The sequence below is a fragment of the Podarcis pityusensis genome (assembly GCF_964106645.2).
Source record: "Podarcis pityusensis genome assembly, chromosome: 15".
NCBI lineage: Eukaryota > Metazoa > Chordata > Lepidosauria > Squamata > Lacertidae > Podarcis > Podarcis pityusensis.
This window is the reverse complement of record NC_138040.1, coordinates 11,941,974-12,085,222: the sequence shown is the minus strand read 5'-3', so window position 1 is coordinate 12,085,222 and position 143,249 is coordinate 11,941,974. Positions and strand designations below refer to the sequence as shown.

At 44.7% G+C, this 143,249-nt stretch overlaps 4 protein-coding genes and 1 long non-coding RNA gene across 11 annotated transcripts in view; 2 read left to right on the top strand and 3 right to left on the bottom strand.

The window, feature by feature from the left end:
- ANKFY1 (ankyrin repeat and FYVE domain containing 1) overlaps positions 1-28,610 on the bottom strand; it is a 65,863-nt gene extending 37,253 nt beyond the window's left edge. Inside the window, exons 1-10 of the mRNA XM_080983311.1 lie at positions 28,562-28,610; positions 18,232-18,424; positions 13,889-14,007; positions 10,466-10,601; positions 9,012-9,135; positions 7,345-7,494; positions 6,666-6,831; positions 3,075-3,279; positions 1,500-1,568; positions 688-887 (exon numbers count right to left, since the gene is read on the bottom strand). Coding sequence (XP_080839437.1) covers positions 688-887; positions 1,500-1,568; positions 3,075-3,279; positions 6,666-6,831; positions 7,345-7,494; positions 9,012-9,135; positions 10,466-10,601; positions 13,889-14,007; positions 18,232-18,424; positions 28,562-28,571 — 1,372 coding nt within the window. The 5' untranslated portion in view covers positions 28,572-28,610. The remainder of the gene's footprint in view (positions 1-687; positions 888-1,499; positions 1,569-3,074; positions 3,280-6,665; positions 6,832-7,344; positions 7,495-9,011; positions 9,136-10,465; positions 10,602-13,888; positions 14,008-18,231; positions 18,425-28,561) is intronic.
- An 83-nt stretch (positions 28,611-28,693) lies between these two features.
- On the top strand, positions 28,694-30,413 carry LOC308464572 (RNA-binding motif protein, X-linked 2-like). Its single transcript, XM_080983987.1, has 2 exons — positions 28,694-28,954; positions 29,391-30,413. Exon 2 carries the CDS (start codon positions 29,406-29,408, stop codon positions 30,093-30,095), a length of 690 nt encoding a protein of 229 aa, XP_080840113.1. The 5' UTR covers positions 28,694-28,954; positions 29,391-29,405; the 3' UTR covers positions 30,096-30,413.
- A 5,096-nt stretch (positions 30,414-35,509) lies between these two features.
- UBE2G1 (ubiquitin conjugating enzyme E2 G1) lies at positions 35,510-67,611 on the bottom strand. Of its 3 annotated transcripts, none has more exons than XM_080983282.1 (6): positions 67,422-67,611; positions 46,912-47,014; positions 42,286-42,383; positions 40,715-40,893; positions 39,342-39,467; positions 35,510-36,586 (listed from the first exon to the last, which is right to left on the bottom strand). In XM_080983282.1, the coding sequence occupies exons 1-5, from the start codon at positions 67,465-67,467 to the stop codon at positions 39,381-39,383; spliced, it is 513 nt and encodes a 170-aa protein (XP_080839408.1). In that variant the 5' UTR covers positions 67,468-67,611; the 3' UTR covers positions 35,510-36,586; positions 39,342-39,380. The 3 variants fall into 3 exon arrangements, with proteins under 3 accessions (XP_080839408.1, XP_080839409.1, XP_080839410.1); XM_080983283.1 differs by lacking the exon at positions 67,422-67,611 and adding an exon at positions 66,262-66,349; XM_080983284.1 differs by lacking the exon at positions 67,422-67,611 and adding an exon at positions 52,535-52,571.
- Positions 67,612-85,954: 18,343 nt separating this feature from the next.
- On the top strand, positions 85,955-119,010 carry SPNS3 (SPNS lysolipid transporter 3, sphingosine-1-phosphate (putative)). Of its 5 annotated transcripts, XM_080983050.1 has the most exons (15): positions 85,955-86,054; positions 90,941-91,156; positions 94,278-94,689; positions 97,142-97,207; positions 99,966-100,102; positions 101,848-101,999; positions 103,945-104,011; positions 104,502-104,647; positions 106,772-106,927; positions 107,305-107,494; positions 108,495-108,560; positions 109,740-109,838; positions 111,614-111,803; positions 112,742-112,832; positions 117,395-119,010. In XM_080983050.1, the coding sequence occupies exons 3-14, from the start codon at positions 94,503-94,505 to the stop codon at positions 112,819-112,821; spliced, it is 1,536 nt and encodes a 511-aa protein (XP_080839176.1). In that variant the 5' UTR covers positions 85,955-86,054; positions 90,941-91,156; positions 94,278-94,502; the 3' UTR covers positions 112,822-112,832; positions 117,395-119,010. The 5 variants fall into 5 exon arrangements, with proteins under 5 accessions (XP_080839176.1, XP_080839178.1, XP_080839180.1 ...); XM_080983052.1 differs by lacking the exon at positions 112,742-112,832; XM_080983054.1 differs by lacking the exons at positions 112,742-112,832; positions 117,395-119,010 and adding an exon at positions 113,804-114,196.
- Positions 119,011-129,591: 10,581 nt separating this feature from the next.
- On the bottom strand, positions 129,592-131,422 carry LOC308464438. Its single transcript, XR_013980043.1, has 2 exons — positions 131,330-131,422; positions 129,592-129,731 (listed from the first exon to the last, which is right to left on the bottom strand). It is a non-coding gene; the product is annotated as an uncharacterized lncRNA (long non-coding RNA).
- Between the last annotated feature and the right edge of the window lie 11,827 nt (positions 131,423-143,249).

Genomic DNA, 143,249 nt, shown 5'->3' with positions numbered 1-143,249 from the left:
CGCAGACCTTCTGATTGACAAGTCCTAGGCTCTGTGGTTTAACCCACAGCGCCCACTTTTTGTCACAAGTGACCTCAAAACGATTCTCTCTCCCCCCCCCCTCTCTCTCACACACACATTATTACAAATCACAGAACACAATTAAGGTAACAGGAAAACACCAGCAACATCAATAATAAAGCCACAGTATAAAAACCATACTATATCAGCAATACCAACAATAAAACCTCAAAATCAGTCCCATAACATAAAACACACTTAAGCCTAACCATCGCCACCAAAAACTAGAAGAAAAACAAACCCAAGTAAATTCCCATCAAACCATGAACCCCCAAACACCCATGCCTCCAGAAAGAGGGCCTTTCACAACTGGGGCAGTGCTACTCAAGGCCCTTTTGATTTGTCCTCCCCTGATGTACAACAGCTGGAATTTTATTTCCTCAAGAGACTCCAGTGTCTTTTTGCTCAATTCACAAAAAAATTAGCTATCTGAAACATGCAGGCCACACACCCCTCCCACTGCACCCTCTTTTCAGTGCCCTCTGTGCTAAAGCAAACCAAAAGGTTGCTCGCTTTAAAGTTTCAGCTCTGCTATTGCCTCTTTCTTCCTTTTGGCTTGTCTTCTATCTGATTTCTCAATTGCCTTCTTTAGGGACTGAGTTACTGGGACGACACAATTTCTCTCACCGGTTGCTGTGTCGGGAGCGTCCGTATTGCTGCCCCGCTGGATGAGCCTGGCCGCAAAGCTGTTCTCATCAAAGGAAGTGCCGTTTTCCACCAGGACATCCTCAAAGGGGTTGACGGACGGGTCAGAAGACACCGTGATATACTGAACAGCAAGCCACAAAGCAGTGCTTCCTTCATGATCCTTCAGTTCCAAATCGAGCCTGGCAACAACAACAACATCCGATTATGCCCCACAAACAATTTCAAGTCGGGACTTTGTTCTCAGGAGACACAAATCAAGGCTTTCTAACACTGGCCAGTTCACCAGATTTCACCTGTCTGTTTATTGTGCCTTCAACATCCAATTTTTGTATTTTCTCCCTACCAAGTCAACTAGCATTCTTTTTCTCCTGATTGACACCTGCCCATTCTCACTGGCAGCTTTTCATTTACTGGGAGGTTTTGCAACTTGGATTTGAATCATCCGAGACCTTTTAGTACAGAAACACTTCCGTTCTGCCACCACTGAGCCACTTCCCCAAGCTCACCGTTCCAGCCACCTCCCTGCCCTATCGAGAAGACCCACCCAAGTGTCTGTTGCAAAACAGAACGGTGATAAGAAACACACAATTCCACAGACAAGAACTTCAAGGCAAGTTGCCGGCTACGAAGGGAAGAGCAGCCTTTAGGAAAACTCTGCCTGAAATTCAGGAAAAGTCCATCGTTCCCAGACAGTCTCCTAAAGTACCCAAAACTTGACAAGGACATGGTTTCTTCTATTAAGAGCACCATCCAGATAGATAATTGTATTAATCCAGTTTGCACAGACTTACTGCTTGCACTGGAGCAGCTGGCTGAATACTGGGTCATTTCTCACAACGATGGAGGCATGCAGTGGAGTCCTGGGGGTGCAGAGAGAGAGAGAGAGAGAGAGAGAGAGAAAGGGGTCAGCTGAATTAGGGCACAAGGTCTTCCAAAGGTCAAGGAGCAAGATCTCTTTTGTAAGTCGGCAACTTCTTGGAGCACGTGACACTAGACTCCTCCCTCAACTGGCTCTACCTGCTTGTCTTATTTACACCGGGAGACCAACATCCATTTTAATTATTAACAGCTATTACTGATCATTCAGGCAGTCGGTTTTAGATTTACTTCTGTACCCGTCAACAGGTTTCACCTATTTTCAGTAACAGACTTAACGGGGTGCAGATATTTATTTGTTTTTTGAAATCTTTTTACTTGATTTTACAAATATAAATTTATAACATTCCAAATGCATATCCATATACAGAGATTACTCTGAATCTTGAGACTTCCTGCCCCATCCTTTCCATGGGTCCTACTGTCAGCATTTACAACTGCGTATTATTCCATATTCTATATTTTAAATCAATCCATAATATCCATAGTATTTGTTACATTACGAGTGAGTTTCAAATCCTGTTTACGTTTTGATCTGCTTGCAGTGGTCTCCTAAATAAATTATAAATTTTTCCAATTCTTTTAAAAAGTTTTTGTCCTCTTGGTTCCTGAGTCTCAGGACCCCGGTGTTTCTAACCCTGCTCCACTTCCTATGGATGGACCTGAATTACCACCGCCAGGTCACCTGGCATCTCTCCCCGCCCGCTGGTTCAACACCTTCTAAGACATCGAACAGCCCAAATTTCAGTCACCAGATGCCCGGGATAACAGATACATTTTACCCTGGCACCGGAATCCCATCAATAACATACATGCTTTTACATGCAAAGGTTGCAGTTTCTATCACTGGTACCTCTGCCAGCCAAAATAAGCAATACAACAACAACAACAATAAATTTTATATATATCCCGCCCTCCCCGGCCAGAGCCGGGCTCAGGGCGGCTAGCACCAATAAAATCACAGTAAAAATATAATAGGGGGAAAAGGGGGGGGGGGAGAAAAAAAACAAACACAATTTAAAATACAGGTTAAAATGCCATTTAAAATGCAGCCTCATTTTAAAGTAGCTGATAAATCAAGACCATAAGAGGAGGGAAACATAAGGGTCAGACCGATTCCCAAAAAGGCCAGGCGGAACAGCCCTGTCTTACAGGCCCTGTGGAAAGATGTCAAGTCCCGCAGGGCCCTAGTCTCTTGTGACAGAGTGTTCCACCACGTCATGGCCGGTGCTGAAAAGGCCCTGGCCCTAGTTGAAACCAATCTAACTTCCTTGAGGCTCGGGACCTCCAAAGTGCTGTTATTTGTGGATCTTAAGGTCCTCCACAGGGCATACCAGGAGAGGTGGTCCCATAGGTATGTGGGTCCTAGGGTACAAGGGTTTGATGGACCAATTTTTCCAATTCTGCATAAAGCATCTTCAGATGTCCAGATCAACATTTCAAGCAATAGGTCAAGGAAACATACAAGCACAACGCCACCCAACAGTCACCTTCCTTTGCTGTCCTGCATGTTTGGATTGGCTCCTGCCTTCAAGAGGGACTCTGCAATCTGTGCCATCTCTGCCATGATGTCCGGCTTGTGTTTCTTGGGGCTGTAGGAGGCCACGAGGTGCAAGGGAGTCTCCTGGTCTCCCAAGGTTGCAGCATTCACCCGGGCACCGTTTTTAACGAGGAAGCTAGCAGCAAATTTATCTCCTTTGGGGAATGACAAGGAAAGAGCAGAAGTCAGGTAGCAGGATTTTTAAAAAGCACTCGCTCCAAAGAAACCCTCCCTAACAATCCTTTCCCATTTGCCAGATCAGTCAGAAAAGTGTAAACGGCAGAATATTCCTTGTATCTGTAGAAAAGGAATAGGTTTGTTAAAAAATTTAAAAAGACCCAGATGCAGGGCTTTTGATGGAAAGAGGATCAGTGGTCTCTATTTGGGGTGTATTATTAACATTATGAGCTCAAGGTGGCTTCTCCCTGCCCCATTTCATCCCTACAACAACCCTGTGAGGTAGGCTAGGCTAAGAGGCAGTGACTGGCCCAAGGTCACCCAGTTAGCTTCATGGCCAAGTGGGAATTTGAAGCCTGGAATCCAAAATCCTAGTCCAACACTCTCATCACCACAGCACACTCACATAAGAAGATAAAACAAGATTATTCAGCAAGCGCCTGGGCTACTTGTTTGGCTCACTGTGTTTGTTCTGCTTATTTAGAGTTCTGAAGAAAATACAAGTGACACAGGGAGGACACACAAAAAAGTTGCTGGATGCCTCTCTCTTCTAAGTGACTGCTTTCCCTATGTGTCTGGATGGGGAGAAGAATGGAAAATAAGCTGTTTAAAAGAGAGTTGAGAAGCAGGCATATTTGGGAGTATCTGAGGTTGCAACACAGCTAAGACTAAGTAGGCCTGGACCAGGTCGGCCTCTTAAATGGGAGACCACCAGGAACCATATATAAAAACAGATTTAAAAAATAAATTTTAAAACTTCTGATGCATTCACATGACATGTCAATTCACATACAGTTTAGTGCTTATGTCCTAAATGAGGAAACACCAGAAATGGTGGCCCTGGGAAAGTAGCAGTCCTATTTCTGGATTTTGCTGTTATGGAGGAAGCGCAGCCTGTGCAGGTTCCACAAACAGCCCATGGAATGGCCAAGAAAGGATGGGATGGGGTAAAAAGGATAGGAAGGAGGGAGATGGTGTTGCAGGTGCATGAGGATCACAAGGGCTCAACAGGCACCAGTTGTACACCTGAACTTTCCCATTAAGTGCTGCAGTGCGATGCATCTTCCAATCATGGAGACCCTTGCTTGCTTCTGCTGAGTAAGCATCACAGCCACCCATCAGCACATATCCAGCACAGGCATTAAGTGATGGCAATGCGTTCACCATGCCACCAAAAAATGGCCCCCACACCATTCTGCTGCTTTTCACAAGCAAGCTGCCTGTAACTGGAAGCGGTGCTGGGGAGCACAGAACACCCATTCCAGCACAGTGAAGGGAGATCCAAAGATTTCCTTAACATTTTTTGCATTTTGCAATTGCGCTTCTGCCATTAACAGAGGATCTGAACCAGATGAAGTGACGTTGTTTAAAGAGCTTGCAAGATCCGTACAGTGGAGCATTTTCAACTGTTGACAAGGTAGACTGTTGCCAGTTGTATTCCAATTTCAAAAGAAATCTCCTGCAACGTCGGAGGCCCTTAACCTGCAGTTTCGTAAGTAGGGACCAAGGGGTTTTTACAATTCCGGTGAAATACCTTGCCCTTCTCCTGAACTGGGAGGAGTTATAGAGGTTCTCCCAAACCTCAAACTAATTCTCAGAATGAAGGAAAGCATCCTGCTGCTTTCGGAGACACTCTGAAGCTCAAAGCACCATGGACAAGTCCCTCTAGCTACTCAGCTCAGGGCTGGGAATGGAGGGGAAAGGTTTGCTTCCACTACCACACAAAGTTGATACTCCTTGCAGGCTCATCACAGCCAATTCCGGGGGTGGGACGGGACGGGGGACGACACCATTAAGGGTGAACATAGATTTTGGCTAGCCAACAAAAAACCCTCTGATCTTGACTACAGCTGGTATTAAGTGATATGGAAATAAGTTTATCTTCAAGGGTTACTCATACCTTGCAGAGGACTATAATTTTCCTATTATACATTTAGATGAAGTTTATTTTCTACAAGTAGTTAGCCCAAGGGAAGAACAGAAATTGCTGGCCATCGGCTTGAATTGCTAATCAAGAAGGGCAGGCAACAAGCCCCACTTTCTCTTGCCAGAGGAAGATGTAATTCAAGATGCTACTGCTCTGTTCCTTTGCTCTCTGCATAACACTGCCATGGCAACCAATTCCTGTCTAACTGTATGAATCCTCAAAAGGATCCCTTTTCTTGCACTGAAAACTTCAGAACCACCAAACACACCACATGCTTTGCCAGACTTTTGGAGGTTTTTTCTAAAGCTAAGTTAATCTGCTGTGTAATGTCCAACATCAGTTCAACGACTCTCTAACTTGATCATGCAAGATGGCCCAGAATAGAAGACATTTCTAGTCTCTAGAGATCTTTCTCTCAAGTTGGAGATACAGTGGTACCTCGGGTCACATACGCTTCAAGTTACACACGCTTCAGGTTACAGACACTGCTAACCCAGAAATATTACCTCGGGTTAAGGACTTTACCTCAGGATGAGAACAGAAATCGCACAGCGGCAGCGGGAGGCCCCATTAGCTAAAGTGGGGCTTCAGGTTAAGAACAGTTTCAGGTTAAGAACAGACCTCCAGAACGAATTAAGTTCTTAACCCGAGGTACCACTGTACATGCTTACACACAACCTACTGTTTGCTGTGGACATGAAAAACAGGTGGGTGGAGGAATTTGCTGGGAAGACGTCCTTGGTTAGTTTTTGGTTGTTTGTTAATGTTGCTAATATTGTTTTGTGGATTACAAGTGCTGTAATGCTTTGTGAATTTTATGACTTTTCTTGTGCTGTTCAGTCTATTTTTTAAGATGTTTTGTTAATAGTATTTTATATAAGGTGGTTGTTTTAATGATGATTTGTGTGTGTGTGTATAAAATATATATTCTTTACTGAAATACAGAAGTATACAATTTCAAGTGTGCAAGGTAAAATAAGATGCGAATAGAAAAAAAACAACACCCGTGTAAAAAAAAAACCTATAAACACTACATGATTGTTATTGTAGTTAACCTAAACTTAACCTAATACAATGTTTATAAAAATGAATTCCAAATATCATTAAATTTGCCATGGCAAGCCAACGTTTGTAGGGGACTTGTTCGTGTGTTGCAAGTTTGTACATATCCTCTATCCATTCGTTTACTGATGACAGAGAGGCCTGGAGGCCAGCATCTGGCTCCAGGGGGCCTGAGGTTTCCTACCCCGATCTACAAATTTAAATGCTAGCACCTATGAAATCTGAGATTCCTGCATTACAGGGGATTGGATTAGGTGACCCTCTAGGTCCCTGCCAACTCTATGATTCCATGAGGGTTTTTTTGCCAGGAATGTACAGAACGAATTCTTAGCTGGAAAGTGAACTATATATTTTACAAACACAGTTTATTCTTACCCCTCTGAATAGCTTTATGCAGCAAACTCCAGCCTTTCTTGTCCACCATGTCCACATCTGCCTTGTGATTAACCAGGGTGGTTGCAATGCTTTCCAGTCTTCGAGAAAGTGCCAGATCTAAAGCAAGATCTCCGTTGTGATCTACTTCGTTTAGCTTCCCAGGCAGCTGCGGGGAAACGGGATTAGAAGTCGGGCACCGCACAGCGTGATAGCAAAAGCAGCAGATTAAAAAAATGAAGATTCTGGTGTTTATTCTACATTTAACGCCGCTCACTAAGGAGCCACACAGGGCGGCAGAGAAGCTTAGGAGAGGCCATGCTCAGTGACAAAGCATGACGCAAATCCCAGGCTCAAGAACTAAGGCCGACCTGGACTAAATAGAACAATGGTTCGAACGTAAGGCAGGCTTACGGACAGTTAAAAAAAAAGACAGTGGAGGTTGTGGGGGAAGCAACAATCATTTCGAAGAGAAAGGTTTTCTTAGTGATATTAAGGTGGGGGGAGAGAACTGTAATTGCAAACTAGGGAAGGTGTTTGTTTTTAAAAACTCATTTCAGATGCTAAAGTCTATTCTGCTTTCTTAAGAGGCAGAGGGAACTGACTTTGTAGTAATGAGCATATTGAGAGATATCTCCAAAATTCTATCCTAGTGCAGATTTAGGGGAGGATCTCTGCCTACCTGCGAATCCATTTCAATAAGATACAGGAAAACGACGTCTTCTCTCTCCACTTTAATAGCTTTGTGCAAAGGAAACTCTGTTTTGGATTTGATCATTTTATACAATAGCTGAGCACTCATACTGCTAAAGTCTTCTTTCCTCAAATCATCCTGGGGGGAAAAAATCATCAATCAAGAAAGTCACATATCTTGGCTCCAACCTTAGCCCCCCCCCCCCAGCTTCAGTCATTTCTCCAGCGCTATTTATTTATTTGTAGCATTTGTACCCTTTCCTTGTCAGAAAGGTTCCCAGAGCAGCTTACATGAAATTAAAACAACACTCCCCACTGTTGGGCTTACATCTTAACAAATACATAAATAAAAACACAACGTAGAGCAAGCATAAAAAAGTATCAGCCATTTCTACATGCACCTGTGCTTTTATAAGTGTATGGGTAACAGGAAAAAACCCAGACTTTGGGGGGGGAGTCAAACTGAAAAAGTATATTTGATTGTACGTGGTCAGATTTTCCCGCCTGCCTCTCAAAAGTCTACGTGGCTGAATAAAATTCCCAAGCATTTACTGGTTTCTGGCTTGAAAACTAGAAATGCCGCGGCAAGAGCAGCACATGTGTTTCTGTGAATCTATAAAATGATTTCCAACTCTCTTGTTTTCATTGCAATACCAGAGTTTATGGGTCTATGTTTTGTTTTGGTTAGTGTACTATGTTTGTTCCTGTTTGTTTTATATTTTATTTTTACTTTACAAATTCAGTGTGTGTGTGTGTTTAAAGAAATGTATGCATGGGCAGCACAAGGAATGGAGAAAGCTGGGTCTGAAGCTGTGCTACACTACTGCAAGATGGGGGTACTGTATAAATAAATTACCGCAAGCTGCTTAGACCAGCTGTCACCAACCTGGTGCTTTGTACTACAATTCCCATAAGCCCCAGCCAACATGGCCAATGGTCAGGGATGATGGGAGTTGGATGCCACAGGTTCCCCACCCGTTTTATTGCTCTGGGTGGTATAAGTATGCTCCTTCCGTATCTTAGCTTTGAGCACAAGGCTCTCCCATGGGCATGAATCACTGTACCAGGAACATCCTCCAACATTTTGTTGTCTCAACCTGTGAGATTATTTATCCACACATGTAACATAGGCTGATGATCTTTAATGAGGCACTTTTTCTCCCACGCTGCAAAATGTTTCCACGGGCGGAGGGGGGAACACACTTTGGAACTGAGCTATGATTCAATAATTACAGACCAGGAACCGCCTGTTTTCAGTACAGGCATCAGTTCTGCTGTCAATGCCAAGACATCCCATTTTAAGCAGATGCATACACCAAACTGCAGACCAAATGAAAACGAAAACCTCTTTGCAAGTGGGAAGCTAACAAGGCAAAGAGAATGCGGGGCTAAAATTCTTCTCTCCAACATGCTAGCTTTCCACATGCGAGGTGGCACTTGTTTCCTGGGGAAACCTTCAAACACGCAATTCCCCCACTGTACATGGTACAGCCCAAAGCAGCTGCAAAACAGAATGTGGGGGATTCTCAGTATAGTTTCAAATTTTACAGAAATCCCTTGCCTTGGAAACAGAGTAAATGCTGCATTTTTACATTAAAAAACACATATCCTCATTTGACCTCTTGAAGCACCCCATGCTCCTCTCTCAGCGCTTACCCAATGACTAGCAATTATCTCTGCACAGTAGTTCATCAAAGTGCTGGCATTCAGCTCCTCAGCTGTTTGATAGAAGCGGATGCAGTTTCTGACGTTCACAAGTGACATGACTCCTTTTTCACACCTACCAAGACAGACAGGGAAAGAGCCGGGGGTCAGCAAAAAGGGGATTTACTAGCAGATGATTTTCATTGCCAGCATCAAAAGACTTATCTCAGTAGCTAAAAAGTATGAACACAGACCTGCTTTATAAAGTATTAGTAAAACTGAAGAAGTTCTTTGAAAGATCTTGGCCCAGATCGGACATAACTATCTCAGTTAATTAAACTAAGATGCAAGTGGCGTGTGTCATCCCTTCCCTCTTTGCTGAGCAACAATTGAAGAGTGCCTGAGTTCATTAACCACAGTTTCCCACTGCAACCAAACCAGGAAACTATGGTTTCCATATTCAGAGCAGATCAGTGTTCAAGGAGTAGCCTTCAGATCCGAAGGAATTGCCTGTCCTGCACTTGAAGACTTCTGAAGTTAGGCTTTTAGCCAAGAATATTAATCTTAACACCCTGCAAGACATTCACAGGAGGCATTCTGCTGTTAAGCTACCAGGCATCCAGTTGAATGAGAGAGGCAAGACTTTTCTGCTTGTGCTGCTAACACCATCACCGTGTTGTAAATAAAGTCCTGATTCAAGTATCATCATCAATACTTTATTGAGGTCCAAAGACCCATAAACCATAACAATTTCAAAACTAGATACAGTTAAAACGACCAGACAGACAGATGGTAGAACCAAGGCAGTCATTTTGTTTTATCTAGGGCATAATGATCTTTGTTTCTTATAACCTCCGAAAGAAGCTTTGCCACGGCCAGTGTAATACCTCATTCAAGTAATATCTGAGCATTATAATCTATTAACACGCGCCTGGAATGTTGCCTTGCCCATACTGACAGAAGTAGACAGATGCGATAAATCTAGTAAAGCCAAGTTCATTTGCACACACACAAATGGGATAAATTAATAGGAGCACACAAGATCCCAGAGCAGAAGAGATTCTCTGTGTCACTACAGTCACGCTCGTTACTACAAAGTCAGTTCAAATATATAGGTTTGATGAAGAACCTGGCGAGATTGCCATCATTTGCTGGAGGAAGCATCAAGAGGGCCTTCTAAGCCATGTGTGTAATAGGACGACCTTTACCTAAACCAACCTTCACCAGTGAGCCCAGAACACCTGGAGGTCACCAGGAAGGCTGAGCCAAAGCATCCTCAACAGATCTCTCCAAAGGGAAGAGATCCCACCATTGGTCCTGATCACAGCTGCATTTCTGAGAGTGCCCATCTTTGAATTCAAAGCCGCTTCCCAGAGGGATCCACAGAGGGGAAAACAATCACTTGCGTTAGGACAAATGGCCTGGTTAATTAAGAAACAAATGCAACCGCTCATTCAGAGACTTGCCTTTCTCTGAGGAGCTGTAGCTGAAACCTGTTTGCCAGTTTCATCAGCTCGGTCAGGAACACGTCATCTTCTCTCAGCTCCAGCTCATCTGTATAGATCCAACGCAACATTGCCGTTGTCACGGCCGGGTCAGCATCTGTTGGAAGAGCATGAAGGGGATTATGATTTGGCCTTTAGAGGACCACCAGCATGCAGGGCTCTAGACCTGACATGCACTTACAAAAACAAAAATAGCCCCCCCAAAACTGCACGCTCAGTACTTATGAACCAGCAACCACACTTCTTATGCTCAAGACGTTAGCAATGAGCTTGTTTCTGTACTTACAATGTGGGGGGAAATGCAGTATCACACTGCTGCTGTGAGTGCTAAGTGGGCATACAACCCACCCCCCAATCTCAGGAACTAGTAAAGGTGGTATTTATAGCTCTGCTGCAATGAGGGTGTTGGCTGCCTGCTCACCCCCTAGAAAGAGGAGCTGGCGGGAGCACTAATATTAGAAGCTGTTTTCCAAGATGCAGCCAGAGATGTAAGAGGCAAGACGTCAATCATCTGGGGAAGCCCCGACAGCTTCAACGCCCCACCAACCCACAACTAAAACATAGTCAAGAGCAGGTGGCAGCCCTAGCGTTCTTCTTCCCCCAGCCCCACATTTCAACTTCAGAAACTGCTTGACACCTAAGTATTCTACAGTGGTACCTCGCAAGACGAATGCCTCTCAAGACGAAAAAGTTTTTGGTTTTTTGAGTTGCTTCGAGAGACGAATTTCCCTATGGGCTTGCTTCGCAAGACGGAAACGTCTTGCAAGTTTGTTTCCTTTTTCTTAAAACCGTTACAGTAATACAGGGTGCATTGCTTGAAGAGGTGCAGTTGCGACTTGACTTCGGGGAGCAACTCACAGCACGCGGTGTGGTAGCCTTTTTTGAGGTTTTTGAAGATTTTTTTGAAAAAATTGAAACCGTGCTTCGCAAGACGAAAAAACTCACAAGACGAAAAAACTCGCAGAACGAATTAATTTCGTCTTGCGAGGCACCACTGTACTTTCACCTCCACTCCGTTTTCATGGTGCTTAAAATGTGAGACAAGGGGCCAACAGGGAGACAGGGTTCAAATCCTATCCACCACCATGAAGTTCAGCTTAGGTCAGTCAACCACCTTCAGCCTAACCTACCTCACAAACTCATTGCAAGGTAAAAGAGGGCTAGGTAAAGCCATGAATACCACCTTTAAGCTTCTTGGAGAAAGGGAGAGATAAAATCATCTAAAATGGGTGAGAGAATTACTTTAAAACCTTTTTGGGGAGGGGGCAGAGAAAGAGGTCGTTTTCAGGTATTCCTCCTCCTGGCCCAATTTGTTAAATAAATCCCTCAGTAAAACTCCTAGAGCAGTTTATAAACTAAAATAAACAAATAAAAAGTAGCAGCTAAAAAACAACAACCCAATGTAGAGTTCAGCAGAATGTATAAAACCCCCAATAATTTTCCAATCCCCTATATAAATTGGTATCCAATTTAGCATGTCTGATTTCCTATCTGGTTTGCAATATATGTAGGACACCATCTTTCCCCAATGCCCGGAAGCAGCTGAACTGAACCAATTGATTGGGGGGAGGGAATTCAACGAAGCACATTAGTGCAGTTTAAATGTTATATTCCATTACAGTCGTACTTTGGAAGTCGAACAGAATCCATTCCAGAAGTCCATTCAACTTCCAAAACATCTGGAAGCTCCTGCAGCCATTCAGAAGCCCCATAGGATGTTCAGCTTCCAAAAATAGTTCGCAAACTGGAACAATCACGTCCAGGTTTGCGGCGTTCGGGAGCCAAAACATTCGAGAAACCAAAAACCAAGGTACGACTGTACTAAAAAGCTTTCCTTGGACTTAACCTGTAAACATTTTAAAACCTGACAGGTGCCTTAGGATTAACTGGATCTCCCTCTCCAAGAGAGAGAAGTCTGCCCTCAGAGGGAAATCAGGATCCCTATAGCTTCTATGTGAGGCTGCAGAAAGGTCCTGCATCCAGATTATCTCACTGATGCCAGAGTGGGCATTCTGTACCCTCCCATTCTGCCAGCATGACCCTGGGCTGGATGATAAAACTATACCATCGCTGGAGCTGGAATAGTTTATGTCCTTCCCACTTATTTCATTCCCGCTCCCCACACTCACACAAAAAAGATCCAGAACAGGACACACCTTCTGACCTCCAAATGTAAGGCCCGGCAGTTTTAACTGGACTAATGTTGCATGCAATCATCATGTTATGAAACCATGCACTTTTAGACATGGAAACCTTTCCATGGAAAAAACAGAGCAACTGTTTTAATTCTCTTTCTACCCCACATCACCGACGAAAGTCATCCTAATACACAAGCATGGGTGTCCCATGGTGGAAATCTGTCACCTGACAGCAGAGCCGCTACAGTGGCAGAGGTGGAGGAGAGACAAGGGATGTGGAGACACTGCCACCAGCTCTGCTGAGAAGCCAGGTTCCTCCTACAATCTCCTGCCATCCGGCAGCAGCCACTACATCAGGCTGCAGCAGAGGAAGGAAGAGAAGTAACTCAATTCATTAGCCCAGCTGAGAGACCAGCAACTTTTGGTGCCTCCTTTCCCTGAACTGTTTTCGATCCCAGAGGGTCATCAGAAGATCCTGCAACTACAAAGAAATAATGCCTGGGCTTGCATATTTCCTCCTCTCACCGAATCCATTTTTCCTTTTGTGCTATCGTAAGCCCGAGGGCAGGGCCTACCTTTAAAAATAAAGTGATCTATAAGGCTCTCTTTTTAACACGGCTCATTTTATAATGCAAACTTGAAATTTGCAATATAATTGCTTGTTTAGAATCAACGTCTCGGGCCAGAATTCTCTCTCTCTCTCCATCGCTGCAGGTTTTTAGGGAAGGTATATGCATGGGAGGGAAAGAGAGAAGGGAAGAGAAGAGAAGAGAAAAAGGCGCCCAACTGATTAAAGAGCTAATTTCACTAAAGATAAAAGACTGGTGTCTCAACAGTTGCCTTACATGGAATTGCTACACAGGCCGCTCTGACACAGCAACCCTCAAAACAAAAGGAATAACCGGGCTGTTTCAGACGGCTTTGTCTCCCAGCTCTAAGCGGGCTCCCATTCTGTAAGACGAAGAGGCCACCACACTTAACATCCACATCATTAAAATGAAAGTGGGATGGGCTACTGATTTAACTAGCATTAAACACAGAGCTCTCAAAGGCCCATTAGCATGTTCTGGAGACAAAGGCTTCATAATTAATGGATCAAGTGCCTCTTTCTGTGGGCGGAGCACCTCCTGAAGGAGAAGACTGCAACCTCCTCTACCAAAGGGGCCTTTCATCTTTTCACTGCTCGCCCAAAGCCAATGAAAGCATCTCTCTCACCCCCCCCCACCCCAGCCAATCAGAAACCGACCTGACAGATCCAGCTCCTCCGTAGACACCAGGTTGGCCAGGCTCCAAGTCTCGCTGCGAGCTGCCAATACAAATTTGTGAGCGCTGATGCGCCTGTCTCCAACCTTTATCTTCAGGTCACTGGAGAAACACAAGACAAACACACACACACACACCTGCGCTTAGATGACTTTGCAAACTTCTGCACAGCAGCAAGGAAACTCAGGGTATTCTGCCGTAGAGGAGAAAGGCAGAGCAGTGGCGATATGAGGATTCCCCACGGCACTTTTGCAGGCTTCTTATGGTCCCAAACAGCCACAAAGAAGCCTTCAGAAAGAAGCAGGGAGTCTGCACGCTTTGTGAACGGGATAGGAAAATGCTGGCTGTGCACAAACAAGGAGGGACGCTAACCAAGTTCGGCTTGTTTGCTATTCCCAGGCACGCGATTAAGGGGCAAAACGCTCATCTGAGAAGGAAAATGTTAGAAGAATTAGAGCAACATCTCCTCTTCTCTCCTTTTGTATTTAATTTCTTTAAAAAAAACCAAACACAATCAGGGAAGCAGCTCTGATCCACCCTATCCGTTTAGGCAGTGCTGGTAACAATTAAAAGGTTCGTAGCTAAAGGATTTGCATGCTTGCTCACAGCCATGTGAAGGATGTTTAAAGCAAGACTGGGGGTGGGGTGGGGTGAGTGGGTAATGTGATGGGGGAATACGACAGAGATTTATAAATTTATTATTGCTGTAGAGCAAAAGTGGGGAGATAAATGAGGTAATTTAACACCGTGCGTCTAATCAGATTTTTTTTTTAAAAAATCTTAAGAGGCTAAAAGGATGCTGCCAATTAAACAAGCACCCTTTTTTTAAAAAAAAATATGTATTTAGTAGAAGTAAAAAGAAAAGAAAAACAGAACCGGAAATGGCAAGCACCACCACATAGGAAGGAATGGCACCCCTTAAATAACACAAATGTTAAGAATAATCTTAGAAATAAGCTGTGCCTTTTGCTTCAGAAATATTATTTTAATCATACGGAAATTTAAACTCACTGTCAAAGTGATGGGCACTGGCTCACATGGCTTAAAAAAGGAATTAGTGGTTGATACATATACGGTACACGAATGATATTTTAAGGATTAATACATTGATACCGTATTGGCCCAAATATAAGCGACACCTTTAAAATTCGGGGGGGGGGGGGGGGAGAAAAAAAGACAATACCAAAATATAAGCTGCTCCCTTATAATTCCGCAGGCACTCACACCTGTTCCGTTTTACTGTATGTCTGTTTCAGCAGCGATATCGTAAAAGCCAATTTTTGTAAGGTCACAAATTTAAGTCGCACTTTAACTTTTCATGGTCGGAATTTGGAAAAAGAAGTATGGCTTATATTCGGGCCAATACGGTAAGTGCACATTGTTATACACTCAAGTATTCCTGTTTAAGTTGCTGAAATAGAAAACAAAATACAACCAAACAAAACAATCATACCCATAATCTCCAGGTAAGCTTCTATGCATACTGAACACAAATATCCTAATAATATATTATCCATGAGCCCTTGTCAACAGTTGTATGATGCTGGGGCTGATGGGAGCTGTAGTCCAAAACATCTGGAGGGCATCAGATTGATGAAGGTTGCAAAATAGACCCCCCTCAGAAACACAACAAATAGTCTATGGCATTTATACAAGCTTCTATGTTAAAGGTAAAGGGTAAAGGGACCGACTCTGGGGTTGCGGCGCTCATCTCGCTCTATAGGCCGAGGGAGCTGGCGTTTGTCCACAGACAGCTTCCGGGTCATGTGGCCAGCATGACTAAGCCACTTCTGGCGAACCAGAGCAGCGCACGGAAAGGCCGTTTACCTTCCCGCTGGAGAGGTACCTATTTATCTACTTGCACTTTGATGTGCTTTCGAACTGCTAGGTTGGCAGGAGCAGGGACCGAGCAACAGGAGCTCACCCTGTGGTGGGGATTTGAACCGCCGACCTTCTGATCAGCAAGTCCTAGGCTCTGTGGTTTAACCCACAGCGCCACCCATGTCCCTTCTATATTATATCTACAATAATTAATTAAAAACAACAACAATACTAACTTGCATATTATTTCTTCTCAATAAATTGAATGCATTAAATTGATACCCAGTCCAAACCCTATATAGTCTTTATGTAATAGATATAATGTATTAGGACAGGAGGCAAGCTTTCATAGCATTTCTATATCTTTTCTCTTAATTTAGTTATGACCGAATATACACCCACCCATATATATGCAGAGTCGGAAGGGACCACGAGGATCATCCATTCCAACTCATTGCAGTGCAAGAATATTTTGCGCAACATGGGGTTTGAACCCACGTCCCCGAGATTATAAGAGTCTCATGCTCCACCCAATTGAGCTATCCCTCAGGGCAATTAGGGACTAGACCAATTCACAGGTGATGGCTGATAAGTCTATCAAGCAGCATTGGCAGCAATGTATTTTTATATATATTTATAACCCACATTTCTTCTGTCGTGGAGTATTGGAGTATCAAGGTTCAGAGGCAGTCCAGCAATTGAGACTGTTTGCTAGGCCCTGCTTAGGGCCTCTCTGAAGTATTTGCCTGGCTTGGCCCAGAAATGGAAACAGGAAGAATTACCTACGATAGAAGAACGGAGAACTAAAATGATGGATTATGCAGAATTGGACAGAATGACCGGAAGGATCCGGAATCGACGAGATCAAAGATTTACAGAAGATTGGGAAAAGTTTATCCAATATATGCAAAAACTGAGTGATAATCAAATTACGTTTGTAAGTTTTAGGGAAGCTCTGTGAGGGGAAATGGTTAAAATGGCAGAAATGTGTAAAAAGTAATAAAGGGAAGGAATTTCAGACAAATTGAGGGAAGTCAAAAAAGAGAAGCAAGATGTAATTAAGATGTATGGAATGTATAAATTTGTTTTTATATTTGAAAACCAATAAAATATATTATAAAAAAATAATAATGAAGTATTTGCCTGGCCACTTTGTGAAAACCAGATGATGAACTAGATGGCTCTTAAATACGATCCAACAAGGTTCCGTGCATTAAGACGTCTGGTGAGAAAGTGTTTAAGAGCTGAAAATAACTCTTTCTTCGCTAAGTGTTTATCAGAGCTTGGGCTGACAAGAGAGACCCTCAACTGACAAATGACCATCAACCTGTAGGCCTGAAAGGCTGAGCCTGTCTTATGTTTAATCACTGTACTATATTTAAAGTCTTTAAGTGATTTTACCACTACCACCACCACCACTGCATAATGCAGAACGATGATCTCTGCATTTCAGCAAACATGAAACACACACAGCTTACTTCCAAGGAAGAGGTTTGTGAATTAAGAAATTTGGTCTTACACACTAGCTGAAAAGTTATGAGCAACAAGTTCTAGGGTGTGTCCCCTTTCTCTTTCCAAAAAACACTGGACACCAAAACAGCAATAACTTCCAGTTTTGAAGAATAGGAAGTGCTTAGGAAGCAAAGCAAAAGTATATTTGTCCAAGATAAATATTTAACTTCAAACTTCCCAAAAAAAAGGCAAAGTACATTTGTCTGGCTCGGTTTCCCAGCAAAATATGCTGCATTTATGTATTAAGTGAGCAGCAATATTTTAAAGCAACGCTGTCTTTACAAGGGCCATTAACTGCAACTCTCAATCCTCCACAAATACATGCTTGGCCTGGAATCAATTATTTTGACACGAGCAAAAGAGTTTGTTTCTAACTTTACCCTGCAGGAAAACACAGGAAACTCCTTGCTTCCATTCTGTCAAGTTGGAGGATGGGCTTCTGCCTTTTGAAAGATTAGATTAGACTGCATTTCACCCAGTATAAGATCTTGGAACTTTGTTTCTTCCAGTGTTCAGAAGCAATCTAATGGCTTCCATGTTACGTGTGTGAACAATATGCCTGCATAGGCAAGCGTCCTCTAAAGGTGTTTAAACTATTTTGCTTTCCTGTGCTTAATGCATTGTCCCTGCTTTCTTGCAAATGGCAAACATAGTGTAAAATAGCACAAAGAGATAGGAAAAAGAGGCACAGCATTTCAGAAGAGACTGTACCCAGTAAAAGCTGAAAGGGTGTTGGTGGAAGTGAAGAATTGGTAATGGATGCAAAAAATGGAAAGGAAGTTAAGCTTATTTGTGTACAAATTTATAGCACTTATGGTTGCAAAACAAGGCTGAGGTCCAAGTGGGAAATCTGATGAAACCTTTAAAAGGCAAAGGCCAGATTCAAATGTCAGAGTCAAACCATGGCTTGGCAGATGGGGTCATAACTTAAGTTCTGCTTGACACAGCAGCAGAACCCAGCCCATGGTTCTGTCTTCACCACCACATGTTTACCTGTATTGCTCCTGCTCATACAACTCTGCTACGATGGCAAGCAGCCGACTGATGAAGGAGTCGCTGGCACTCTCCTTGTTAGACTGAGCGGCCAAGAGAGTGCATTTCCTCTCCGTCTCAGTCAGCTTCTTCTGCAACTTGACATATTCCTGACGGAGAAGCATCAGATGTTTTTCCAGTTTGGCCACCTCTTCTGCAAAGACAACGGAACAAAATTCAAAACGTAAATCAGAAAGGGGCAAAAGCCGACTGGCACCTCACAGCAGCCACTCCATCAGGTAGCAGAATACAGAGAGAGGAGGGAAGCAGGCTTCTTCTATCTTCTCTACAGAGTGAAGAGCTGCCTTTGGCCCTCCCTCAACTCACACAGCGGCAGTCATTCCAACAGGCTTCATGAACTGCTTCAGTCCCAGCTGACTGTTATAAGATCTGTAAGACTGGTGTCTGAGTTTGCCTCCCTGCCTCTTTACTCATCCCTCCTCATCCTTTTTTAATCATGTCACGTCTCTTAGATATTAAGTCTGAAGGGAAGGAACTACTGGTGTGTGTGTTTTGTAAGCTAAAGTGTGGGGTAGAAACACTTTATTTGTATAAATAGCTGAGTAGTGTAACACGTGCTTTGCAACCAAAAGGATCTATGGTCAATCTCTACCTCATGTACCAGGCCTGGGAAGACCCTTGGCAGTCCAAGCAGACAGTATTGGACTAAATGGACCAACTGTCTGGCTCAGTACAAGACAGCTTCAAAGGCACAGAGCCAGCATAGCCAATGCAGTGCCTTCCAGAAGTTGTGGACTCCAACTCCCATGAGCCCCAGCCAGCACAGCAAATGGTCAGGAATGATGAGAATTGTAGTCCAACAACAACAACTGTTATCACGCTGGAGGGTATTTAGTCTATGCCAGGAATGACCAAACTAGGAGATGCCTTCAAATTTGTCCCTTTGCATGCAGTTCTGTTGGGAATTAGTTTGTGACAAACACTCATTTTGATTCCATCAAACACAAAGGAGCTTTCCGAGAATGCACACAATTGCACCATTAGTCATTCCACTGTATGATTGTTCATCAGTACATTCTCTCTGCGGCACCCAATTTTAAAAAGATGCTGGACTATTTAAAAAAAGTTTTTGCGTGTATAAGCCTTAAGATAAAAGGTGAGGACAATGACAGGCAAGGATTTCTGAAGATGCAGAGTTCTACAGCAGACACGCTGCTAAACATCACAGAGCACCTGAGCACGAAAGCATCAGCAGAGGATCCACCTGCTGCTCCCACAAATAAATACATGTCCAAAAGCAGAAACTTCAGAAAGAACTACAGTATGCCAACGATACTCCTGCCTGGTGTGAAGATTCCTTCCCACCTTGCGCTGGCAATACAAATCTCCACCTCCACCCACCCCCAGTGAAAAGGAACAAGGTCAGCACAGCAAAGAATAGGCACATTTTTGTTGGTGTCAAGTCTTTCAGATTCTAAAAATCCCAGAAATGCATTCCCTGAAGTGACCAATCCTAATCCCTAATCGGACTAAAATCAATTTTAAGAGCTTCACTCTTGAGACATACTTTGACAAAGAGATTTGCTCAAGTCAAAACTTTTGGAATATCTTTTGGAAGTACTGGAACTCTGGCTTGTTGGGACCTCAGGTAAGTTAAGAGCGAAAGGATTAAAAAAAAACTAGCCACAGCTAAATGGTAGAGTACACACTCTGCATACAAATCCCCCAATTTTGAGCCCTTAGATCAGGCACCCCCAAACTCAGCCCTCCAGCTGTTTTGGGACTACAACTTCCATAATCCCTAGTTAACAGGACCAGTGGTCAGGGATGATGGGAATTGTAGTCCCAAAACAGCTGGAGGGCTGAGTTTGGGGGTGCCTGATTTAGATGTTTTTGGACTACAGCCTGCATCATCCTCAGTCAGCATGGCCAATAGTTAAGGATTATGGGAAATGTGGTCCAACATCATTTGGGGACTCAAGGATAGGGAAGGCTGCTCCAAGAACATAGGGGACCTGCTGGCTCAGACCAGCGATGCATCTGATCCAACATTACATTCTCACAGTCACAAGCAGAGATGTGTGGAACAGCAGTCTCCCAGTAATGATCCCCAACAACTGGTATTCAGAGGTATATGAACAATGATACTGGAGGCAATATATAACCACCATGACTAGCAGCCACTGATAGTATTAATCCTCCCCATAAATTTGACTTAACACCATTTTAAAGCCATCTGAGTTGGCAGCCATGCCTTGTGGGAGTGAATTCCATAGTGCAACCATGTGCAGTGAAAAGACACACCTCCTTTTGTCTATCTTGATTCTTCTAGTGTTCAGTTCACTGGACGAGCCTGGAATCTAGTATTATGGGAGACAGAGGTAGAACCTCTCTCTGTCCACTTTCGCTATGCCACCCATAACTTCATACAGCTCAGTCATGCTGCCATCACAATTTGTCCCTAAAGAGACCCAAACGGTTTCCCTGGTATCTCTGGGGATCTCAGGTAGGAAGCCTAAGGAACATCCGAGCTTTTATACTTGATACCCTTCAGAATGAGCAATGATAAAGGAAGTCTGAGGCTATAGGCTGCACTCCCTCATAGTGGGGGAGGTGTATGCTAAGTTATTGTTTCAATACACTGCATCTGATGACATTAAAGAGGCTTTCTTCATTGATCTTTATGCTGTCAAATCCACCAAGAATGACTAATTGTTTCCATTAAGTACCAGCCAGCAATATTTGCGAAAAAACCAGATATGTGGCATTAACTGTGCTTTGATACGCTGCTAGCAAATGCATCAAGGCTTGGCTAAGATCATTCACATTTTACACTGGTTGTAGATATAAAAAACTGACATCGCAAAGTAGGTGTACGTTAACAAAGAAATTCTGAATCATCTAACACAATCCTTACGAGTCCAAGACTCTGGTAGTATACTTATTCCATACCAAGCATTTATTCTTAGAAAGGAGGTTACCAATATTTTAAAGGCAACTGCAGTTTTAAAAGATACACCAGAATTGAGATTATACCTGGAGCAGGGAACCAGGTGTGCAAGAAAGGCTTGCTGAGAAGTTGAGAACTGTGTGTCATGAGTCACAAAGAGCCATCGTGGAGGGGCTGGTTGGATGGGGGGGCGCAGCTGGAGGAGCTGCCTGCAAACGACCCTGGGAAGGGGCCCAGTGGTTTGGAACAGACTGCGTCAGGGCCATGAGTGAAAGGAGATGCTCCAATAGTCGGTTATCGATGAGGAGTTGGATCCTGGGCAGGAAGGGGGTGTTCCTGTGGTATAGCCTCCCAGTATGCCACTCTGAACTCTGCACCCACTCCCCAGGGTCATCAAGAGGCAATCCCTGCACCCTGTTCTGGTTTGACCAGCCCCTACATGATGTCTCCTTAGATCTCAGGATCCTGTGCAGGCTCCAGCAAGGCATGTTTAACAGTGAAAGGAACTCTACAAAGGATGCACATGGGCAGGGACTCCCTATTCAATACATACTGGTGAGTAGTGACTCCATGCATGGTCCTTAAGCATGCTGGAACAGCTGCCTTCCATATTAACTACTGCACTTGGCCACAATCGAATCATTTAGTTTCATGCTGTTTATTGTGTGTGCATGTTTTAATGAAGTTCAATCTTAATTCTCAGCCACCGTGAAAGGATACATTTCCTGAAAGGCAGAATATGAATAATTGTAACAAACAAAATGAGCCAAGCAAACTCAACCACAACTCTTCCCAGGAGTCCTTCAGTTTGGACTGAAAAAAAGAGAATGAAGTCTTGCAATCTAAATACCGCCACTATATTATCCGGTTATTCTGAGTGTGATGCTGATAATGCCAAGGTTGCAGGTTTGATCCCTACATGGGACAGCTGCATATTTCTGCGTTACAGGGGGGTTGATTCTCAGGGTCCCTTCCAACTCTACAATTCTATGATTCTATATAGAATTTACCTTTCATGGTTAAGAAAGCCAAAAGCTTTACAAGAAAATCACACACCATCACTCTAAGGCAGAGAATGATACCAGTATTGATCAGGGAACTTTCACTGAATAATGCATAGTTAGGCACTGCATGGAATGCTTTCATCTGCAGCAGAGCATTCAGCATCTCTAGATATATTCAGAGCAGGTTGTGGTTGCTTCTTGTAGAAACCAACTACTTAGCTGGCCAGCAGATAAACCATTTGTTAAAGCAAGGGTTGGGGAAACTGTAGAGCTGTAGACGTTCTTGGACTCCAGCTTCCATCTGCCCATCCAGTATGGCCAATGGTCAGGGATTGGTAGCTACCAAGTTGGAGAAGGCTGGTCTAAACCATTAGCTTGACTGCAACTATTAAAGGTAAAGGTAAAGGGACCCCTGACCATTAGGTCCAGGGTTGCGGTGCTCATCTCGCTTTACTGGCCGAGGGAGCCGGTGTACGGCTTCCGGGTCATGTGGCCAGCATGATTAAGCCGCTTTTGGCAAACCAGAGCAGCACATGGAAACGCTGTTTACCTTCCCACCGGAGCGGTACCTATTTATCTACTTGCACTTCATGCTTTCGAACTGCTAGGTGGGCAGGAGCAGGGACCGAGAAACGGGAGCTTACCCCGTTGCGGGGTTTCAAACCGTCGACCTTCTGATTGCCAAGCCCTAGGCTCTGTTGTTTAACCCACAGCGCCACCCACATTTAGGGCAATGCTAAAGTTTATCTCCTTCTATTTGAGGACTTTTGCAAGAGATCTCTAGATGTCCAGATGGGATTTTTCCAGCCTGGTTGATATTCAAAGATGACACATACAGTTCTTCAGTGACACAGACTGAGGATGGAATGTTAAAACAACCCCTTTTTAACTTAAAAAAGCATGTTTAATGGCTCAATCAACTAAAGAACTGAAGCCTTATTTTGAATATAGCTGGTGCAAATGGCTAGTGTTTTTACTAGAGGACTTATCTCTTCTCAAACACAAGTGGGAATGTCTCTTAACTGCTGTAACATATCTATTATCTAAAAACAGGGAAGTATATGTTTTTCTTCAGAACTGCTTATTCATGTGCACAGTTATTCATATTCAACCAATTTACTCAATAAACTAAGTAACTTCTTTAAGTGGGCAGCAGTCCAAACTGTTGCACAACAGTGCCTCACAGCTTTTACCATTAAGTCAAGTCCTATTTACTTTGGAAAAACTTGCCCATCCACACTTTGTTGTGATTATTTATCTACTACCATTTGCTCACCCAGGGTACAGAGGGCAAACCAACCAAAGACAAACACTTCAGAAATTTGAGGGGAAAGAAACCTTAAAAGCAGGTCCCTTCATTACAAAGATCTGGGTTCTTCTTATTCTCCCAAGAAAACTTTCTGAGAAATGAAACTGCGTGGACGGATCTCTGGCTGTGAGAGGAAGTCAGTAAAATCTGCCAGATCATCACATGTAGGTGTTGCACAATTTTCAGTACTGTTTTAAAAATCCAAGTCATCTCTGAACATCCCAGGAAAGTGAAATGACTATATGGAAAACAAATAAAAATTTACTAAATGGATATGCAATCTGTGACTGTGTTTGCATGTCACAGCAAATCAGAAACCATTTGCATTTCTCTAGAGCACAGAAGAAACACACCACATTCCTTGGCTCAGCATTACATCCAAACTAAGATAATAAACCAAGGATTGTTCTTGGCTAACCAATCATGGTTTGAGAAAAACAAACCATGAACCTGGGTGCAATGCTAAGCCAAGGTTTGAGTTTGTTTCCTCCACAACACTGCTAGCATGGAGGAGCTAAACAAACCAGATAAGGGTGCTCATTTTTAAACAATCCGATAGCCCACTCTGATCAAAAGCTTGTCCTCTACATTATCAACAAAAATTAGTCCTACCATCGGTTATTATATACATCTGTCATTATTTCAGCTGCAAAGTGTAGTTAGGTGGGTATCCTGCCTAAGGTTGCCAGAGGAATCATGGCCTAAGGAGAATTAAAAAGTGAATTTTCTTAGATCAACCTTAGCCAATCTGGAACTCCTGAGAGGTTTTGGGAGGCAGATCCCATTAGTTCCAGCTGGCAAAGCTGTTGGCAAGGGCTGCCTTGGATCCAGACAATAACTCTGAAGCCACTTTATAGCACAGGCGAAGAACTGCTGGCCTGTTAGCTAGATCCAGTCCAGGGTATATTCCCATCTGACCCCCCTGCTTATCCTCAGCTCCACTGCTCCTCAATCCCACCGTGAATTCCTTGCAGCCTCCCATCCTGATAAAACGGCAATGGGTGGGGGAAGCACTGCTTGTTGGGAGGCACTGCTTGACAGAAGGAGAGAGGCAGGTGACGCATGCTCCATTCCTCAAAGCGACAACAAAAACAAAAGCATGTGGGTGGGCTCGTTTTTGCACATTTCTGAAATTTCCCTTTTATCTTGAATAGAGCAGAAATGCACAAGGGCAACGGATCTGGGCTAATAAAAAATTGGCCTCTTTTCTCTTTTAGAATGTAATAAAAATAATAATGTTCTTGGATATGCAATTGAACAGCTCGATCCTAAAGAAATGTCATTCATTGATTGCAGTGAGACTAGCATTTACCGTATTTTTGCCCTATAGGACGCACTTTTTCCCCTCCAGGAAATGTGTGTGCGTCCTATGGGGACGAGGCGGAACGCCGCCATCCGCTGTCCCCCGGTCGCGGCTGGGGGGGGGAAGCCCCACAAGCTCGGGGGACAGCGGGGAGGCGGAACGCCGCCATCCCGCTGTCCCCCGACTTGGTTAGAAGGCTGGCGGGGGGAAAAGCCTGCTCCTCCCCGTCGCCAGCCCTGCAAACTCGGGGACAGCGGGGAGGCGCAGCGCGCCACCCCACTGTCTCCCGACCTGGTTTGGAGGCTGGCGAAGGGCTTCCCCCTCCCCCAGCCCCGCGAGCTCCCAGAGCGATGCCAAAGCTGCGCGCAGCTTCAGCATCACTCTGGGTCCCGTTCTGGGAGCTGGGGTCGGTGGAAGCTCGGGCTTCCCCCGCCCCAGCCCCGCGCCTGGGGGGGGATTTCCCCCCCCTTTATTCCCCCCCCCAAAATCTAGGTGCATCCTATGGGCCGGTGCGTCCTATAGGGCAAAAAATACAGTAGGAATGTGTGCAATCTTATGGTCACTTACTTAGCAGCTAGTCCTTTCTAAATCTAATGCCACAATCCTACACACACTAACTAGGGAGAAGCTCCACTGAACTAAATTGGACTTCATGTCTGTAAATCTGCCTTAAGGAGGACCCCATGAAAATATGATACGGGATGTAATCTTAAACATATTTACAAAAGAGTAATAGGGGCTGGATTTGTTTAGCACTGCAACCTAGGTTGCTTCATGCAACTCAACACCCTATTCTAAGTGCATTTACTACCAATGAAGACTCTCGGATGTCACTGAAACCTTCCACAAATGGAAAGAGCTGGGTCAAAATCCCACATCAGCCATGAAATTAACCAGACCAAACCAACTTGAACCTGCCACTGTTTCTCAACCTAACCTGCTTCAGAGATTTGCAGGGAGGAAAATAAGGATAAGTATGTATGCCACCCCAAGCTCCTTCAAGGAAAAGAAATACAAACCCTCACATACATTTTTGCTATATTTTTCCAGTAACAAGTATATTCAAGGGTCCTCTCTACCACACACATAAGCCCAATGCTCAAGGAAACATCCTTGAGATGGGTTGTGGGTTTGAGCCACAAATTCAGCAAAAATATTCCTGCATGGGGGGGGGGGGAGGTTTGGACTAGATGACCCTTGTGGTCCTGTGCAACTCTACCATTCTAGGATCCCTCATCTTCCCGTCTTCTGCAAAAGAAACAACTGACTAAACTTCCCTTTGCTTTTGTTCATATCCCTCACCAAAGGCTAACTTTTTATGGACGCTTTCACAAAATTCCTTAGTCCTTATCTCCTAGTGAAATGAAGTCCACATAGATACAAGTAAACCTAATGCACATTCCTCCCTACTGTTAACCTTGGCTTCAGCCTGCCTCCCCCTCTGCCTCCATCCTCCACATCACCTCTATTGTAAGCTGTTTCAGGCAGAGGCCTGTTGTCTTGCTGTAATTCTATAAAGCACCATGCACACAGACTGCGTTATGCATAACAGAACGAATCTCTTCCAGCAGGAACCTTCCCCTGCCTTGTTTTGCCTCTGTAAAATAGCACGCACACCACTTCAGTTCTTGGGCAGCCTTCTCTGTGAAGTGCCATACACACTGAGGGTACTGTATAAATAATAACAATGACTGCACTCTCCTTGGGGCAAAGACACGTTACAGAAAAGCAACATGAATACACAGAGAATAATATGGGGGTGATTTTTGTAAGCCATTACAAAAAGTTCAGAAGAGTTACTAAAGTGTCTTAAAGCCGCTGTGCTGTTGTGGGTGTGCAGGAAACAATGTATGCCTTAATTGAAGTTGTTTAGGGGATACAGTACTAACAATCGAGGCAACAAGCTGAGTTCTAAGCAGCTGAGATATGGGAAGGGTCATAAGCACAGAATTTGCATGCAGAAGGTGCCAGGTTCAATCCATGGCATTTTCCACTGGATTTTTAGAGAGCTGCTACTGGTAGGCAATACGCAACTACTAGGAGAGACTGGCAGATCTACACCATACATTAAAAACACACCCAGAGCACATTTAAAGTACATATATTTCCCCAAAGAATCTTGGGAACTATAGTTTGATAAGGAACCTTAGATCTGTAAGGGGTAAACTACAGTTCCCATGATTATTTGGAGCGTGGAGGGTGTGCTTTAAGTGTTTGCTGAATGCAGTTTAAAGCAATGGTGTGGATTTGCCCACATGTAACTGAGTGGAGCCAACTACATTTTTTCATGTAGAAGGTCCTAGGTTCAATTAAAAGCATTAGGTGCCAGGAGATAGGACAGACAAATGGACACACCATTACCACCAGTCAGTGTAGAAAGACCAATGGGGTGACATGGTATAGGGCAGACTCTTTATGTTCCTAAGTGGGTGGGTGGGTGGGTGCATGCATGCATACAGGGGTGGAGTGGTGCCACTATGACTCCCCCATTTCAAAGAAACACCTCCTATCTAGGAAGATAGTCTTCCTCTACTTCCACACATAAGCTTCTACATAACTCACCAAGCAGAACGAGTTGTTGGGAAAGAGTCTCTCACGCCCCACCGCACACATACAACACCCCACCCAGGGCCAAGTAACACTCACGCCCAGGTGACCTCCTCACAACCCTTGCCTTGCCACAGTAGTTTTTGCATCGATTACTTCAAGACTGGATTACTGCAATGTGCTCCTGATCCAGAAGTTGCAGTTCGTGCAGAATGCTGCAGCATGATTGCTGACAGGAGCAAGGCATCGTCAACCCATAACCCCTGCGCTCAGAGCTCTGCACTAGTGGCCAATTTGCTACCGAGCCAAGTTCAAGGTGTTACTATTGGCATATGAAGCCCTCAACAACTCGGCACAAGTTTACTGTATCAGATGTGCACCCACTCAACGGCTTTGATCAGCGGAATCGGCAGTACTTACAGATGCCAAATAATACCCGTTCCGTATTTGTAAGAGCTTGATCCTTTAGTGCACTTTGGAACTCCCTGCCTATTGAGAACAAGCAGGCACCTTCACCATACTCTTTTTTTTGGCACCTGCTAAAAGTCTACCCAGAAAGCCGAGATAATTTTAATCTGCTTCAGTTATCTTAACTTTTGTATGTTTGAAGGCAGGGTTGTGAATTTTTCTATATTTTAGTATTTCATCCTTTGTAAACTGCTTTGATGTGTGTGTGTTTGCGTGCGGTTTTTTTTTGTTTGCGTGCCTTTTAAAATCAAATGGTGTATAAATTTTATGGCGCCGATAAAACAAACCCTGAGAGGTAGGTCAGGCTGAGGGGCTGTGACCTGCCCCCAAGGTCACTTGGCCGAGTTGGAGGCGTGGGGAAGGATTTGAACCCAGGTCTCTCTCAAGTCCTGGTCCACATTCTCTCTAACCGCTGCACCACTATGGCCTCGCCTACCTCCCAGGGCTCTTGTGAGGATATAAGACGGGAGTGGGGAGAAGGTCCACCTTTCCTGCCTCGATCTCCTCGGGAGGGAATAGAGTTAAATAAAATACTAACACAAATAAACGAGGCACGCCCAAACACTGCCCCCCCCGCCCTCCAAGCTGGTTTCAATCTGCCCCCACCCCGCACCGACCCAGCAGCACCAAAACCACTGTTAGCTAAGCGCTCCGCCCCACAGAAAAACCGCCTGAGGTGGGGGAAAAAACCCTCCCGCTCCTCAAGGTGCAGCTGGCATTGCCGCCGCCGCCGCCCGCATCGCGCATACCTTCCGCCATGTTGGCCCTGGGCCGCTGCCTCGGAGCTCTCGCGAGATCTGAGGTGAGAGCGGGAGGCGGAGGGGCGAGATAGAGCGGGGTGGGTCGGGGAGGGAGGAGAGAAAAGGAAGCGGGGCGCGCACGCGCAGTAGCCGCACAGCCTTCCTATCTGGGCTGAAGTTATGGCCGCTGGGAAGAAGCCGCAGGAGGAGGACCACCGAATTCGGGTTTCGAAGGAACAGTTTTACATCGCGCGTTCTTTTCCGAGGTCTTCCTTCCCCGCCCCGAGGGCGATGTGCCTCTGAGCACGTGCAGAGTACCACCGCCCCTGCCCGGAGAGGAAGTTTTGTCTTGCTTTTAAAAGCGAGGCCATGGCCAAAGTGCCTCTCTGAGCATATTTTTAGGTACAGTATTTAACTCAAGGGTGGCGTACGTGGTTCTCCCGCGCCCTCATTTTTAACCTCAACACACCAACCCTGTGAGGTAGGCCGAGAGGCAAGGACTGGCCCAAAGCCACCCAGGGTGAGCTTCCTAGCTGAGCTGGGATCTGAACTGTGGCCTTCCAGGCTGTAGTCCGACACTTCAATCCGTTTTAAATATTGTGCTTTAATACGAATACAGTATTGTGTTGCAATCTACCCAGGGACCTTAGGTTGAGGGGTGTGCAATAAATAATAATAAAAAGGAGAAAAGAGAAGACTGCCTTCTGTAAATTAGAACACATGGCCACTCCGCTGCCATAACAGAAGTGTAAATGCATTTGCTACCTAACAGGGCTTTTGAAAGGTCAGTAAATTTGTATGAGTGTTTTAAAAAGATTTCTTTTTTTGCACACAATAGACGAAGAGAACCAGCATGAATCCACTAACCAAAGTGAAGCTGATCAATGAGCTGAATGAGCGTGAGGCACAGCTTGGTGTACAAGATAAGGTCTCCTGGCATGCAGAGTACAGTGACAGTGCTTGGGTATTTGTGGGTGGTCTTCCCTATGAGCTGACGGAAGGCGACATTCTTTGTGTGTTTTCACAGTATGGGGAAATTGTAAACATAAATCTGGTGCGGGATAAGAAGACAGGGAAATCCAAAGGTTTCTGTTTCATTTGCTATGAAGATCAGAGAAGCACCATTCTTGCGGTTGATAATTTTAACGGAATAAAGATTAAAGGAAGGACAATTCGTGTGGACCATGTGGCTAACTACCGCCCACCGAAAGACTCTGAGGATATTGATGATGTGACAAAAGCTCTCCGAGAAAGTGGATGTGGTGCTAAAACACCTCCAAGTTCACCAGAGTCCCCCAAAGACAGTGAGGTGGTGGTAAAGAAACACAAAAAAGAGAAATGCAAGAAGAAGAAAGAGAAAAGAGAGCACCAAAAACGGGTGAAAGAGGAACAGCTTGCAGACTCGCCTCCTAAAACCAAGATCAAAGTGGAGAAGGAAGACCCAAAGTATGAACGGCATGCCAATGTGAATCAGCAGACCTGGAGTAGCACATCTGGGCACAAACATGCAAGCTGGGCACAACATGAACGGGAGTTTAAGTAGGAGCATGTGAGAGTTACGTAGGTCTCCAGACAGCCACAGACAGGGACAGGAAAGAACAGAGAATAATCCACAGTGAGAAGCACAAGAAGGTAGATACTCCCAAAGAAAGGCCCCGAGCAACAGAAAGCAGATGAACCTGGGAGTGATGTGAGAGAAGAGAAGCCCTGCAAGGAGTCGTCTTCAAGCCACCACAGACCTGACATGCAGGGAGCCCTGAATCCTTGGTGGAGTTAATGTTGTGTGCTGTTGGTCTCCGTTTTTTAAGTAACTTTGGATTGGTTTTAGAACCAGAATAATAAAATTTGCATATAGACCAAGTCTTTACATGTTGTTTTTGTGTGTGTAAAAATTAAATTCTGCTTCTCCCTGTCCTGTACGGGGGGGGGGGGGGGAGAGAGAGAAAATATTTTCTGTAAACTTGTAAGTTGTGTGCCAATAACAGGAATAGCGATGGAGAAAAATAAAAATTAGAACAATAAGTGTTAGAACATTTATCTCCACTCCTTTGTAGTAGTACAGAATCTGGAAGAAAATGGGTTTCTAATAAACACTGTAATCCTTTTATGTACCTGAGAATAAGTCCCACCGAACTCAGTGGAGTTTACTCCTGTGTAGGCATATAGACTACACTGCTAATTATGTCTCTTATTACAGACTTGGGCCTCTGTGGCATTTGCCAAAATCCAAAAGCAACGCTACAGTAAAACTTTACATTAGGACCAAAGTAAGATTGAAAAGGAGCAAACCCAAGTTCAGAGTTTCAGTGAACTGAAGTATGATGCTACCACTGCATTTTCAGTTTTCCTAGTGGCCGCCATGGCTACCTAAAATTTGATTGTGCCAAGAACTGTCTAGATCTTTAATATGCTATCCAATCCTAATATTTTCCAGGTTGGGAAGAAGGAATAAAGTAGCATTCTTTGTAGTATCCCATTGAATTCCATTAGTAGTTGCTGTTGACATTTGTCTGACTCAAGAAACAGACAGATGGAGTGTGCCTTTGGAGGTCAAACCGCTGTGTTAGCAGCACCGAAGTAACCTCCCTGGGATGCAAGCCAGGGCAGTGCGAACAGAGGTCCTGGGTTGCCCAGATGAAAAACCCCACCTCTCAGCCTCACTGATGTGGTCCAAAGGAAAGCAGAGCAATATGTTTTGGCACCAACTTGGCAGGAGTTGCCGGAAGGAGGCATACAAAGCGCCATGCAATCATCTTAGGAAGTCCACTCCGGATTTCTGCAGGGTTTACTCCTTAGCCATTTCTTCTGAAGATGTGCAAGATAGTGGAGGTTTAGGATCAGTTTTCCTTCTCCTAGATGGGTTACCTTCCCAGGTTGACAAGCCTCATCTGCCCCTCACATCCTTCTACAGCACATGCAGAAACAGCCTTCTTTACCACTGGACCCACTACTGGTCTCGTTTGTTCAATCCGCCAGAGCATGTATTCACATTTTAGTATTTTAGTACAGTAGAATAATTCCTGCACATACTTCCAAGGTAGCCAGTGATGAAAAAGCTCCTCCCAGAAGTTTGCTGTGTACCCCAGCTACATCCAATGCAAAAAAGAGAATGAAATGTGCCGTGTTAACTACCCTAAAGAGGGACGTGGGTGGCGCTGTGGGTAAAACCTCAGTGCCTAGGGCTTGCCGATCGCATGGTCGGCGGTTCGAATCCCTGTGGCGGGGTGAGCTCCCGTCTTTCGGTCCCAGCTCCTGCCCACCTAGCAGTTCGAAAGCACCCCTAAGTGCAAGTAGATAAATAGGTACCGCTTTCTAGCGGGAAGGTAAACGGCATTTCCGTGTGCTGCGCTGGTGCCGGCTCGCCAGAGCAGCTTCGTCACGCTGACCACGTGACCCGGAAGTGTCTCCAGACAGCGCTGGCCCCCGGCCTCTTAAGTGAGATGGGCGCACAACCCTAGAGTTGGACACGACTGGCCCGTACGGGCAGGAGTACCTTTACCTTTACCTTTAACTACCCTAAAGTCAGAGTACAAAAAATTATTTACATCCTGCCTAAACTACCCTGGCCCATTGTCATGAATGATGGGAACTGAGGTCCAATATTCGGACAACCACACATTCTCCACCACTTTTACACTGGTGTGAACTGGTCTGAGACCTGCGGGTATAGGGCAGTATACAAATTTAATGAAGTATAATAATAATAATAACCATCTACGAAAGCCCCATGATTGCCTGTGGAGGACCAGATATCTGACACCAAAATTAAATTTACAGATACAAGGGATAGGGCTTTTCAGTGGTGTCACTCCCTGAGGAAATCTGACAGGTCTTTAGATACGCTGAAGACATTTTCTTGTAGTGCAATACTCAAAATCATAATCCCTATGGTCTGCATGCATACTTAGGTACTGCTTTCAAAATTATAAATTGAAGTGGTCTATGTCATTCCTAAGAACTCAGGAAGCTGCCTTATACTGAGCCGATTTAATGGTCCATTTGCTCAGTATTGTTCACACTGATTGGCTCTCCTGTGTTTCAGAGACACAGGAGTTTTTCCTATCCTCACCTGGCGATGCCAGGAATTGAACCTAGCATTTTCTGCATGCAAAGCAGATGCTCTCCCACTGAGCTAAAACCCTTCAAGCTTCTTTTTACGATTCATACTTTTAGTAAGATAAGCAATGGAAATGTTTTCCTGAAAGACAAGATACAAATGAATTTTAAAAGTCAGGACTGGAAGAGACGTTTCTACTGAACCTTGGATCCAGTTGGCATCTTGCCTCCTATGCCCACCAATATACCCTTCTTAACAGAGACAGGTCAGCCTTTCCTGCGGTTTGTGCAATGACCTGTAAACCTCCACAAGGCAAGATAACCCTTTTAAACAAGCTGGTTAATATCCCAAGAACCGCACTCTAACAGCCATCTGTATCAGGCCCCAAAGGAAGAATAGGAGAAACATTCCCATTTCTGAATAACTGTTCTAGGGGTGAGCTTGGAAAAAAGAAACCAAGCTTATTTCCAACAAAAGAAAAAAGCATGCAGTTGTCACCTTGCTGGCATCCATCTGTCTCAAAGTGTGTGTGTGTGTGTGGTGTCAAACTGCTGCATTAGCATTTTCTTCCTGGTCACCAACCAACCAATAACAGGAACTCTTCCACAGTAGTCCTTTAAATGGTGTAACAGTGTAAGCACTTGCAATCAACCACAACACAGATTTAAGCAGACATGTTCAGAACCAAAGAGTAAGTCTAATGCCAGCAGTAGCCAGGACACAACTTGTTATAAAAAGCAAGCACAAAACAATGTTGTAACTTCATATAACACAATGATCAATTAGATTTTAGCCTTAAAAGTTTTGACAGCTTCTTCAAAAAGATGTGGTTTAATTTGTCTGAAGTGGGAAATATCCCCCAGCAACCCCCTCCCAAACCATTCTGGATCCTTTAGAACTGAAAAAAGAGTTAGATTCCTGCTCTCTCCTAGGCCCCCTCCCCTGCCCACTTCCAATGGAAAAGTCAAAGCTTTCCCACAATCCAGCTGGGTTCTCTGCTCAGCCCTGCTTCACCCAAGGTGACAAGAGAAATTCTCCTCCCTCTCAAACTGCCATCACAGCAGTGCAGTTTGTGTTCAAGGGACAAATAAGTGAATGCTTTGTTGGGAGACCTTATTATTCCACATCCAGCTGGCCGCCTTTTGGATCACAATAGCTGCCCTAGAAACACTGGGATATTTCCCTTCATATTTTAATTATGGAATAGATGGCCAAAATGTAAGACAACCGCCCCCCCCCCCCATGTCTTACGCAAGCAGAAGAGCACAAATGCTAGCCAGCTGGCTGGCAAGGACTCTCCTCCCCCCACCTCAGCAGGAGCCAAACAATTTTGGTTCTTCTTTGAGCAATTGTCTAAATCCAGCTATTGTGTCTGGGTACTAAACAGCTCAGAAGCAGCAAATACATCTGTCTGGCTAAAAAGAGAGCACTTAATTAAGTACCATTTCTAATTCATGGCAGCTTAGAGTAACTTTATGCTGCTGCATGTACCCAGACAAATGGGACAAAATATTGCTGCTTTTAAAGAAAATCCAGAGGCAAGAACTCCCTACCTCTATTTCAGGATTTAATTGTTGTTTCTTCTAATTGGCAGGTACCAATGGTGATTCCCCTGGCATTCATAACTGGTACACTATTTTCCTCTCTGAAACCTACCATATGTTCCCCCCCCCCTTCCCCATAATTCCTTTTGTTTGAAATGGTAGCCCTGAAAGCAGGCAGGTCTGGCCCACTGCTTATAAAAGTGCTTCTGCTTTAAGGGTTGCTTTACAAGCACATAGATCCATCCATTCAAACCCAATGCAATTAACTGCGTTCAACAAAAAAGCCACAGAAGACCCATTCAACTCAGTCCCTCTGCTATGTTAACAAATGTTTCCTTCTACCAGAAGGATATTTACATGGCATTAGAGGCTGTACTGTCACTGTAAAATGAGGGCAGTTAGTATGTTTTGTCAAGAACTGCAGGGGCAAATGCAGCAGCACTACTAGGGACCTGTGTGTACTTTTTCGTTCGTGTCATGTAACTCAGCCTAAGTGCCACCTGCCCCCACATTATACCATAGGGAGGCTGCTACTATTCCTTTGTGGATTCAGACTTAAAGCAAGCAATTTGCCTCCAGCCACTCCTTTGAAGCACTGCTGTAAACAGCAGAAACAAATTGCTGCAGAACGAAAAGACCAAAGAAGCCTACAAGTAAATACTACAGTGAATACAACATTGCAAGATTAAATGCCTCAAATGAGGAGAGATTACACTGGCCCAGAACATAAAGCCATTGTTGCAAGGGGTTTTGCCATTAAGAAGGGCCTCTGCAATGGTGCCACCCCCCTCCCTATCAGTATGGTCATTTTATTTATTCTTCCTCCATATCAAAGGGTGCTGCTGGATGGGTGTTGACTGCAGAATCAGTGCTCCTCAGGCATGCTTTTTTTATATATATAGTGTCCACACAAAGTTAGCATCAAAATACCAGCCCACATTTCCTTCCCCCATTTACTCTCCCCAGGAAAAACCTGTTAAATAAAATAACCATGGTTGTCTATGACCTGTTTGCAAATTAATCCCCAGTCTGGAAACACCCTGAGTCTACAGTTGAATATTATACTTGTCCAACTTTGGCTTATGTGAACAGTTAATTTCCAAAGGAACAACCACTCAGTATTTCAACAAAGCAAAATTCAATGCATTTTTTCTATCTTCTGCATTATCAGGTTACAGTCACTTTCCATGGAGGTTCACTGAACTCCTTAGAAGTCAGTTTCCAAGAATACGAGTCACCTTTTGATGAAGTCTCAAGCAGTTGTTGTCCATCAGCTACCAGCACCATCATGCTTAATGCTCTCTGAAAATGCGCTCTCATTTTTTATACTGCATAACAGCCAACTTGACACCAAGCTATTGGAAAAATTTATATTTTGGAAGAACTCACTACAGAAGGTGACAGAATTCCAAAATCAAGTTACATGAAAATATACATCGCAATTTGTCTTTATACATTAAGTGAGGAAAACCTGCAGGAGATCAAAAGGCAAAGAAATATAAAGAGGGGGGAAAGAGGAAGAAGAGGGAAAGGGAAATAGCATTTGATAGCAAAACCAGAACTCACTTGAAAGCCTACAGCTCTGCATGCTTTTATTTATCCAACTTCAAACCAGGCAAGAAATCAAAAGAAAGCAGTTCATCCTATATTGGGCTAACATACTTAGCTGACCACTTCCAAAACAAATGCTCTCAACCCTTTTGGGAAAGATAACAGGCTCAAGGGTGCTCCACAGCTGTAAAATCTTATTGCTACATCCAAGCCAAGAGATGAGCACAGCTGGGTCATAATGCAAGGGAAGGAACTGCACCTCCTGATGACAGTGCTCAAGTCATCATTAGAATCAAGTAATAGATTTGTGTTGTATTTATGTAATCTGAAAAAAAGGTAAGGGGGAAGGGACAGCATTACAAAGGTATTAAACTTTATTAAAGTGAGAGATTTTAATGAATCTTCAATGGCTGAAAAGAAAAAGTTAAAACAGAATTTTTAAATCCTAATTTGTTTTAGACTGACATGCTTCACGAGAAATTTTAAAGACTCATAGGGAAAACCAGGGAGGGGGGGAGAAGAGAAAAATGGAAAACCTGCTAAAAATCTTTAGAATTTACACGATTCTTATTCTAACTACAAGACAGCATTATTTGGTACAATGTGTATTTGTGGATGTACATGAACAGTATATATTATCCGGATCATGTTGTGCTATGTACACATCTTTACAATTCTTCCTGAAGGTTAAAGCAGTTCCATTAGTTTTCAAAATGCGCAAATCCTTGTTGGCACTTGTTAGGCTCTTTGTCAGCATTAATAACTGGCATGTTTTATTGCAGCCCAGTTCCAGCCAGTGTCTGCCAACTTGGTATAAACAGAAGTCCAGCATTAGGTGGATAGAGTGCAGGAAAAACAGTGCCATGTTCCTCAATTGGAGACCTACAAAGGCAAGAACAAAGAACCATCAGCCAAACTTGATCTAGTCTTTATAGCATCATCAAATGACAGGCTGCAGCAGACCGAAAAAGAAAGTTCTCTGTAGCGAGTGCTTCCAAGATAGGCTGATATGAGAACTCTCAGTACCAGCATCTGAACTGCTGTTCAGCGCCCCAGTTAGGTTTGCTCCAGGGTTGCTTTCCGGAGGCCAGTCCTACAGGGAGCACACAACTAGAATACTAACACATTGAGCATCTTCTGTACTTAAGTATTTTACAGAGATTCAAATGAACTTTAACTGCCATTTCCTAAACTAAAAACTATGGTTTGATCTTCTGCAAGCCCCATTTAAAAAACAAATATGTTGAGGGGCACATCAAGTTGGCAGCATTGCCTTAGTGAAATACATCAGAATGTTCAAGTTACAAAAGACCTACACACATCACTGAAAAACCTGTGTTTTCAGCAAAGTTGTATTCAGCCATGCATGTTTTAGCCACTTCTGACAGGAACAGCTCACTCAAAAAGACTGCTCCATCTACCAAGTGAGTGTGTAGGAGAATCTGTTCTTTACATCAGTGTCCTTTAGGTGCTACTTCCCATTATTCTCATTAAATATTTCTGTGAAACTTACAAATTTGTATACTTTGAGCAGGTTGTTGCCCAGTTAAAGGCATCTTACTTATTTACAGCAAGAGCAATGGGAACTGAAGTATCAGGGCTTCAGGGCTCACTTGCTGAGACCAAGAACACTATAACCTTAGTTGTCAAACCAACTCAGCTACAATACTAGTATGGTTTCTTTTTCCTTCAGCAGCTACTAAAATTAAGCATCCCAAAAGCATCAATAGTAAGTGGGAGTAGCAGTACAATATACTGTGCCAAAATGGTAGTTTGGCAACTCAAACCGTCAGTGGCAATAACATGCCAGCTGCAGAGAGGAAATCTGCCTGCAGTAAAACATTCATTACAGGCAAAAGACACAAGCATTTATATGGCACATGCAGTAGTCCTCTACAATGTGCAATGGGTGGGACTGCTTTTTTGTACAGGCCACACAACTCAGCTAAGATATCCCTGCATTTGGAAAGCTTACTGCCCAATAAGTTTCTCACTGATTGAACAACTGAGAAGCAACCCCCAAACCCAAAATTAGAGATACGAGTGTCCTGTTAAGGGTGTAACCCCATGACCACCCGATACCCAATGGAGTGTTTGAGGGAATCTTGAAAGGGGACTAACTCAGCATTTAATGAAGCCAAGTGCAAAGTTCAACCACTGGGGTGAGGGGCATATCTGCCAACACAGACAAGCAGAAGCCTAGTTACCAAAAACAGCTAGTTCTCATATACATACATCAAAAGCTGCATGTTTAGTTTTCAGCTGGCAACACCAAGATTCTTTGGAAATCATCAGTTGCAGGATTACCATCAGCAGTAACCACAAGTGCTACAGAGACACATACAAGCAACAGAGACTAATGTTTTACCAACTCTGGCACAAATTATTAAACAAAACATGTTCCATTCATGCAGGATGGTTTAGCTTTGGAGTGTACTACTGGAGTTATATTAGGCAAATAGGCTTCTGCTGAAAAGCTGACATCTTCCAGACACGACTACTACTTCTTTTGCTGAGGGCAGGGGTGGGATAAGAGTTATAACTTTACTTATAACCAGGTGTTGCATGGAGATATCAGCAGTGTCCAGTCCTGCTTAGTGTTCCCCACCTGTTCACCGAGCCCCTGACACCAGTACTTTGTCTTTGAGGAAACAAAAAGCTAGAAGGCTGCACTATTCTCAGGTTCCGTAGGTATCTCCAAGTACGCGAGCTAGTCTTTGACATTTGTGTGTCTTTTAAATGACTTCTGAAACAGGTTCAGGCCCCAGGTTTGGGACCAAATACCTAAGCCATAGCGTCGTCTGGTTCTGCTCCTTGTACACTCAGCCAGAGCTTGTGGAGCTGCAATTTTTTTTAACCCCACTCTTCCCTCCAAGGAAGGGAAGTGTGACAATACATGGCCCTCTCCCACACAGCCCCTTATTTCCACAGCACAGGAAGCATGTTACCCTAGTAGCTTCTGCTTCTGAGCAAGGATTTAGACTGGGTTCGCACAGCGAACTATACCACTTGGGCTCTTGCTTGGATTTTTCAGGGACTGGGGCTATGGACAGTGTTCTATCATGTGTACCAAAACTCCAGTGCTGTATGCAATGTTTAAAACATGTTTGTTTAGCCAAGGCTATTCCGATGTGTAGAAGTTACATGTGTTTTCTTTTCAGCCACAACTGGTTTTTATCACCTTTTGATTATTTTTCATACCTGTTTTTAATTGCTTTAATGTTTTATAATGTTGTAAACTACTTAGAGGGTTCTCCCTCCATCAGTCAGTATATAAATTTTGTTTAAAGAAGAAATGGTGCTCTAATTTCAGTTTCAGGAGCCTTTTGTGACTGGAGTGGGAGAACTGTGGTGTGTTTGTTTGTGTGTGTAAAATATGAAAATACTACAATATATAAATATAATAAAATAATCTGGCCTGAACATTAAAGAACTATCTCCTAGTAATAAAGGAAAACAAAATCTTATCTGCTGAATAAATGCAGAAGCGAGAGAGAGAGAGAGGAAATACACACTTGTAGAACGTGAATACTTACCTCACTGCCTTGAGCATTCAACATGTAACAAACACTTTCTGGATTTTCCAATGCAAAATGGAATTTTCCATAACCCTTTTTTTAAAAAAAACCCTACTTACCCTGAAAAAAAGTGAAGCTACTAGCTGCTGAATTAAGTGTCACTCAAAAGCAGTCTCTTGGCTTTTTCTTACACAGCGGGCAACTTTCCTTTTGAATTCTCCATTTCTATCTTCCCTCCATTCTTTCTGTAAATTAAAAGCCAAATTTCGAATGATTCTTCAAGCCACCACAAGTAACTTCATTATTTTTTCAGCTTCTCTAAAACCCATGAAGAGTGCTTTAAAATACTTGGCAATAAAAGTAACCAACATTTGTTGTTTAAATACGAAACTTCCATCATTAAAACAAGAGTTTTAATTGGTAGCTTGATGGGTGGTGTCATAGCAAGTGCTATCTGGGATTCAGTTTTGTTTTTTTTAAAAGGAGAACTTTTCCATTGATCTTTGATTGACAGTATACAAGCCATTCATTCTGAAGCCTGAATCAGGGTTATATGTATTCTAAGCTAGAAGAATCAACATTCTGTGCCAAATCCTGCATCTTGAGTAAGTTAAACAGATCTGCGTAATCAATCATCCTGCTCTTTCCACTTAGCAAGACATACCAGGATCAAAGAGAATATTGAAACCACAGTTCCTGAAACACTTCCTTCTACATTTTCAAGTCCAATTTGGTAGTACCAGGAAAAACTCCAAACTCATGGACAATTAGAAACCATATTCCATGCTTGTATAAGTTCAGTCAGAGGTTTAAAGCTCTTTCTGAGACAAAGAACCTAAACAGAAGTGATACTCCACTATATGCAGTGGTGTATCAATCAAGTAGGAACTCTTCTCAACCTAAGCACACAAGATGAGCAGGAAAGGGCAGGTACATATAAATAACCAACTGGACAACTATAATGTAATACAGTGGTACCTCCAGTTACGAACGGGATCCATTCCAGAGGCCCGGCCATATCCCGAAAATTTCACAACCAGATGACTGCTACTGCGCACACGCATGGCGCAGCAGAGTGCTTCTGCGCATGCGGTAAACCTACTTCCGGGTTTGCTGCGACCGTAACCCGAAGATTCCATAACCTGGAGGTTACGCAACACGAGGTACCACTGTAAGTGTATTTACTACATACATGCCTGTCATTGAGGGGAAGCTTGTTCACACAGTTAAGCAGCCATATTTGTAATTTTTTTTCTTATTAAAAAATAATAATCCAGAGATGATGGTCACCTCTGGATATGGACAGCAAAATAGGGAGAAACTCTTATTACACTTGAAATTATACCATGACCACATTACTTTTGTTCAACTCCTATCCCTTTTATTACTAAAAAGTCATCTTAAGGGGATAAAGCTGTGTGCTGTGAAACCATTCCACGGTATTTCAACAGTAATGCTGGGAAGAGATTTATTTACAAGCTGCAAGTCATACCGCTGCATCAACGTTAGCAGGAGAGTCACCGTTGGGATCTGCCAGCATAGAAATTACACTAATCATTATGGTTTCCACAGTATGGATGGGAAGCCAGCGTTCTTCAGGTTTCTCATAGCCATATTTGTCTTCACCAGGTTCATGAAGGATGGAAATACAGACATCACCATTTTTATCAACTACCAAGAAGAAAAAAAATAGAATTTCAGAGCCTTAACATCGTAGCAGAAGTCCTGTCTTCAGATAACAGTGAAAAGCAAAGTAGTGAGCTGCTGGAGATTTTTGTCCTCTGCTACGGCTATCAATTCCACCCAACTATTAAGGATAACATTAATAGGAATATTTGTCAGAAACATGGAGTACAAGTGTTAATAGTGAGCAAGATTCAGTCGACTGACAATAGGATTCACAACTAGTTAATATATGGAATTTGCTGCCCAAAGATGTGGTGATGAATGTTAGATAGGGGAGGATAAACCTATCAATGATTATCAGTGATGTTCATGCCCTGTTTGTGGAAACATATGTCTGGCTCTTGGGAAGGGCAAGTTGAAACAGATGGACCTTTGGTCCAATCCAGTAGGGCTCTGCTTACATTCACAATATATGGATCCACCAGCTAAACTGAAAACTGCAATTCACCACTGCTAATTATCTTTATCTTCAAATACACCAGTAGAAGTATGCCGTTAGTTGACTATAGCAACTGCTGTATAATCCAATACACAATTATTTCCATTTTAAAAATGGGGAACAGAGGCTAATAGGAAAACAGGTCCCAGCGAAGGAGGCCCTATTCATTGTTTCACAGTGTGCAGATGTACATCTTACAGTGGAGAGGAAAACAGCTTTCTCCATTGTGGCATCTATCTTGTGGAATGATCTCAAAGTTTCCACTGAAAATTGAAAATGTACTCAAGGCATTTCTCTGAGCATAAATACTGGCTCCTGGCACTCCTGGCTTCTGTGGCTGACATTTTAACTTGGTTTTATTTAGTTGTTTTGTTGTGATATTTAGTTGTTTTGTTTGTGGATCACTTTGGAATTTCTTTTCAAAATGAAAGGCATAAAATATGAATTATTTTAATAAATGATAACTAAATAATCCAAGGAAACTAAGTTATCCAGAGTCAAATGAGGCTTAAAATTCCAGTTTCCACACTTCAAATTTAAAATACTACCTAATTTTCTATATTAGACTGTATGCAAGCAGTGTACTGAGAGCCTAATCACCCAACTGTCACATGGATGATACCTAACCAATATTTTAATAATTTTATTGCTGCATTTATATCCTACATTTCCTCCAAGGAGATAAAGGTGGTATGCATGTATTTTCACAACAATCTTGAGCGGTAGTTTATGTTGTATATCACCTTTGGCCAATATATCATACCTACAGTTAAAGGAAAGACACAGAAACCAGCAAAAGTATTTTTTCCTGAACCCAAATATTTACATTCCTTCCTAATAATTTCCCATTATCCAAAATTCGGGCTCTCAACTTAGTTCATATTCATTCCAGATGCAAGACAGAACACAACACTTTACACATGACATCAGCGTCTTACCATTTGGATGCCATATTTCTGTGATAAACTTCATTTTTGGCGGCCTGAGTGGATAGTCCTTTGGGAAAGTAAGGTGAGCTTTGAAGACGCCGCCTTCACTGGAAAAAAAAAAGGGGAGAATTTTCAGTCACTGCATTTATTAGTTTCAAGTGATTTAAGTTCACCATTGCTTTGAATTTAAGCAGTCATCAGATCCTAGTACAACACTTTGGAGCATTACTAGGAATGGTTATTTATTAAATGGCAGAGCAAGACGTGTATTTCCCCAAGCAATGCCTATTCTGGGGCTTCAGCATCAATTTCCCAGAATATATCTCAGGATTATTATTTATTCCAGGGGTTCTCAAACTTTCTACACCCAGAGTTTACTTGAGACAACTGAAAAATTCTGAGGCTCACCAGTCAGAAAATGGTGATGGTGCATCAGTGCCTGTCATAAAATGGTTGCAGATGGAAGGCAGAATTTGGCACTATCAGTTGGCAATTACCAATATCTAATCAAACTCTGGAAATTTCTCAGTTCTTTGCCACAGTGTTTTCCTTGGGGCAAGGAGTCCTAAAGCTCACCCTTTCCTCAAACCAAGAATGGGCATTTGCTCTGGCGGTACTGTGACTCACTCTTCTCATTTCAGGGAGAATCTGCTGAACCACAGTATTATGTGAAGACTCTCTTTCATCTTTTCCCCAACCTCTATGCACTTGCCACTCAAAAGTAATTTTTGTATAATTTTATTTTCAAGAATAATATCTAGGTACAGAATAATAAAAATGTCTTCAGCAGTACAGATATTTGCCATTTTTGAGACAGTAAAGGTTATTGCAAAATCTGATGAATGCAATACGTCAAGTAACATAGAACAAATAATTACTCCGCCCAGATAAAAATTCTTTTTTTGTTAGCAATCTACACACCGTGCATCCTCCAGAATAAAACTTCAGCAGAACTTCAAAACTATTTTTTTTTACCCACATCCTGTAACTACTTCTTCCAGTCTATCACATTCAACCTGTACTTTATTCTACCTCCTGCCCCCCAAAACCCTACTTCAGGTTTCTTACATCTCTCCTCCATGGTCATTTCACATTCACGACGTCCTTCTACAACAACTTTCTTTTCTATTCCCAGTTTTATTTATTTATTTATTTATTTGTTATTAACAACAACAAAAAATACCCCTTTAACTCACTTTCTAATTTCTTTGAGCACCTCATCTGGCCCTTTTCACTCAGAAGAGGGATACCTTCCTACACCCACTTCTCTGTAGTCCAGCCACTTTTACTCAGCATCCACTGAATCACTGGTGCCAGCACAGATCGAACCAAAAGGCTATGACATGGCTATGAAGCAAGGTAGGCAAGCAAGGAGGCACTGTGCAGACTGTGGCCCACCTGAAAGTAGCCCAAGGCCAATGTTGGGGCCCAACCCACTATTTGAGAAAAACTTATTTAATCAATTCCTTAAACTTCTTCCTCTTTAGTGAATGGCTCAATGGGTCAAGTCTACAATTTCAATAGCAAGTACTGGAGAACCATAATGCATTTAGCCTAGGGTTTGCTAGTTTAAAAATCAGACTTAAGTGTTATGTGTGGCAAAGCCAATTGAAGTAAGTCTCACTGATTGTTAAATGGGATTCGTTTACAAGTACAAATGCTTAAGCTTAGGCCTTAAGTTTATCTGCCTTTTCTGCTTTCCCCCTTCACTGTACTGATGAGGTGGTACTCAAACCACTAGTCCAATTAATGTGTTGGTAACCACAAGTAGATAATGGTCTGGGTGGTACCGTGCCATGTTTGCTTTAAAGAAACACTGACAGAGGAAAACTAGACACAGTCCACCAATGCACCAATAGAAGTAAGACCTATCTTTACTTGCTGTACATGAACTAGCTACATATAATAGATTACAGAAATTATATGCTAACACTGCTATATGGCAAGTCTATAATGAACTCTTAAGTCTACCTGAATGTAACAATATTTTCTTTATATGAGCCCTATCAACTGAAAAGGCAATTTTTAAAAATGATTATTCACAACCCTCAGCTATTTGTTCTACTTTGCTTTGCTGTTTTGTTGTTAGGGGTATGTTGGCATTAACAAAGCACAACAACAATAATAAAAAGATTGGGATGGGGTAGAAAGAAGGGAGGAGCACGTCTACAGTACAGTGGTGCCTCGCAAGACGAAATTAATCCGTTCCGCGAGAGTCTTCGTCTAGCGGTTTTTTCGTCTTGCGAAGCAACCCTATTAGCGGCTTAAAGGATTAGTGCTATTAGTGGTTTAGCGGCTATTAAAGGCTTAAAGGCTTAGGGGATTAGCTGCTAAAAGGCTATTAAAGGCTATTAAAGGCTTAGCAGATTAGATAAAGGGGGGGGGGAGTGAAAAAAAAATCTCAAGACTCGCAAGACATTTTCGTCTTGCGAAGCAAGCCCATAGGGAAATTCGTCCTGCGAAGCAACTCAAAAACGGAAAACCCTTTCGTCTAGCGGGTTTTCCGTCTTGCGAGGCATTCGTCTTGCGGGGCACCACTGTACAACTCTATCCCCTGCCTCCCACCTGTCCCAATCTTTGGAATTGTAGTTTAGCTAAAGCACAATAAATTCTGATAGATATCCCTAAGGTAGAAGAGGAAAAGCAGAAAGAGAAGGGGACATGTATATTTAGTTACACTGGAACTATATTGTAGGTATGGATTTGAACACCCACTAGAATAGAAGACATCTGAACACCTTAAGACCATATGCAGATTGAAACTTTCATTAAAGGGGAATAAAAAAAAGCTTTCAGGTTTCTGTGGGTACAGGACTGGCAAACATTTGTTCCAAAGTAAGTGTTGCAGATCCACATACACGTTTCACCATCATATCTATTTAATGAATAAGCCAGCTTGTTGGCTTTGTGCCTAAAATGGCATTTTGTATGAGGCAGGTGTTAACACTAGGACAGATGCCTGAACTTGAACATATTAAATAGGAATAGTGGCAAGACATGCAGTTTCACATAATCAATGCCATTTGCAGCTAGCACCTGTTCAAGAAAGTAGCCTTGTTTTTCTGGCTCTCTTTTACATCAGGAGCACGACTAGAGAAATATTTAAATTTCCTAGGCAACAGTATCACACTTCTTTCTAGGTGCCCATGCTACCAGACACCAGATATTTTTCCAGGCCTTGCCATTTGTATACCCAGTATTTATTCCAATTAATATGCCAACAAGCAGAAAGTGATTCATCTGCCACCTTCTATTTCACAAATGGTCATAAGCACATAATTCCTCAGAATTTTTCCTTGAGAAGTTACATTTAAAGCTTTAAGTCCCTGTTTTTGTAGCCAAAGACGGAACAAAGACCACCCTAAGCAAACCAAATTATTCAGATCAGAGCATACAATATGGTCCCCAAGATCCTCAGGAGGGGCTCTATTTTGCTGGTTGCACCACCACCTACTCTGCATGGAAAAATGTGTATTTATGATGTACCACTTTTCTTCCATGAACTCAAGTGAATGGCAAGGGTAGTCAGTGTGATGCCCACCAAACAGTCTCCCATCAAGCACTGGCCAGTCCCAATACCTGCTTAGCTCTAGAAAAGTTGCTGCATTATATGCCTTAAGGTCCTAGGGATGTCTCCCAGCAGTTTACACATAGAGTTGAGTATAAATGATGCAAGCTTCAGTGTTTCCTGCCTCCAAACAGCAGGAGGGGCACAACCCACTTGCCCTGTCAAACAACTCTTGACTCCAGTGTAGCACAAGTAGATACTCTCAAACAATGAGCAGAGACCATCATCTTGCAATGGAAGTCCCCAAGCCTCATACATCATGGTGCATGTCGTTTTTACTTGCAAACTGACAGTGCAATCCTAGGCATGTTTACTCAGAAGTAAATCCCACTGTGCTCAAAACAGCTTATTTCATAATAAGTATGTTTAAGATTGCCACCTCAATCTGCCTTATGATGCCTTAGGTACCTCCACCTGAGGAATATGGTAATGGCAATTGTCTTCTATACGAGACCCAAAATTAGAATAATATTATGTTAGCCAGCTGCCATGCTATTGTGCTTGTCAAGACCTTTTCTCTGGTCCTGAGCTTTGCTTATTGGTGCTAGCTGGACACTCAAGTGTTTCGTTTTGGGAAAATGTCTGTTTTATATGTGTACACTTTAGTTCAAGTGATAAAGGAAGATAATTTATTTAGGTCTCAAACTTCATGAACCAAAAAAAGAGAAAAGCTTGCCCTGTTCAAAACATTTATCCTTCACTCCCTCCAAAGTCTTAAGGGGAAGCTTGTATCTAGGTCTTGCTATAGTTTTGCTTTCAGTCAGTTATTCATAGTGCAAGTCTGTCCTTGTGCCCTGCAGGGAGACAGAATATTATCTACATGGAGACTGAAACAAGTAGCTAGTTTTACTTCTTACAAACACAATATTACAAGTTATCCCCATTAGATTTAGGATAGAATTACTGTAACCCAGGATAATTCAGACTTCAAATACATACATTTTATACCACTATTTAATTCCCCGCTCCATATCAAATCAGTCTTGAGAGGGCAGAAGAAGCTAGTTATCAAAATATTAGATGCTTAAGCAAGCAGGTATTTTAGTTAAACAGCTAGGGATACTTACTACAGTGTATCTGGTGGACCAATAATAAGAACTTCCCATCGATATAGATCATTGTCATCTATTAAACCTGCTGAAAATCCTTCCACTGGGTTTTTGTTGAGCTCTGTTCAAAAAAGAAAAAATATATATACTGTTATAGAAGAGGTAACATTTACATATGTCTTGTGCTTCATTTGTAACAAGCAAACAAATAACTTTCAGAGCTTATCCAAGTGCTCTTTAAGTTAGAACTCAATTGTTCTATGCCACATTCTCAGGGTCCCTAGTTTGCTCATTATCTCGTAAACACAAAGCTCATATTCAATGATATACCAAATGCCCAACACATAAAGCCATTTCAGAGAAACCAAGTTGCTCATTCCTAGCCATATGGTCCTACTCCCCTGTGAGCCTCCAAACTAACTTGTGGCTAGATTCTTCTTCCCTGAAAGAATGGCTATCTAATTACGTATGCTACAACCAACTATAAATTCCAATAAAACATAGTTTAAAGTATTTTACCTTGTTATTTAGCCAATAAGCCTGCTATGATCACCTGTACAAGCTAGTTGCCCCATGATACATAAAGGCTAGGGGCAAGGGAAAAATTACCCCTTCTGCTTATTCTGGGCCTTCACATCTCTAGTTCCTTCCCTTGGGCAAAAAAATGATGTCTTTTATAATGCAGAATACTCATACCAAACCTGACCATCAACTTCAGTTTGTCATTATTTACTTAGGCTGTAAGTTGGTCTAAAAATGTGTTTACACACTAAAGAAAATTCTTGCTTTATTAAGATACAAATAAATCAAGGTTATAGGCTATCCATTAAATCATTTGTGTGAAGAATAAATTCAGATCCCAGTTGCTTTCCAGGTGCTGACTGAGAGCAGCCTAAATTGCTTGTGACCTGCAAAAGAGCACTAGTTACCACGTGAACCCGTCAGGCAACCAAGGTCAGCTTCAAAGGCCCTTCTCCGTATGTCCCCAGCTAGTGAGAGAAAGCCTTTTTTGTGGTAGTGCCTAAACTGTCAAATTAATTCCTCAATATTTCACCAAGTACCTGCCAAGGTAACAAGAGGGTCAAAGTGGATCCTATTCCCTTGCATTTAGCATCCCTTCATTTTATCATGTACTTGTTGTTTTATTATGGTAGTTTGCTGCTTTTATTAACAGCTTGCCACTTCATTTTATGATTTTTAATGCTGTTTTTATGGGTTTTTAATTCATTTCTCTGTCAACCCCCTTGAGGACTTTTGAAAGTCAAAAGGTGGACATGTATTTCTTAAATAAGAAGCTATTAAACTCTTTGTGAGGCCTAGACAACCAGTTACCATTCACCCACAAGTAATGGGTATAGAACAAAGTTTTCCAAACTTTTCATGTTGGTGACACACTTTTTAGTCACACTTTTGATTTGCATCATTTAGCGACACAGTAATTCAGCTTTACTAGCAAACCAGAGGTTAAACTAACCCCTTTCCAGCCCCAGGAGGAGCATGGGGAGCGTTCGCGCAACACACCTATACACTGCAGCCGACACACTGTGACACACAGCTTGGAAAGCTCTGGTATAGAATTTACTTTATTTTACACAGCTTCTTTGAAGTGCAGGCAATTTTAAGAAGCCTGTTCAACTGAAGTGCATACCCTAGATCAGGGGTTCCCAAACTTCATTCAGGTAGTCTGAGGCATAGCTGTGGATTTGTGGTTGTTACCAAGAAATCACCAATGAATTGAAGTCAGCAATAATTATTTCCCATAACTGGCACCTGCAGTGTCTTTAAACTTTTACAGAAATATTCCTAAGGTTTTGTTAGTGTAAGCATAGTCTTCTGATAAATTCAAACCTCGACTCTGTTGCAATATAACTTCCCAATCTTACATTCCAAATGCTTGGAAGAAATTTTAACTGAAAGTATGGGCATGCTAAGGATCTAAATATACTTGGACAGGAGCAAAAAAATAAAATAATAAAATAAAATAAAGACTACAGGGCAGAAGCAGCCATCTTCCAGATGTTGATGGGACTACAACTCCCATCATAGCCAATGGGAAGGGATAATCAAATTTTTAGTTCAACAATATCTGGTAGTCACTACATTGGCTGTTCTGTACTAGACGGTCACAAGCCCCAGATACTAGAAACAAACAGAAATGCACACATTACATTATCTAAAAGGTCAAATAAATATGACTGTGGATGTCATTAATATACCTAGAACATATCACTTGTGAGCCTTTAAAGTACATCCTGTGTATCACATTGGAATCCTTAAGAGCCACCCTATAAGGTCAGTCAGTAGTACTGCAGCATGGGAAGCTGGAAAAAATGTGGCTTGATATACAGTAATCCAAACTGGGGACTTCCCAATTTGTCTTACATCCTGATCAACATTCTGTCTGTCCCTGGTGATTTGCAGAAGGCACAGCAAGAGTTGAATTATGTTGCAACACTCTTCCAAGCCTTACTTTTTCCATACACTGATAAAATTCACTTGTCTCATTTCAATACACTTTTAAAGTGTTGCCCCCCAGTAGAGAACACAAAATATACCCATAGTAGGAACAGCTGATTGTTTTCTCGGAAATCTTTTAAACAGATTGTACAGGAAACTTGATTCAAGGTTTGCAGGATGACATAATTTGACACAGTTGTGGTAAAGGGCAAAAGCAGAGTAGGCCGTGGACTTAACTGGATGCCACAACCGTGTTTCAGGTTGAAAAAAATTAGTAACTATCATGGGATCACAGAGTCGAACACGACTAAGACAACAACAAAAACTGATGCAATGGACATGGTCCAAACCACAGAGGAAGAACTATGTGCATCTCCACTAAGGTTAGCAAACAGAAGAAACAAGTTAGTTTGCATAAAGCATTTCCCTAGTTATGCTCTATTTTTTTGTTTTTCAACTGATGTGAAGAATGACCCACAGAGGGAGACAGCACTCTTGTATTTAGCAACAGCTTTAATCCCTTGGCTCCTTTGGTTTTTCTACAATAAAGTTGCGGACTTTTTTTTTTTTTTAATGATATTTATTAAAGTTTCACAAAGAAAAAATCTCATCAACAAAAAAAGAAAAATTCAAGAATATAAAGAAAAGTACACAAACAAAATACAAAAAGAAAAAAAAGAAAAAACAGTTAAAAAAACAATTCCTTCTTTTCATCACTACTTTTACATTTACTTGTTTCCCGGACCTCCTCATACCTCCCTCTTTTGTATTCCAATTCAGTTTGTTAGTCCAGCAATTCCTTTCCAAAGTTGCGGACTTTTGAAGTTACTCTATCTTTAATGCAGTGTTTAGAACCAAGCACAAAGTCTGTTGTACTGAAATGCCACTGTAAAGTAAATCTCAAGACCTTGCCTTCTGTGCTGTCCTCTTGTGACAAGGTTATGGCCTGAAATGGAAATCTGACTCATTCTGCTCCAAGAGTGCTTTCATTTGGTACACCAAGATGGCAGTGCCAAGAATTTTAAAAACCAAGTAAACAGTTTTGACTGTGCCATGGATCAGCAATCCAGTTTATAGCACAAGCTGGGATTTACAATAACTTCCACAACCAAGTCCAGGGTTATAAGCCAAAAAGGAAACCGTGGCTGGGATATGGCTTTAGTTCAAAGCTGTTATGAGCAAACCATCACTGGTTTACAGGGAGAGAGCCCTCTATACAAATCCAAATGAATCAAATCGGTACAAGTCAGCAAAAATGACTAAGCAGGAAGAGCCCTATGGCTAAAGGAGCAACTATGTATGGTATATCGACTTTTCAACTTCCGTTGGTGGCTGCAGCCTGCCATTTCAAAGGAACCTGTCTGCCACAGCACTCTGAACACCAAGGAAACAAAGAAGTCAGGGCTTTCCTGAATAGCCTGTAAATGTGCAAGCTAATAGGATCATAGAATTGTAAGTCGCCTGGAGTCCATCAGGGAAAAAGGCAGGGTATAAATAAATTTAACAACAACAGAGTTTGAAGGGACCCATAGGGGCATCTAGTTCCACCCTCTTCAGTGCAGGACTTGCAACTAAATAATCCCTGAAAGATGGCCATCCAAGCTCTGTTTAAAAACCTCCAATGAAGGAGTATCCACCACCTTAGATCAATTATCTCATCAACTGTTCAACTTTAGTATTTTGTTTCTGGTGCTGTGTCTAACTTAAATTGTCAATTCAACAGGGCCTGTCTATATATTTTATGCAGCACCTAGTTTTTAAGTGCTATAAATATAATCTGAGAAAACCAATACCTACAACTATTGATTTCAGGGAGATTTATTATTATATAGAAAAGAATACCAATAAACCATCACATATAAAACAACAGAAAAGCACAGTGCTGATGAGAGATGGGGTGGAAACTGTTGCTAAGATCATTTGGTTGTTTCAGTCTGCTGACTTGCCTGTATTCTTTGTTTACATAGAAAATTTTAATTTTTGTCCTTATTGGACTTTAGCTTTGTTTGCTTTATGATGGAGCTGCTATTTTGTTATTTACTGAATTTGTTTTTATGGATTCTGTATTTTTTCTATATTATTTTATCCATATATTTCTATATTGTTGTTATTGTCCCCTGCTCTGGAACTGAAAATATTCAGTGAAGAGCAGGTTATAAATACTTAAATGATTAAAAATAATTTAAATTAAATTAAAACCAGCCAACAACTGAAATTGTGGCATTCAACTTCATAGTGGAGGCACCTAGGAAATATATAAATACAGTGGTACCTCAGGTTAAGAACTTAATTCATTCCAGAGGTCCATTCTTAACCTGAAACTGTTCTTAACCTGAAGCACCACTTTAGCTAATGGGGCCTCCTGCTGCCATTGCGCTGCCGCTGCACGATTTTTGTTCTCATCCTGAAGCAAAGTTCTTAACCCGAGGTACTATTTCTGGGTTAGCGGAGTCTGTAACCTGAAGCGTCTGTAACCTGAGGTACCACTGTATGGTGAAAAAGGTGCAGGGCTCCATGAAAAATGATTTTGGCAATCCCACCCGCCATTGAACCCAATGAGTTTTGACTATAAGTGATTTTGGCTTTAGACGCAATACCCCCATGTAAGTTGTGGGCCTAATGGTTTGAAATTCAACCCCAACACCCTGAACTAGATTTGGAAACAGTGCAGCTATCAGCAAGGCTCATTTAATGCTGGTGAGATACCCTACAATATGTGGTCCTAGTTAGCAATCTAGTTGCTTTATTTTATACTACAGTAACTTCAGTTTCTGATCAATATTCAAAAGCAAGCCCCACATAAAACACACTGCAACAATCCAAATGAGGGGTTATCAGAAACCATGCCTGAACTATCCCTGCTTAGGAAAGGCTACAACTTCTGCACCAATCTAGGCTTGTAAAAGATGCACAACATCAGTAAGGCCTCCACTGGGGCTCCAATGGCAGCAATGCAGCTAGGAGAACCTTAGAGCTGTGCACCTGACCTATCAGGCGAGTCCAGCCCCATCCATAACAGGTTAAACACCTTATCATTATAAACCAACAAAACTCCTGCACAGCAGTAAACAGCTTTGCTTCCTCATTCCTTGAATTTGTAACCAAAGCTTAGATCAATATTCTAGTACTGCATTGTCCCATGTGAACTAAACTACTGCAACATGCAAAATCGTATGCTACCTACTGGTTTCTTTGGACGCTAACATTCTGCTTTAATCCAGATCCAGTGCTCAGTAACATGGTTGCAAGAGGGCTGTTCCCCTCTGGCCACTGTAGGCTTTGCAAGGCAATAAAGCAACAAGAATGCTGAGGAAAGGTCCTTTTTACATCACTATACTCCCAGCACCTCCACAACGTTCTTTATAAAGAGTTCCAAAACCAGCATCTGTCCGCTGAGGCCTCAACAACTCAAGGAACATCCTATTCAAGGAAGAGAAGATAAGCTTTCGTGAGAACTTCAGTGATTCCCAATTAGCTAATTGGGACCCCTGTTTTTCAGGGGTCTGAAAGTATTGTGGACCCTTTTCCCCCCCAAAAGCCAACACACAGACCACCTACTTTTGCAAATTTTGATATCTCTATGGTAGTTTTGTTATGTGAATAGTCCCAATGACCCCCTGGGTGGGTTACACAGACCCCTGGTGTCTGTGGGCCACCAATTGGGAACCACTGATCTAGAACATTTTGTTACCTAATTCTACTATGCAAACAGCTTTAACATCATATCTATAGATCTGTTTCAAGACACTGGCAACTACAGACACAGGGATATTTGCTTTCTCACATTTCCACCAGATGTTTAAAATCTCCACTTTATTGCAATGTCTGTGCCTACCATCACCTCTTTTTCCAAGACTTCCAAGGTGTCCAATGACATTGGAAGGCTGTCTTACCACTTTTCACTATAGCTTGTAGCTATCAAAAAGGTGGCTCCCTTAAAAAATAAACAATTCCAGACTTCTGGAATACTGTCTTGAAAGTCCTGCTTCCATTTATCTTTATATTACTGCTATTTAACAAGATCTACAGAATTGCTAGTATCTGGTATATCTTAGCATATTATTTCAATTTATTTATTACGAATAAAGCCCCTTATTATTTAAGCACTAAGTTATAAAAGCAGTAACCATGTCCCTCCATTTAATTAATCAATTGCTTCCCATAAGAGCATCCCAAAACATTTATCACAGTAAACATGTACTTTGGGTTTAATGATACACTAGATAAGCAGGAGATCACTAGCAAACCAGCTATGTTTGAGCTGAGGAAATTCAGTAGTGATGCTGAATACACAAGCTAGTCAGATGAGGGCCACCGAAAAGCACAGGAATCAAGCTGCAAAAAAGCTGGATTGGGGTGCAGCTATTTGGATCTACATGAGCAACAATGTTAAACTGATCCAAATTTGACATACTAATGCTTACTTGCCAGGAAGGCTGATTTAGGAAGATGAAGAACTACAGCTTTGTAAGAGATTAGACAACTGTACACCTGTTTCAGAATGGATTAAGTTTTCCATTAAGAACAAGTGGCCATACAAGTTATTCTTACCTGTAACACAAAAATGGGAAGGCGGAACCCATTGCATAATGCCAGTGTACGGTTACACAACCAAAGTTTTAAAACTGTAGTATAGAGTGGAAGTAACGTAAACATTTTCCTAAAGTTTCTGAAGAATGTGAAATTGCTTCAATTTATTTTATGGGAAGCAACAAATAAATGAAATTTAAATAAACAAGATTGTCCCTTCAACATTCTGCACCCCTTAGTGCTACAGTACTTTTTGGTGCCAGGTATACCATTTACAACATTAGAAATTTTGTCTATAAATTCATAACTAGCTGTGGCAAAGTCTTCAAACCAAATAGCAGGAATAAAAAAGTAAATCTTTTCAAAACAGTCAGCATAAAACTGGACACAGCAGCTTTAGTTCAGGTTCCAACTAGAGAACATAGGATGATCAGCTGCTATACAGCTATACAGAGTCAAGCCATTAGTTCACATAGCTCAGTACTTTCTACACCATGGGTCGGCAAACTAAGGCCCACAGGCCGGATCAGGACCAACTGCCTTCTGGATCCGGCCCACGGACAGACCAGGAATCGCCGCATGGATCGCCACTGCATGTGTTCTTTCCCTCTCCCTCACATGGCGGTGGCGGTGCCTCCTCCTCTCTCCCTCCTCCTGGCTTCTCCCCGCCCTGCCTAGAGGAGGAAGGGGGCTGGGCTTTGTTGGTGCCAGCAGCAGCAGAGCTTCAGCAGCTGCCATTTTAAGCAGCCCCTCCCTGGAGCCCTTTTGTGCACCGCTCATCATCCCGCCCCCGCTGCCAGCCCCTGCTGCTCGCAAGACACAGGTAAACAGCCACCAGGGCTCGTCCGGTGCTGTGGAGAAGGGAGGGGAGAGTCATGGGGGGCATTGCTTATAGTCCAGCCACCCAGAAGGTATGAGGGACAGGGGACCAGCCCCCTGCTGAAAAGGTTTGCTGACCCCTGGTCTACACTGACTGAACAATAGCTCCCCAGAGTTTTTGGCATGAGTCTTTCCCAGCCCTGCTTGGAAACACCAGGGATGAAACCTGGGATCTTCTGCTTCTAAGGCATCTACTCTTCTGAGCTACAGCCCTCCCCTTGAATTTAGGATGTAGTTGCTATCCTTATCTGGCCCCAAGCCATTTTTTTCTGGCCACCCAAGACACCATAAATTCTGGCAGCATCAGCAATTAAAAAAAAAGTAAAGTAGACACAGGCAGAGCCCAGCACCTTGATGAGAATGGAAATTGTTCCCAATCCTGGACATCTGAGTAATTATTTGATGACTGAAGTAAAAGCACTGAGTCACACCACCTTCAAGTAAATTATGGGGAGAGAATATGTTCCTCTGTGTGCAGTTTGACCACACAAACTTTGCTCGCACTCGTATCTGGCATGCAGCCCTGAAGTGTGAATATGACCCTTGGGTCAAAAAAGACGAATTACCGCTCATTTAAGGAACTGGATGAGCTTTTTTAGGGTTCCAATACTTGCAGCAAAACTGTAACAGGTTCATGGACCAAACAGAAGCCATTTTCCTGCTTTCAGTTGCACCATGTTGCATTGTGCCCTTTTAAGTACAAAATAGATATTAGAATCAATTTCTTGAGGAAGTTTGGCTATTCAAAATCCATTTATAGCCAGCATACTGGGAGACCACTCTAAATCACTGCTGTAGGTTGACACCTTGAACAACAGTAGTCCTTTCAGAATTATGCAGCGGCTTGTGTATTTTGCATGTGCACGCACAGACACCATACTGTAACATATGAAAGCATCCATTCATGCATATTTTTTGGCTCAACTCTCTAGGGAGCAAGCAAAATGTTGTCATAAGTCCAAAACTGATCATACGCTAGTATACAAGTGATTAGGCTAGATGCAAGTTTTGGTGGGAGGAAGTAAGCTCATTAGATTGTAAGTGGTTCTACCGACAAGAGAACTCAAGAATTCCAAAGAGTAAATATCCTGACTGGATTACGGTATGACCTCTTAAACTGAGAAGATAACCTAAATGAACATCAATCAATCAATCAATTTCCAAAACAAAAGGGATTCACTGTGGAGGAATAGCTATTTAAATCAACAAGACCATCTACTCACTAAGCTTAGCTTCTCTTTCCTGTTTTGTCAGTATGGTCTAACCACCAATAGCAGCAGTTGTAAAACAGCTCTGACGCCTCAGCTCAGGCTTGCCAACACTCTGTGCTCTCACAAATTGCAGTTGTTTTATTTTACACTTGGCTCAGCACAGGCCTGCTTGTTTATCTTTCCCACAAGCTAAACTTAACAGTACGGGACACCCTTCTGCCAGTCCAATACTTCTCCCACTTCTGTATCACTGCCCTCTATTTTAAAAACAGGTATGAATTGAGCATGTTGGCCTGTGTTCTCAAACTGTGAAAGTCCATGGAGACATGGTCACTAATGCAAATGGTGCAAACTTGTCACTGAGACTGACTAATGAAACATGTCTCTAGCTTGCATCAAGCATGAACAGTTTGCTGCTGCTTTCTAGTCAGGACATACATGAAGAGTGCACAGAAACAGCGTCAAAAGCTGCTAAGACAAACCTTTAGTTCTTCATGACATTTTTACTTCCTTAGAAAACCTTACAATACTTTATTTTGTCCAGTGCTCAGAGAACATGCAACTTTTCAGCAGGAATTATGACAAGAAAGGGGAACATAGAGAAATCAAGTCTATTTATTGTGTCAAGAACTTAAACAAAAAGAAAAGCTCCACAACACAATTGCTAGTACGAGTCTTTGGAATACCGGTAACTTCTATTCTGCCATGGGAACTTGAATGTTTAATAAAATTACCATGTTGCCTAATAAAATTCAGTAAAAAACAGTTTAGCTAAAATAATTATTAAAAAGGCAACTATTACTAAGGCAATAAAACTCAAGCAGGATAACCCAGTAATAATGTTCACAAAAGACAACAATCATATTGAATTGGGCACATAAAGTTGTGCAAAACAAAAATTTATAACTTTTCATTTACAATGGCATTTAAGTGGATTATTACCACAATCTTTTGCTTCATAATGCTCCAATAGGAATTGACACTCAAATTCAAGTTGACAGTATTTAATCCAGGCACAGGCAAACTTGGCCCTCCAGATGTTTTGGGACTACAACTCCCATCATCCCTAGCTAACAGGACCAGTGGTCAGGGATGATGGGAATTGTAGTCTCAAATCATTTGGAGGGCCGAGTTTGCCTATGCCTGATTTAATCACTTCATATTTGGACTTGTCATCTTCCTTAATTTGTGCACATGTAAAAAAAATACAAAGTTTGTTTCCACTAAGCCACCTTTGGTTGCCCGCCCCCGAAATACAAAAAGTGGCCACATTTCTGAATCAGAAGCTGTATATTCTTCTAATGCTGATTAGTCAAAAAGTCTGTCTTTTAAAATTGATGTAAAACAGTTCAGAATTGTAGCTAGTTTCATTCCCAGTATTTTGGATCCAGCTGCTTCTATATAAAGATTAGCTTTATGTATTGATGATGGCTATTATTGCTGAAAACCATTTGCTGAAGCTTTTGAGATTTATTAGGCTGTGTCCAACTAAGTTCAACTCCAAATAGATTCACTGAAATTAATGGAGCTATGTTAGTAAAGTCCATTAAGTTTAATGGGTCTACTCCAAATATTAGATACAATTCAATGCAATTTTGTATTTAATATAGGGCAATTCATATCCTATGCAAACAAAAAACAAAAAACCAAAACCCTGAGATTTTAGGTTTTGCCCTAGATTAAATATATAGCTTTGCAGAATTCAGTTCCAGCAAAGAACAGTATGATAAGCGAAAGGTGAAGGGACAACAAGGATCAGTGACCAGATGTCATAAAGCAGCGACCAATACTGTAAAAGTTTCAGATTCTGAATGCTGCAGCCTTTTGCATGCACTGCCTTTGTAATGGGAAAAGTACATATCCAAAATAAAATCTGTTTCTTTGGGTTTTTCTGAAGCACGAAGGCTGAAATTCTTACAAATCTAAGTTTGATGCCAGAGACTAGATCCGCCTCATGCAGTGTTCTGCGCATGCGGATTTATAAAAGCCAAATAGTCCCGACAGTAAGCTGCTCTCATCACTGAAGTGATTTACTGTGCTTTAAAGGTCTTAAAGCATCTGTTCAAAGCTTTAGCTGCATTTACAATTTCTACAGCCTAAGAATGGGAGGTCCGAAGGCATTAAGTGAGATGTTGCCTTGCCTAATTGTGATCACATCTGCAAATTCTTGTTTGTGTGCCATATTCAACTAGAATTGATGCTGAACAGTGCTACTCAAGAGCTTCACATAATGAACCACACAGGATTTCCATACATGAAACTACATTACTGGTGCAAAGACATGCTTGGAAGAGCAAACAGTTCTCTTGAACCAAGAGCCTCAAAAGCAAAATATTCTGATGCTTTAACTCTTCTCAGTGAAAAAAGTGGTTTATCATTTGGATTACCAAAGCTTGAACATACTAAATTAACATTTTCCTTGTAGTCCAATCTGGGCTGGAAATACATGTCTCCCAAGGAGAAAGAATCTTAGGAGACCACAAGAGATCATCTGGCTAATGGAAGAAAAGTATTCTCCTACTGGCAGAAAATAGGTAGATACCTACCTCCTGGACCATTCAAAAATCAAAAGAACCAAGGGAAAAGAACTGAGCTCAGCTGTATTTGAATAACCATCCATACAGCTGTGAAGAAGCTAACCTCACACTTCTGCTAAGATGGAGTTCAAAGTTACTGTAAAGAACAAATGTTTTAGGATGGATCAGATGGTGGTTATGAATGAATGAAGTGGAAAGGACACTTCAAGGGGATGTCACTAAAGATGCGAAACCAATAAAGAATTAACTAGTCAAATATTCAGTAGAGCCAAGAACACCACAATCTAAGAGACTGCTTCTTTTAATTGCATCATTAATTCTGTCATCTGACATAAAGGCAAGAGTCAGTTCTTTGCTCCTCATCCCTGTAGGGGGCAGGGTCCAGTCCCTTCCCCCAAAACATAGTTTGCAAAGCATTTAAAGATCGCCTCTCTTGTATAGTTTGCTGCATGTTATTTCATCCATTTTAAAAATGTCTGTAGCTGGTCTATTCTTGCAGTTCCAGGATAAGAAACCAAGAACTGCAAGTTGCATGAATATCAATCACACATTTATTCTATGCATTGCACTATTTTAAACATTTGATAGTTTACAATGTCACTGCTTCATAACTGTCAGAAAAAAAGAAGCCTTTAACAGTTCACATACCTTGTTGCTTTAAGTAAAATAATCAGCTAGTCAAACAAGTCAACACTCTAGATTGTGACTGGAACTAGTAGGTCTCATACAAATATATCCATTCCACCAATATGTACTGGTCTGTAGACCAGGTGCAGCATGCAGCCTCTATCTCGTCTCTCATTCCAAAACCCCCACCCTCCCAGCTGTGCTCTACCCACCTCTATTATGCCTGGTCTCTTTCCAAATGCCAGATCACTAAGTATGGAACAGCCACACTAGCAACTACACTCCATAGTGGGACCTTTCAGCTTATGCTGCAACTGTGCATTCTATGCTGCTCACTGAGGCATTCCTTCCACTTATCTCTCCACCAACACCACAATGAGTAGAGATCAGCAGATGGGCAGTGCAAGCTCAGAGTCCTTACCACACAGTACAGTAAGTGAGCCACCCAACCAGAACGTGGCAGCTAGAGAGGTCTTTGAAAAGACGTGGTAAGCCCTCTGAGCTCATAGGGCCCACCACCTGGTCTCTCTCATTCTTTCTGTGAGACACACACACACACACACACACACACACACACACTTCATATCATACAACACAGTTCATCATAGAATGTTACAGCCACATGTTCAGTAATAATTTCTCTTGGCCTCCCTAATCTCCATTAATACACCATTTGCATTGAATTCACACATTTCACCTTGTTGAAAAGGACTTTACTTAACAGAAGACTAACGAGACTTTCAAAAAACTACATCTGCAAATTTAGAAATGTCTTAAGTATCAATTTTCCCACAGTTAAGAAACCTGATGATACTAGGCATAATGTTGCTTTAAGATACCACTTTTTTTTAAAAAGGTATTCTATCTGACTACACAGTAGAGTAATACAACTTAGAACAGTAGAGATACAGGTTCTATAAAGTGCACAAATATTTATAATAAAAAAACTTGTGCATCTTCTAGAATCTGCTGTTCTGTTCAGTTGCATTTCCAAACTGTGTTGTCCAAGCTCTTTGCTTCACAGTTGCAAAATACTTCATACGCCAGCTAGGAAGGGGCAGGAAAGCGAGTAGGAGAAATGGAAAGCATTCACCTGATGTACGGAAGCTGGCCCACTGTACGCGACAGCTCTCCACAGTAATTAATATATAATATTTCAAGACATTGTCTGCTAACAGTTCCATTTTAAAGTTACCCAAAATCTTCCTAATGTGAGAGTCAATGCCCTCCCCCCCCCAAGTCCAACAGTTTGAGAAACTTCCATGGTGAAGTTTCAGCATGGACAAGCTTTTTCAACTGTAAACCTTACATAAGAAGATCCAGAATTTTCTCCTTCAAGGAAAATTGTCATGTGAAGTGCTATTAAAGCAAGGAACTTGCGTTTGAAACACACTGCTCTTTTTCCATTGCGGAAAAAAGTGCCATATGCAAAGGATATCCATTGTATGACATATATTGATGCAGCTTTCTGGTTAGTGAACCTACAGATATCTTACTCATATAATGGTAGCACTAAGCTACTGGAGTAAGAAGTTACTTTTAATACTACATCACTACCAAGGCAACATCAGACTCAGTCACCCAAAAGGTGTTAATCAACTATGCATAGCTTCTGCATCCTTTTAAGCCGCCTGGCTTTCTGTCCAAACTGTAGGAATTATACTGCTTAAGGCATTGCTACTTAATGGGGATCAATGGCACCCTCAAATGTATGCTTGAGTTTCTCAGCTCTTTTAATAGTTACCTTAGTAAACACCATTCCAAGGGGAGAGAACACGATGTATCCCAAGTAGTTGTCTACAATAAATCTGAATCTTGTGGCACTCAATGACTAGCAGATTTATTGTGGCATAAGCTGCCACAAGAAACTTGTTAAGTCTTTCAGGTGTCACAAGATGCTTTCCCGCCCTGCAACAGACTAAAATGGCCAGCTCTCAAGAAGTTAAGTGCCTAATAACACAGCTGATGTATGTGTGACAGAAGTAGACAGTAATACAACTTGCTAACATTCTGTTTAAAGATTAGAACAGCTGAAAGTGGAACACAAGTGCCAGTGAACAGGAGGGGGGTGGGAACATAAGCAGCACAAGGGAGTAACCCTCTTGGAGAAGTCAGACATAGGAAACACAGAGCTGGGAAGTCTGAATTTCCTGATCAGTCTTTTGCGAGGGGAGTTCTTTAATCAAGAGGAAGTTTTACTTTGCAGAGATTCTGACACAGAACATAATTCGAACAGAGCCCTGTGAGGTTTTTGGCAGGTGTTTTTTTTAAAAAAAGCCTTGTCTGGAATATGTATCTACGTCTACCACATCCTGTTGTAACTAAACAAATACTGATATGGACACATATAATGTGTTATTATACTCACTTCAAAGGAGTTCTGATCCACTTACCCTGAAATCTATCTTGGAAATTCACATTAACTTAGTATTATGAATAGCATTATATCATCAAGGGTCCACAACTTTTGGCTGGCCCTGGAAGCCAGATCAAACATTTGGGTCACCAGGACCTGACCATTCACTGGTCCCTGGCCTCACACTTTTGCACAAAGTATGGGACAATCCTTCATTTGAGTTTGGATCTGGACTTAAACAAGTGTTGCCCAAGTGTCCCAGGTGGCTCAGCAGCTTAGTGACTAAAGAAGCCCACACCATCCTTTCCAGCTCTGGAAATGGGAGCGGGAGGGAGGTTGTCTGTTTAGTTTAGAACTGCCAAGAAACAGCCTTCTGCCTAGCCTTGGTACTGAAAAGAGACCAGGGATCACTGCACAACAGGTGGGGTTATTTCCAAGGACTTCTCCAGATCAAAGGCTGGGAGGAAGGCTGGGATCTTTACACTTGTCAGAGGGCAGCATGGAGAGCAAAAATGTAGAATCCTCCCTCAATCCTGGTAAGAAGCACAAGGTTCTGCAGCCTTATCACTTGCTGGAGTAGAAACTGCAAGTGTCAGTTGGATATACATCCAAATGTCAATGCCATCTTTCTCCCTTCCCTTCTCTGTCTCTCTCTCGGCCATTCACAAATAAAATTGTAACACAATTTTAATAGGTGACTACGCAAAGCAAAAGGTAAACTACTTCACTGCAGAGTAACAATAAAATACAAGCAACTATCGATTCACCTGTGCCCAATTGACAAGTGACCATGCATGAATGCATCATGGCGACCCAGAAGTGGCCAAAAAAGGGGGAGTAATGGGGTAATGCACGCTCTGCCAACGTGCATGGGTGTCAGGAATGTAACCCCCATGCAAATCAGCCATTACCTGTAGCAGCAACCAATATAATTACAACTTGACAGTATAAACCAGCTCCATTATTCAATTAAAAGCTGAGTTAAACCACTAATCCTTTGACCCATTTAAAAGCAGTCAACAGTGCTCCTCTCATAAGAAATTTCACAATGCTAGAGCCACCACTGAAAAGGCCTTGTATTTTGTGCCCACCCGCCTGATGGACCTTACCGGTGGCCCCATGAGCAGAACCTTTGCTGCCACTCTTAAGGTCCAAGTGCAGGTAATCCTTCAAATAACTTGACCCCAAGTAATTCAGTGCTTCAAAGATAACTGAATGCAAGAATACACTGGCAAATAGTGCATCCGGTACAGAACTGGTATAATATGGCCATGGGACAGAACAGAAGTTTAGCTAGCACTACCTCAGAAGGTCATCTCTCTAAAAACTGTGCTGCCTATTCACACTGCATTACTTCCAGTGGGTTGTGCAGTCACATCCTGATGCAATATCACTCAATTTTTACATGTTATTAGAACTGGATCAGGATGTAAGCATTTGAGATTGCACTATAAAAAACCCTAAAGGATTATGAGCATATGAAGGTGCCTTTTACAGAGTTAGCTCTGTAAAGTCCTAGACCAGGGGTCAGCAACCCGCGGCTCCGGAGCCACATGTGGCTCTTTTACACCTTTGCCGCGGCTCCGGGGCGGATACTAGCGAGGGGAGGAGGCGCATTGTGTGCCCCGACACTCCCCACTGTTTTAAATGTCGCAATGGTTTTGCGGCTCCCAGGTTTTTTTTCTTTGGTCCAAGTGGCTCTTTTTGTCTTAAAGGTTGCAGACCCCTGTCCTACACCTTAGGCAGAAGGGCAAGCCCAACTCACAAAGATCCTTTTAACCAGAGATGCCAGGAGTTGAACTAGAACATTCAACGTACATGCACAGCAGGTACTCTGCTACTGAGCTATAACCATTCCACAAATTAATAGTACAGCCACCCTATCCAGGGCATGGATTTAGACATGTGGTTTGATTGCATGTAGGCAGTGTTAGAAACCCAGATATACAATCTAATCACCAAATAGCACCTTGAGCTATGGTTGTCCCATTAAGTTTACTGCTACTACTACTATTTTCATTTCTATAAGCTGCAAAATTCACTTGGTGCCTGGCTAACTTCAAGCATTACATGTAGATTTTCGTAAGAATCTTACAATGTGGAGTGCAGAGGGAGGAAAGCCTTACAGATCTGTTTATATTCATAAAAACCCTGTTTTTACATTATCCTTTAAAAAATTCTTTACCTAATACCAAGCTACATTAATTTCTTCATCTTTCTGCCATCAACCCAGCATTTTTATGTTGTTATTTATTTCAACTATTTACATATATTGCTTAACACTACAGTTTCTAATTGGTGTTCCAAGGGGGAAAAAATCTTCAAAATATAAATATTATGTTAACAGAAAAATGAATCCTTAACTGTCCCTTCTATCCTCCCTTTGGGGTTACTAGAGGGCCAATGATGTGTGTTGCAGTCACAACTCAGAGTTCGTATTAGGGGCAATTCATACTAGTATCTTGTTCTTACTGCATGTTGTGGAGTTTGATACTCTGATTTTTCCATGCAGATATACAGGATAACATACATGATACAAAATAAAAAATATCTACTTTCGCATTGCTACAAAAGGCATTTTGACAGTTGACATAGTACTTTACACAACAATTAAAATAATGTAACATTTGTATTTAGCTGCTGTACTAGCATATTTGAGAGGCAGTATGGTGCTATTTGATAGAGCCAAAGCAAACAAACCTAGGTATTTACTTGCCTTGCATTTAAGATTAAAGGCAGCTTTATAAGACACCCTGCATTGCTTTTAGTAACTTTAACCTTCTGTTGGCATTTAATAGGCTCCTTTATTTTATACTGCTGCAGCAATCTCTTTCCTTCCCCTTGTACACCCCTTCTGATACTCTTAAACCAGGGCCTCGCCGTTTAATATATCAAACTCCATATATCTGATTATTGTATTGTAATCTGCAGTAAGTACCGGTATTTTTACACAAGGGAAGAGAAGGCTGTTAGGTTTGACCAACACCTTAATCAAAGGACTGGTGAATCTGTATGGGGAGAACGACTTCATTCTCACAGGAGGAGTCAGAGAGGCTACAAGAAAGCATGAACACAGGAGTTGGGAGGAGGAGGAGAAGAGCAGTGACACATGCTGTTTTCTACACCCAGGACTGCAGCCACTGTTGGCTCATTTCTCTTTCGGTCTGGCAATGAGTAGCACATGGGGCTACACTGCATGTCTAACCACTCAGGAAACCTATGTGCATGCCCGCTGGGACAGGACAAGCTCTGAATCAGTAGCTAGAGTGTTAGCAAAGCAAGGCCAGGGACAAAGGAAGGGGGAGGGGAATAGTTATGAAGCAAGTTGTGGAAGCAAATTAGATAAGTGAAGGAAGCAGCCAGTCTTTCCAACAATATCCTTTCCAGTGCCCCAAACCCCATAGTAAGGTTACAATCCTTCACAAATTTTATCCCCAAGCTTCAGATCTAGTCACTTCTAATCCAAAAGTTCACTACCCACATCCTGCCACTTCTGAAAAAAGCAGCCTTGAGACAATGATCACCTAGCTAAGCAGAAGGGGTTAGAAAGGAACAGCCTTGGCAGCAGTGTCAGCAATATTGGGGGGGGGGCACTGAGGACTAAGATAGCTCTCTCTGTTATGGATTTAAACAGTGCTTTTTTCGGGGGGGGGTGCAGGGGTATGTATACCCCTAAACATTTTGTGAATCTTTGTACTTTTGTCCATTTACTGTATTTATTTCCCCTGATTTGAAGAATAAAATGGTGATTTTCTTGAGTCAAAACGAGAGTGCCCCTAAACATTTTTTAGAAAAAAGCACTGGATTTAAAACATTAATTCCCCTGAAATTTCACCACAATATAATAATCTACAAATGTCAACCTTACCCTGCTTTATTCAAAATAGGCAATGTACAATGTTATCCTATAGACTGAGCAGGAATCTAGATTCCTGTCCACCCACCCCAGTTACAGAAGACACAACTTGCTCCTAATTCCAGCTGTCCAGTAAATCCTCTATCACTCACATAAACAATCCTCAAACTTCGACCTGTGTCTCCTCTCCAGTTTCCAGTCCTTCACATGGGAACACTCATGGAGGAACAGGAGGGAGGGAAAGAAGGACAAAAGAAATCAATGTAGCGCCCCAAAGCATTCTTTAATAAACCAAATTAAATGCACGGTTGACCTCCCTTCACACAAGGTGCCTGTTAGCTATGGGGATGTCACTTTCATACAGTACCACTGAAAAAGCAACACAGTTGGTTACATTTTCAGTTCCTCAGGCATGACCAGAGTTCAACTATTAATGCTTTAAACTCAACAGCTAAGGTTCCACCTCCAAATAATGGTACTCATCTTCACAACTAACCAGGGTCTGTTTCTCTAGTTATGATTCTAATCATTCCTTCTGCACTCTACACACACTATGTTCTCTTCTGTTTGTCACCTCTTCATCTTCCATCACCATTTTGCACCCCAAGCATTCATGTCCACCCCAGCTACACAAGCTACACCTTGCTCTCAGTTCGATCTGTCAAATAACTCACCTATCACTCAAATGTCAGCATGTTCCTCCTCTCTAGCTTCCCCCCACTTCATCTAGGCATTTTCAGGCCTTACTTAACCCACCTCAGCCTGCTTACTCTTCCTTCATTTCCAAGTCTCACTCAGAGCTCTCAGGCCATCCCCATCAAACTTTACAGCTACCCAAAGTTTGCCTCACTTAAAGTCTCCTTAGCTACTGTTTGCCAGCCTGTTCCCATTACCTCTCAACTTACCCAAACTTACCACCCCAACTGATTGCCAAGATCCTTCTTGCACTTCTCATGCCCCTTCTCCAACTCACTCAGGTCTCCCCACCCCTGTACTCCTTCCCAGCACACTTCCAAGCCACTCCTCCTTGTTTTAACTCCAGCTGCCCTACATAGCCGGCTTACCATCTCCCAGCCCTTTATCACGCCTCCTATCTTTCCCCTCATGGTGCCTAGCTATCTGTTCACATTCAGTTCTTTGCCAATTTCTGTACAGGAATATTAAAAACCCAGTAATGCTTCTTTTGTACTTTCGAACTCCTCTTTCCATGCACAAAGATTGCCCCCACCTACCTCACCCCATTATCTGCCCCCTCCAGCTCATCCACTTACCCAGGCACTCCCTAAGTTGCTTTTACACCCTACTTGCTGTGTCAGAGCCCATACCCTCTGGCCTCTATCGCTCTATCTAACCCCACCTCGCTCTTCCAGATCAGCCACCTTTTTTACTCCTCACCTCAGCACTCCCTACTAATGTGGCTTAAGTAAGGCTTCCCCCACCTCCAACTAAACTACATGGAGCCCCTTTCTGGAATAAGCATCGCCCACCCCTGCCCAGTGATCCCCACACTCCTCCTAGATACTTAGCACCTATTTATCACCAGTTATCACCCACTTATGACAATTCCATATACCCCACCTTTCAGAATATAAAAAGCTTCCAAAGCAGGTGACAAGAACTCGCCAGAAACCTTCACCCAGAGCACTTGATGGCAGATCAGCCAGCAAGGGGTGGGGGAAAGCCCACCTAGAGCCCCCTACCTGCCCTCCAAATATTCAGGCGTCCCACTTCACTTCCACCCTACCTCAACACTCCCACCCCGCTTCTTACGTTCTCCCCCTTCCCCCAAACACCAAAGCCCCCACCCCTCCAACCTACTGCCCCCTTTTCGGGGAACTTTCCTCCCCTTCGACCCCCACGATCCTTACTCCTGCCTCACCCCCTACTTTTCGCTCTTCCCCCGCTCCCCAAACCAGCGCCCTCCGACCACGTTTCACACCACCCCTCCCCCAACCCCACTTCCTCCCACCGCCTCCCCTCAGCAACCCCAGGCCGGCCAGGTCCGAGGGGGGCAGGGAGAGACGGGCCTGCCTGCCTCTGCGGTGTGTTTTGCCCCGACCGACGGACGGACCGACCTGCCAGCTGTCTCCGCAGTAGCAGCGCGGACTGGAGCTCCGTCATTCTCCCCGCCGGTGCCCGGGGAGGGGAGTCTGGGGCGGCCGCTGTGGAGGCGACGGCGTGCTCCTCCTCCTCCTCCTCCTCCTCCTCCTCTTGCCGGGCTAGAGCCAGCCGGCTAGCGCTCGCCCCTCCTCGCTCAAGCCGACCCCGCCGCCGGGGGCCTTCCCGTCCTCTCAGCGGCGCCGCCTCGCGTCCCTCGTCCGGGGGTTGGGAGGGGGCTGGGGGGGAGGAAGGGGGCGAGGGGGAGGGGGAGCAGCCGCCGCCGCTCCTGAGGAGATTCTGAGGCGGTGGCGGGCGACGCGTGGCGGAAGAGGAGGGGTCCCGCCAGCCCCGCGTTTCTCTCTCTCTCTCTCTCTCCCTCACGGAAACCTTCCCCTCTGCTTCTGCCGCTTTTTCTCTTCTTTCCCTCTTCCTTTTTTTAAAAAAGGAAAAATCTTTCCTTTCTCTCTTTTCCAGCCCCCCCTCCCCTCTTCACGGAATTTCACTGCACTCGGGCGCCGCGGCGCGCAGGCGCACTGCTCGCTCCTCTTTCCGCGCAGGCGCTTCTCTCGCTCTTTCGCCTCCTTTTCTTTCTCTCTCTCGATGGTCCGCCTACAAAGGAGCGAGGGAGGCGCCCGCCATGTTTGGAAGGTCGACGGGTGGGAGGGAGACAAGCGGCGCTGTGTAGAGCGTAGGGAGGATGGGGGGTTAATTCAGTGAACTCGGCGCCATCTTGGGAAGGGCAAGAGCCGTCCTGACTGACTTTGCTAACCCTAAAAGTTTGTCAAAATGGGGGGGGGGGGGAGAGAGAGAATTTGTTACTCCAACTTCGCACAAAGCACGCACACAATTTTAAAAAAAATGTATTTAAAATGTTTATAATACGTCCTTCATTGTATAAATTCGTGTGTGGACCAAAACTGTAATACACAAATTGTGGTTTTCAAATCTCACGGTCGTGTGTTTTATTTGTAGTTTTCTGTAATTGCTGCCTTTCTATTTTTATTTTATTAATTTTAATTTCATAAACGCAGAGCATATTAACAACGCAGAGCATATTAGAAAAGAAAGCAAATATAATCAGGTCATAGGTCGGACAAGAGACAGTAGTACAGTACATTATTGAAATGGTAGAATCTAAGATTAAATACAATTATATAAACGATATATCTATTCAAAATCTAACAAAAGGATCTTTTCTTCACAGTAACCAGCGATATAGACATTTCAGTGAACTCGCACCGTTGCTGAGCCTAAGGCCCAAGATTTCTTTGTTTTATAATTGTGTGTTTTTTAAAAAAATTATTTATTTATATGATGCTCTTTTTAACCTTTTCCGTGGTGCTTTGTGGGATAGTATTAAAAAAAAAACCTGGTCTGAAACAGCATTTGCAATAGCCCATGACTTTTGTTTGTTTATAACAGAAATTCCAAGCTCTCGCCTTCCTTCCTGACACATTGTGAAAGGGTTTTTGTTGTGTTTTTTTTGTGTGAGAGACTTTAACAGGCAGTAATTTTCACAGGTGAAAGCTACACTGTGGAATTTCTGCCTGGCTGGCTGCTTGCAAAAGCACGAAAGCGCCAACAGAAAAGGAAGATGGCAACTGCTAGTCTCAAACCTTCTGCCTATTGGCACAGTGGTGAGGAAACAGTATTGCAGTTTCGGACTTGGAAAAAGCACGATTAAAAAGCATGTGCAACTGAAAGCAGATTTGGGGGCTAATCCTTGGAGAGTACTAAATTTTGTAGAAGGTTCTAGAAAGGGAGGTAACAGGACTCAAACAGCAACTTCTGCTGCAGCAACCTTTTGCCCTAATCCCTGCAGTGTGGGGATTCTCTCTCATAATGAAATAAACATACTCTTACTCCTGCATGGGGCATCTTAATGTGTTTTTATTCAGTAAATTCCAGAGTTGGGACCTCAGACTGCTGCTGTTTGCATTCTTTGCAGCTTCACAACAGCCCTGCAGGGTAGGTTGCACTTAGTGAGAGCGTGATTTGCCCAAGAGCTTTATGGCCGTCAAGTTGCTAAACTACAGTCTACAACCATGGAGGCTGTTTCCCTTGACTCCCATCCTGCAGGGCTTTCACCACCTCATTCACATACAAATCTTTGTGTGATATGAGTTGCAACCTGGCAACTCTTACCAAGCTGTGTCCGCACCACTTAAGAGTAAAATCTTCACGGTTGTGGAGCAGAAAGGCATGCCCGTGCTGCCCTGTTTAATAAATAGATCCAAAGAGATAAATGAACTTCATTAATAGTATCCTCACCACTTTGGTAATTATATACATATACATATACATATACATATACAGTGGTACCTCGGGTTAAGAACTTAATTCATTCTGGAGGTCTGTTCTTAACCTGAAACTGTTCTTAACCTGAAGCACCACGTTAGCTAATGGGGCCTCCTGCTGCTGCTGCGCCGCCACTGCACGGTTTCTGTTCTTATCCTGAAGCAAAGTTCTTAACCCGAGGTAATATTTCTGGGTTAGCGGAGTCTGTAACCTGAAGCGTATGCAACCTGAAGCATATGTAACCCGAGGTACCACTGTAGTTAAATAGAACTGTGAGCAACACCTGCTACTTCTCACAGAACTATAGTTCTCAGCACCCTGAACAAACTACAGCTCCCAGGATCCTTTGAGGGAAGCCATGTGCTTTAAACAGAAGCTTAGCGTTCATTTACAGTAAGTCCGCAATTTATACTCATTTGTGTGCATTCAGCTTTATGCATGTGGCAAAATATATTTTGAAAATTGGAAAGGCGTCAGGGTTCCAGGAAAATAGCTTTGGCAATCTCTCCCTCCATTGAGCCCAATGGGTTTTGATTGTGTGATTTTGCCTTTGGTGCAATCCCTGAAACATAGCCCCATTCTAAGGTCTGAGCTTACCGTATATACCTGGTCATTTGTTTTATGTATGTGCCGAGTACATCAGATTGCACGTAAGTAGCATCTGCTTAAAATAAAAATAATAATTAAAAATAAATGCATGGTGTGGATGTGTCCAAAGAAGCCTATGTAGGGAGAGGTTGGAGGCATACTGAAGATGCACATCAGCAATTAGCACTAAGGCAGCCGACTAAGCAAGCCCAATGAGGATCTGGTCCCAGGCTTCTCTATTATGGAGAAATGCATTTCCATTGAAATGACAGCAATGATTTTGACATTTGCATTGGTACATTTAAATCAACACAAGCAAATTTTATATAAATCTGTGTGAGGAATTAGCCCGCTCCACCCTCTGTCCTCTCCCGGGAAAGTTTCACGTGCACATGCGCAGTGCACACACACACAAAATCTCTCCACCCCTCCAAAAAAATTCTGAACATTCCCATGGGAAGAGACATGTACAGGGTGAGTCTTTTAAAAGAGGCCCCATGGAACATGTGTACTCTGTATCCGTGGGGCCTCTTTTAAAGGACTCACCCTGTACATGTGGTCTCTCTCTCTCTCTCTCTGTGTGTGTGTGTGTGTGTGAGAGAGAGAGAGAGAGAGAGAGAGAGAGAAGTTCATATATGACTTGACAGAGAGAGAGAGGTGCACATGTGCTTAATCTGTGTGGATGCATGAGAGTGTGGTTTGGGCACCTTGTATATTTTCCTGGTACAGGGGGATACTCCCTGTTGTTATTAAGCAGCAACAGCATAATTGTGTGTGTGTTGTGGGGTGTGTGTGTAAGAATCAATATTGTGTGATCTCCACAATCAGGACCGGCAGGACATCACCGGCTGACTATGGTAAGTCTGAGGTTGTCCAGGACAAGGGGAAGCAGCAATGAGTGCTTGCTCTCATTTTGTGGTTATGGCACACCCTTAAAGGGTAAAGGGACCCCTGACCATTAGGTCCAGTCGTGGCCGACTCTGGGGTTGCGGCGCTCATCTCACTTTATTGGCCGAGGGAGCCGGCATACAGCTTCCGGGTCATGTGGCCAGCATGACTAAGCCGCTTCTGGTGAACCAGAGTTGTGCACGGAAACACCGTTTATCTTCCCGCTGGAGCGGTACCTATTTATCTACTTGCACTTTGACGTGCTTTCGAACTGCTAGGTTGGCAGGAGCAGGGACTGAGCAATGGGAGCTCACCCCATCGCGGAGATTTGAACCACCGACCTTCTGATCAGCAAGTCCTAGGCTCTGTGGTTTAACCCACAGCGCCACCCGCGTCCCATGGCACACCCTTACAACAGGCTTTATCCCCATGACAGCCATTTTGTGACTGGTGCCCACAATACACACTCAAAATTCAAAATTTGCCCCCTGGCCCAAAGAGGTTAGCAGCCCCTGACCTAACTAATCCAGCAAAGTAAGCATTGGGACAGTTTTGATGTCCTGAACTGAACCTGAGCTGTCATTAATGAATTCTGACTCAGAAGAAAACTCCATAAATCATGCCATTTATATAAATACAGAGATAATAGAATTTTGGATGTGCTTTTTTCTTAGTCTCCCTCTCCTGCCCCACCACACAAACACCCTACCACAGAATGATAACAGCATATGAAGTGGGGGCAGAGGAGGGGTGGCAGTTGGGGTGAGGTAGGTGTGTACTGTGTTCAAAATGGGGGCGACTGGGGCAAGTGAGTAATGCAATATGGAAGATCCATTAGCTAAGGTTTTTGGATGAAAGCCAGGTTAGACTAAGTGAGTTAGGAATTTATTAGTAATAATGGACACAGGCCAACCACAGTTGATTATTTTAATTATTTTATTTCTACGCCACCCTTGCCATCTGTGGATCACATGGCGATTTACAATATAAAAAACACAAAAAATGCATACCGTAGTAACAAACAAAAGCTATAACCCCACACATACATTGAAAGCATACAGCTTCCCCAAAGAATCACGGCAACTAGCTTACCGTGTGCAGAGCTACAATTTCACGTTTAACAAACTCGCAGGTTTCTCTGGGGAAAGTAATGTGCTTTGAAGGTATGGCGGGTACCCAGTCATAAGTTCCCAAGTGGATTCATGTACTGTTAGCCAGATTCGTCCGCCTGGACTTTGAAATTCCTGACTCTCTCACCATCTCTTCGGCTCCTGTGGCCCTGAGAGTGATGAGGGGGTCCAAGAGCTGGCAAGAAACCAAGGCGACAGGTGTGAAGAGCTCCAGTGCTGAAGTGGGGTGTCTAGATCAGGCATAGACAAAGTCGGCCCTCCAGATGTTTTGGGACTACAACTCCCATCATCCCTAGCTAACAGGACCAGTGGTCAGGGATGATGGGAACTGTAGTTCCAAAACATCTTGAGGGCCGAGTTTGCCTATGCCTGGTCTAGATCAAGTGGTCCCTCCAGGTCTGTGGTGGAGTGAAGATCTGCTTGAGGGACCTGCTCTTCCTCTGATGAGGTTCCAGGTCTGAGAGGCCAGATCCTCTGAACCTTTCATCAAGTAAGTATAAAAGGTAAAGGTAAAGGGACCCCTGACCATTAGGTCCAGTCGTGGCCAACTCTGGGGTTGAGGCGCTCATCTCACTTTACTGGCCGAGGGAGCCGGCATGGCACAGCAGCAGGAAGCCCCATTAGCTAAAGTGGTGCTTCAGGTTAAGAACAGTTCAGGTTAAGTACGGACCTCCGGAACGAATTAAGTACTTAACCCGAGGTACCACTTTGACGTGCTTTCGAACTGCTAGGTTGGCAGGAGCTGGGACCGAGCAATGGGAGCTCACCCCGTCGCGGGGATTCAAACTGCCAACCTTCTGATCGGCAAGTCCTAGGCTCTGTGGTTTAACCCACAGCGCCACCTGCGTACCCGAGTAAGTATACTATGGTTCATTTAGCCACTAGGCTACATAACCACTCTAATGGGTTTTGTAGCCTGGTGGCATGTGTAAAGGGAAGCCTTAACTCTTCAGACATGCTAGGATGAGCACTTAAATCATTCTTTTTAAAAAAAATAAAAAAAAGTTTTGCCGGCCATCAATCTGCCTGCGAACACACACTTCTGACAATGCTATTAATAGAAAGCTTCATCACAGTTCTGGGTACTGAAGGTTACATGCAATGCTCCAGTATCCAAGCCATACTGTGCAATATCATAAGGTCATCTGTTGATAGCAACAACGTACCCTTCCTTATCTGAGCTGGAATCTGGCCCCAGGATGGCATCAGGTACTATTTCAATGTGGGTGTCGAAACCACCTGCATTTCAGCCACCACTCGAGGTCTGGAGAAAGTGGGGTCTTGTCCTGCCTTCCTCTCCCACTGCAGGGTCTTGTAGGACTCACTGGCTGCTTGCCATGCCTTCTGATTTATAAATAAACCCTGGACATTCTGTGGATCAGCTGTGGCCAGACAGCCACGACTTCTCTGTGTCAGCAGGGTCACGGCTGGGCTTCCCCCCAGCCCACACTTTCAACCCAGTCACCAAACTGGACCAATCTCAATTTCACCAGGCTACGGCGGCCATATAAAACTGACTTGCAATATGGTCTATGCTGACTTGATCCAGGTTCTCGGCTACCTCTTGTCAGGGTTGTCCCCTCAGCCTGGCAGCCAGCAGGTGGTGGGCAGCCTAAGGGCTCGTTGACACATTGCACCAGGTGGTGTGTTGGAACTACTTTGTCTTTATAATGAAACCCTAAGATCCGCCAAACAGAGCCAGGTGCCAAAGAGCAACTCAGAGGGAGAGGAATACACTTCCAATTAAGGAACAGGGAGCCTGCTCAGACCAGGGATGATATGTGCTGGCTGCAGCCGATGGGAGCTGTAGTTCAAAACACCTGGAGGGTGCCCAGTTGCGGAAGGCGGCTATACCCAAAACCCCAGCTGTCTAACAATAGGTTATCTAGTTACGGGTAGGTAGCCGTGTTGGTCTTCCATAGTCAAAACAAAATTTAAAAATTCCTTCCAGTAGCACCTTAGAGACGAACTCATGCAAGCACATGAAAGCGCACACCAATAACAAACTTAGTTGGTCTCTAAGGTGCTACTGGAAGGAATTTTTTTTAGTTTGTTTCAAATAGGTTATCTGCAGTTCAGTGGCAGGCTATGTACTGCACATTGCCTTGGTGTTTGTGTGCATGTTGCAGGATGTTTCGGGTTGTAATGGCTGGCGCTGATGGGAGTTATAGTCCAAAACCTCTGCAGGGAGCCAGATGGGCAAGAGTTGCTCTTGAGCAGTCTTCTCAGCCGCTCCGTTTTACAGCACCTTGGGCCAGTCACACCCCTCGCAGGGTTGTCAGAAGGATAAAAATGGGAGAGGAGAACCCTGTACGCTCCTTGCATGAAAGGTAGGATATAAATGTAATGTCGTGGACTGGTTGGCTGCAGAGGAATGGTGGGAGGCCCCAGCTGGGGGAACCCCCAAGGGAAGAAGGGCCAGAGCCCAATAACTGGTGGTGGGATGGCGGTGAGCGGTCAGAGGGAGAAGGACTGAGAAGAGGAGGCGTCAGAAGTTGAAGAGGTAAGAGGGTACAGTGAGCAGGAAACGTCTGAGACAGAGAGCAATCCAGACTCAGAGGGAGAAGCGGAGGCTTGGGAGGAGGGGGACCAGGAGACAGAGAAGAGGCAGGCTGCTGAAGAGTCCAGGGAGTCTTCCTCTCCTGCTGCAGCCAGCTCTCCTCACCTCTGGTCTCACAGAACATGCAGAGAAATGGAGAGGGTGGAGCAACGAAAGACAAGACGATGGAGCCTTAGGCTGCTAGGGGGGACCTGAGGGAGGAGGAGCCTTAGAGAGCGGTGGGAAGGCCTTACCATCACCTCATTGGAGCAAGACCTACTGGGAAGAGTTGCTGGAATCACTAGGCCTGCTGTTTAGTGTTGTTTTTAATAAAGAATAAATTCACTGAAACCAGTGTTTTTTATTGTGAACCTACTCCTGACTCTGGCTCCAGGGGGAAAAATACCACATATACAAAAATGGGAGGGGAAACTCTGGTGGCGGAATCAAAACAACCCCATAAGGACTGAGCATGCTGAGTGGACAGAATACTGGCTGACTCGAGGGGGAGGGGGAGGGAGGGAACGGGATGGAATGTTCTGGAAGGCAGCATGACTGGCTAGCTTCCTGAAACCCCAGAACAGGAGCACTCCACACACACTGCAAAATTTTGTTGCAGGTCCCTGCTTGTGTAGAATCTAATATCCCTCTGACCTGATGCCTTGCTCCATTTTGGATATACCGGTATTTCCCTACAACGCAAGATCACACTGTTGGGTTCATGTGTATCTCTTCACCTCCTAGTGTCTGTAGTTGTTGTGATCTGAGAAACCCTTTGGGGGAAAAGAACACATGGCTTCTCTTGGTTATATTTGGTGACTGAATTTCTCCAGGCAATTCGTCTGGTGGCTTTGCTCCTCTGTTTTCTCAGGAGCCCCTTTGATAAACCTCCAGATCATGCTGCTTCGTGCAGTCTTTTAAGCGAAGGAAATGTTTTGAAATGGATAACCCGCCCCCCTTCTTTGGGGCCAATCCTGTCTGATTTAGACACCAGCAGCTGGCAGATGGAGAAAATGTTAGATTTGGACATTGGAAACTGAAGGTTCGGGTCCCCAATGAAATGAAGCTTACAGGTCATTTACAGGTCTGCCCTAGTCTACCTTACAGGGCCGTTGTGAGGCTAAAGCAGCACTGTGCTCCTTGGAAGAAGAGAGGTGGAGTGCTAAAGAAATAAATAAAAACAAGTATTTAATATGTTTGTTGTTAATTAATAAGCCCTGAACATTGACAGAATGGAAGGGAAGGATATGAATTATTAGAAAGAGGGAGAGTTGGGAGAGTGAGCAGGTTTGACCACTTTGCCCCACGCTAGGTTATCAGGGGTTTGAGACATACTTCAGGAGCTGCAGTGTGTAAAACAGCAAGCTAGGCGCTTGCATCCTTCTGTGATTCGATTTCTAGAGACTCTCCAGGGAGGGAGTTGAACCCCCAAGAGCGAGACCCCTAACAACTGCACAAAATTTCAACCCCTAACAACTGCACAAAATTTCCTCAGAGGCAAAACGCGGACAAGGGTTTGACAGAAAGCTGAGGTTGTGTCTGGTAAGTGCAGACAGTTATTCTGTGAACCCTGTGCAGATGCATGGCTGCTTTCATCATGGACTCTGGATTTCAAGATTTGGATCGGCCTGGCAAACGTCCGTTTGTTATGGGCAGGAACCTTTTATTACCTTTTATTGGCGTCTGCAGACGTTGGTGTGTTACCAAGGCGGAATGCAGAAGACTGAATCATCTGGAAGGCAGAGGCATGAGTTCATTGGCAAGCTTTCTGGACTGCAGCCAAGTCACTGTTTTCTTTCCAGTAATCTCTGCCGGGGAGATCTCCCCAAAGGAAGACGAAGAAAGACATCTAATCCCATGCATATCATTTCAATGCACATCCCATACACGTTTCTCTCGGCGACGCCAACTGTTTTGCAAGCACTGGCAGCGCAGGAAGGCTGTGTGCGCCTGCTGCTCAACACTGTGCCTCTGAAAAAAATGAAAAAAATAGAATTATACTTAATGGGATAAATGCAGGGAATTGCGTAAAAGGTGCCAGATCATATGCAAAGTATTCTTGGATGTCTATAAGGAATTCAAGGAACACACTGTCTCTTTTTCTTTTTTTCTTTTTTTTTTTTTGCATTTTAAAATTTTATTGATTTCCCATTATTTATACATTATATCCATATTTCAATACATCTCATACATTTTGAACTTCCTTCAGCGTCCTTGACATTCATTCGTATTTATATCTTTAAAACACATTCCATATTTCATATTGCCATTCGTTCCTCCCTTCATACATTATTTCTATTAAACAATACTTATTAGTTCTTTACAGTGCCTCTTTAAATCCCACTAGCGTTGTATTTACAAAGCATTTATTCTCCAGATAACCCGCAAATTTCCCCCAGTCCTCAATAAACTTTTGATCCTTAATATATCTGATTTTCCCTGTTAATTTATCCAACTCGGCGTATTCTGTCAGTTTTACTCTCCACTCTGCTACCGTTGGGATTTCTTCCTGCTTCCACTTCTGAGCTATCACAATTCTGGCTGCCGTTACCGCATACTGGAAGAGTTTGCAGTCCTTTCTTCTGATGTCCTTTCCCACAATACCTAATAGAAAGGCTTCTGGCTTTTTTACAAAAGTATAACTTAACATCTTTTTCATTTCGTTATAAATTTCATCCCAGAAGCTTTTAACTTTCTTACACTCCCACCACTGATGATAGAAAGTCCCTTCCTTTTGTTTACATTTCCAGCATTTGTTATCTGTCTTGTACATCTTAGCCAGTTTTACAGGTGTCATATACCACCTGTAGAGCATCTTCATCACATTTTCCCTCAGTAACGTGCATGCCGTAAATTTTATGTTCACTCTCCATAACTTTTCCCAATCCTCCAATTGAATGTTATAGCCAAAATCCCTTGCCCATTGTACCATCACTGATTTTACTTCCTCATCCTTCGTATTCCACTCTAACAATATTTTATACATTTTTGACAGGTTTTTATGTTCGTTGTTTATTATCTCTTTTTGGAATGCACACTGTCTCTGTAGGCTGCCAGTTCGAAAGTGTGTTTGTTATTGTACACAGGGAAAAATGTTTGTCCTAGTAAATAGATCAGCTAGGAAGCCGCCTTGCACTGAGTCAGATCCTTCGCTGATCCACCTTTAGCCTTGTCTACACACTGACTGGCAGGGTTTCAGACATTCCCAGCACTTACTAGAGATGGGGGGCGGGTTTAAACATTCTGCATGCAAATCAGGTGTTCTGCAATTGAACTGCAGCCCTTTAACATACTCTTTGCTGATGCTCTTGTTAAACCATTGAGTTTCACCACCAATTCAAACACAGATTCCCGCCCCTCAAGACCATAATCTACCTCCTGTCCATCTCCACATGCATTAAGTTCCTACATGGTCCCCCATTCAGACCCTGACTCCAAATCTGCTTAGCTTCACCAAAGTCTGCTGCATCAAACTAGCACAATATTTTGGCACTGGTTTGGAGTCCATTAGACGAGGTTGGGTTTTTTGGCATTAACTTGTGACCCCGATTTGCTGTGTTAGTTACTCAGTTTGGGAGGACAGCACAAAACGTGGGGTTCGCAGCAGTAAACTAGCACAAAACTTTGTCATCTGTTTTGGATACAGAATTCTGGGGTCACACATTAATGGAGCTGCTGCAGCTCATCATATGATGATGATGATGATGATGATGATACCTTTATTGTCAATGTACAACCTGTGTACAATAAAATATGCTTCTAGATCAGAGACTCTCCAGATGTTGGACTGCCACCAGCCCCGGGCAGCATCGCCAGTTGTCAGGGATGATGGATGTTAGTAGTTCAACAGCATCTGAAGGATCACAGGTGTTTCCTGTGCAGAATGCACTGGAAAAGAAGAACCCCGCCTCACCCCAGCAGCTCAGCTTTTGACAGGTGGGTGGGATCAACTACCTACCAGCCACCTGACACCAGAATGACATCAGAGGATTGACAGGTGAGATGCCTGGCCCACCTGCCAAAATTGGCCCATGGGGTGGGGGAAATAAAATCTGGGCCTATGGGGCCAAAAATATCACTTACCCCTGACCTAGTACATTTCTCCGATGAAAATAGGGACATCCTATTCTGCATCAGGAAGATTCTCCCCCATTTGATCTTGCCGTACACATAGACATCTTACACACGTAGACATCTGTCACCTTGAACCAATTACAACCTCTTTGCCTAAGCTACCTCGGAGGAACGTTATAAAGAAAAAATATGCAAGGGACATGATAATGTACAATGCCTTCAACAGATAAAGAGAACAAAATAAAATTTTAGCTGTAAAAAAAGGTGAAGGACCCCTGGACAGTTAAGTCTACTCAGAGGTGACTATGGGGTTGTGGCATTCATTTTGCTTTCAGGCCGAGGAAGCTGGCATTTGTCCAAAGACAGCTTTCCAGATGATGAGGCTAGCATGACTAAACCGCCTCTGCTGGCACAACGGAAACCAAAGCGCATGGAAATGCTGTTTACCTTCCCACCGGAGCGGTACCTATTTATCTACTTGCACTGGCATGCTTTTGAACTGCTAGGCTGGCAGAAGCTGTGACAGAGCAACGGGAGTTCACCCCATCAAGGGGATTCGAACTGCCGACCTTCTGATCAGCAAGCCCAAGAGGCTCAGTGGTTTAGACCACAGCACCACCCTCTCCCTCTGAATTTTAGGTGCCTTGAGTTGCTGTCAGGAAAAAAGGCGGGAAATAACAACAACAACAACAACAACAACGAGAATGATCAGGAACATACCAGAGAGTAAATCCTATTGAACTCAGTGGGGCTTAGTTCTGAGTAAAAATGCTTAGAATTGCAATGTAAGCCTGCCTGCTTTTCAGTAGCCACTATGAGTTGCCCTTGGGAGGAGGGTGGCAGCAGCGGCCACAGAGAGACCATGGTGAAGGCATGGAGAGGCCCAGAGGCAATGGTGTGCTCCCTCACAGCCACCACTGCTGCTGCCAACATCACTTGGGACAAGCGCCAGCTCTTCCTCCTCCCCAAGCTCAGCGGTGGTGGTAATGGCAAGGGAAATAGGGACATTCCGGGATCAAAACAGAAGCCTTTTGTAATTCCGAGACTGTCCCTGAAAAATAGGGACACTTGGAGGGTACGAGAACCAAAATATGCCACTTGGGATTCCTTGGAGAAAAAGGTGGGATATAAATGCAATCAGTCCATCAGTCAATAAAGTAAGAAGGGGGGCGGGGGCAGAATGCAAATTGCAACTGGCCACAGACCTCGAAAGGGACCACAGAAAGTGTTGGCTTTACTAACTTGCTGCAATGTTGTTGTTTAGTCGTGTCTGACTCTTCATGACCCCATGGACCAGAGCACGCCAGGCACTCCTGTCTTCCACTGCCTCCCGCAGTTTGGTCAAAGTCATACTGGTAGCTTCAAGAACACTGTCCAACCATCTCGTTCTCTCTTGTCCCCTTCTCCTTGTGCCCTCCATCTTTCCCAACATCAGGGTCTTTTCCAGGGAGTCTTCTCTTCTCATGAGGTGGCCAAAGTACTGGAGCCTCAGCTTCACGATCTGTCCTTCCAGTGAGCACTCAGGGCTGATTTCCTTCAGAATGGATAGGTCTGATCTTCTTGCAGTGGGACTCTCAAGAGTCCCCTCCAGCACCATAATTCAAAAACATCAATTCCTCGGCGATCAGCCTTTATGGTCCAGCTCTCACTTTCATACATCACTACTGGGAAAACCAAAGCTTTAACTATACAGTGGTACCTTGGGTTACATACGCTTCAGGTTACATACACTTCAGGTTACAGACTCCGCTAACCCAGAAATATTACCTCGGGTTAAGAACTTTGCTTCAGGATGAGAACAGAAATCGTGCTCCGGCGGCGCGGCAGCAGCAGGAGGCCCCATTAGCTAAAGTGGTGCTTCAGGTTAAGAACAGTTTCAGGTTAAGAAAGGACCTCCGGAACGAATTAAGTACTTAACCCGAGGCACCACTGTATGGACCTTTGTTGGCAAGGTGATGTCTCTGCTTTTTAAGATGCAATATATCAACCTAAATTTCTCCGGTGGAGACATAACCTCAAGAGCTGCTGTGCCTTTAATTTCTGAGTGCCAAGCCAAACTTCACAGCAATTCCACCAACTCCTTGCTTGGAACAGCGGCTGACTGTATAATCTTTGGAGACTGTAACTGGAAGTGAGTCTCTCTTCTGCTATGAGTGAGGAGCCTGGGGAAAACAAGCATCATTTAAAAACAAAAGAGGGCTATTACTGTCACCACCGGCTCTCTCAAATCGTTATTGGCTTATTTACTTATATTTTTGCAAGTGGGTTCAAAGCAGCAATTCTCGTGCCTCTCTTTTTCCCCCACCAGCCTTTTCTGGGGGAACCTGGGGTTGCTCTGTGGTACATCCCTAGATTGAGGTATGAATGCATTGGATGGATGTACAACCTTCTGGGCTCGATCGGCCTTATTGGGAGCAAGCGCTTCTTCCTGTTTGCAGCTGATTGGTTGGTCCTTGTGAGGATAGGAAGCTGCCTCCCCTTCCTGCCTGGACCAGCATTTTAAGATTTAACATAAGACGTTCCAAGAGTTCTCTGGTTGGCTGCTAAGCCACTCTGTGGATTGTCATATCTGTCAACTGCCCCAGAAAAAAACAGAACACCCCATTTTTCCTCGCAAGGGGACAGCGGCCAAAATGGCCACTGCCGTCTTGTGTGATTTCAGGCTGTACTTTTTGGGGACATGGGACCAAAATAAGCATTGGGGGGCACACAAGATCACTGTACTTTTGGGGGGCAGCAGTCTTGCACAGCACCCAAAAATGTGCATTTTGGGGTGCCATGTAACCTGCATGACCTGCAGCTGCAACTTTGCCAAAGTGCCCAGGCGGACTGCTTCCAGTTACAAGAGTTTGAGTGGCATTGGAGCAGCTGACAAGGGGGAACACTAGTTCTGGTGGGCTGTGGGAAGGCAGCAGTGAATGTGCATCTTATCATGTTGCCTTTCCAAACTGCTACCCAAGATAAGCGCCCCAATGTGACTCATGATAGGGCTGGCCTTGGGCTGCACAGCCTCATTGCATTCAATATTTTTTCTCTGTGCTGTGCTTTGAAAACAAAGACATGTACAAGGTTGCAGCAATTACTGGAGGTGGATAGCACGGACTGGCTAGTCTCCATCTCATCATCAAAATCTCTCTACAATCCCTAGAGCTATTTTCCAACTCCCCCTGCCCCAAACCAAGTTTCCTTGTTTAGAAGCAGGGGAAAATAAGCTGAATGGTGAACATATAAACAGGTAAAGCTACCTTTAATTAAACATGGCAGCAAAAAGTGGAGGAAGAATTAGGTGGAACCGAACTTGGAAGAAAGCGTGTGCATCTGACATATAAAGTTTGATGCCAGGAAGGATCTGAGCTTGTTAACCACTGCGGGTTTTTTAAAAAATCACATCTGTCTTCAACACTTTTTTTTTTAAAAAGCAATTGTCTCCTCTGGCCTAGAAACTCCACCAAGATTAGAATTCAAGGCTACCTAGTGAAACAAATGGGTGAAAGTTCCATGAGACAAAAGATAGTACTTGCTCACACAAGGTATAAGGAACACACAGGATTCACTGGGGAAGGGGCGTAGCTCAGTGGGCAGAGCATCTGCCTTTGCATGCAGAAGGTCCCAGGTTCAATCCCTGGTACCTCTAGGCAGGGCTGGGAGAGAGTACTGTATTTTTTGCTTTATAAGACTCACTTTTTCCCTCCTAAAAAGTAAGCGGAAATGTGTGTGCGTCTTATGGAGCAAATGCAGGCTGTGCAGCTATCCCAGAAACCAGAACAGCAAGAGGGATTGCTGCTTTCACTGCGCAGTGATCCCTCTTGCTGTTCTGGCTTCTGAGATTCAGAATATATTTTTTCTTGTTTTCCTCCTCCAAAAACTAGGTGCGTCTTATGGTCTGGTGCGTCTTATAGAGCAAAAAATACGGTAGCTGCCTGAAACCTTCAAGAGTTCTGCCAGTCCGTGTAGACGATACCGATCTGAATCACTCAGTACGGTATTGCGTAAACAACAAAAAGACCAAAGGCCTGAAAATTGACTTCTTGTTGTTGATGCCTTGTTGCCAAGGAACCATATCGCTGTGCGTTCTTCCTCCCGACTCAATACCAGGCACTTTCCTGTGTTCTTATAAGGTGCCATTTATTTCCAATGGCCTCACTCTTGAACAGTTCCTGCTCCTTTCAGGAAGGTTTCAGCAGCAGAACCTTTTGACCCTGAAGTATCTGTTCTGACTGGCAGCGGTTGCCCAAGAAGTCAAGCACAGCTCTTTTCAAGCCTCGCTCCCTGCTGTTCTTTTCCGCAGAGCTACTGAGGAGGCAAAAACCTTCTGTACACAAAGCACCCGCTCTCTCCAAAGCAACAGCCCCTTCAGAACTTGCCCAGCACGATCCGAGTGTCACACTTGAGATCAGGAATGAATAATACGAAGACCCCGTGCCCTGGCCATGCAGTCTGCATCTGGGGACGCCACTACCTGCAAACCATCATCCTAGTCATAGTTACCCGTTTGTACTTTCCATCTTGTTGAACATTTGGGATTGTTTGCTGTCTGGCAGATGGAAAGAATAGAGACAGCTTACGAGTGGCAAGTCCTTTTCTCTCCTTTCCCACACAAGCAAACTCTATGCTTTTGGTCACGCTGCACCCCTCATCTTGATAACAGCTGTGGGATCCTGGTTTTGGGTGGGAAGAGCTTGAAACTAGTAAAAATATGAGAGAAAGAAACCCTGTTATCCTGTAAGGTGTCAAAAACACAGGGATCTGTATGTAATCATCATGAGACCCCATTCAGATCCACCTACAGTGGTACCTCGGGTTACATACACTTCAGGTTACATACGCTTCAGGTTACAGACTCTGCCAACCCAGAAATAGTACCTCAGGTTAAGAACTTTGCTTCAGGATGAGAACAGAAATCGTGCTCCAGCGGCGCGGCAGCAGCAGGAGGCCCCATTAGCTAAAGTGATGCTTCAGGTTAAGAACAGTTTCAGGTTAAGAACGGACCTCCGGAACGAGTTAAGTACTTAACCTGAGGTACCACTGTATTATGGAGGCTTCAACCAGGACCCCACAGAGGGTATGGATATACTCAGGGCCCCAAGGCTTTTAGGAATTAGGAAGGTCCAACACGCACCCCTGCGACTGACGTGGGAGATTTGCAGTCAAATCTGACAATGCATATTCTTGCAAGTTAGCCTGGGAAGGGAGAAGACCACAGAGCCACATTGCTGATAGGCAGACCCAGAAATGTAATTGCTAGAGAGGACTTTATGTGATGTCATTTTCCCTCCTCTCTTGGGCAGGAAGAATCAAAGTAGTATTTCCTGTTCCTTCCCGCTCTCTTTTTTTCTCTTCCACCACCAGCAATGGGAGCACACACAGATCCAACTGCACCAGCATCAGGCATATACCTGAGGCTGCCTATACTGTAGATAGAAGTATTTTGCCTGCATTTATTTTGCTGCTGCTGAGAACTAACGCATGACTGTAAGTAAATCATACTTTAAACTTACTTCTCAGTCTGTTGTCCGATTCTTTGTTAAGGGGGTGAGAAAGGGGGAGCCAGCTTGCTTTGCAACTGGACTTAATTAAAAGAAAGCTTCACTGCCTAGTCCTATACTTTTGGTTTTTCTGAAATCAGGTAACTATTATGGACAGATGTGTTCTGAATTGCCTGATGGAGTAGGAAGGTTTTCAGCAGGCATTCAAAACAGAAGACACAATATCTTTATCGGCAGACCGTATTCTCCCATGCCCCAGTGAAGCAAGTTGGGACATGACCTTGATGGAGCCCCTGCCCATCTCACTCAGCCCCCCCTTCAGCTCTCGGCTTCCTCATCCTTCCATTGGGGCTCCTCACTCCGCCCACACCATCCCGCTGATGGACCCTTACACATCTTTGCCTGCCTCCCTTTGCCCACACATCTGTGCTGTACTTCCAGAAGACAGTGCCGCTTCTGGGGGGAGGAAGAGGAGGGGACGATACGCAAGCAGAAGGTGAGAGCGCGGCACACAAAAACACATGCCTTTTGGTCCCGTGCTCTGGTGGGATCCAACTGACTCTCGCCAGACCGTGGGACTGAAAATGTGCAACTTTTGGTGCTGCTCACTGGCATGAGTAGATTAAGCTGGCAGGTAGGAAAAGACTGTACAGTGGTACCTTCATTCTCAAACTTAACCTGTTCCGGAAGTCCGTTCCCAAACCAAAGCGTTCCAAAACCAAGGCGCACTTTCCCATAGAAAGTAATGCAAAATGAATTAATTTGTTCCAGACTTTTAAAAACAACCCCTAAAAACAGCAATTTAACATGGATTTTACTATCTAATGAGACCATCAATCCACAAAATGAAAGCAATAATCAATGTACTGTACAGTACTATAAAATAAAGAAGATAGTATTGTAGATGATAAAAATTAAGATTAATTTATTTTCTTACCTGCACTGATGATAGTCATTGTTTGGATGGGGGGCTTTTATCTATTTCTGCAGTCACACAATCAATCAATCAATCAATCAATCAGTAGCTGAACTGGGTTCCACACAGTCACAAAAACAAATTAACCGAAAAAACCACAAAAACGCAAAATAAATAGCAAAAACAAAAGTGCTAAACTTAATCTGTTCCAGAAGTCCATTTGACTTCCAAAATGTTCAAAAACCAAGGCACAGCTTCTGACTGGTGCAGGTGCCCAGGAAACAATAGCCGACAGCCACATCAGATGTTCAGCTTCTGAAAAACGTTCAAAAACCGGAACACTTTTTTTCTGGGTTTTTGGAGTTTGAGAACCAAGGTATTTGAGAACCAAGGTGCCACTGTATTCCTCCTCTAGACACTGATTCTCTGTCTTCTCCTCTTAATGATTAGTTTAGCCTTGAGGAGCTTGGAACATTTCTATCTTATGACCCATCTTTCGCCCTGGACTGGAGAGAATAAACAAGAGGCGGTTTTATCATTGCGGGGAGGAAACTCTCATATTGACATTGCAACAGAATCTGGAAATCCCTTTCAAGGTTATGGAATCAGCCATCATGTTACACAATGGCGTTGGACGGAACGCTATTGTGGCATGTGGGTAAATAACTAAATCCCGGTGTAGCTAGAAGGTAAACATGTTTCTTTAATGGAACACTGGCGGTTCATTGGGGGGGCTTGCCTAAAGGTGATTCAATGCTTGATGATACGGTGTTAGACCTTTCCCTGCAGGCTTGGGCGAGGTTTGGAGAGAAACGTTTGGGAGCAGGGATGTAGCAGCAAAGTCACTGGAGGTTCTGCAGCCAGCTCACCAGAAACAGGATGGGGGGAGCAGAAACATCAGTGCATGCTGCTTGCTTTTGTGGATACTGATGATGTGTCACAGATGAGCTCAGTCGATACTCAGCTTGCATGTTTGGATAGCAGATACACCGAGAGCCAGGTGCGGTGGTTTGAGTGTTGGACAAGGACCCAGGAGACCAGAGTTCAAATCCCCACTCAGCCAAGAAGCTCGCTGGGGGACCTTGGGCCAGCCACCATCTCTGTCTAAGCTACCTTGCCGGGTGGTTGGTTTGAGGATAAAATGGAGAAGGGGAAGAACCACGCGAACCATCTTAAGCTGGTTGGAGGAGAAGCAGAATATAAATATAGTCATAAATAGAATCAGGAGAGTTGGAAGGGACCCCAGGGGCCATCTAGTGCAACCCCCTGCAATGCAGGAATCTCAACTAAAGCATCCATGACAGATGGCCATCCAACCTCTGCTTTAAAACCTCCCATGAATGAGAGTCCATAACCTTGGTTCGAGTCCTGCTATCCAGAGCAGGAGAAAACAAACTGGCTCCATCTTCCACGTGACAGCCCTTAAGATATTTGAAGATGGCTATCATATCTCCCTTCAGTCTCCTCTTGTCCAGGTTAAACATACCCAGCTCCTTCAACTCTTCCACATAAGGCTTGGTTTCCTGACCCTTGATCATCATAGTTGCCCTCCTCTGTACACCTTCCAGTTTCTCAATATCCTTCTTGAATTGGGCTGCCCAGAACTGGGCTCAGGACTACAGGTGGGGTCTGACCAAGGCAGGTTAGAGCGGTACCCAAGATCTGGACGCTACTTCCATTGGTGCAGCCTAGAATTACATTAGCCTTTTTTGCTGCTGCATCACAGTTGACTCGTTTTAAGCTTGTGGTCCACTAAGACCCCTAGATAAATAAATGCAATAAATAAATAAATAAATGCAATATTGCGTTATATTTCCAAGCTCTTTGTAGGAATGTTTCTGTTCTCCAGCCAGCCTGGAAAAGGAGACTCAAAATGCTGTTGGGTATCTCTGGACTAAACTAGACATTTTTGTAGCATAATTGTTCTCCCAGTCACTCCTGGGTTGTTGTTTTTTTCCAAAAAGAGCTATTCAGTCCAGCATACATCTCCACTGAATGCCTGTATTATTATCTTTAATTTAAAAGGAGCCTGGTCAATTTAAAATTCCCCATTTTGGACAGAGCAAAAGTTATATTTATGAAACCTAGTAGGAAGTAATCACCCATTCCCATCTAGTTAATGCTAGAAACAAGTTGTAGAGGGACCTTCACGCAAAACCAAGTATGGTGCTCTGGCATGCTTTTCAGGAATGTGCAGTTCCTGGCCCATCACAGGTGTCTTTTCAATTTGTGCAATATGCGACCCCCCTTTTAATCCCGCTTGGCCCTGCAAAATTCCAGTCAGTGCCTGTCCTGTAGTTTCCTGCTGAAATCTGGTCACTTTTCACATCCTGAATCTCCCAGGGTTGGGGGGGGGGGTTTGGTCCTACTTTTGTTGCACAATAACACAAGAGTTATCCCTGGAAAAGACCCTGATGTTGGGAAAGATGGAGGGCACAAGGAGAAGGGGACGACAGAGGACTATGAGAGGCATGAGAGAGGCAGTGTGGGAGGCAGTGGAGGACAGAAGTGCCTGGCGTGCTCTGGTCCATGGGGTCACGAAGAGTCAGACACGACTAAACGACTAAACAACAATAACAACGCAAGAGTGCCCCCGCAATGGCAATAATGTCACTTTTGCACTGTACATTTAAAGCATGTTGAAATCACTTTAAACAGTCCTGGCTTTCCCCAAGGCATCCCAGGAGCGGTGCTTTGTTAAAAGGCGCAGAGAGTTGTTGGGGAAGCCTTATAATCTCCCTCAGAGAACTGCATTTTCCAGAGCTCCCTTCGAACGGGGATTGATTGTAAAACCACCCTGGAAATTGTAGCTCAGTGAGAGGAGTATGGGGTCCCCTAACAATGCTCAGCACCAACGTATCACAAGCAACAGCTCCCAGAATTCTTTTGGGTTAGCCATGGATGTTTATAGTGGTATCATGGTATACCTATGGTGTGAATTTGGCCTAATATTTGGGAAGCATCACAGAACAACTAAACGCTCAGAATGTTACGTGGATGGTGCAGTAAAAAAATCTTCACTAACGCATCATTATTGTGTCAGTGGTGTGCTGCAGAATATACCCACAAGACCCCTCAAGTCTAGATGGGTTTTCCAGAAATACAGTGGTACCCCAGGTTACATACGCTTCAGGTTACATACGCTTCAGGTTACAGACTCCGCTAACCCAGAAATAGTACCTTGGGTTAAGAATTTTGCTTCAGGATGAGAACAGAAATCGTGCAGCGGCGGGACAGCGGCAGCAGGAGACCCCATTAGCTAAAGTCGTGCTTTAGGTTAAGAACAGTTTCAGGTTAAGAACAGGCCTCCAGAACAAATTAAGTTCTTAACCTGAGGTACCACTGTATGTGGTTAAGCCTGTTCAGTATTGCAGGATTGCCACTTTGGGCAGTGGTTGTTTATGCAAGGGCTGTTGGGAACCAGTCCCAGCGGTGTAGGAGCCTGAAATTTCACATCACTTCCACTTACTGTGGCTTTTATGTGCTTCTGCGTGGGCTCCCAGCCAACACCCGGTATGCAAAATGAGGAAACTGTCAGTTGCATGCAAATGTTGACAACGCTTCACACGGTTGGTGAATATTCAGAGTTTTAGAGTTATGTTAATGAAAGCGGGGCAGTTACTATTAGGGGATTTCCTCAACCTCCACTGCCTTCGTGGGCCACACGTCTGATGAAAGAAGTACTTAGCAGTGATACCTTATGGAATTCTCATTCCGCTAGTCCCTAAGATGTCAGTATTTTTTTGAACTTTTTACGTATTTGTTCCTAAATTTCTGATTTAATACAATGTAAAGCGGGGAAACAGAGGAATAAAGCTTCATACTGTGCCCAAATAGTTTTATTTTTTTTTAAAATAATTTTTATTTAAGTTTGAACAACAAAGAAAAAAAAGGAAAACATACACAATACATATCTCAAAAAAAGAAAAAAAAAGATAACAAGAACACACAAAAAAGAACACAATTCAACTATGAAAAACAAAAAACATAACAATTAAAAACAATATCTCTTTTCCATTTCCGTTTTAAATCACATGTATTTGTAGACTGCACCTGGGTTTTGTTTTGTTTTTTTAAACGATACAAGAGACTTTTCTTCTTCTTCTTCTCAAAACAATCTATTTTTTTAAATAAAATATTTATTAAAATTTAAACATTGAAAAAAAGAAAAGAAAAACAAAAGAGAAATATAAACAATAAACAGTTACAAAGCCTCAAAAACAAAATGAAATACAGCAGTACAAAACATCAACAATACAAAAAAAGAAAAGAAAAGAAAAGAAAAGCATTTAAAAAAAAACCCAAAAGAGAACAAACAAACATACAAAAGAACCCCATATTTTCATATCCCTATCTTTTATTAGCTTATTTCCTCGACTTCCTCACACCTCCTTTTTTGTATTCTAGTTCAATTAAATATTCTAGCAAGTCCTTTCCCTCTTTCACAAATTTAGTTCCATAATTTAACTTAACGAAATTTTAGACTTAAATTTACATCTTTACCCAATGTCAATCTATTCATACTTAATTCTTTATAATATTTCTACTAAAGTCATATAACTTCTTTCCAGCATCTTTCTAACATTCATTAATTTTAGAATATTTCTGTAAATAAGCTTCGAATTTTTCCAATCTTCTTCCACCGACTCTTCTCCCTGGTCTCGGATTCTGCCAGTCATTTCCGCCTATTCCATATAATCCATCAGCTTCATCTGCCATTCTTCCCTGGTAGGTAGGTCTTGTGTCTTCCAGTGCTTTGCGATGAGTATTCTTGCTGCTGTTGTAGCATACATGAAAAAAACTCTGTCCTTCTTTGGCACCATGTTCTTCTCAAAACAATCTAGTGACATCTGGTGGCCTGTTGTATAATGGACTCAAAAATGATTGCAGATAGGAGGGACAGAGAGCCATGGCTGATTTCTGCTGGCATCTAATACAGTGGCCACGGGAGAAGCACGAACCTCTTGGAGTGTTAATGCTGCGAGGTGTTGGGAAGTCAAATGATGTACTGTAGAAGGATAATGAAGAATGGGTGTACTAATTTACTGTAAAAGCATTTAAAAACCAAATATCAAGTAGTCTCACCAAATCATGGAATTGTAGAGTTGGAAGGGACCACAACAGTCATCTAGTTCAGGCATAGGCGAACTCCGGCCCTCCAGATGTTTGGGACTACAATTCCCATCATCCCTAGCTAACAGGACCAGTGGTCAAGGATGATGGGAATTGTAGTTCTAAACATCTGGAGGGCCGGAGTTTGCCTATGCCTGATCTAGTCCAACTCCCTGCAATGCAGGAATCTCAACTGACGCATCCATGACAGATGGCCACCCAACGTCTGCTTAGAAACCTTCAAGGAAGGAGAGTCCACCACCTCCCCAAGGAGCCCGTTCCACCGTTGAACAGCTCTCATCGTCAGAAAGTTCTTCCCGGCATTTGGTTGAAATCTCCTTTCTTGTAACTTGAATGCATTGGTTTGGATCCTACCCTCCGGAGCAGGAGGAAGCAAGCTTGCTCCCTCCTCCATGTGACAGCCCTTGAGATATTTGAAGATGGCTATCTTATCTCTCCTCAGTTTCCTCTTTACATTCTGAACCATTGGTGGAGTATCCAAATATCGGCTTCCCACAGCGCTCTCCCTGTGGCATTCCAGCAGACCCAAAAAACCATTCAGACTTAGCTGCACCCAGAGTGAACCCCACCCCACCCCACTGAACGACAAGGCATGGCATATCGGCTGGATCCAGCACACCTGACGCCATCAAACGGTGCCAGTCCTTAGCATGATCAGGTAGGGGCAAAACCGATAACCAGTGTTGTGTCTTTGCAGATAATAATAATAATAATAATAATAATAATAATAATTTATTATTTATACCCCGCCCATCTGGCTGGGCTTCCCCAGCCACTCTGGGCGGCTTCCAACAAAATATTAAAAGCTTCCCTAAACAGGGCTACCTTCAGATGTCTTCTAAAAGTCTGGTACAGTGGTACCTCGGGTTACATACGCTTCAGGTTACATACGCTTCAGGTTACATATGCTTCAGGTTACAGACTCTGCTAACCCAGAAATAGTGCTTCAGGTTAAGTACTTTGCTTCAGGATGAGAACAGAAATTGTGCTCCAGTGGCGCGGCAGTAGCGGGAGGGCCCATTAGCTAAAGTGGTGCTTCAGGTTAAGAACAGTTTCAGGTTAAGAATGGACCTCCGAAACGAAATAAGTACTTAACCTGAGGTACCACTGTACAGTGGTGCCTCGCAAGACGAAATTAATTCGTTCCGCGAATTTTTTCATCTAGCGAATTTTTCGTCTTGCGAGGCATGGTTTCCCATAGGAATGCATTGAAAATCAATTAATGGGTTCCTATGGTCAAAAAAAGTCCAAACAAAGCCAAATTTGGTACAACAAGAGTTTATTAAGTGCTCTTTAAAGTCACACATACTGTAAAGAGCATTTCAAAATTCAAATCCAGAATTTTTTTTAAAAAACAGCAGAGTTGCCCAATGGTCACAGAAAATCATAAAATTGCAGAAAAAACCCCACAAGCTTCCAGATTCTTGCAAACCCCTCCCCAACACCAAGTCCTTGAATTCCAAACACCCCAACCCAAAATCCAACCCCCCCCAAAAAAGTTTTAAAAGCTTAACTTACCAAATGGCTGCAAAAGAAGTTTTGGAAAAGCTTCAAAAATCACCAAAGTCTTTAAAAACCTCAAAAAAAGGCTACTATGTACACTGCGTTCTATGAGTTGCTCCTCGAAGTCAAGTCGCAACTGTATTAACGGTGTTAAGAAAAAGGAAACAAACTTGCAAGACGTTTTCGTCTTGCGAAGCAAGCCCATAGGGAAATTCGTCTTGCGAAGCAGCTCAAAAAATGGAAAACCCTTTCGTCTAGCGAGTTTTCTGTCTTGCGAGGCATTCGTCTTGCGGGGCACCACTGTAGTTGTTTTTCTCTTTGATATCTGGTGGGAGGGCGTTCCACAGGGTGGGTGCCACTACCGAGAAGGCCCTCTGCCTGGTTTCTGTAACTTGGCGTCTCGCAGTGAGGGAACTGCCAGAAGGCCCTCGGCGCTGGACCTCAGTGTCCGGGTAGAACGATGGAGGCGGAGACACTCCTTCAGATCTTCTCTAACTTCCAGTTTGGCATTTCCATCACTGGGGAAGCAGCAACAGCCCTACCTGTTAGCCAATCTTTTTGGCAGTTTGAGTCAGGAAGCTTGCTTCACAGACCTTCCCTCCTGCACTCTCCTCTTCCCTCCTTGCCTGCAGTTTTGGGCATTAAGCAGCTACAAGCCGAAGCTGATTCGGGGCAGTCTGCCCCACGCTGTTCCCCTGAGAGACACAAGTTAAACTATGGAACTCACTTCCTCAGGAGGCAGTGATGGCCGTCAACTTGCATGGCTTTAAAAGAGGATTAGACAAATTCCTGGAGGATGGCTGTGCTTTGCCTCCTCAGTCAGAGGCAACAGTGATTTTGAATACCAATTGCTGGAAACCACAGGAGGGGAGAGTGCTCTTGTGTTCAAATCCTGCTTGAGAGCTTCCCACAAGAATCTGGTTGTCCACAGTGAGAACAGGATGATGGACTAGGTGGGACACTGGTCTGATCCAGCATAGCTTTTCTTATTTATTTTTGCATTCTTTTTTTTGGGAATATTTTATTAGTTGAATATAAGAACAACATATAATCAAATACAAGCAATAAAATACAGTTTTCCCCTAACCCCCTCCAAAAAAACCAGCCCCAACTACGTCCAAGTAATTACATTAGTAATATAATCAAATGAAAAATTATTTCTGCAGTTGCTGGTTTAAAAAATATCATTCCACATCCTCCCATGTGTCTTAGGTGGTTTAAATGCATGTTCTTTCATTGATGCATATGTAATAAAGGAGGACCACGTTATGTAAAAGTTATGTAGTTTCTCACGTTGTTTTCTTTCACGTACCCTTTCCCTTAACTTTTCCATCAAAATTAATTCCCAGACATAAGCATACCAAACTTCATATAGGTTCACGTTTTTGTTTTTGTGGGATGAATATATTTGATTGAAAAGCAGCTTTTTAATTATTATTTTTTAAAACAACACCTTTAATCGTCTTATGCTACTGCAAGGCTAAGCACATTGATGCAGGCTTAGGTCCTGTCGAAACGAATGGAATATAAGAGTTTATTCTGGGTTGAATTCCAGGTTAGGACAGCGGCTTTACGTAGACAGAAAACTGGCATTTGGCTTCTAAGTTATGAGTCCATCAGTGAAGATGAAGGCTGCTTTTATTTTGTCCACTTGTCAAAGAAAAAGATGGATTTTCATAGACACATATCAATACAGGCATTTAAAAAAAAAAAAAGGTTGAAATTTTGACGAAACATCAGGAAAAACTTCCTGCTGTCACAAGCTGTTGGCAGTGGGACAAACCCCCTTTGAAGAAGGCGGCCCCTCCATTTGTTAGAAGTTTTAAAGCAGGGGTTTTAAAATGGACACTTCTCAGGGATGCTGAAGCAGCAAATGTCCTTCATCGGCAGGGGTGGACTAGATGACATCTGAGGGCCTTTTCAGCTTTATGGCCCCATTTAAAGCAGGTTCATTTATTGTTTGGGGAACTTCAAATAACCGTGTTCGTTTTGTCTATAAGATGCCCCATGTATAAGACGCCCCCTATTTTTGAGGACTCAGATTTAAGAAAATGGGGGAATGTATCCTTGTATAAGACGCCCCCTAATTTTTGACATTAATTTTAAGGGGGAAAACCTAGTCTTATATACGGAAAAATGCGGTAGGTGGTGTTTCAAAACCGGATCAAATTTCTCTGCCACCTCTGGTCGCACCACGGAGGTGGACTCCCAATCGGAAAAAGGAGAGTGTCTTAAATTAATCTTGCACACATTTCTCTCTCTCCTTGCCTTACAAGGTCAAGTGGTTTCCTGCTGTCGTGTGGGAGAAGAGACCTGGCTTTTTTCTCTGCAAATGTGCAACCTTCTCAAGAGGGGGAAGCTCAGAGCTTTTGTGGCTAGCTTTACAAGTGGCTTTCCTTTGCAGGAAATGACCGTGCAGAGTGAAGTTCCTCATAATGAAGGAGCTTGGAATCGGCTTCACATCCTGCCCGTCCTTTGATTAGCAGAGTTGGTCCAGGGCCATGAACGAGCTGGTGGCCCCGGGACTGCCACCTCAGTCTCCCATAGCCTTGAAGGGTTATGGAGTCATTGAATTCGGCGAAGACGACCAGGGAGCGAGGAGTCCCCCGGCCAGAAGGCCTTACATCGCCATTGCAGTGCTGTGCTACCTTAACCTGGTGAATTACATGGACTGGTTTCTTGTCCCAGGTAAGATGACTCCCCTCTTTCTGGGGTCCATTCCCTGAAAGATAGCCATGTTAATACTGCTTTTCAAGAGGTCTGCAGAGTGGCAACACGAGAACGGGGCCTTCTTTGCAGTGGCTCCCTGTCTGTGGAATGCTGTCCCCAGTGAAGTTCACTTGGCGCCTTCATTATACACCTTTAGGTGCCAGGCAAAAACGTTCCTTTTTAACCCAGCCTTTGGTTGATCTTATTGACATCCAACACACTTTTAGAATGTGGCTTTTTTGGGGGGTTGTTATTGGGTTACTGCTTTTGGTTTGATTTTATATGTTGTGGTCTTGTTGTGAACCTCCCTGAGACCTCCAGATATAGGGTGGTGTATAAGTTGAAATAATAATAATCATAATTTTTTAAACAGACTCCAGACCCTCCAAGTGTCCTTATTTTCCAGGGACAGTCCTGGATTTACAGAAGCTGTCCCAGTTTCTGAATTGATCCCAGAATGTCCCACTTTTCCTTAGGATGTCCCTATTTTCATCGGAGAAATGTTGGAGGGTATGGAGTTATGCAACCGCCTGAGCCAAGGAGATTAGCAACTATACAACCTTTAGAAGAATATCTGTGTAGTTTTATTATATTTTAATGTATTTTGGAAGCCGCCCAGAGTGGCTGGGGCAGCCCAGGCTGATGGGCAGGGTATAAATAATAAAATGACGATGGTGATGAAGGTGATGATGATGGACTAGGATGTTCCTATTTTCGTCAGAGAAACGTTGGAGGGTATCAGACTCCCCCACAAGGAAATGTGACAGCGTATTGGACTATTTAGTTTAGAGAGAAGGCAAGCGAGAGGCGACATGATCGAGGTTTAGATAATTACGCCTGGCATGGAGAGAGTGGAAAGAGGAAGGTTTTTCTCCCTTGCACCATACACATGGGAACTTGTGGGCGTCCAGCGAAGCTGGGTGTTGAAAGTAAGCACTTCATGTGGTGAGGGCCACCAACCCGGTGGCTTTAAAAGAGGATTAATGGAGGATAAGGCGTCTATGAGCCACAATGGCTCTGCTCCCACACCTGGAGGCAGCCATGCTTTTAAATACCCGTTGCTGGAAACCACAGGAGGGGAGAGGTGCTCTTGTGATCGAATCTTGCTTGTGGGTTTCCCACAGGAATCTGGTTGTCCACAGTGAGAACAGGATGGTGGACTAGATGGGGGTCACTGGCCTGATCCAGCAGCGGTTCTTCTTATGTTCTTAAAATGCAACAAAATGATAAGAGCTGGAGCTCTGTGAAGGGTAAACCACAAGCCCAGAATTCTTTGAGAGGGAAATGTGCTTCCAGTGTGCATTAAAGGCATAGTCGTGCACAGCCACAGTTCCTGTTCGGTGTGACATGCCAGATGACACCTGTTGGCCTCCATGTTTTGTCCTGGATTTCCAGAGTCCTGCCCCCTGCCCCCATATCCAAGGGGCTTGTATTTTTAAACCCAAAGTTCACAGCCTCCGATGTCCCCAACAAAGAATCAATGCTTTTTTGGGCTTGCCAATTCTGCAAAATGTAAAGGCAGGCTCCTTTCCTTTTCCACCCTTTGGTTGTATAGCATCTTCCATCTAAATGTCAACGAAGAGCAGGGCACAGATTCTCAGAGGGTTTCCCCTGTTAGGTTATTGACAGATTAAGGTAAGCTTCATAAGAGCTCAAGTAAAAGCAAAGTGAGATGGGTGATCCCTGCTTCTCTGCAAGCAAATAATAATAATAATAAGAAGAAGAAGAAGAAGAAGAAGAAGAAGAAGAAGAAGAAGAAGAAGATTTATACCCTGCCCTCCCCGGCCAGAGCTGGGCTCAGGGCAGCTAACACCAGTAAAATTACAGTAAAAACATAATGGGGGGGGGGGACACCAATTTAAAATACAGGTTAAAATGCAATTAAAAACGCGGCCTCATTTTAAAAGTAGCCCATAGATCAAAACTCTAAGGGGAGGGAAACATAAGGGTCAGACTGAGTCCAAACCAAAGGCCAGGTGGAACAGCTCTGTCTTGCAGGCCCTGTGGAAATATATCAAGTCCCGCAGGGCCCTAGTCTCTTGTGACAGAGTGTTCCACCAAGTCGGGGCCAGTACTGAAAAGGCCCTGGCCCTAGTTGAGACGAGTAGTACAACGAGTAGTAAAGGCAGCTTTGCATAACCTGAGCTGCTAGATCAAAGCAGCACTTCTTTGCTAAACCTCTGCTTCCCCTTCCCACAAGCTGGGGCAAGGGGATAGAGCCTATCATTTCATAGGAGCAGACTTGGATTTTACCCAGCCATGGGAGAACTTAGGCCAATCTAACCTAACTCAAAGGATAAAATGCAGGTGGGTGACCATGCTTGCTCTCCAGAGCCTCTTGGAGACAGGGTAGGATAACAAACTTTAAGAAGTCAAAATTAATCCTATCACTGTAACATTGTGGTTGTAATGGATTTTTGCTTTGTTACAGGGGTGCTTCAACACATACAGACCTACTTCAAACTACGAGACAGCAGCGCAGGCTTGTTACATACAGGTAAAACCATGTTAATACAATGGCATTCTCTTTTGTTGCTTTCAGCATGTGTATGATCATAATCAATTATCTCTCACCCTGATCACTACTGCTTTTGCCTTGCATTTGCCTTGCATTGAAATGAATGGGGCAGAGCGATATAATTAATTATGTAAATTACACGAGTTGCATAATTTCACCACAGCGGACGGTGAGACAAATACCGTCGTTTTTGTCAGATGGCGAACTGCAGCAGAAAGGAAACAGCACTGTGTGCAATGAATATAGGGTGGGGTGGATGGATGTAATGATGACTTGTTACATTACTAATTCAAAATAGTGTTCTGAGAATACTGGAATTTTGTGCTATGCAAAAACCATACAAAATAAGATCTGCCTGTCGGTTAACATTTCTCAGGAAGCTGGATTTCGCACCCAACACCACATCCTGTGTTTTATTCTCTGCCCCGCTGTGAAACTGTGGCATTTTGACAGACCTGTGCAGGCAACCCTCCCAAATGACCGGTCTGTTATAACACATCCTCTCATGTTCCCTTAGCCTTCTGGTCTCTGTTTCTTAAAAATAAAATAAAGATCTGCTTCACATTCAGATAAATAGACACATTACTGTATATAGAAAGCTAGCATGCCAAGAATGAAGCCAAGACTGTCCTGACATGCTAGTTTCTTCAGTGCAGGGACTTTAATAACAATCACCATCATCATCATCCTATCAATCAATCAATCAATCAATCACATCAGATCTTTGAGGAGGTTAAGTTACAGTTTTGCTGCAGCTTTGTGAAAGCAAAGCTAAAAACTGCTTTCAAAATGGATTTTATGTGTGTGTGAATCTGGAACTGTGTGGAAAAAATAATAGAAATAATAATACAATGAGTCTAATTGGAAGTCAAATGTGTTTATTTTTATTTTTTTCCTTTCTTCTAATTCTTTCTTTAAATCTCCTCCCCTTCTTTTTCTTTCTACCTTCTTCTTCTTCTTCTTTTGTCCTTTTCTTTTTGATCTGCTAAGAAAGAGATAAAAGTTAAATATGAAAATCTGAGCAAGCTAAAGTGATGTTCTGTAATTTTTCAACTACTGTTAAAGATGGTCAGTTTGTAATGAACTGATGTAGTAGTTGTTGTGGTTTTTTTTTTTTATTGTTGAATCTTAAATAAAGTATTAAAAACACACACACACAAATGGATTTTATGTGTGTGTGAATAGGTCTTGACTGTGGCAAGGGTTGTCCATATTCTATCATAGGGCTTAAAAAATGAGAGGGGGTTCCTTTGTTGTGTTTCAAACCACAGGGAGCACCTGTTTCGGGCCAGTTCAAGGTTAGTGAGACATAACTTCATCTATGCTTGTTTTTCTATATACTTGGTCATTTTATTTCTAAAAGTGTTCCACCAATTAATCTGGAGCAGAACTTGGAACCAGCCTGTAATTTCCTGGATTCTGCCCTGCCACATAGATTTCTTTTTAAAAATTGGTGTTAGACTGGCTGTTTTCCAGCTCCCTGGTGTGGAGGCCATGCTTAGGGACAAGTTATCAGTTTTTTGTTAGAAGATCAGCATATCCATGTGTGAGTTCTTCTTCAGAACTCTCAAGTTCATGCCATTCAAACCTGGCTCGTTTATAATTTGTTGTTGTTGTTGTTGTTATACCACCCTTTATCAAGAGATCCCAGGGTGGTGTACAACATTAAGAACACATTTACAGAGCACAATCATAAAATAATTTTTAAAAAGCATAATAATAAAATAATCATAATAACAGTCCCTCCCACAGCTTTAACAAGGACATGGATTATTTAATGGCCAAAGGCCTGGGTAAAGAGGAATGTTTTTGCCTGGTGCCTAAAGACATGTAATGATGGTGCCAGGTGAGCCTCCCTGGGGAAAATACTCCACAAATGGGGAGCCACCACCGAAAAGGCCTGTTCTGGTGTTGCCACCCTCTTGACCTCTCACGGAGGAGGCACACAAAGAAGGGCCTCTGTTGATGATTAAAGGTTGAGGATTGGTTCCTGTGGGGAGACGCATCCTTGAGGTATTGATGCCATGTAATAAAGCTTAGACCTTTCCTCACCTCTATTTGCCTCGTTTCTTCAGCCCCTCTGTGTGAAAAAGTCCAGTTTAGGCCCAGGCATCTGCCCTACCCTGAATTCTGTGGCCATCATGTCTGACTTGGGAGTTTCAAGGAGGAATGGCCACCATGAGGAAACAGGGTACTAGGCTAGACTGGCCTTCGGTCAGATCCAGCAGTGGGCTTTTATGTTTTTAATCAAAACAAAGATTCTTAAAATATGCTTCTGTTTTTCTAAATTCATCTTGAATATAGCCAAGAGTGACACCCACACTCTGGGTAGACCCAAGTTCAAATCCCATGGAGTTTACTGGGAGACCCGAGACCAGTCAGTCTCAGCCTAGCCTACCTCACAGGGTGGTAATGAGGATAAAATATGTGTGTTTATGGCAAATCTTAGATCTTTGGTAGAAGGATGGTGAAGTGTGGGAACCTAACAGTAGACACTGGGATAGCTCAGTCAGTAGTGCATGAGACTCTTAATCTGGGGGGTCATGGTTTCGAGCCCCCCACTGGGCAAAAGATTCTTACATTGCAGCAAATTGGACCCTTGTGGTCCCTTCCAGCTCTTAAGATTCTATGAATTGAAGGAAAGTGAAATAATGTGATAAATACACTGAAATGGACCCTGGTGAACTCCCACACAGCTGTCAACATTCATCACTCCTCTTGCTTCTTTCCACAACAGTTTTTATTATTTGTTTCTTGGTGGCGGCCCCTCTTTTTGGATATCTCGGTGACAGATACAACCGCAAAATCATCCTGAGTGCTGGGGTAATCCTCTGGTCAGGCGTTACTCTTGCCAGCTCATTCATCCCAGAATGGGTAAGTGTCAATTATTTGGTTTTTTGGGGGGTGGAGGTTTGTCTGCATTAATAGATGTTCCATTTTGGGAATGGTACACCTCCCGGTGGCGTTCGAATGTTCAGCAAATCCAAAGCTGGTTCAATGAGCTGAGGCTCATCTATTACAAATGTGAAAGGGGGAGGGGGAGGAAACATATTTTTTAAATTAGCTAATGCTTTCCCCCCCAAGAAAAATAGGTGCTAGAATTCACCGTGAAGTTGTTACGATAAGTCACCAGGTGACTTAGGGCAGCCCTGAACAGATGCCAGTTTGATAACAGCCCCATTTACTGATTGCGGACGTGCAAAAAACTACAGCCAGCTGTCTCCTTAGCTGGTTTGGGAGTTAACCCTAGTTCTGGTATAGGTCAAATATTGTGCCTTCTCCGCCCTCATTCTCTTAGATTCTGGCAGATGTCTAGGGCAGCTTGGAAGGGCCCTCGTGCAAATGCGCACATGTGTAACAGTAGAGGCCTGGCGGGAAAGCTTAAAGCCCCCTGCCACTATACAGTGGTACCTCTGGTTGCGAACGGAATCCGTTCCGGAGGCCCATTCGCAATATGAAAAGAACACAACCCGCAGCAGCGCGTCTGCGCACGTGCGTGACATCATTTTGCACGTCTGCGCATGCGTGAGCTGCGAAACCCGGAAGTAACCTTTTCCGGTACTTCCGGGTCGCCGCGGGACGTAACTTGAAAGAACGTAACATGAAGCGGATGTAACATGAGGTATGACTGTACTGGAGACGGATTGAAGAGAAGGGAATACGAATTGGCTGCCCTGTAGCTTGACCAATCACGGCTAGGAGTTAGTTGGAGTCATAGGTCTTTAAAAAAAGTGTAGACTTGCACAAGCTGGCCAACTTCTGTTTTGACTTGAAATGTACGTTTTGGGCTTCTCAGAAGTACATAAAGGCAAGAAGGTGATGGTGGGAGCACTGGCTCGCAATGGCGGACACCTGAGAGTTGCTGGAACTGCACTCCTGCATATTCCGGCTGAAAAAAAAGAGCACTGGTTAAGAGAACAACTCAGTTTTACCTAGGCTACCTAATTTAGAACGGAGGGAACTACTGCCCAGAGAAGCTCTGAGTGATATTCTGGGCAATAAAGGTGCAAGCTTTATGTTATAATTGTTTGCCTGGACTGGATCGTGGGCTACAGTCTATGAGACAGAAAAGAGAGTAAAGACAGGGAAATTTGTATATCTTTTTATGTCTTGTCTTCAGCTCGACATGAGCTTCTTCTGAAGGGACAGGAGGATAAATTAAAATAAACAAAGGCTATGCCGAGTGCTGGGACACGGGTGGTGCTGTGGGTTAAAATACAGAGCCTAGGACTTGCCGATCAGAAGGTCGGCAGTTCGAATCCCCGTGACGGCGTGAGCTCCCGTTGCTTGGTCCCTGCTCCTGCCAACCTAGCAGTTCGAAAGCACGTCAAAGTGCAAGTAGATAAATAAGTACCGCTCCAGCGGGAAGGTAAACGGCGTTTCCGTGCGCTGCTCTGGTTCGCCAGAGGCAGCTTAGTCATGCTGGCCACATGACCCGGAAGCTGTACGCCGGCTCCTTCAGCCAATAAAGCGAGATGAGCGCCGCAACCCCAGAGTTGGCCACGACTGGACCTAATGGTCAGGGGTCCCTTTACCTTTACATTTATGCCGAGTGCTGGAAGGTGCTATTTAATGTGTGCCCTTTTCAATATCTTGCATATCTCCTCCCCTTCCTCAAGATGCCCTGGCTGTTCTTCATTTCGCGGGGACTGGTGGGTGCTGGCACCGCCAGTTACTCCACTATTGCGCCCACCATCATCGCCGACCTGTTTGAGAAAGACCGCAGGACGTGCATGCTCTCGCTCTTCTACATCTTCATACCGGTTGGAAGGTAGATCTCTGTTCTTCCAGACAAGTTGGGAAGGATCTGGGGCTAGGGGGCAGCACGGAGGTGGGGAAGGGGAGAAGCGGGGGGGGGGTGTTCTGGTTGGAGCCTCTCATTTTCCTTTTAGCAAGGGTGGGGCTGTTGAAGAGAGCCATCTGTCTATCCACCCCCCCCTCCATCCTTGCATTTCTGATGTTCAAACTGAAAGGGCCAATCATTTTGTACCCCAAAACACCTGGGAGGAATGACCAACAAGATTCAGGGAACTCAAGACATGCAGAACTGCAAAAACATATTTATGGGAAGAAAGGCAGTGTGAGAAACTGAGATATGAAAGCTAGGAGCTAAATGGCACCTTAAACCCAGGTTATGGGCACAACAACGGAATGTCTAGGCTTTTTTTAATAACAAGAATACAAAGCTGAAAATGAATGAACTGCAACTAAAATATTATGTTCATTTTTCACATGGTCTAGTCCTTCCCTTGCCCACCCCCCTAATATTCTTAAAAGGGTCTCTTATCCAGTCTTAAGAGAGTAACTGGAAATGGGGAGGCAGAAAAAGTTCCTCCTTTCCTTCCACTCTGCAGTTTTAATCTGAAATCTTAGGTACAGTACTGCACCCAGAGCTCAGAAACTTATTGCGCTGATCAAATTCCCTGTCGCAAAATGCGCCTAGAACAATGGGAGTTTCGAACAGCAGCAGTCCCCACTGTAACACTTTGTTGCAGGTCCCACTTACTACATTGATATCCCTCTTTCCTTTCCTCACGGAACTCCATGTGTCATACGTGCAGGTTACTTAGGTGACCTTTCATCCATGCACTGGCCAAACCTGGACCAGCTTAACTTCAGCAAGACAGCTGCTTCCAAGGCCACGTTCTAGACTCTTGATTGGTTCTGATTGTTGTTTGAAGAGGATCAGTCATTGGCCGCAGTTGGAAGCCATGTTTTATTTAACTGCAGAGACTCTAAACTTTTTAAACTGGAGAGGCTAAGAAGTGACCACCAAAGCTCCAACATGAAAATAGGGACATCCTATTCCATCATCGGGACGCGGGTGGCACTGTGGGTTAAACCACAGAGCCTAGGACTTGCCGATCAGAAGGTCGACGGTTCGAATCCCCGCAACGGGGTGAGCTCCCGTTGCTTTGGTCCCTGCTCCTGCCAACCCAGCAATTCGAAAGCACGTCAAAGTGCAAGTAGATCAATAGGTACCGCTCTGGCGGGAAGGTAAACGGCATTTCCGTGCGCTGCTCTGGTTCGCCAGAAGCGGCTTAGTCATGCTGGCTACATGATTCGGAAGCTGTACGCCGGCTCCCTCGGCCAATAAAGCGAGATGAGCACCACAACCCCAGAGTCGGCCATGACTGGACCTAATGGTCAGGGGTCCCTTTACCTTTTATTCCATCATCATCATCATCATCATCATCATCCTAAACATCACCATCATTTTATTATTTATACCCCGCCTCTCTGACAGAATTGCCTCAGCCACTCGCCACTCTGGGCAGCTTCCATTATATTCTAAAACACAAAGAAACATTAAACATTAAAAAACTTCCCTATACAGGGCTGCCTTCAGATGTCTTCTGAAGGTTGTATAGTTCCTTATCTCCTTGGCTCAAGGGTTGCGTAACTCCAAACCCCCCAACGTTTCTCCGCTGAAAATAGGGACGTCCTAAGGAAAAGCGTCACATTCCAGGGTCAAATCAGAAACTGGGGTGGCTTCTGTAAATCCAGGACTGTCCCTGGAAAATAGGGACAATTGGAAGGTCTGGACCACTGACATGGGAGGTGTGCACCCTAATTCTGAGATGCAGCCCTTCCCATGAAGAGCTTCTGTCTAGGCTGGTGACCTGGCAACCAAACTGGTGCTCAGTCTGCCCCCTAGACATGCTCGGTGGTTTGAAGCAGTCAGATAAAAACGGTGCATTTCCTTTCTCTTGCAGTGGGCTCGGTTACATCATGTCATCTGGAATGGCGTTGGCTACTGGCCACTGGAACTGGGGGTTCAGGGTGAGTCTTTTCTGGATGGACCCCCCTTTTGGGGGGCAAAATGGTGAGGTTCTTCCACTCTGCACTTTATCAAGGGAGTTTCATTCAGCTGAACAAATCCGACTGCTGGCCTCAGCCCACTGTCAGCCTGTTTTGTGAAGAGACAGAAACTGTTTGAAACTGAAGAGAGTGGCTTGAGATCTGCAATACTAAAACCAAAGGCCTGCTTTGAAAAATGATTAGCAGGAGCTTATAGGAGCTCCATCTTTTCTGCCATTATTATTATTATTAGAATTTATACACTGCCCTATACCCAGAGGTCTCAGGGCGGTTCGCAGAATAAAATCGAAATATAAAACCACAAAATGCATAATCGAAATGAAAACAACAACCCAATAACCCTTCCCCCAATAACTCCTCCTTATTGATCATCAGAATGTTGCCCCTTTAATCATGGTCTTTGTTGAAAGTCCATTTCCTGCAACACCAGCAACTGTTCCTTTCTCTGTAGGTCACCCCTTGTATGGGAGCTGTAGGCTTGGCTTTCCTCATTTTCTTGGTTCCTGAATCATCCCGGCGTGAAGCTGCAGAGCCTGCAGCTGACCAGGTCAGAGGGGATTCAACTTGGCTCAAGGACATTTCATCGCTTTGCAAAAAGTAAGTATCATTATTATTATTTGAATTTTCAGTGCCTGTATGGAATGCCAACCCTTTGCTTGGAAGTGCAGCTTTTAGCCTTAGGTAGTATAATACGCATATATACATTCTATCTGCCATCTAATGACAACACTGCATCCCTGATGAAGACCAGGCAAATCCGTGCATCTTGAAGGTGCTGCAAGTTGAGCTGGATCCAGTAGAGGGCGATGTTGACTTGGAGAAATCTTCTATAGGCATCCTTTGAACATTTTATGCTCAGGGCCAAGTCAGGTAGCGAACATTGTCTGCTCTAGAAGGTAAAAGACCCCTGGATGGTTAATTACGATACTGTGTGCCCTACTTGGCTATCATATAAAATGCTTGTTTATGGTGTAAAGGTAAAGGGACCCCTGACCATTAGGTCCAGTCGTGGCCGACTCTAGGGTTGCGGCACTCATCTTGTTTCATTGGCCAAGGGAGCCGGCGTACAGCTTCCGGGTCATGTGGCCAGCATGACTAAGCCGCTTCTGGCGAATCAGACCAGCGCACGGAAACGCTGTTTACCTTCCCGCCGGAGCGGTACCTATTTATCTACTTGCACTTTGACATGCTTTTGAACTGCTAGGTTGGCAGGAGCAGGGCCAGAGCAACAGGAGCTCACCCCGTTGCGGGGTTTCGAACTGCTGACCTTCTGATCAGCAAGTCCTAGGCTCTGTGGTTTAACCCACAGCGCCACCCACGTCCCTTTGTTTATGGTGTAGGCCCTGAAATTTCAGGCTTGTGCTACACTTGCCACCCTCCCTGCTAACATTTTGTCATTTCTGTGGGTTGCAGCTGGCTTTCAGCAACGTTGAAAGGCACTCTAAAAATTACCTGATTACCCAGAATGCTCTGGTGAACATGCTGGCTAGCCCCCAGAGCTATCAAACATCACCTTGTCTTCCTTCTCCTTAATTAAAAGATGCATAGAGTATACTGTCAGGCATCCGGGTACTTTACAGCGGGAGAAGGGGGGTGTTTTTCAGCCCAGGGGCCGCATCACTTCGCAAGCAGCCTTCTGGGGGCCGCATGCCCATGGTGGGCAGAGCCAAAGGCAAGAGTGGGTGGAGCCAGAGGCCAAAATTCAACACAGAGCAACACAGTGGTGGCTGGTAGGACAGAAGGCAGGAAGTCCAACAGTAGGTGGCGCCAGAGCCCATGAGAGGCAAAGCCAGCTAGTTCTAGTTTTACCCTATCCTCCTCCCTGCTGAGTTCTAGAAGGGGCAACACTGAGGTGGAGGAGGAGGAAGGTGGTAGCCTGGGCCCACCTGCTGGGCAGGTTATAAGGAAGAAGGCAGGCAGGTGGGGGCTGACTGAGGGCAGATGGAGGTTGGTGGGGCAGCCTCCACTGGAACAACAGGTGTGACCCTTGCCTTTTTACAGTCAGCTGTATTCCAACCATGTAAAGGCCAGGGGTATCGACACATAGAGCACAGAATTGTAGAGTTGGAAGTGACCACATGGTTCATCTCATCCAGTCCCGTGCAACGCAGGAATATTTTGCCCAGTGTTGGGGTGGAACCCACGACCCTGAGATCAAGGGTCTCATGCTCTGCCAACTGACCTATCTGTGCATCTCTCCATTCACCCAGACGAGCAAAGGCTGTTATCACAGTTTAGTCAGCCAGAAGCACTCCAGGAAACTGTGGAACGCAGCAAGCTAAGGCTGTGGCCTGGGGAGGGGAGGTATGACCTGATGAAATCCTGAGGGCCTGACAGAAAGGCCTCGAGGGCCGCATTTGCCCCCCCCAGGCCTGAGGTTTTCCCTCCCCCTGATATGGAGAGCAATAACAAGCAAAACCCAAGACACCAAGGAAACTACAGTGGTACCTCAGGTTACATACGCTTCAGGTTACATACGCTTCAGGTTACAGACTCCGCTTACCCAGAAATAGTACCTCAGGTTAAGAACTTTGCTTCAGGATGAGAACAGAAACTGTGCTCCGGTGGTGCGGCAGCAGCGGGAGGCCCCATTAGCTAAAGTGGTGCTTCAGGTTAAGAACAGTTTCAGGTTAAGAACGGACCTCCGGAACGAATTAAGTACTTAACCCGAGGTACCACTGTATTTAAATATGTTTCTTATTCCACCCCACCCCCTGTCAGCTGGAGTTTCTTGTGGTCCTCGCTCGGGGTGACAGCCATGTCCTTCATCGTCGGAGCTCTGGGGTTCTGGATGCCAGTGTTCCTTTCCAGAGCTCAGCTCATCCATGACGCTGTCCCTCCCTGCCAGCAGGCAGGGTCATGTGACACCTCCAACAGGTGAGACAAGCTTCCTTTGGGAGAAGCAAACAGAGGGCATGGGGAACGCTCCATAGGAGAGATTATCTGAATATTTTTTATTTACTGTATTTTTAAAGAAATGTGACAACAGGAGGCTGTGGCAGTGATGGATCATTGCAGAAAGATCACACCTGTTTGATTTGTGAACCACCCTGAGATCTATGGGTATAGGGGAATAGGCAAATTTAATAATAAGAATAAGTAATTTCTGCCTGCTACAGCATGGTCAAAGCACAAAGATACAGTCATGTAATAATAATGATAATAAAAGCCAATCGACAGAGCCAATGTTTATAAGGTTATATAACCTGCTGTGGTCTTAAAAAAACACACACATATTTTTTCCTGTCCTCCAGCCAGATATTTGGAGGAATAACTATTGCAACTGGCATCTTTGGAGTCATTGTTGGAGCAGAAGCCGCCAGAAGATTCAAGAAGACCAACGCAATGGCTGACCCTCTGATCTGTGCTGTGGGCTTGCTGACGTCATCTCCATCCATGTATCTGGCGATCATGCTGGCTCAGGAAAGCATTATAGCTACATATGTAAGTGGCAAGTACAGTGGTACCTCGGGTTAAGTACTTAATTCGTTCCGGAGGTCCATACTTAACCTGAAACTGTTCTTAACCTGAAGCACCACTTTAGCCAATGGGGCCTCCTGCTGCTGCCGCGCTGCCAGAGCACGATTTCTGTTCTCATCCTGAAGCAAAGTTCTTAACCCGAGGTACTATTTCTGGGTTGGCGGAGTCTGTAACCTGAAGTTTATGTAACCTGAAGCGTATGTAACCCGAGGTACCACTGTATGTGGCAAGAGGGGTTTTGCCTTAGCGGCTGGCTTCTCTTCAAAGACAACCTTGCCTATGCGGGAATTGGGCATTCATAGCAGAGATACTGGCTTGGAAAGGTTTCTATTCCTCAAGATTGCAAGACTGAAATATTGCAGAAACCGAGATGAACCTTTCTGAATTTCATATATGTGGGCAGGCAATATCACCAGGGAAGCCTGGACTGGGTGCCAGAGGCCTCTAGCATACTCATCAATATATCCTATCTAGTATTTAATTTTTGGTCATTGCACTGGGTAAATCTGCACCCTAAAAGTTAACTGCTTTTTGTTTTAAGCAGTCAAATTGTACCAGCAAAGCAGCTTGGAAACCTGAGATGGAGGCTTCCCATAGTTGGCTGTAGCAGCTGTTGGAGCCTGTAGTAGCTGCTACTGTCACTTGGGCACTTCCTTGTTCACAAGCTCCTGCAAGCCGGTTTATGAGCAAATCTATATGCTCTGCCAGCTCTTGCTGGCAAAATGAAGGATCTTCCCATGTTCTCTCAGCTGAAACCCAACATTGGTAACACTGCCCTCAGCTCATTGGTGGGAAGGTGGGATCGTGTAAGGGTTGCTGGTACCCAAAACATGAACCATTAAAAGGATGGAGAGTAGTATTTGGCCTCTGTTTGATCTTTCTGTGTGTGCATTTGCAAATCTCCAGTGCCCTGTCTACTCATGACGTTCTTTCTACCTCTCTGTGTGCTTTTTCCCTATTTCAGATTTTTATTGCCCTTGGAGAATTTCTTTTATCCTTAAACTGGGCCATTGTGACTGACATACTGCTGGTGAGTTCAGCTGCCTTTTTCTGTCATATTGATTTTGCTAATAACCTGATACACCTATTCTTAGATCTCTGCTCTCTCTTCTCTCTCTGTTTTCTACCTTCACATCCCTTCAGGTCCATAGCCAGAAACATAGCGGAGACAAGAGTCACATGGGGCAGGGGGGGGGGGAAGCAGGGCATTTTAAGTTAATGTGAAATGACTTAACATGCAATCCCATGAATATTATCCTGCTGACAAGTCCTTCTGTGTTGAGTGGGGCTTGCTCCCAGGAAAGTGTGTGCTGGATTGCAGCCAAAGAGGATGTCTTCGGCTAGAGGACTGTCCTTGTAGACTTGGATGTGTGGCCACCCTCCTTGCACACCATCCAGAAGTGGTCTCTCTCTTTCAGACATTTGCAGTGCAAAGCCAGGCACACCCAGGAAATTGTGTAGTTAGTCTCTGTGGTAGGGCTGGCAGATCTGCTAGCAACCAGCAGTATGTTGCTAGGAAGGCAAGGCCCATGTTAGAAGCACAGATAAGGCAACCACAGCCTGCTTCCTTATGTAGGTGTTACAGCCTGGTTTGATGCAGAGGACATGTTGGAGGACCGGCTGGGGAACCCCCAAGGGAAGAAGGCTCAGAACTCAGGGACTGGTGGTGGTCAGAGGGAGAAGGAGGGAGGAGGTGTTAGAAACTGAAGAGGCAACAGGGCTGAGTGAGCGGGAAGAGTCTGTGGCAGAGAGAAGTCCAGAGTCAGAGGCAGGAGCTGAAGCAGAAGAAGAGAGAGGCCAAGAGGAGTCAGGTTGGTGCAGAGTCACAGGTGGCTGCCCCTCCTGCCTCCCTGTTTCACAGAAGCAGAAGAGGCATGAAAAGGGTGGAGGAGAGGTTGGCTTCATGGAGGCACAGTCTCCGATTGCTTGGGGTAAGCCCTGGAGAGGAGAGGACCTAGGCAGCTGTGTGGAGGTGAGGGCCTTCAGTCTCAAGAACTGCTTCACAGGGGCAAGACCTGCCGGAGATGAGTTGCTGTGCTCACTAGGCCTGATACTCCTGCATCAATTGTGTTTTGCTGATAAAGAGTTAACTCTGATTTGCACAGTGTGATTTACTGCTGGCTCGCTCCTGGCAGTCAAGCACATCTAGCTGGTCTCTCCTACTTCCTACTTACCTTGACCATTGGGTCTTTTCCCTTTGACTTTTCAGTATGTCGTGAAACCAACATGCCAATCCACCGCACTATCTGTACAGATTTTTGTTAGTCATTTGTTTGGTGATGCCGGAAGCCCCTATCTCATTGGAATCGTAAGTTATATGGGCAGCTTTAGAGGTGGGGGTGGGCTGAAGTCCCCCACCCCACCCCTTGGTGGGAAACTGTGCAAAGTAATCTCATTTTACAAGTGCATAGAAACTCTTTGCACTGTGAGTGAATAGCTTGGGGCTTCATTTCATGGCAGGTTGAAGCAGGTTCTTGGTCGTGGCGATGTTCAAATGGACCAGAGGCAGAAGGCATAATCCGAGACAGGCAGGAAATCAGGCAACAGATAAGGGAACCAACCTAGGACCAGAGGCAGATAGGCAGTCGAAAGATGGTCAGCTGGTCAGGTAGAGAGCTAAGTGGATGAAGACCAAAGGATCAGATGTAGGAAAGCCATCAGAGGTCCAAGACCACCTGCACCACTGCTAATATATTAGCCAATTTACTCAGACTACTAAGAAACAACGTGAGACCAGGGAGAAGAGTTGGTGGAAGAAGACTGGAAAAAATTTAAAGACTATTTACAGAAATACTGTAAAATTAATGAATGTTAGAAAAACATTGGAATGAACCTATATGGCTTTAGTAGAAATGTTATAAGGAATTAAGTATAAATAGATTAATAAAGGAAAAAATAAGGTTGGAATGAGTTAAGATAATTATAGGATAGAAAACAGAGGAAGATGGAAAGGAATTGCTGAAATAATTAACAGAAGTAGAATACAAAAAGGGAGGTGTGAGGAGGTCGTGGAAATAAGTGAATGAAAGATGGGATAATGAAATTGTTGGATTTATTTTATTGTTTTTGTTTTGTTTTGTTAGTTTAATGTATTGTATTTTTTTTTAGTGTTTAAATTTTTGGAAAAGTAATAAATATTTTTTAAAAAAGAAAAAAGAAAAAAAAGAGAAACAACGTGAGTTTTATACAGCCAGACAGGCTCCTGTTGGTCCCTTGAGAACCAAATGGTCTTGAATAGGGTTACGGGGAGAAATTCAATACCGTTTGCATTTAAAGGAAACCTCCCTAATTTGCACTTTTGAAAACACAATTCTTCTATGCTTCAAAATTAGAAATTCTCCTTTAAACAAATTAGAAATTCTCCTTTAAACAAGAAATTCTCCTTTAAACACAAAAATACTTAGGCTAGACTTAATTTTGCAAATCAGTTCTCTGGCCAATTAATGGGCATATAATGAGGTTGAGTGTGCATCAAAATGCACATATTTTTGAAGACAGACAAATATGAATTACATTAGAGAAAATACTCTGCAAGAATGTGCATCTTAGGCAAAATTGCACAGAAGCATATGTATATTAGCAAAAATCTGCACTGAAATGTTAATGAATTTTCATGAGGACTTTCTTAAAAAAAGAAATAAATTTGCAAAGTGGAAATGTGGAGAACTGACCTTAGGACAATTGACATATTTACCCATTTCCTTGTCTTGGAAGAACTAAAGTCCCAGCTTTGGCCACTAGAGGGCTGGCACCAGTCAGGCCATCAAACGCATCAGTTTATGCATCCAGAGTTTTTGCTTCATCTGTGTTAGAGCCCAGGAAGCTTCAGGGCAGGCTGAGGTCAAGTCCAAAGGCAACCAGAGAAAACAACACGGTCAGACTGAACGGGGTTCAAATCCCCTACTTGGCCCTGAAGCTCACTGGGTGAGCTGGCAGGGTGGCAGTCACTGCCTCTTGACCTAGGGTTGCTGTGGGGATTAAATGGGGAGGGGGAGAAGCATGGGTGCCACCTTGAGCTCCTTAGAGGAAGAGGGTGGGGCATAAATGCAAGAAGCAGAGTAAAAAACCACGTTCCCCCTCCAGATCTCCAGTGAAATCCAGAAGCGACAGGCCGGGGCTTCTTCCTACCTTGCGTCCTTCCGGAGCCTGCAGTACAGCTTTGTCTTATGCTGCTTTGTCGGTGCTCTTGGGGGAGGCTGCTTCCTCCTGACCGCCCTCCGGATCAAAGAAGATCGGCTGGAAGCTGCGCCTCCACCCCCACCGCCAGTCAAAGGTAACTCTGACTCTTGGGCTCAGCGCATCAGTACTGCGAGCATCGCTCTGGCTTTGGACATCATTTTTTGCCAGTCCTACCTTTCCAGCTGAACCGTAGAGTCATAGAATTGTAGAGTTGGAAGGGACATCAAATGCCATCCAGTCCAACCCCCTGCAATGTGGGAATCTCAGCTAAGGCATCCATGATAGATGGCCACCCAACCTCTGCTTAAACATCTGCAAGGAAGGAGAGTCTACAACCTCCCAGGGCAGGGGCGGAGGAAGGGGGTGCAGTGGGTGTGGACCGCCCCAGGTGTCACAACTGAGGAGGGTGACAAAATGCCGGGAGGCACTCACCGCGGGGCCTGCAGTGCGCCTGAGCCATGCGTCTCTCCTGGGAGAGACGCGGTGGCTTGGGCACACACAGGCCCCACACTGCCCGAAATGGTCTGCCCGCTGCCTCCCCCCCCCCAGCTGTAGGGCGGCTGAGTGGGAGGAGGCAGGCAGACTCCAGAAGCCCCACGGTGCACCCTGCCCATATGGGTGACTCACCCTGCCCTCGCCCTGCCTCTATGTGTGGTGTAGTGGTTAAGAGCGGTATACCCGTAATCTGGTGAACTGGGTTCGCTTCCCCGCTCCTCCACATGCAGCTGCTGGGTGACCTTCGGCTAGTCACACTTCTCTGAAGTCTCTCAGCCCCACTCACCTCATAGAGTGTTTGTTGTGGGGGAGGAAGGGAAAGGAGAATGTTAGCCGCTTTGAGACTACTTCGGGTAGTGATGAAGCGGGATATCAAATCCAAACTCCTCTTCTACTCTTCTTCTTCCTGGGCACGCTGCCCCAGGTGCCCAAGCAGCTTCCTCCGCCGCTGTCCCGGGGCAGACCGTTCCACTGTCAAACAGCTCTGACTGTCCTAAAGTTCTTCCTGATGTTGAATCAGCATTTCCTTCCTTGTAGCTGGAAGCCATTGGTTTGAGGCCTACCCTCCAGAGAAGGAGAAAACAAGCTTGCTCCATCCTCCATGTGATACCCCTTGAGATATTTGAAGGTGTCTATTGTATCTTCTCTCAGTCTTCTCTTTTCCAGGCTAAATATACCCAACTCCTACCATGGGAACTGTAGTTCGCCGAACATTATTAAATGGTCTTGTCCAGGGGTCAGCAAACTTTTTCAGCAGGGGGCCAGTCCACTGGGGAGCCGGACTATATTTTGGAAAAATAATAATGAACAAATTCCTATGCCCCACAAATAACCCAGAGATGCATTTTAAATAAGAGCACACATTCTACTCATGTAAAAACATGCTGATTCCCGGACCGTCCGCAGGCCGGATTGAGAAGGCGATTGGGCCGCATCAGGCCCCCGGTCCTTAGTTTGCCTACCCATGGTCTTGTCATTTGAGGTCGCCCATCTGCTTTGCACCTCTGCCGTTCCTGTGGCTCATAGGAGGAAAGCCTGGGAAGTTCTAATAAATATAAGTCCAGCGTTATGTGGTTTCAAGTCCCCTGTGGGTCTGATGGTGCAGATTAGGGGAAAAGATGTAGAGGAAAGGATTTGGACGACTTGCTTTAAGCTACACCTGTCCCAGTCTCCTGCCCAAGAATGATGGCAAGTGCCCTTTCTTGCATGTCAAGTAAAGATAAAGGTGAAGGGACCCCTGACCATTAGGTCCAGTCGTGGCCAACTCTGGGGTTGTGGCGCTCATCTCGCTTTCTTGGCCGAGGGAGCTGGCGTACAGGTTCCGGGTCATGTGGCCAGCATGACTAAGCCGCTTCTGGCAAACCAGAGCAGCGCACGGAAACGCCGTTTACCTTCCCGCTGGAGCAGTACCTATTTATCTACTTGCACTTTGACGTGCTTTCGAACTGCTAGGTTGGCAGGAGCAGGGACCGAGCAACGGGAGCTCACACCGTCGCGGGGATTCGAACTGCCGACCTTCTGATCGGCAAGTCTTAGACTCTGTGGTTTAACCCACATCGCCACCCACGTCCCATGTCAAGCTACTTTATTCCAGTGCAGGCTCAGCAACGAGTGAAGAGCAGGAAAAAGCCTAGAGATGCAGCAAGGATCAAAGCATGAGGAAAGGAACTTCAAGGTTCAGGGACAAGGCCAGGGATACAGATCAGAGGTTGGGAGCAGAGACTGCACAGGAGTGTGGAGTTGTTCCAAGAATCAGCCCTCCCTGCCCATCATGCTTTTAAACAGAGATTGTCTGGCTACTCAAATGCAAGCATGCCCTACAGACAACCCCTGACCTTAACTTGTGCATGTTGAATAAAGAGGTTTCGAGGAGAGAGTTTTACTGTCTCATAGCATAGTTAGCACAATGGTGATTGCTACCAAGCACATTAAAACTTGGTAGGCTTCACATCTGCCCTCACCCACCTTTAAACAAGCATTTCCCACGAAACTACTTAGGCTAGAATAAATCACAGACACCTAGCTTTGCAAATAAGCGAATATTTTACTCGCAGACTTTCCAGCAACTGAGTCTCCATCCAGTAATATAAAGAAGAAAAAGGTTCCCAAAGGTTCATGCTCCTTCTTGGGGGCTGGGTTTACTCCTGACTTTTGATGCGCTGCTGTTGTCTCAGAGACAAGGTCTGACGCTGCTCCCCCACGGGCAGCTCAGTCTGTGCCACCTCCTCTCCTCAGGTGGAAAAATGGCCTCCCCAGGCATATGAAGGCCCCACCTCCTCACCCTGAGCCAAGTAATGGGGCAGCTGCGAGACTTCCCGAGCAAGAGTCTCAACAGAGGGTACTGGCTCTGAGTTGGGGAGCTTGAGGAGGAGGGCCCTGCTCCATGGCCTCTTCATTCACCATTGTCGTCCTCTGTTGTACACAGATTCATGGAAGATAATGCTGTCACGGCCTACTAAACCTGAGGGCTATGTTCAGCTTCCACCAGAGGCTCCAGGTTGTGAGGGAGTTTGCGGGGTGTGTGTGTGTGACACTGCATGTGAAGTCAGGTGTGCAACGTCAGGACATTGGGAGGAGCCAGGGAGCGGAGCCAAGCCCAGCTGTGGCATAGCTGTCAACCGTCCCTTATTTGGCGGGAAAGTTCCTTATCCCAGCGCTGTGTCCCGCTGCTGTCCCTTATTGATGATGTCCCTTAAATTTCCTGGGTTTCAAAGGAAGCAGCTCCTCTCCCTCCCTCCCTGCCGGCCAGGGAGGAGGGAAGCTCCAACTGTGTTGCTTGGCTGCGTTGCTCACCCAATAAGGAGTCTAAGAACAACTGGGGGGTGGAGCTCGCATGCCTTGTGCCGATCAAATCGGCCGCATTGCCTGGGGACTCGCCTTTGCTCAGCGCTTCCCAGCGGAGAGGTGACGGTGGTTTTCCTTGCTGCATCCCCTTTGCCGGGTTGCTACGCTGTGGGAACCACCACTTGAGGCTTCGTTTGGCTGCTAGCTGGGCTTTCTGCCTTTGGCTCGGAGGGGCTCAGAAGTTGAACATACCTGTGCTCTGAAAATCCCTTATTTTGGCTGCTGATCCCTTATTTTCGAGGCTGCTGGTCCCTTATTTTCAAATCTGTAAGTTGACAGCTATGCTGCCGCAGTGGCACAGCTTCAATGGCTGCAGGCTCCTCCTCCTGCCACTTCCACCTGCCACTCAGCGCTCGGCTTCGCAATTGGCCTCCTCCTCCCCCTGATTTTTTTGACATTGGGGGGCCTCAGCCCCCTCCCAAATATATTGGGGAACCCCAGTTGGGCTTGGCCCCTAGCAGTTAGCGTCGTGGCCTCCAAGGCAGTATGCTTCTGTATACCAGTTGTTGGAAAAAGCAGAAGGGGGGAGGGCTCTTGTGTTCGAATCCTGATCGTTGGCTTCCCACGGCCATATATGGTTGGCCACTGAGGGGATAGGATGCTGGACTAGGTGGGCCACTGGCCTGATCCAGCAGGGGTCTCCTTACATTTTCCTAGAAGATATGAGCAGAACAGCCCCTTTGCAGCAGAAGTAACAGGAGATAATATTAGCTTTCTCGCCAGGAGATGCTAATTTGACAACCGCAGCGTGAACGAAACCCACCAGCTTTTGGCGCTCTCCTTATCAAGCAGTTTCGGGAATCCCCAGGAGGACATTCTCCTCTCTAAAACTCCCGCTGAAAAGTGTGTTCGGAATATATCGAAAGCATTTCAGGAAAGGAGCTAAAGCAGCCTTTTCAGGAAAGCTCCCAAAGGAATGGGTTTTAAAGCAAGAATGAGGAACCTGGAGCCCTGCAAGATGCTGAAGCCCATAAGCCCATAACCGCCAACCGTTCTCTGATGATAATAGGGACATCCTATTCCATAATACTAATTTTATTATTTATACCTCACCCATATGACAGGGTTGCCCCAGCCACTCTGGGCGGCTTCCAACTTAAAACATTTTTTAAAAAAGCTTCCCTAATACAGGGCTGCCTTCAGATATATTCTAAAAGTTGTATAGTTACTTAACTCCTTGGCTTGGGGGTCACATAACTCCATACCTTCCAACATTTATCTGATGAAAATAGGGGCGTCCTAAGGAAAAGCAGGACATTCTGTGATAATAATAGTAACAATAGCAAGAATAATAATAGTTTATTACCGTATTTTTCGCTCTATAACACGCACCCGACCATAACACGCACGTAGTTTTTAGAGGAGGAAAATCCGTAGGCATGCCACCCGTAGGCATTCCCTCCATAACACGCACAGACATTGCGCCTTACTTTCTACGAGGAAAAAAGTGAGTGTTATGGTGCAAAAAATACGGTACTTATACCCCGCCCATCTGGCTGAGTTTCCCCAGCCACTCTGGGCGGCTCCCAATCGAGTGTTAAAAACAATACAGCATTAAATATTAAAAACTTCCCTAAACAGGACTGCCTTCAGATGTCTTTTAAAGATAGGATAGCTGCTTATTTCCTTCATATCTGAAGGGAGGTTTGTTCCACAGGGTGGGTGCCACTACCAAGAAGGCCCTCTGTCTGGTTCCCTGTAACCTCACTTCTCGCAATGAGGGAACTGCCAGAAGGCCCTCGACGCTGGATCTCAGTGTCCGGGCTGAATGATGGGGGTGGAGACGCTCCTTCAGGTATACAGGATCAAATCAGAAACTGGGCTTCTGTAAATCCAGGACTGTCCCTGGAAAATAGGGACACTTGGAGGGTTTTCAAGCCCCAGTCAGGATTGCCAGTGGCCAGGGAGGAGGATGGGGGATTGTGGTCCAGCAGCAGCTCTGGGGTTGAAGGTGCCCCATCCACGGCGGCGGAGGAAGCTGCGAGGGCACTGGGGCGGCTGCCCAGGGGCGAGGCGAGCTGCCCATGGGGGGGGGCTCACTGTGGGGCCTCCGCAGTCTGCCCGCCTCCTCCCACTCAGCCACCCTACAGCTGGGGGGGAGGTAGGCAGACTGTTTGGGCCTGCAGGTGCCCAAGCCGTGTCACTCCCAGGAGAGATGCGTGGTTCGGGTGCGTTGCAGGCCCACGGTGAGTGCCGCCTGGCATTTTGTCACCCCCCTCAGTGGTGACACCCGGGGCAGACAGCACCCACCGCACCCCCCTTCCTCCACCCCTGTTTTAAGAAACAGCAGTGTAGACCTTTCTCAAAGTGATGTCTTTCCTAACACGGGATCTTTGGGTTTTGCAGGCACAGGAAACGAGAGTTACGTCCGGCATGAAGGAGAAGTCCAAGGGGAGCTTCCTGTGCCATAGAGCTGCCTCCTGCCCTTCGCAAACACGCTCTCATCAGGGAAGGAGAGTCATGAACGGTTATCAACACAACCTCCATCTGGTGAGGGGCGGGGGAGCTTTTGGGACTGACTTTGGAGCGTGACATTCAAAGTGGGCTGCAAATCACATGGCCACCCGCCATCACCGTCTCCGAAGCTGCCAAGGAATCTGGTGGCTCCGGGAGCCAGGAACATAGCTGAGCTGTTCAAGTGACAACTTCCTCCAGAAAACATAACCAGTGGAAGTAAGACGTGCCAGCCTCCCGTCTAAATTTACTTGGTATATGGCAGCTCCTTCTTGGGGGTGGGGGTGGGTTGTGTTTCAGGAGCCAAGCGCATGCATTGCACAGAGAAGTTTCCAGGGTGAGTTGAACAGAGCTTGGGTACAAAGCCTGGGACAGCCATTTGCCCAACACCTTGGAGAGGTTCACGTCCGTTAGCAAAGAACAGTAAGGATCCCTTCTGATCACTTCCAGGAGAATTAATCCTTAACTTGAGAAGCATAGAAAGTGCCAAGCTAGACGAATCCTCAGTCCAACTTGTTGGTTTTCCCTTGGACTCCTCACGTTCCATCGCTGCCCAAATTTGACACTGCGTCTTGGCTGCATTTACAACGTGACAAAACTATGACCTTTCCTCACTGCTCCTTTGGCAAAAACTCTTCTGTGTGCTCTGGTCCTATCTTGTATGGACTAGGGATGAATTGTGTCAGTTTTGGTTTCTTGTTTTTTCACCCTTAAGTCCAGTTCCTCACATTTCTGCATTGTTTTTTTTATTATTATTATTTTAAAAAGTCCCCGTGAATTTTTTCCAGCATGACAGTTTGCATTTCTCTCAATACGTTCCTGCATGCAGTTCTAACTGATCTAAACATTTTTTCAAGCAAGTTCCCCTAATTTAACACAGTTTTCCATGTTAATTTCATGAATCTATTCCAGGCATAGGCAAACTCGGCCCTCCAGATGTTTTTGGGACTACAATTCCCATCATCCCTGACCACTGGTCCTGTTAGCTAGGGATGATGGGAGTTGTAGTCCCAAAACGTCTGGAGGGCCGAGTTTGCCTATGCCTGATCTACAGTGGCACCTCTACTTACAGACGCGATCCATTCTGGGGTGCCGTTCACACCCCAAAAAGTCCATAAGTAGAGCGCCGCTTCTGCGCATGACGCGATAGATTGCTCCTGCGCATGCACGAAGCAGCGAACCCAGAAGTAAACACTTCTGGGTTTGTCGCGTTCATAACCAGAAAAAATGCAACGTGAAGCAAACGCACATTCCGGAGGCCCGTTCACAGCGTGAAAAGCCCGCAACCTGAAGCACCGAATCTGTGCAGGTGCGCGTTGCAATTTGGCGCTTGTGCGCATGCGTGAAGTGCAATTTACTGCGCATACTGCGCATGTGCGAGCGACGAAACCCAGAAGTAGCCCTTTCTGGTACTTCCAGGTCGCTACAGGATGCTACCTGAAGAAACGTAATATGAAGCAAACGTAACATGAGATATGACTGTAGTTCAATAAAGGGACTTGCTGTTATCTCTGTGTCTTGCCTCGTAGGAACCCACCTTGTTCTTTAGGAATAAGGAAGCTGCCTTACACTGAGTAAGACCATTGGTTCATCCTGTCCTGAATCCTAGGGCTCAGGAGTGAAGCGGTTGTCCCACGAAGACCCTCTTTGTGAAAGAAGACTGGCTGTTTCCCCATGTTACCTTCTGCATTGCACTTACGCACAACATAAGGAAGGGACGCAGCTTTAGATATCCGGCAGCACCTCCTCCTGAGAGCTCTTTTTAGCTGAGCACAATGGGATCCTCAGCCCACCCACCCACCTCATTTTTGCCTTTAATCTGCTTGCTTGTCTCTGCCCAAATCGCTGCCCCTGACCTAGAGTGACCCTGGCAGATACAGGTACAGTACAATCCTCCTGTTTGGAAGGCTGACAGGAGATCAGTCGGTCAAGAGGAAATCCTCCAAATTGGTGCGTGTTGCACTAAGCTGTGACACAAAAGTGCAGAGGGGCAGCTGTTTCATGAGATATCTGCAAACGGGCCTGGCTGTCTTCTTCCCCCTCCAAACTGTATTCTCCTCTCTCTTTTTTGGTGTTGGTAAATTACAGCAAGGTGCGTGCAAGGTGCCTGGAAATTAATCTGCAGCTGCAGACACACCAATAATTTAACACAGTTGTCTCCTCCAAATCTGGGAACTGTTTACCTCTCACAGAAGTACAATTCCCAGCACCCTGAATGAACTACAGTTCCCAGGGATCCTTTGCAAGCTGGGAGGAGATGTGCTTTAAATGTGCCCTAAAGGGCCAAAAGTTCCCCACATCTGGTTTAAACTGCCAGGCAGCTAGCCCAACTAAAGTGAGTATTATTCTTATTCTTATTCCCCTGCCCATTTTTTGGATCCTAGATTAACAAGAGCGGAAAAGTTGCCGTGGATTAACATATAAATATGGTACTTTTCTTCTGCCTTTTCTCTACTCTAATTCTGTAAGGAACTAGCTGGGTCAGATCCGAATAAGGTAACATTGCGTTTATATCCCACCTTTCCTCAGAAGAGCTGTCCACCCTCCTGCAACAACAACAACAACAATTTATTACTTATATCCTGCCCATCTGACCAGGCCTCCCCAGCCACTCTGGGCGCCTCCCAACAGAATATTAAAAACACGATAAAACATTAAACGTTAAAAACTTCCCTAAACAGGGCTCCCTTCAGAGGTCTTTTAAAAGACAGATAGTTGTTTATTTCCTTGACATATGATGGGAGGGCATTCCACAGGGTGGGAGCCACTACCAAGAAGGCCCTCTGCCTGGTTCCCTGCAACCTCACTTCTCGCAGTGAGGGAACCGCCAGAAGTCCCTTGGAGCTGGTCCTCAGTGTTCGGGCTGAACGATGGGGATGGAGACACTCCTTCAGGTATACTGGGCCGAGGCAACTCTTGTACTCACAACATGTCCCCGTCTTGCTGTGCCTCTCGCTGGGCCGAGGCAGAGAAGGGCCACCGGGACAGCAGTGGGAAACAGCTGAGCTTGCAACCGCATTTGGGTCAAAAGCCCGTTGCCTTCTGTGCCTGCAAAGGATAAAGTCGGGCAGGAGCTTTCCCAGAAGAGTGCCGTTCCTCTGCGTTGTTTGTGGAGACCTGATTAAGAAGCTCGTTGAGGGTCTCCACTGAATTAGGTACTGCGGCACGGCTAATTAAAGGAGCTCCCTGCGGGGTCGCTTAATAGCTGCGCCAGAACAGGTGAAGATTTCAATTATCTTGCCATTCCTTCTTCCCAAATAGCTCAGCCACGGCCCTTAAATGCTTGCAGACAGTGTCTGCCGAATGAAGCGGCTCCTTTCTGGAAGGGGCGAGGCAGCTCCCCTGAACCAGCCGCGTTCAAGAGAGTCACATTTAGCAATATGGCGCCCATCCCAGGATAAACATGCTCTACATAGTACAGAGGGACGCGGGGGGCGCTGTGGGTTAAACCACAGAGCCTAGGACTTGCCGATCAGAAGGTCGGTGGTTCGAATCCCTGTGACGGAGTGAGCTCCCGTTGCTTGGTCCCTGCTCCTGCCAACCTAGCAGTTCGAAAGCATGTCAAAAGTGCAAGTAGATCAATAGGTACCGCTCCGGCGGGAAGGTAAACGGTGTTTCCGTGTGCTGCTCTGGTTCTCCAGAAGTGGCTTAGTCATGCTGGTCACATGACCGGCTCCCTCGGCCAATAAAGCGAGATGAGCGCCGCAACCCCAGAGTCGTCCGTGACTGGACCTAATGGTCAGGGGTCCCTATACCTTTTACATAGGAGTGCAGGAAGCTGCCTCATCCCAGCTCAGACCTTTGGTCCATCTGGCTCTGTACTGTCTACACTGACTAGGGTTTCAGGCAGGAAATCTTTCTCAGTCCTACCTGGAGAGGCCGGGATTTGAACCTGGGAACCTCCTGCTTGCAAGGCAGATGCTCTGGCATCTTTCCCATATGGGTTCCCTTCCTTTGGGTTATTGGGAGGCTCTCATTTAGTCAGTCAGATTAATCAGCTAAAAGGCTTTTTGATCAGTAGAAGAAGAAGAGAAGAGTTTGGATTTGATATCCCGCTTTATCACTACCCGAAGGAGTCTCAAAGCGGCTAACATTCTCCTTTCCCTTCCTTCCCCACAACAAACACTCTGAGGTGAGTGAGGCTGAGAGACTTCAGAGAAGTGTGACTAGCCCAAGGTCACCCAGCAGCTGCATGTGGAGGAGCGGGGAAGCGAACCCGGTTCACCAGATTACGAGTCTATCGCTCTTAACCACCACACCACACTGGCTCTCCAGGAAACCAGGAAGCAGTTGTTCCTTAAATTAGAAGCATACCCTTTTCCTGAGACTCCCCATCACCTAATATCTTGAGAGAAAGCATTTCTCCGGGTACCTTGTAGGAGAGCCTTTTCAGTGGTGGCTCCTAAATTCTGAAACTGGAACTCCCTACCCAGAACCAAAACCATCCTTCTGAAAGGGGAAGCTGTGGCCCTCCAGACATTGTTATACTGACATACCGGTATATGTTTTTAAAAATCATGTGTTGAGAGATACTATTTAAATATGCTGATGCCAAAAATGGGATGGACTTAGGAGTGAAGTACATGTGAAATTGGTTTGGGCTGGTGTTATGTACTGAGTTGAATAGGATCCAAAATGCAGCAGTCTGATTGGCCCTAGAACAATAGGATTCAGAATGCAGCAGTCTGATTGGTCCTAGAACAATAGGATTCAGAATGCAGCAGTCTGATTGGTCCTAGAACAATAGGATCCAGAATGCAGCAGTCTGATTGGTCCTAGAACAATAGGATTCAGAATGCAGCAGTCTGATTGGTCCGCAGGAGCCACCCAATCAAGCTCCAGGTGGAAGTGAACCCGCGACCTGATTGGCCTACAGGAGAATCCCGGAATTAGCCAATCACGTGGGGCCCATTGTGTAAATAACGTATATAAAGCAGACATTCTGGGGGAGCTTCCATTCCCCCTCACCGCTATGAGCTGAATAAAGAGCATGAAATCCACTCTCGACTCCGAGTATATTTCAGCTGGCAACAGATTGACTTTACTCATCCCTCGTTTGTTGTTCCTGGCAGCCTTTCCAGCTGCATCTTCCCCGCCCCAAGTAATTTGGTGCAACCCCCTGAGGTTTGTTTGCTTTTAATTAACATTTTGCAATCCGTCCCCCTCCCGAGTATTAATGTGCCACCAGCAATTGGGCCGGGAACACCTACCAAATAAGCAAAATGCCCTGTGGACCACTCTCCATTTGCCTGCGTTTGCAGCACCTTAGTATAGATCGGCCTCCCGGCACCAATCGGGATTCCATTCCCCAGCTATGCAGTGCGGCCCTCAGAATGCCTGGAGACGAACGAGCGAAGTGAGCTTGGCAGAATGCCATCTTCCAAGGCAATTACCAAACCCTTACGCACACGTTCTGCCCCTTGTGTGCCAGGCTATCTATAGGAATGAAGCCCAGGTCGTATTTCATCCTGCCACTTGGCTAATTCCTTGCATGCTTCAGGTTCTGTGCTTTAAAAAAACATATCTCCCATCCATGCTTCTTAGAGCAGGGTGGGGAGATGTCAAGAGAATTCTCCCCAAACTGATACCCTGTAGATAGTGGAGATTGGTCCATTAAACAGGACACTGTCCCACCAACTACAGTCTGCCTCCAGCCAGCTCCCACCTGCCTGCCTTCGTACGTAGCCCAGGGAGTGGCACTGCCTGTCAGCTTCCTTCTCCTGAGTCGCAGTGTTGTCCTTGTAGAACTCAGCAGAGAGGAGGAGAATGGGGACAAAGCTGGGATCAAGAATCATGGAGTCATTAGTGACGTATGGAAGTGAGAGCTGGACCATAAAGAAGGCTGATCGCCAAAGAATTGATACTTTTGAATTATGGTGCTGGAGGAGACTCTTGAGAGTCCCGTGGACTGCAAGAAGATCAAACCTCTCCATTCTTAAGGAAATCAGCCCTGAGTGCTCACTGGAAGGACAGATCCTGAAGCTGAGGCTCCAATACTTTGGCCACCTCATGAGAAGGGAAGACTCCCTGGAAAAGATCCTGATGTTGGGAAAGATGGAGAGCACAAGGAGAAGGGGACGACAGGGGACGAGATGGTTGGACAGTGTTCTCGAAGCTACCAGCATGAGTTTGACCAAACTGCGGGAGGCAGTGGAAGACAGGAGGGCCTGGCATGCTCTGGTCCATGGGGTTCTACACTTAGGCAGTATTCCAATGTTAAACCTTTCAGCAATACACATAACCATTCCAATTCCAGCATCAATTAAACAATGATACTTAACAGGCAGGAATGACCAGCTGCACCAATATAAGATGGGGGACACCTGGCTTGCCAGTAATACATGTGAAAAAGATATTGGGGTCTTAGTGGGCCACAAGCTTAATATGAGTCAACAATGTGATGCAGCAGCAAAAAAAGCTAATGCTATTCTAGGCTGCATCAACAGAAGTCTAATGTCCAGATCAAGTGACGTAACAGGTAAAGGTAAAGGTAAAGGACCCCTGACAGTTAAGTCCTGTCGCGGACGACTCTGGGGTTGCTGTGCTCCTCTCGCTTTACAGGCCGAGGGAGCCGGCGTTTGTCCGCAGACAGTTTTTCCGGGTCATGTGGCCAGCATGACTAAGCCGCTTCTGGTGCAACAGAACACTGTGGTGAAAGCTGGAGCGCATGGAAATGCCATTACCTTCCCGCTGGAGCGGTACCTATTTATCTACTTGCACTTTTTTGGGGGGGTGCTTTCGAACTGCTAGGTTGGCAGGAGCTGGGACCGAGCAACAGGAGCTCACCCTGTCGTGGGGATTCGAACCGCCGACCTTCTGATTGGCAAGCTCAAGAGGCTCAGTGGTTTAGACCACAGCGCCACGTAATGCTCTATTCTGAATTGGTGAGGACACATCTGGAGTACTGTATCCAGTTCTGGGTACCACAATTTAAGAAGGATAAAGACAAGCTGGAACATGTGCAGAGGAGGGAGGCCAAGATGATCAAGGGTCTGGAAACTAAGCCTTAGGAGGAACAGTTGAGGGAGCTGGGTATGTTTAGCCTGTAAAAGAGGAGATTGAGATGAGATATGATAGGCATCTTCATGTATCTAAAAGGCTGTCACACAGAAGACGGAGCAAGCTTGTTTTCTCCTCCTCTGGAAGCTAGGACCAATGGATCCCAAGTTACCAGAAAGGAGATTCTGACTAAACATTCAGGAAAACTTTCTGACACTAAGAGCTGTTCAGCAGTGGAATGAACTCCCATGAGAGGTGGTGGACTCTCCTTCCTTGGAAGTTTTTAGACAGATCTTGGATGGCCACCTGTCATGGATGCTTTAGCTGAGATTCCTGCACCACAGAGAGTTGGATTAGAGGCACAAATACAAGATGGGTGACACCTGGCTTGAGAGCAGTACATGTGAAAAGGATCTAGGAGTCTTGGTTGACCACAAACTTGACATGAGCCAACAGTGTGACGTGGCAGCTAAAAAAGCCAATGCAATTCTGGGCTGCATCAATAGGAGTATAGCATCTAGATCAAGGGAAGTAATAGTGCCACTGTATTCTGCTCTGGTCAGACCTCACCTGGAGTACTGTGTCCAGTTCTGGGCACCACAGTTCAAGAAGGACACTGACAAACTGGAACGTGTCCAGAGGAGGGCAACCAAAATGGCCAAAGGCCTGGAAACGATGCCTTATGAGGAATGGCTAAGGGAGCTGGGCATGTTTAGCCTGGAGAAGAGGAGGTTAAGGGGTGATATGATAGCCATGTTCAAATATATAAAAGGATGTCACAAAGAGGAGGGAGAAAGGTTGTTTTCTGCTGCTCCAGAGAAGCGGACACGGAACAATGGATCCAAACTACAAGAAAGAAGATTCCACCTCAACATTAGGAAGAACTTCCTGACAGTAAGAGCTGTTTGACAGTGGAATTTGCTGCCAAGGAGTGTGGTGGAGTCTCCTTCTTTGGAGGTCTTTAAGCAGAGGCTTGACAACCATATGTCAGGAGTGCTCTGATGGTGTTTCCTGCTTGGCAGGGGGTTGGACTCGATGGCCCTTGTGGTCTCTTCCAACTCTATGATTCTATGATTCTATGACCCTACAATTCTATAAGCCCAGACAGACAGCAAAGGTGTCTGGTGAGGTGCTCAGTTGCTATTCCTCCTCCCTCTCAGGTGATCTGCTAAACTAGAACAGAACATCTTTCAGGAGTGCTGTCAATCTTTTATCTCTGGGTAAAGCTTGAGGTGCCTGAGGTTAATCCAATGTTTTTAACCCAATCATGAGCTGTTTAATCCATATTTATATTTGTTCTTGAAATCTATTGCTCTTTGCATGGAGTGGTCTTCGCGCTGCAATTCATAAATATTTTTGTCGATATTATCCCTGCCGCTATGTAAACATCAATTGGCAATTAATTAACTGCACAAATCCACTTGCCTTCAGCTCTGCAGATGAGGTGGGGGTTGTTTCCTCCCCCTCCCCCAAAATGATGGGCTCTTCTCATCTCTGCCTCGGAGGTGACCGTACCATTGATGCCATCCTCTGTACAACATTCAGATTCTTGGCATGCTATGGTGTAGGAACAAGAGGGGAGGTCCCTGCCCAAAGGTGGTGCGGAGCAGGCAGCAGAGTGGGCGAGGATAAAGAGAGGAAGGGTATGAATTCAGCTCTCTGACTGTGAACATACCCTGCTGCCACTCAATTGGACCCCCTCCTAAAATCCCCAGGAGTCTTGCCAATAACTGCTCCAGTGATGGAACTTGGATTCAGGGAAAGGAAGACATCAAAGCAACTGATGAGATAATTTGGGTCCTTCTCTCTGTTCTGTCCAAGCTGGGCCGCCCACAGCTACCTGCAAATGGGTATTTCTGTAACCCTTGTGTGTGTGCTTAAGGTCATCTAGGTCTTTTCTCCGCGATTAGCTCGTGGAGCAAGTAATAAATACACATTTGTTAGTCTTCTTTCAGTAGATGCTGGCAGCTACCACGCATCTCCTGAAACATCTAGTTAGGCTCTCAAAAGGAGGAAGGTGGTAATGACAGCTATCTATCCCACTGCATGAATGAGAAAGACCTTGGCAGACTGAACTGCTACCTAAAAGTGACCTGTATATGCCAGAAAAGGTGTGACGGTTAGCGAGATTACTGGAAAGTGTTTCTCTTTCAAGAAATGCTCTGTGTAATCAGAACTGGCAGCTGGGCTTAGATGGGAAAATGGCACATGGTGCTCTGTTTAAAGGCACAGATCTAGCCTTCTCAGCGGATTCCTCCGGGTAGACAAATCATTTGTTTATTCCATTTATATGGAGGGCAGACCAAGATGATTAAGGGTCTGGAAGCAAAGCCTTATGAGGAACAGTTGAGGGAGCTGAGTATGTTTAGCCTGGAAAAGAGGAGACGTAGAGGAGATAGGCTAGCCATCTTCAAATATCTTAAGGGCTGTCACGTGGAAGATGGTGAAAGCTTGTTTTCTCCTGCTCCTGAGGATAGGACACAAACTAATGACTTCAAGTTACAGGAAAGGAGATTCCAACTAAACATCAGTAAGAGCTGTTAGACAGTGGGACGGACTCCCTTGGAAGGTGGTGGACCTCAGAGGTTTTTAAGCAGAGGTTGAATAGCCACTTGTTAGGGATGCCACCTGAGATGGGGGGGGGGGGAGATGGGACCTCTGAAACCTGCCAGTTTGAATTGAGAAGCAGCATTGAGAGATGGTACTCTTGACCCTTTCCCCACCGCCCCCCTTTTTTTGCAATTAAACTCCCACCGCTCTCCCCTGCTCCACTTGGAAAATTAATAATAATAATAATAATAATAATAATTCCATTCTCCTTATGGCCGTTCTATGTATATGGGGAAAGATGCAAAAGTTTGCAATGGCAAGAAAGTAACGGATGAAGCATTTCCTTCCACGTTGCTTTTCTTCACCTGAATCCAGCCTTCGAGGCTGCTTTTCGGTTTAAAATACCCCTAAATCCTTGGAAGGCTATTCACAATTCAATAGGCAATTTGTTTTAAAAGGTAAAGGTAAAGGGACCCCTGATCATTAAGTCCAGTCGTGGCCGACTCTGGGGTTGCGGCGCTCATCTCGCTTTATTGGCCAACGGAGCCGGCGTACAGCTTCCGGGTCATGTGGCCAGCATGACTAAGCCGCTTCTGGCGAACCAGAGCAGCGCACGGAAACGCTGTTTACCTTCCCGCCAAAGCGGTACCTATTTATCTACTTGCACTTTCACGTGCTTTTGAACTGCTAGGTTGGCAGGAGCAGGGACCGAGCAACGGGAGCTCACCCCATCGCAGGGATTCGAACCACCGACTTTCTGATCGGCAAGTCCTAGGCTCTGTGGTTTAACCCACAGCGCCACCCGCGTCCAAATTTGTTTTAATGTGCATCTATTTATTTAAACCAACTCGTGCAAATTCCATGCCTATAGAACAGCATCCTTTGTCATCTAATTTTTTTAGGGGTGTGTGTGTGTAATGCATTTCTCCCTGTCTCTCTTCTTTGGTGATGTGCATGTCTTCAGGCCCTCCTACTGAAAATATCCAGTCTCTCTAGGCGAGCAATAATGTTTGCCCCAACTAGACAGAGAACTGAGCTTAGAAGCCTGAACTCCGCTGGAAGTCTCCCGACTAGTCTATATCTCTCCCCCCTTTCAAATGTCAAAATACCCACACCCTAATTTATTTGCTTCCAGAGATTTCGTGGGCTGCTCTGCTCCCGAAACCTGCTACACGCTTTCTTTTCCCTCCCTTTGAAATGCCTTTGCCTTTCAATGTCATGCAGAGAGTTGTTCATTTTGGTGGCGCTCAGGAGTGTTCTTGCGCTCTCTCTCTCTCTTTTCCCCACAGAGGCATCAAACCTGCTTTTAAAAATTGCTGTAATGTCTTAGCAGGCATAATCAGACCGTGAGGACAAAAGGAACTCGGCGACGCTAATGCTGGAGCAACTTGGCTATTAGGAAACCACCAGGAGTCTGCAATACCGAACAAACCTACATGGTTTCATTAAGGCGCAGTTCTTGAAAGGAACCCTGAGAGGTTCAGTGCAATGAATTTGGAGGATTATTGTGGCAACCGTCAGGAATGGCATAATCACAGACCAAGTGATTTTTGAAACATTGTGGAGGCTTAAAGGTGTGGGTGGGGAGAGAAATGATTTAAAGGAGGAGTAATGGCTGGGGGGTAAGTGACGAGAATTTGGTAGCTGGTCCCTTTTATAAGCTCACACCAGGATGGGCGCTGCAGCAAAATGTTGTAGCGTGGAGTGCTCAGGGTTCCAGCAGCCAGCCTTGTCCCCATCTGTGATACTCCATTCCACTTCCTTTCCCTCTCCAGCTAAATAGCACTAAGGGTGGGGATTTCAACAGAACCGCAGGACAGGGCAGCCCATTGTGAACTGGCAGGGAGAGGTGAGGGAGAAACTGAACTCATTTCACCTCGAAAGGCAAACTTGTCCAATTTGCCCTTTCCAGAACAATCCAGGGATCGAAACACAGCAACCCGCTGAAATTTTTTACTTCTCTGAATTTCACAAGGCAGTTCTCCATTCAAGAAATGCATAGGGGGGAAATGCACACGTGTTTAAATGCATACATTCATGAAAACAACAGAAGAATGCGTTCTTTTACGGGAAACGACTTTGCAAAAGTGTGTATATTAGGCAAAATTGTGCACCAAAATGACAAATTTGCGGAGGTGGAGGTGTCATTCCGGTAAGCCTCTGAAATGAAGAATGCCTGGGGTAACCAGGAGTGGGTTTTGGAGCAGAAGGACTGAGAGTGCCATCCAGTTCTAATACTCAAAACAAATTCCTGGGCTCATAATGATCTACCTCTTGAGTGTGTGATTTTTGCACCAGGTTGGTGGGGTCTCACAGAGAGCAGTACTGACCCTGCACACCTGGAGTTGCCTCACCTCTGTACCATCTTTGGAGGTTTCTAGGTGGTGTGCAAGTCCCCTGGGGGTGTGTGAGGCCTGGGCCCCGTTTTTCCGTGCATGCTTTGCGTTAGCAAGACCGAGTGATCGGGACCCCCTTCCGCACAACAAACGTTATTAACGAACAGCCGGAAAGTGGGTCAACATAATGCAAAATGGAGCAGATGATTTGGAGAGTTTAATTGCAGAGGTGTCCACAAATAAGACGTGAGGCAAATGCTGACGTTGACCAACTGAGCGTCTGGACCCAGCTATGTGGTTCTTCCCCTTAGGATGAGGAATAGCAAAAGCTGAAAAGATGGACACTAAAAAAAAGGAGGGGGGATTATTATTTTTTGCTTCGGATGGGGGTGTAGTTGTTACATTCCGTAAACTATTGTGCCTGCTCCAGTGCTAAAAATGAAACATGACAGCAAAGACGTACATAAAATGAGATGTCTCTCTTTTTTTGCCACTACCCAATCTATTATTTAGGGTGTGCATAAATATTTCAGCACAGCCCTATTTGGATCCGGCAAGATGCCTTTCTTTGGACTGTCAGTCTTTGTGACTGCATGCATGTTTTACTCAGAAGAAAGCCCCACTGTGTTCAACAGGGCTTATGGTCAAGGAACTGCATCCAGGATTGCCCTTCCAGGCACTTTGGAGGAACATACAGAGTGTTTTCTGATGCGTTGATTCTAGTATCAGGTGCAGAATGCAGCATGAGGAAAACCATGGCTGGCTTGCTTTAAAAAGGGGTAAAGGACCCCTGGACAGTTAAGTCCAGTCAAAGGCAACTTATGGGGTTGCGGCGCTCATCTCGTTTTCAGGCTGAGGGAGCCGGCGTTTGTCCACAGACAGCTTTCCGGGTCATGTGGCCAGCATGACTAAACCACTTCTGGCACAATGTGATGAGCCAGAGAGCACGGAAACACTGTTTACCTTCCTGCTGCAGCGGTACCTATTTATCTACTTGCACTGGCATGCTTTCAAACTGCTAGGTTGGCAGAAGTTGGGACAGAGCAACAGGAGCTCACCCTGTTGCCCGGATTCGAACCGCCAACCTTCCGATCAGCAAGCCCAAGAGGCTCAGTGGGGCTGAGTGGGTAGCGTTGTGGTCTAAACCACTGCTTTAGAAATCAACCATCACTCATGTTCCTAGTCCTTAGGCAAAGAAATGCCTGGAAGTGTGTGGGGAGAAGTCTTACACTTCATACAAACAGGGGGGGACCTTGGTAATATGGCGCCTTGTGCAAGGCTGAAATTTGATGCCCACCACCAGCCCTTGTGCTGCCTTTCCAAAGTCGGGTAAGCGAGGTGCTGGGCTCTGGGAAGGAGCCATGAGGCTCTGGCAGGGTCCTCTATATCCACCCCAGCCCCTTCCCAAAGCTGGACAAGTACTTACAGGGAAGGAGCCCTCACGCCGCCTTCCTAAAGCAAGTACAGTGGTACCTCGGGTTACATACGCTTCAGGTTACAGAATCTGTTAACCCAGAAATAGTACCTTGGGTTAAGAACTTTGCTTCAGAATGAGAACAGAAATCATGCTCCAGCGGTGCGGTGGCAGCAGGAGGCCCTGTTAGCTAAAGTGGTGCTTCAGGTTAAGAACAGTTTCAGGTTAAGAACAGGCCTCTGGAATGAATTAAGTACTTAACCCGAGGTACCACTGTACTTACTAGGCTTTGGGAAAGAGGAGGAAAGGTGCCCCCTCAGCTGGGAGCCCTGTGTGGGGCAACCAGTCACGCTGCCCTAAATCTGCCTTTGATACAAATAGGAACTAATTAGGGTTGCCAGACCTCCAGGTCTGACCTGAATTTTCTAGGTTTGCCCGGCCACCCTCCAGGGGGCAGGTGGAAGGCTTGAATTGCCAGGTGAGCAAGAGTCACAACAACAACAACAACATATTAAGAAGACTACACACAGCTTGCAAGATTCAGCTTTGTAGGAGTTGGCTGGAAATTATAGCATAGAAACTCTGGGTGTGGGGGTCTATCCTCCTCTGCTCCATTCTCCCAATTAACCTCCATCTCCAGGGTCCTTCCCTGTGACATCATCAGGGGCCTCTCTTATGACATCACAAGGGTCTGAGATGCTCCTGACTTGGCAACCCTAGAGGCAATGGTGGATCTTTCTGCTATGTGGAATGACTTCTCCTGAACCCCATGACTTTGCTCCTGTAATAAGTCTCACAGAGTCTCTGGTCCCCCTGGTCACCTTTCCCATGCGCCAGTAGGGCTGTCTGCTGCTTCCCCCCACCCCCAAGTTCCTCCAAGTTTGCTCAAATGTATGCTTGGTGTTTTATTACCCTCGTAATGCTCTAAGATGATATGGGTGGGTAGGTGGCTTCATGACGGACACAAGGGCTAGCCAATCAACACCATGCAAACCCCTGCCTCAAGGAAGGAAGGTGTGGCTTTGTGCAAGCAGCACAAAAGTGTTGACCAGAGGCTACTTCCAGATAGCCTGTTTATTGAGCGTTCATCCTGATTTGCTTTGCAGGGAGACTAGACAGCATTGGCCATTTAATGAGCTTTCATTCCGATACGTTTGCAGGGATGTTAGATGACGTTGTTTCAAAGCCAGGATTATTCCACCCTTCCTGTCACTGTCCTTGTTGCAAAATGTTTGCTCTTTGGGGAGAATTGACTTTGCTGCACCAGACCTGTTCTCCTTTTTATGTTGTGGACTGCCCTGTGAGAGCCAGCTTGGTGAAGTGGTTAAGAGCGGTAGACTCGTAATCTGGTGAACTGGGTTCGATTCCCCGCTCCTCCACATGCAGCTGCTGGGTGACCTTGGGCCAGTCACACTTCTCTGAAGTCTCTCAGCTCCACTCACCTCAGAGTGTTTGTTGTGGGGGAGGAAGGGAAAGGAGAATCTTAGCCGCTTTGAGACTCCTTCGGGTAGTGATAAAGCGGGATATCAAAGCCAAACTCTTCTTCTTCTTCTTCTTAAATGAAGGGCGATATACAAATTTAATAAATAGTAATAATAAGTTAATCTATAATGATGTAACCTGAATTTGCTGGTGTGTGATTGACGCCCCCCACCGGAAAATAGCTCCTTTTGCTTGTAGAAATGGTGTTTAAGTTCTGAAAAGGCTAAGCATCTTCTACTCAAAGTTTGGAGAGAAACTGCTTTAATTAGCTGACGAGCTATGGCCATCTCCACACAATGTCATCCCACAGATTCCTGTTCTGTTATTTATGCCTGCTTTCCCCCTTTCAGCCAAGTAGACGTTTTTCAATAAGTATCCATTAGCTTAATTAATTTAGTTGCTAAAGGCCCATTGGCAGAAGTGTAAATTGTTTCTCTCTGAGGGAATGTAGCCAGGCCTGTTAGCACAGTACAGATGTTTCCCGCTAGGAAAGGGCCAGGAGTGGCAAAAATACTCTGTTTCATGTCTATCCTTTGGAGTTCGAGCCAGAAAGCCCCTAGAAGAAGGTGCTTATTTATGCTTGAAAATCAAATGATATGGATTCCTTCGAATGCCAGGTCCAGGGATGATCAGATTTAGAGTGGACGGCAGGACCAACACAAAACAAGTATTTTGGAGCTTACCAACTCTGGAGAAGAGCGTTAGACTACATACACAGCATGCATTTAAACCAGTGGTTCTCAACCTGTGGGTCCCCAGATGTTGTTGGGCTACAACTCCCATCATCCCTGAGCTCTGGCCTTGCTAGCTAGGGGTGATGGGAGTTGTAGTTCAACAACATCTGGGGACCCACAGGTTGAGAAAGGCTGATTTAAACTAAGCACACATCCCCTAAAGCAGGGGTAGGCAACCTAAGGCCCGGGGGCCGGATGCGGCCCAATAGCCTTCTCAATCCGGCCCGCGGATGGTCCAGGAATCAGCGTGTTTTTACATGAGTAGAATGTGTCCTTTTATTTAAAGTGCACCTCTGGGTTTTTTGTGGGGCGTAGGAATTCATTCATTTCCCCCCACAAAATATAGTCTGGGCCACCACAAGGTCTGAGGGACGGTGGACTGGCCCACGGCTGAAAAAGGTTGCTGACCCCTGCCCTAAAGAATCATGGGAACTGTAGTTTGTTAGGCTTTCTAGGAACTGGAGCCCTGCAAGGGGCAAACAGTTCGTAGGATTATTTGGAGAAGAGGGATGTGTTTTAATTGTACGTCATGTATGCTCACTTAATTTGCCATTTTTTGAGGCACGGCCACCCATTGCTCCAAAAGTTCAGCTCGGAGCACAAGCTCAGGGAGGGGTGCCAGCCACCTAGGCCCAGAAGCGTGTGTGTACGCACACAGGCTTCATGCACCTCAATGGACCAGCCTCTGCTGTAGTTGTCTGACTATTCTGGCAGCAAGAGCAGTGGAACAGTGGAACGGACTCCAGTGGGAGGTTGTGCACTCTGCTTCATTGGAGCTTTTTAAGCAGAGGTTGGATGGTCATCTGTCATGGATGATTTGGTTTGAGATTCCTGCATTGCAGGGGGTTGGACTAGATGTCCCTTGGGGTCCCTTCCCACTCCACAATTCTAGGTGGCACAGGAGACAACTCCTGAGGGCTGAGGTCCCTTAAAGGGGCCAGCACCCCCTCTAGCTGATGAGCATTGCCATTCAAATAGTGTGTGTGTGTGTGTGTGTGTGTGTGTGTGTGTAACATTTTATTAATTTTCCAAAAATAACAAAAATAAACCAATAACAATATCAAGACAAAACAAAGCAGAACAAATTGACTTCCCCCTTCCCTTCCTTGGTTCCATTGTTTATCAACACACTGCAAGTCCATTGTAAAGTTATAAACCATTGAATTACTTATTGTCCATTCAAAATAAAATTACAAGTAGTCTTAAAACCCTGCTAATGTATTAACCTGAGTACATTGCTTCTGAAAATATGCAATAAAGTCCTTCCAATCTTCCTCAAATTCGTTATCGTCTCTTCCTCTTAGTTTCATTGTCAGTTTTGCCATTTCAGCATATTCCATTAATTTAACTTGCCAAAATTCTTTAAGTAGGACACCTTCTTCCTTCCAATTTTGTGCTAATAATGTTCGTGCAGCCGTAGTTGCATATACAGTGGTACCTCGGGTTAAGTACTTAATTTGTTCTGGAGGTCCGTACTTAACCTGAAACTGTTCTTAACCTGAGGTACCACTTTAGCTAATGTGGCCTCCTGCTGTCGCTGCCGCCGGAGCACAATTTCTGTTCTCATCCTGAAGTTCTTAACCTGAAGCACTATTTCTGGGTTAGCGGAGTCTGTAACCTGAAGCGTATGTAACCCGAGGTACAACTGTATAAATAAATTCTTTAGTGATCTTCCATTCAAATAGTGTATTTTGATCAGTTCTGCGGGGCGGGGCCTCCCCCTATATTTTATTTGTTGGCCCCCTTGGAAGAAGGCCTGAACTGAGAGAAAGTAAGCAGCCCATGGTCACGCAGTCTGCTTCCAGGGAACCAGTTGTCACTCTCCCTTGCTGCAAATGTTTGAGGAGGGTCTCGACACAACAGTCCGCTGGCTGAATGAAGGCAGACCTTTCTCTGACCCTGAGTGACAACGTGTGACGCTTGCACAGGAGAGGGGATCATAGCGTGTGGGTCTGTGTATTGCAGGACAGAGAGGCTCTCAAAGCAAGTGAAATTGCATCGGAGCAATGCTAGCAAGCCGGTTCTCACTCTGCTATGACATTTGGTGCAGGGATGTCAAAGCATCACCATGCGTCAGCTGGAGGGCATAGAGACAGGGGATGCTTCAAACCACCAAGGAACTCTGCATGAACTCCTGGAGTATGGGGGACGCATAAAAAATTTCACCAAGACCTGCCAGAAAAATATCTGGAATACCTAGCAAAACTGGAGTTATACATCATACTAGGGCGGACTTAATCTTTCATAATGTGTGGTGCCCCCAAATTGTTGTTGTTGTTTAGTCGTTTAGTCATGTCCGACTCTTCGTGACCCCATGGACCAGAGCACGCCTGGCACTCCTGTCTTCCACTGCCTCCCACAGCTCGGTCAAACTCATGTTCATAGCTTCAAGAACACTGTCCAACCATCTCGTCCTCTGTTGTCCCCTCCTCCTTGTGCCCTCCATCTTTCCCAACATCAGGGTCTTTTCCAGGGAGTCTTCTCTTCTCATGAGGTGGCCAAAGTACTGGAGCCTCAACTTCAGGATCTGTCCTTCCAGTGAGCACTCAGGGCTGATTTCCTTCAGAATGGATCGGTTTGATCTTCTTGCAGTCCATGGGACTCTCAAGAGTCTCCTCCAGCACCATAATTCAAAAGCATCCATTCTTTGGCGATCAGCCTTCTTTATGGTCCAGCTCTCACCTCCATACATCACTACTGGGAAAACCATGGCTTTAACTATATGGACCTTTGTTGGCAAGGTGATGTCTCTGCTTTTTAGGATGCTGTCTAGTGCCCCCAAATGGATCTTCTCAATTATGGATCTTTTGTGCCCTCTCGGCTCGGGAAGGGAACCGCCCTAAATGCAATGTGCTTGATAACCAAATAATGCTAATATTCTTCACTTGCTGCCAGGCGAATCTCCCTAGGAAGAGCATTCCGCAAATGGGGAGCCACTGCAGAAAAGGCCCGTTCTCGTGTTGCCGCCATCTGGACCCCGAAGAAGGGTCTCAGATGATGACCGCAGAGTCCAGGGAGGTTCATATGGAGAGAAGCGGTCCTTGATGTATTGCAATGTTAGGTTTTAGGAAGGTAGACCAACATGACCCTACAGGCCAAAGAGGAAGGCCCTGTAGGTCAGAGTTTCTCCAGCACTGGGGACCTCAGTGACTGGGCGATTGTGACTTGGGCATCAGTGAACTGGGTCCCCTGACACCACAGCATTGAACCCCTGCCAGAAGTCAAACTCAGCCTACCATGATTGGCAGCAAAGGGGAGGAAGGAGCTCGAAGGATGGAGGGAGCGGCTCCGCGGAGAATCCCACAGCAACAGAAGAGAAGCTGGAAGATCTCCAACCTACGTCATTTGCTAAAGAGAGAGAAAAATCACACATATGGCAGAATTCACACTCCTGCATTCGGCTGCCTGCCCCTTCTTTAGTTTGTTGGGGAGGGGAGAGGCTCTCCTTTTCCCTGGCTGTGATTTTCGCTCTTTCTTCGTTCTATTTTCACCTCGGTAATAAAGTGCATTAAAAATAACACCCAGCAAATGAGGTCTGCCGTCAGGGACCTAACTGAATGCTGCAGTAATTCATGGGGTTTTTTTTGTGTGCCATTCATAAACTCCTCGCCGTGATGCAACACACACACTTGCCACCACAAATTCCTCTCTCTGAATCACCTGAGACAAAAGCAGGAAATGGAAAAGGCTCCACCTTTTGCATCCAGGAGAATTCAACGGGGAGAAGGCTGCATCTTGAGGCTCTGGTAGGGCGACCGTCCCCTTTCTTGGAAGATACGTCCTGGAGCACCAATTCCTGCATGACTGGGAAACGTTCAGCTGGTGCAGCCTCCCACTGTGGGCCAGAGAAATTCCTTCTGCTACTATTGCAGCTGCAACGTGCGCAGCCGTTTACAGATAAATAAAGTTAGGTCCCTGCCCTGAGGATCTTACAGTTAGACATGAGACCCCCCCCCCAGGGTTGGAGTCAACACATGACATCCTCAGGCATCTATGGGTTGTGCCCAATGAAGCTCTACTCAGAGGAGACCCACTGAAATTCACAAACCTAGTCATGCCCATTAAGTCCAATGGGTCTACTCTAAGTAGGACTAGCATTGGATACAACCCTATACTGAAACTTGCCCTGTTGCCTGCCCTGTGTGGCATCAGCTCTCCAGGGTTTCAGCCAGCTGACAGTGCTACCTGGTGTGGGAATGTTGAGGATAGTAGGAGTGGATATATATTGATGAAATATTATCCTTCCTGACTCATGCTAGTGAGCTAGTAGCAGAGCACATTCCATTCTACATCACATGAAGCTAGTTGATAGTTTCGTTAGAATCATTTGAGTTAAGCAATCCAGTCTGGCTTGTCCAGATTGGATTGTTCCTGGTAAATCCCCTCTTAAAACAATAACAACACAACAGTCTTCTTTTAGAAAGCAATGGTAAGGTTTACTTACATTCAGTTCACAGTATAATCCTGAAGGCGGGCTTTAGCTTTTAGTTACAGTTACAGAGTTACAGTTACGTCCTCTTGTGAGGGATGAGCCCATGTGCTGCTGGCTGAGATCCAGCACACAGCAAAAGCACCGAGAAGAGATGGGATCAAGAGAGTCAAGAGGAAGGTGGCTGCATGACTGGCCCCTTTATAGGGTCTGCCAGGGTCACGCCCATCTACCTGGTCACACACAAGGGGAGGATGCTCCAGACCAGGTGTGACAGGAAGTCCTCCTGGCTGGAGCAACATTCCCCTGTGAGTCCACTCTGGGCAAACAGGAAATGTAGTACAGGGTTACAGACGCTTCAGGTTACAGACTCCGCTAACCCAGAAATAGTACCTCGGGTTAAGAACTTTGCTTCAGGCTGAGAACAGAAATTGCGCGGCTGTGGCAGTAGCGGGAGGCCCCATTAGCCAAAGTGGTACCTCAGGTTAAGAACAGTTTCAGGTTAAGAATGGACCTCCATAATGAATGAAGTTTTTAACCCAAGGTACCACTGTATTTGACTGCTTTTGTGATTCGAACCACCAACCTTCTGATTGGCAAGTCCTAGGCTCTGATTTAACCCACAGCACCACCCTTGCAGTGGGTGTGGGAGTTGTTTTTTCAAAAACACATATTTTTACCATTTTGTCACCGCCCTCAGTGATGACACCTGGGGCGGCCCACACCCACCGCACCCCCCTTCCTACACCACTGTGTGGAAGCCCCTGGCCCTTCACTTGCCTGACCTGCCTCTTCTTCTGAGCCACCCTGTGTTCCACCCTCCAGCTCTGAAGCTCCCCCTGCCTCTGATTCTTGTCTCCTGGATGGAACTGTTCCCCACAAATTGCTGCCCCTCCTCCTGAGTCAGACTCCAGTCCCCCTGCCCCTGGTGCACATTCATCTCTGTGTCCTGCCAGTTCCGGACATCTACCTCCCTGAATTTATCTATTCCTTTTTAAAAATCATCCAAATTGGTGGCCCTCACTGCCTCCTGTCAGAGTAAGTTCCATAGCTTAGCCATTACCCCTGAAATTTCTATGTTTGCATGTATATGTATTAATTAGCATATTCAACATTATTATTATATTTGTACATCACCCTATACCTGTAGGTCTCTAGGCGACTCATAACACAAAGTTACAATATACAAAGCAAAAACAAATAATCAAAACAATTAACCATACTAAACAATACACTCCTCAACAAAAATCACCTAAACCAGCTGTTCTCAACCTGTGGGTCCCCAGATGTTGTTGGACTACAACTCCCATCATCCCTGAGCTCTGGCCTTGCTAACTAGGGGTGATGGGAGTTGTAGTTCAACAACATCTGGGGTTCCACAGGTTGAGAAAGGCTGCCCTAAACAATACTCCAGCCTGCAAATACAAATACAAGAATCCAAATTATAACATATAACATTTGACAACAATTTTAAACAACCCCATCCTCCAAATAAAACAGCACCCTCCTAAGTTAAAACCCCATTCCCGTTATAACAATAATTTTAACACAAGGGGACTGGTCCATGTCTTTGTGCCTCCCCTCTCTCAAGCACACATCCCAAAAAGCCTGTCCAGAAATCCCAAACTCACACGCTGCTCTAACATGCCTTTATTTTCAATCTTTTCCAAACTGAAAGCAAAAAAAACCAACCCTCCACCCTAATCTAAACCTGGCAGTGACTCCTTTATAAATCTGGGCTCATGTTTCCCATGGCAAAGAGGTTCTTGGTTTTATGAGCTTCTTTCTGAAACGCCGGTTATGGGACTTTGCTGCAAAGCTTTTCCAAACCAAAGGAATTGACTGAGCACTGCCAAGCAGTTAAAACATTTTATTTTTTTGCTGATTTTTTTTTTTAAAAATACAAAACATCAGCCCGCAGGACTTTCAATCAAATAGAGTAGCCTGCCCTTGGAAGCCACAGAGACATTCCGAGGTTTTTCCTCTAACCGCTGGCTGTAGCCTTAGCATTTAGGGCATTTTCTAGCAAGTTGGCCTCCTTAGCTCTCCGGGAAGCGGATGATTCGCTGCAATTTCCAGAACTTCCTTTCATAAGCTTACCTTCCCCACATCTGAGCACTGTGGGAGTCAACAGAACTGAAGAACATCATCCGGCGCTGAGTTGAGCAAAGGTCTCTTCACCTCCCTTCGCCCATTTCAGCGAGCTTCTGTAGACCAGCGCTTAGGTCCCATCCACACAGCACATTTAAAGCAGTATCAAACCACTTTAAAAGTCACGGCCTTCCCCAACATGTAGAAGGGATGTTGCTCTGAGGAAGTAGCAATCTTAGAAGTAGCATCTGCACCATCCATTTAAAGCACTACGATACTGCTTTAAACAGCCATGCCCGACCCCGAAGTTCTGGGAGCTGTAGTTTGTTATGGGTGCTGAAAGTTGTTAGGAGGTCCCTGTTCCCCTCACAGAGGTACAATTCCATACCCTCCGATTGTTCCTATTTTCTAGAGACAGTCCTGGATTTACAGAAGCCGTACTGGTTTCTGATTTGATCCCAGAATGCCCCAATTTTCCTTAGGATGTCCCTATTTTCATCAGAGAAATGTTGGAGGGTATGGAATAGGAAGCTGGAACTCAGTTCCGGCATCTCTCAGGTGGGCGCCATTGGCATTCTAAGAAAATGAGGGAGGTGTTCGTGGTGAGTTCTGGCACCTCTTTTTCTAGAAAAATAGCACTGGTCATGCCCATATTTTTTATTGGATAAATGTTGGAGGGTATGGATAGGATGTCCCTATTTTCATTGGATAAATGTTGGAGGGTATGCAACTCCCATAGTTCCCTGGGGAAAGGGCTTGCTGGGAACTGTAGCTGTATGAGGGGAGCAGGGGGCCTACTAATAACTCTCAGCATTCTCAACCAACTACAGTTCCCAGGATTCTTTGGGGGAAGCCATGACTGTTTAAAGTGGCATGATGGTGCTTAAAATGGATGGGCCTTCCGCCATGATGGATTCTGCCTTCAGGACAAGAGGCAGAATGCATCTGAATGCAGTGGGAAAGGACGATCATTCTCATTTTCTGCTTGTGGGCATCCCATAGGGCAGAGGCGGGGAATCAACCTCAGGTTGGGGTCTGAACAGGGCCCTCCCCAGGCCACACAGTCTCCATCCAGGCCATGTCCCCTGCTAGGGATGAGGTCGATTCGTTCTGCAAAATGGTTCATAAAAACTTACCAGCTTGCAAAAAATAACCCTACTTGGCTTCAATTCTTCAAAAACTATTTGTAAGTCCACTAGTACTTTGTGTCCACTAGTACTTTGTGTGGGACGTGGGTGGCACTGTGGGTTAAACCACAGAGCCTAGGACTTGCTGATCAGAAGGTCGGCGGTTCGAATCCCCGCGACGGGGTGAGCTCCCGTTGCTTGGTCCCTGCTCCTGCCCACCTAGCAGTTCGAGAGCACGTCAAAGTGTAAGTAGATAAATAGGTACCGCTCCGGCGGGAAGGTAAACGGTGTTTCCGTGTGCTGCTGTGTTTCGCCAGAAGCGGCTTAGTCATGCTAGCCACATGACCTGTACGCCGGCTCCCTGGGCCAATAAATAAAGCGAGATGAGCGCCGTAACCCCAGAGTCGGTCACGACTGGACCTAATGGTCAAGGGTCCCTTTACCTTTACCTAGTACTTTGTGTGCCCCTTCCCGGGGTATTCAAATTCATCTTGAGGTGTGTGCAATGTGACATCATCACAACACACCATCTAGTTTAAGTTACTTGCCACAGAAAGATTGGGAAAAGCCATCAATGGCTATACTCTGCCCTCACGGTCTGGTGTGCTTCTGAATGCCAGTTGCTGGAACCCGCAGGAGGGGAGAAGGGTCTTGTATTCAAGTCCTGATTGCGGGCCTCCCTTAGGCATTTGGCCTGGCTACTGTGAGAAAAGGATGCTAGACTAGGTGGACTGATCCTGCACACTCGTCTTAAGTTATTTCTGCATAAGATTCCTAAACGGTAGTTCACCAGACCTCCAAGAAATTGGCAGCTGTTTGAAGAGGTGGAACGCTCTGGGTTGTAATTAAAATACACTCTGTCCCTCTTGGGAAACTTAAGCCATCAGCATTTTGAAGGCCAGCCGCCCTGTTTTCTTTCCAGGCAGAAGCGGGTGTGTGTGTGCGTGCGCGCACACACACTCATGTGCTAAGATGTGGTTCAGAGGAGAGCACAGTCTCTGCTGAGAACTGCAGCGAGACCGCAAAAGTAATTTCACTTGGAACATGGATATCCTGCTGGGGACAGGGATTTTTTCATAGAAACATCTTTAAAAAAAAATAAAAAAAAATTATTCAAAGTTATAACAAAACATATTTTCCAAAAACATATCCTTATTCCCCCCCCCCGTTTTTCCTTCCTCCCCCCCCCACAAAACCCATCCTCCCACCCCGCCCCCCGACTTCCCTCAGTTCCAGTCTTTGGTTTCTCCAGTAACGCTATTTTCTGCATGTTACAGAATTGTGTAGATCTTCAAACTGTTTAGCTAATTATTATCAGTAAAAAAAAAATTGTGGATGTTTATTCAAAACCTGCCAAGGAGTCCAGTTCGCTTTGTTGCATCTTCAAATACTTTGTAAAAGGTTCCCATTCATCCTTAAAGTCACAGTTATCCTTGTCCCGTAACCTATATGTCAATTTTGCCAGTTCTGCATAGTCCATCAATTTTTCTTGCCATGATTCTTTAGTTGGGGTTTCTTCAGTCTTCCATCCTTGTGCTACCAGAACTCTCGCGGCCGTTGTTGCATACATGAAAATGTTTTTCAACTTTTTTGGCAGGTCTTTCCCCACAATCCCCAACAAAAAAGCCTCGGGTTTTTTAACAAATGTTAAATGGAACATTTTCTTCAATTCATTGTATATCATTTCCCAAAATTTTTTAATTACTTTACAATCCCACCACATATGATAAAATGTTCCCTCCTTTTCCCTACACTTCCAACATATATTTGAACTAGTTTTGTACATTTTCCCTAACTGCACTGGTGTTGTGTACCATCTGTACATCATCTTCATGTAATTCTCCCTCAATAGGGAACAATCTGTAAATTTTAAGTCAGTTTTCCATAATTTAACCCAATCTTCCATCATAATGTTGTGACCTACATCTTGTGCCCATTTAATCATAACTGATTTTACCTCTTCATCTTTTGTCTCCCATTCTAATAATATGCTATATGCGGCCTTCAGTAGTTTCACTTTCCCTTCAATCACTTCCGTTTGAAACCTAGATCTAGTATAAATAAATCCTTTCTTACTGTCTTCTTTATATGTTTCATGTAGTTGTCGATAAAGCAACCAACTCTGAAAGTGGTCTTTGATCTCATCATAATCTCTTAATTTCCATTTTCCCTCATGTTCCTTTAATAAATCAACATATGTGAGCCATTTTCCTTTCTTTCCAAGTGGTTTGAGCAGTAATGCTTCATGTGGTGAAAGCCACCACGGAGTCTTTTGTTCCAATAAGTCTTTATATCTCTCCCATACTCTCATTAATGATTTCCTAATTATGTGGTTGTAAAAACTTCTATGAATCTTCCCTTTCCCATACCATAAGTATGCGTGCCAGCCAAATCTGTTGTCATGTCCTTCTAGATCTAATGCCTCTTGCTTGTCCAATCTCATCCAGTCCCTGATCCATACCAAACAAGCAGATTCGTAATACAATTTAAGGTCACATCAAATCACAATTTAAGAAACATCAAATCAACCCATGGTGACCAATGATAGCTTGGTGGATTTTGGTATGCTAGTCCAGAAGGAAAGG

Bases quoted from the DNA above. Each gene is read 5' to 3' on its own strand.
- LOC308464572 (XM_080983987.1), top strand. From the start codon at position 29,406: ATGAATCCACTAACCAAAGTGAAGCTGATCAATGAGCTGAATGAGCGT.
- UBE2G1 (XM_080983282.1), bottom strand. From the start codon at position 67,467: ATGACGGAGCTCCAGTCCGCGCTGCTACTGCGGAGACAGCTGGCAG. The intron at 40,894-42,285 runs GTAAGACGCTGA...TCTTCTTGGTAG, and splicing joins AGAAATATGGCATCCAAATG to TTGATAAAAATGGTGATGTC. The intron at 39,468-40,714 runs GTATGACTTGCA...TTTAATTTACAG, and splicing joins CTGCTAACGTTGATGCAGCG to AAAGAATGGAGGGAAGATAG.
- SPNS3 (XM_080983050.1), top strand. From the start codon at position 94,503: ATGAACGAGCTGGTGGCCCCGGGACTGCCACCTCAGTCTCCCATAGCC. The intron at 104,648-106,771 runs GTAAGTATCATT...ACCCCCTGTCAG, and splicing joins ATTTCATCGCTTTGCAAAAA to CTGGAGTTTCTTGTGGTCCT. The intron at 106,928-107,304 runs GTGAGACAAGCT...CCTGTCCTCCAG, and splicing joins TCATGTGACACCTCCAACAG to CCAGATATTTGGAGGAATAA.